This window comes from Triturus cristatus, chromosome 5_2 (assembly GCF_964204655.1).
Source record: "Triturus cristatus chromosome 5_2, aTriCri1.1, whole genome shotgun sequence".
In the NCBI taxonomy this organism is placed as follows: Eukaryota; Metazoa; Chordata; class Amphibia; order Caudata; family Salamandridae; genus Triturus; species Triturus cristatus.
This window is the reverse complement of record NC_140588.1, coordinates 177,108,828-177,253,006: the sequence shown is the minus strand read 5'-3', so window position 1 is coordinate 177,253,006 and position 144,179 is coordinate 177,108,828. Positions and strand designations below refer to the sequence as shown.

The 144,179-nt window shown below is 43.4% G+C and overlaps 1 protein-coding gene across 1 annotated transcript; it reads right to left on the bottom strand.

Moving 5' to 3' along the window:
• Nucleotides 1–48,165: 48,165 nt before the first annotated feature.
• Nucleotides 48,166–118,538, bottom strand: LOC146822761 (cytosolic non-specific dipeptidase-like). Its single transcript, XM_085606943.1, has 11 exons — nucleotides 118,005–118,538; nucleotides 108,640–108,783; nucleotides 107,629–107,791; nucleotides 99,062–99,150; nucleotides 83,637–83,837; nucleotides 79,726–79,810; nucleotides 75,092–75,252; nucleotides 71,476–71,640; nucleotides 66,218–66,359; nucleotides 52,647–52,794; nucleotides 48,166–48,396 (listed from the first exon to the last, which is right to left on the bottom strand). The coding sequence occupies exons 1-11, from the start codon at nucleotides 118,068–118,070 to the stop codon at nucleotides 48,327–48,329; spliced, it is 1,434 nt and encodes a 477-aa protein (XP_085463069.1). The 5' UTR covers nucleotides 118,071–118,538; the 3' UTR covers nucleotides 48,166–48,326.
• Between the last annotated feature and the right edge of the window lie 25,641 nt (nucleotides 118,539–144,179).

The window sequence follows — 144,179 nt, the reverse complement described above, 5'->3', positions numbered from 1 at the left end:
GTTTGGTTTTCAGCAAACGAACACTTATAGTCCTTTCTCCACCACAAGTTGCTGTTTAACCAGTCCAAACACCACTCCGGAAGTACTGGAAATTCCCTTTACAGTACTCTTGTTCCTTATTTACACAGTCCAAAAAGACTTCCTTAACCTTCTTTCTTCTTCTACGGAAAGTCCCTAAATTTATTCTTCTTCCTCTCGGGCCTAAGTTATCTTCTTTAACACTTATTTACAAATACAGTTCATTTGCAGTCTACGATAAGTTCAGATCCAATTGCAGCTAAAACATGTTGCAAGATTTCAAGATGAACATCTACCATTTCATGAGGTGGTGGTTCAAATCTAAACGTTGGGAAAACCAATCAGTGCAATATCAGGATTCGTACTTTGCTCAAAACTGGAGGTTTCGGAACCGTGATGGTCAAAACCCCTTCGATTTCAAGTCCTGGAACTAGCAGTCCCACATCGGTTTTCAGTAGAGGATTCCTGCTGATCACTTTCACGGACCTCAGCCTCCCGGAACTCACTACTCCTGGCATCAGTTACTGCGTAAGTCTACTCCGGGGCAGCGTATCTCTGGCAAGACACTCTTGCCCTTCTTGATCTCCTCAGGCCTTGAGCCTTTTCTTCATCACTCACTTCCGATTCAGAGATCTCAGACACAGGGGCAAGATCTCTCTTGTGAGCCAGTCTCAGATTCAGCCTTCTCTGTCTCTCAGGCCATGCTTCTTCTGCACGTCTGGCCCTTCTGCTTTCCTCCCGAACACTCTGTGCACCACTTCCTTCCGCTGCGTCTGACTCTATACCACTTTTAACGTCACTTTCTTTTAACGTCACTTTCTTCCTCTGAGTCAATATCTGAGATGTGCGTAGCATAACCCTCCTCAGCCTGGTCTGGTGAGCAACCAGCTTCGTCAGCAACCCTTACAGCTTGGCTTGTCCCCTTCTCATGGCCATGCCACCACAGCTGGATTTTAATTTGTGAGAGGAGCGGTTTCTTCCAAGGGTGCTGAAATGCTGAGGGTGTGGGAGGCATGTATCCAGTTTGGCAATCCTCCGCACTTCACTGCTGTGTTCATTACCAGTATCACCTGATAAGGGCCTCACCACCGAGCATCCAGGCAGCTCTTCCTCATGTGCTTGCGGACAAGTACTCTATCTCCCGGGCACAGGTCATGGCATAGATCACTTGAAGCTGGAGCAGCGGCAGCTTCCACCTGCTGAGACAAACAACGGACCAAATCAGCTAGTCCTTTGCAGTAATCCAGGATTAAGTCAGTGATGTTTATCAAAGTTGTGGATGGAACTGCTGGCAATCGCATCGCCCTCCCCATCAGAATTTCATGCGGGAAAAGACCGGTCCTTCTATCTGGGACACTGCGAACATGCATCAGGCCATTTCAGAGATGTAGACGAACACACTTTTGCCATCCGTGCTTTTAAAGTTCCATTAATCTGCTACACTATCCCAGAAGCCTCTGGTCAATCGCTACAATGGAGTATCTGATCAACATTTAAAGCAGCGCAAAGCAACTTCATGATCTTGCTGTGGAAGTGTGTTCTTCTATCCGACTCCAACGAGCTTGGAAAACCGAACCTAGGAATCAACTCCCTCAATAGCAGCTTCGCCACTGTGAGGGTGTCACACCTTCGTGTTGGGTAAGCTTCCACACACCATAACATAACTGTTGGACTTGGCCCTTTTGGCAGGTTCACCCCTAAACCTTTTGCCTTTTAATGTGACCTGATATTAGTTGTTTTTGGCCTCTGCGCACTTTAGCACTATGGCCCAGTGTAAAGTGCGTGCGCACTCGGAGTGCGTGTGGTGAGATTGGCCTGCCCTCCCATAGGAATGCATGGGGGATATGTGTGTCCATGGTAATTTCTGTTGTGAGAGGAGTGCAGGGTCAAGTCTAGTATGTGCGAACTCGTGAGAATAAATGCTGCGCAATGGTGTGCGCAGATTTATTGCGACTGGTGGAGAAGTGCCACTTTTAGAAGTTGCCATTTCTGTGTGATATGTGTCTGCCTGCCTGATGTGGAGTGCATGCCTGGATTTTTGATTGACAGGCGCTGGATGGTGTGGGGAATTCCAGGAGCCTGGGTGAGTCAGCCCAGTGGTGAATAGAGAGATCTGCATCTAGATGGGAGGGAGGAGTTGCACCTGGGACCTGAATAGGGCTGTGCCTTCCCTCCATAATGCTGGCTCCACCCCCTGTGGTGCATCTGAGCACCTAGCCCCGACCTGACAATGGAGAGAGGAGCTGAGCACTACAAAGTGCTCCAAAGCTCCCCCAAACCAGTTGCGTCTGGTTTTGCCCTAAGCCCTATGCTGTGACTCAAAGGGGATAGGTGTATAAAAGAAGGGGCTGTGACCCCATGACGAAGTTCTCTGGTGTGCTTGTGCTGACTTTGATGGGACACGCTGCCAGGAGGAACGGTCGCGGGACCCAGCTGCTGCTTCTTTGGGGTCCCTGCGTGCTGGCCTGCCTGGCTGCACTCTGCTTGGGTGTCCCCAGCCCCAAGGACTTGTTAATTCTGCTTGCGCACCTCTGGAAAGGAAGACCTGCCTGCTCCCTGTTTTTGCCAGGTGGGAGACAGGCTGAGCGCTGTATTTTGTTTCCCTGAAGAAGAGTAGTGGAGCATGTGTGCCCTCCAGCGCTGGGCTGCCAGAGTGTCTGGTGGGAATCCCAGCACGGGGATTCCCCTGTACAGCATGGGAAGCGGGTGCCCACCCCGCATTCTTGGCGTCCTAAGCGGGTGCCCACCCCGCACTTGTGCTAACTCGCAGGTGCCCACCCCGCATTTTCGCCACTTCAAGCACGGGAGCCCACCCCGTGTACTTATACATTATTATTGTGTAACCGGAGCGGGAGCCCACCCCGCCGGTTCGTGCCCCTGCCCGAGAGCCGCCGTGCTGCCCGCGGTGACCCGGAATACAGGCAGGAGCCAGTGTAGACTCTGGGCGGGCCCGGTGAGCTCAACTTCCGCTTCCCCCTGCCTGGGGGAAGCCGTGCAGTACCTCCGGGGTTTCCTGGTCCCAAGAAGGGGGATCGGACGCACTGCCCTTGTGACGGGGCTCCCGTAGGGGGAGGAGAGCCCCGCAAGCGTCTACTAGCTGCCAAGGAGTGAGGCGGATGGGGCCCGAGGCGCATTGTTGGCACCTGCCCCCGCAGCTTGGGCTTCCCGCCGCATTGGATCCCGGTCGAAGGAGCCCGTGAGTGAGGGCTCTCCCGAGGCATGGGGGGGTGCCAGTGCGTGTTGGTTGCTCCCAGCTACCCCGCATGACAGTGGGCAGCTGCGACATTTCTTTTGGGGCATTTAGGCCCGATTGGCCCGGTCCTGTATATAATCCCCTGTGAATATGGTCTAGTGTCAGTTGGCACAATGTATATTATGTGATTATGTTTCTAATGTATTTATGATAATACAAAGGCTATTTTTATATATAACCTTGTGTGGAGTCTCTTTTCTGGTGCACCTAGGGTGTTGTTGCTGTGTGTGTGCGCAAACGCTTTACACATTGCCTCCGGGATAAGCCTGACTGCTCGGGCCAAGCTACCAAGGGGGTGAGCAGGGGTCATCTTTGGTGTGTAACTTCCTTGCCCTGACTAGAGTGGTGGTCTCTGCCTGGCTTTGGCGCAAGCCTCCGCCAACCAGAAATCCCATTTCTAACAATAGCCATGAAAAAACACACACCACCACCAGAATGTACCTCAATCCATTGCACTTAGGCATCTCGATAAAATCTAACTGCATTCTATTAAAAAGCCCCCCGACCTCCCAATGTGACTCGACATAACCACAGTCTTATTTCCTGCATTCATTTGTTGACAGGTAACACACCTCTGACACACTGCTTCAGCAACCGTACGAAATCGTGGGTTATACCACATCTGTCTGAACACTCGCACCATCGCATCCCTTCCAAGGTTCACAGCACCATGAATCTGCCTTGCCATCGGGTTCAACAGGTCATCTGGTAACACTACTCGACCATCACTTGAAACCCAAATGTCAATATCATCTTTCTCACATCCCGATTTGATCCATACCTTTCCTGCCTGAAACCTCTTCCTGCAGGCGCTTGAGTTCATCCCAAGTGTCTGCCATGGCTAACATCATGTTGAGCTCGGTTCTGTCTTGGCTCTCTCCTGTGTAATCTCCAGTAAAAACACACCCTGTTCTACACAAAAACATGCAACTTCATCGGCATACTTGTTACCAAGAGAAACAAAGTCAGTTCCCCTCCCATATGCTGCACACTTTACTACAGCAATCTCCTTGGGACATTGCAACGCTTCTAACAATTGTCTCACATATTCTCAGTTCCTGATAGGAGAACCAGATGATGTCATGTAACCCCTCTGAGGCAATAGTTGTCAAAAATCATGAACCACACCGAACCCATACTGGCTGTCGGTGTAGATGGTGATTTGGATCTGATCAGCTGCCAAACAGGAGCGAGTCTAGGCAATAATTTCGGCCACTTGTGCGGAGTATACTCTTTCTAAGCAAGCAGCTTCAACCACTCCCATAATAGTACACACAGCAAACGCTGCTCCCAACTGACCAGCATTGTCTCTTAAGCATGAACCATCAACAAAGAAAATTTCATCAGGGTCAGACAGAGGTTCATCAACAATGTCAGGTCTCGGTTTGGTGCAAAGCTCAGTCATATCAAGACAGTCATGGTCTTCACAAGCTTCATCATCTGCATTTGGCAAAGGAATCAGTATAGCAGGATTTAAAACAGAACACCTCCTCAGTCACATTCTCTGCGGCAAGTATGACTTGCTCGTAGCATGTGAGTCTATTGTTTGTCAGGTGCTGTGTTTTAGTCCTCGTCATCAACAGTTCAACAGAATGCGGAACATATACTATCAAAGGGTGGCCCATGACAATGCTTTCACATCTCTCAATGCGGAAACCAGTTGCAGCAACGGATTTGAGACATCCAGGCACCGCTGAAGCTACTGGATCTAAAGTAGCTGAGAAATAGGCAACTGGTCCACGGACACCTCCATGACTGAGTCAGGACTGACAATGCGCAACCTTCTCACTCACAACAGAACAATGAAAAGGGCTTGTAGTAGTCTGGCATACCCAGAGCCAGAGCACGGCATATGCCCTCTCTCAACTCCAAGAATGAAACCAGAGAGTCGTGGTCCCATGGTACCGGATCACTCACATCCTTGTGAGTCAGCCTCTGCAAAGGCTTCGCCTTCAGGGAGAAATTTGGAATCCATTGGCGACAGCAGCCAACCATTCCCAAGATCATTCTAACTTCCTTCTGAGTGGTAGGTACAGCCATATTCATGATCGCCTCAATCCGATCTGGTGACACCTTTCTCTTGCCTTTCTCAATTCGATGACCCAAGTACTGTACCTCACTCAAACAGTACTGTAACTTATTTGGGGACACCTTGTGTCCATTCTCTGCCAAATGATTCAGTAAGGCAATCGTGTCGATCTTGCAAGCATCCTCAGTTTCTGACGCAATGAGGAGATCGTCAATGTATTGCTGCAGAACTCCGTTCTCGTGCAATACGAGACTCCCAAGATTCTTTTTGAAGATCTGATTAAAGATCGATGGACTCTCTGTATACCCTTGAGGGATACGACAACACGTTAACGCACGGTCTTCCAGCCGGAAAGCAAACAAAAATTGGCTTTCCTCGTGAAGAGGTAACGAAAAGAATGCTTGAAACAGGTCAATCACAGTAAACCACTCGGCCTCGCATGGAATCTGGAATAGTGTCACTGATGGATTCGGTACCACTGGACAACATGGAACCACAATCGTGTTGACCTTTCGCAGGTCTTGCACGATCCTGAATTTCCCGCTTGGCTTCTGTAATCCCATAATGGGTGAGGTGCATGGACTGCCCATGATCTCCTTCAGGATTCCCTGCTTGATCATAGAGTCGATTACAGGTTTGATCCCTGCGATCGTTTCTGGTGACAGATTATACTGGGGCATTCTCGGGAACTCAACATTCTGCTTAATCTGGATCTTAACTGGCTCAACACCCTTGATTAATCCAATCTCTTCTCCCGTAAAATGCCACACATCCAATGAAACAGTCTCTTAGGTCTAGTGGAAGCTCCTCCACTGTCAACCCAGGCTACATCTCTATGCACAAATGCAGATTCGAAACCTTAAAGGTTGCATCATCGTCTTTTGTCTGTACTTCCACTCCCTTGGGCGTGCAGTAGATGGTGCAATTCAACTTGCACAAAAGATCTCGTCCTAGCAAGCAGACTGGACTTGAGTCACAATCCACAAACTGGTGTTGATCTCAAAAGGTTCCTATTCTCACAGGAATCGGCTCAGTCAATGGGTCAATGGGTTAGTCATTTTCCTATTTGCCACTCCTACAACTTGGATGCAACATTTATTAATGCGTGTAATTCTTGATGTGTAAAGGCCTAAATTAATACTCATGTTTTGCTATAAAAGGCCTATTCGTATTGCCTATTCTTATGTTTGCCGAATTTTGTAGGCCCGAAGTGTACTTTCCCTGGTAAAGCTCTCATTTGGAGGTAGTCAGCGAAATTCATGTGCGTTCAAGGTTGTTCTGTTCTCATGCTTCTGTTGCAGGTGCAAGGACTCCAACTGGGTTAGTTACACTGACGCCTTTTGTTTTAGGAGTTAGGTATGGAGGAGGCCTGCAACAATGTATTCAGGAATGCCGATGATTAGGAGTTGATGCTCTTTCTCGCTGAAGAAGCCTGAGACCCAAGGACATATCAACCGTTGCTGGAGAGAGTACAAGTTTTGGTGGAAAACTACCTACGAGAGGTGCCTGGCCAAAGAAGGTGTTACAGAGGCGTGTCCTACCTATTGTGTGTTTTGTATTAGGGACAGTGCCCTGAGGGATGAGTTAGCAGAGAGCCGTTAGAAGGAAAGGATCGATACTGAGGAAGGAGACTTAGAACGAACTTGTAGCTTTGGCTACTGACCCTTACAACATGAGTGTACTTCTTAGGAAGTCCTTACGAGCAGACACCTTTTCTTGATCCTGCCTGGGAAATGCTAAGTAGGGATGCCACCTTAGTGATGGTGTAGGGACAGATTAATGGATAACTTTTACAGCCACTAATGAAGACTAATTTAGATGTTGGAGCAGTTATTGCTTGTTTAATATTTTTGGAGTTGCTCATTCTTTTTATGCTTCACCGGATCAGACTGGTGCGTAGGATGAACTTTTTGTTAGTGCCCATGTATTTCTTTAACCTCGTTATGAGATGCTTGTAAGTTCAATTATTTTTGGCTTTGCAATAAAAACCCCTAAGTTGAAATTCGTAGTTAGCGATTCTTTTGGAGCTTAAGTAAATTTGTCCATGCTATTTAAACTTGAATGCATTGTTTTTTTTCTCCACTTTACACTTTTCAGCAGATAACAAAGGTCCAGTCGACTGAGGATTCTTAGAGAGGTTTAAAGATAAGAATCCGGCGCAATCAGTTGATAGCAGAGTAGCATGGATATCTCTGTAGTAAGGGGAGAAGTAGAGAAGGGTAGCCATTGAGTCCCCATAGAGCCCAAGTGATGGTGATCCAGTGGATCGTGAGCGGAGGATGACGGCATTTGATGGAAACCGACGGAGAGTGACGGTGCGGCGGAAACAGCAGTTCATGGGTGTCAGAAGGGCCTTCTGGAATCTTCAGTTGCACAGCAGCAGAAAGACGATAATTCCCAATGCCCCACTATGGCCTCCTGCAACTCGTGAAAACACTCAGCTGGCTAAGGAGTCCACAAGGGGAAAGGGGATGGGACAGAGAAGAGACTGCCACTTCAGGATTTCAGGTTCCGTTCTGGTCTTCTATCTTTTCTCTTGCCTTCTAGTTCTTAACCAGCCTGCTTCTTCTTGGAACTGAAAAGTAATCTGGTTAAGTAACTTCTATTAAGCTATTAGTACTTAAGAATTATTTATACATTATTCATATACCCGACTCCTAGGTGACTTGTGCCTCTCTTCATTCTTCTGTAAGATGTATATGCTGTTTGTCTGAAACTACAATGACATTGGTGATTACCGCTCTATCTGTTAATGTGCTTGATATTGGTCTCTCAATTTGTTGGGTCTTACCTACTAGTTGTACAGAAGACGCCTAGCGAAAATTCACCAAAAACACTCTGGGGAAAATCCTTCCTCACAGGAATACTAATAGTAGACCCTACTTGGCTCTAGTCTTAGTGCACTGGATAAGAAAGAGCTAGGATGCCTACCGCAATGCTAATGTGTACTCTGAAACCTAATACCTATGGAAACGACTACTCTAATTGCTAAGGGTTTTCCTCTAGTAGGAAGAAAATGTATTGGCTACTATATTCTATACAGTTCAAGAAACTAATAGCACTGTGTACCGAAAACACGTCACAACTCTCAGTATTTATGATACTTCACATAAACTTTAGTGACTATGCCTTTTAAGTATATCTTCAGCTCCCTCTAAATAAGGCTCAAAACGAATTCGTAATGCTTCACTAAGCTCCAGACTCCTCACAAGTTCGAACAATAACAAGCTTACTACTGCTCTCTCCTGCGCTACTCCGCCCTCTGAATATGCACTGCCAATAAGAAGCGCAACGAAGTAGCCCGCCGCTTGTTCCCTGACTAACTGTGCGCCGCTCCAACCGTCGAACCTTCTTCCTCCTAGTCTTCTGGTGAAGTGCGCACTTCTGCAGGTGCCTCACCTGGACGTTCCCAATTGCCGTTCTGCTCCGGGAAACTAGACTGCTGACCAGCGGCGGCCATCTTGGATTGTATTTTCAATCTAAAAAATTGGGAAAGAAATATACCTTGCCTCCCATACCTTTTATTCTTCAAATTCACTGAGCAGATCGAGAGCGCTTGAACCGGAGTGCTCTGAGTGGTTCTGACAATGGGAGAGTGAGTATGAATAGGGATGTGTGTCTGTTAGATTGCGGTGATGTTTTGATTGTGTGATGTCTTGCGGAGTTGGAATGAGAGTTGAGTGATTATGCGTTCGGCCCGAAACCGTGCGGTCCATGAGATTTGATTTTGATATCCCGGGAGAAGAGATTGTGGTGTAGAAGACACCCAGAGTTGAAATCGTCTGACCAGTGATTGTGGGAGTTATGAGAAGGGTTTGACTGACCCAAAGGTGAAAGGGAAACGTGTGCATGAGTGCGTGAGTAACCGACGCAGGTCGTGGGTTACTGTATGTGGACCATTGAGTGAGTGGATCCTATCGATTAGGTACATGACTGTCCGGCCGTTCATGGGCAGATAGTCTGAGGCAGCTGTCCGGTCGTTTCGCAGACAGACGGTTGCTGGAGTTGAGGTCGACAATTGTGAGAGACTGTCCGGTCGTTTGGTGGACAGACAGTCAGAGAAGTGATTGTTCGGTCGTTTGGTGGACAAACAGTTATTTCATTGTATGAAAGACACGCGAGTGTGCAAGAGATGAATTGTAAAGGAGGGGAACTGCTGCATGCAGAGGAAGAGTGATGTGAGAAAGTGCTGCGCTACGATAGGTCGGTTGGTGTGAACCCGAGTTGAGATTGGTGGATTTACATCAGGAAGTAAAACGAAACGCTGTGTGTAAAAAAAAGTTGATTTCATCATGAAATGTTTTAAAGTTTTACGAGATATGTGTAGAGGAGATAGAAAGGTGGTTACTCGGGGAGGAGAAGAAGCTCCTCCTGCGGATACCCCAGCCCATTACATGGCTACGAATGTGGGATTGCACACTATAATTTGGCTTGAAAATTTGCATAAAATGACTGAAAAAGAGGGAGAATTGTCTTTTCCGTGGTATGGTACTTTCAGGTTGGAAGCGTTGTACCAGTTGAAAACCAGGGTTGTCTTCATTGCGACCTCTACCCAGACCAACACAGTTTGAGGCTTTACATGCATGGATTAGAGCAGCACATGACAGGAAAAGAGATCGAAGTCAGGAAAGGGTGAAAAAGTCGATCAGGGCATTCCATGATATGCGATGGGATGCATTGGAGAAAAGATGGAGGGTGGAAACTATTGAGGGGGATAGGCTATTCCCGTTGATGGTGAAAGTGGGCTATACCCAGAAGAAAAGTGTTCGAGGAAGACGATAGCGATACGTATTACAGCTTGTCAAACAGATTACTATCAGAAAGACCACCCCCTAATAACCCAGACTCGGAAGAAGGAAAGTCAGTACCAACGGAGATTGCAGAGTTCTAAAGCCAGCAAACACAAGAAATTTAGGCAAAATATCCTAAAGGGTTGTGGCTCCATTTTTTCCTTCTTCTCTAGCCCCCCCCCCCATCACACAACTATGCCCACCCTAGCACCCATGCTTAATATGGTCTGTGCTATTCCCCCCCCATCATCAATAGTTTGACATAAATGCTTTACTTACTACAAATGCAATGTAAGGTTTGTACCACCTTACATAGCGTCAATAGAAACATGGTGAAAAAGCTGAAATATTGGTAGTTTCCACAGGTATCTATGTCTTCCATAGACATCCAGAAGCCTACTGACAAATCATCAGTCATTGTGAAAGAGTCGGTAGCCTTCTTTAGTAATTTGTACCTTTACAAACCTGTAGCCAACTCTGTGGCTAATACCAACTTCTAGGATTATGTAACTCTGCATTGTCTTTCCCCGGTAGAAATGCATTCTCTTAAAGCCAATATCACTACTGAGAAATTTTTCTAAGGTTATACACGACAAGTTTACTGAAAAAGACCCTTGGAAGCACAGTTTTCACCTCGGCCATACAAGACTGATGGGCCTAAATTGTCCTCACTCCTAGGCAGTGTACACAAAGATCCATAAACATGCGGATGGCTCCTTGCAGAATTCAACAGTCTCAATCTTCCAAATAGCCAAACTAGGCAAAGACCCATTGCTCTACTCCTGTTGACACTAAAAACTGACACAGATCCAAACAAAAATGGTAATTGAATGGTCATTGAATGATGAGAAAATGTTTATGTAGAAAAGGGAAACCTCTCAGAAGATAGCAATCTTGGCTCTCAATTAATCATCAAAGTAAAATGGCTTCATGCATCTCCAACTTCACAGATGAACTGTGGCAGGGTCCTCCTGGATTCTTTCCAGATCAGAAAAGGTTTATGCCAGGGTTGCCTCTGGTCACTTGCAATTTTCCACCTTACGTACAGGTGAAGGCACAGAATTCCAAAAGGCCAAGCCTGGAACTGTGCCGAACAGGACGCTGAAAGCGTGAATGAGTACTTCACAGACTTAATTCCAGGTAAAGGGGAAAGGTCTTCTGGGGAATGAGGGGGTACAGCGACTATATAAGAAAGATCTTTACATCAGCAAAATGCCTGCCAACAGCCCTCAAGTGTTTCGCCTCTGTTCTGCTGTCACTCAAGATTGTCAACTGTTACTGCACCTTCACATTTATTTTCCTTCCTCATTAGTTTTTTTTGCCCAATAGTTCCCTCATTATTCATTTCCCAGCCCGTCCCTCCCTTCCTTAATTGCACTAGCAGCCTTTCCTGAATCCTTCGTGCAGTGCTCCCAACCATGTGCTACAGTAATTCTACAGCCTGCTGTTCATTATTCATTCTCCGGGTTGTATCCAGCTCTTGATTAACGTTTAATGCATAGTAATAAAATCCTTATGGGTTTTCTGTGTTTTTGTTAAGATTATCGAGCAATGCCGAGTCAGATGGCCCCCGCAATGGCTTGGAACTGGACTACATTGATAAAATCGGTGTGCTCCGACTACTCTATAGCACAAATAGATGGCTGGATCTCTTCCCTGACACTGCAACCACATTAAATGTTGCCACACTGCCCTCCGACGGATCAGGGGTCTTAAATGCCAAGATTCCATTGTGGTATGGCACCTGGATCAAACCAATGGTAAAACAGCAAGACTTCCGATTATGGGCGCTAAATAACATATCAATGTTGTGTCACAGTTGGAAAGGTGAGTAATTTACTCATTTACACATATAGCTAGACATACAACATGCAAATACACAATTTGACCAAGATCTGCAAATATTGCCGCACTGTGGAAGCCCACACCAGTGAACTCAAAGACCTTCCTGAACATAACCCACTGGAATCTAAAATTACAATGGAGCATGAGGAGTGTCTCAAAGAAAGACCGTACACTGGTAAACAACACCCACATGCCCTTTTACACCTGGAAGAAAGATGTTCCGGGGATAAGGGAGAGTTGGATGTCATGAACTTTGCCGAAGATGGTCTCTAGGGTGGTGGTCCATGTGCCTCCAGCTCATCCAGCGGAATATTGCCATATACTGTACAATTGCCAAACTAGGCTAAGCAGAATGAAGCAGGAGTGGAGCCAGATGATGGGGGTACCTTGTACCACACAGTAGGAGAATGCAGGTACACATTGATACTGGGCTCCATACAGGACTTTTTGCCCATGGTGATGGGCAGAAAGATTATCCTTGATCCCAAAGTGGTCTCCCTGAGACTTACGGGGAGGCTGATGTACTCCCAGTCTATTTATGGCAATTGGTTTATGGATACCAAAAAAGGACATTGCCCAACACTGGTGATCCGACAAGGCCTCTCTGCTGAGGATATGGACTCATGGTATGGGTTACTGTGCCAAAGCGGAAGAATATATGAATCAAGGGGGTGTCTGAAGAAATGCAATAAGGTATGGAATATGTGGTGAAAGTAAGAATAATATTTTTGTATATGTATATCTAAGCTCTATTAAGATCACTATGCAGTAATTACTGAGGCACCTGTTTGGACACTTGATGTGAAATCTGCTGTGACTATTGTTATCATTGATTACTAAAAGAAAAAAGGGTTGTAAAAAAAAAAACGGATTACAAAGCAGTGGTTATGTGTATACCTTAGTTGCTGTTTGTCCCTGTAGGAAAGTAGATTAATAGTCGGTGGGGGTATAATACTGCAATCACTAATGGGTCCGGTCAAGTCTCAAATTCACCCTTGCTCAACCCTTGGTAGCTTGGCAAATGAGGAGTCAGGCATAACTTAGGAGTATGTGTAAAGCATTTACTATCAACAAAACAGTAAATAAGTTAAAGACACAAAACAATAAAAATCCTACACCAATTTATAAAAAAGAGAATATTTCTATCTTTATATTGAAACCAAATGACAAAAAATACAATCTATGGAACCAGAGATAGGACGTTTTTAAGATTATATCAACAATTGTGCATTTGAGTGCCAAAAAGCTTAAAGCGGCTATCAGGTCGCCCTGCACCAGGACAAAGAGAAAGTTTTAGGTAGACCACAATGGGACGCAGGTAGGATAAGCAGAGTGCTAGGTCCCGGTCAAAGGTTTATCTTTGGACTTACTCTTTTCCTTGGAGCTTTTCTCTCGTCGACAGGTACACTGGCTTCTCGAATCCAAAGTTCAAGTCGATGACGGCAGCCTGCTAAAGTGCAATGCATCAGGGAGTCTCTTAAAGTCTTTGTCCTCAAAGGCAAAGAGCTCCGGAGCTTTCAGCAGGACAAGCTAGTGCGGTCAGGCAGATTCACGAGTTGATGACGGCAGCTTGACTCTCGACGTTGAGCCAGTCTCCTCCTGGAGCTTCTCAGCACAACTTTATAGAAAGTATCCAAACTTTCAGATCTTATTACATGTTGGTTCCTTTGGGTAGAGAAGTGTCCAGAAGCACCAGTTAATGGTTCGGGGACTCTGGATTGCCTCTTGGGGGCTAGGACTTAATCTCCCACAATGAACTGTGCAGTTCAGGAAAGTCCATTTGTAACTGCTCAGCTGAGGTAGTCCTCCCAGTCTGATGCAGGCGATTTATTTCAGAACTTTTGTATCTGTTGCGGCTCAAGAAGGCCATTCCCTTTCCTCTGAGTCAGGCACAGTCCTTTTTGTGGAGCCTTGAGAGTGCAGCAGGTGCAGTGCTTCTGAGTGCAAGCAGCCTGTGATGCAGTCCAAGGGTCCAGCAGTGCAGTCCCTCTGATGTTCCAGGCAGCTATCTGAGGAGCTCCTGCAGCTTCCTCATATTATCAGAGTTGAATGATGTGGAGGGCAGTGGTGTAGTGGCATACAGTGCAGTGGTGTAGAGTTCAGTGGAGGAGAGTGCAGTGTTGCAGAGTAGAGCGTTAAGAGTTCAGTTGTGTAGAGTACAGTGATGCAGAAGACAATGCAGTGGCGAACAATGCAGTTGTATAGAGTCCAGTGGTTAAGAGCAGAGTGGGGAAGGGAGAAGAGTGGAGGGGGGAGCAGGGAAGGGTAGAGTAGAGTGCAGTTACACATAGTGGCATAGATTGTAATGCCGTTGAGTAACGTGGTGTAGAGTGCAGTGGTGCAGAGAAGATTAGAGTGGCATCAGTGGATTGGCATGGAGTATAGGGGCATAAAGTTGAGTGCTACAGAGTAAAGTGCATTGGCATCGAGTTTATTGGCATAAAGGGCATGTGCTGCAGCATGGCGTAGAGTGGAGTTGCACAGAGTGGATTGGTGTGACCTAGACTGGAGTGGTGTACAGTGCAGAAGGGAAAAGTACAATGGTGTAGAGTAGCGAAGAGTGCAATGGTGTAGAGTGGCAGTGAGTGCAATGGCGTAGAGTGGCACAAGATAGAGTGGAGAGGCATAAAGTGCTGTGGTGCAGAGTGGTTTAAAGTGAAGTATTCAGGGTCTGGTAGCACACTACCATTACAGATAACAAACTTCCAATTGAAATTAACATTGAATTTGCACAAACATAAGTTAAAAAAAAAAAAAATACTATACAGTGCTCAGACGTGTGGAAATGGCATTGCAAAAACCAGGTCTGGTGGCTCAGTGGACTAATGCATCCACTTCAGGGGCCTGTGTTCGACCTCATGGTCACAGGTTCAAATCCCGGCGGGTCCACTCAGCCTTTCATCCATCTGAGGTCGATAAAATGAGTACCATTCAGTTGGGTACCAATAAACATCTGTTATTCAGAGCCAAGATACCTCCGGGTGAACGTGCGCTTTACAAATACACGTTATGTTAGTGAAATGATTTGTTTTGACCATATTTTAAGTATTTATTTCCAACACACTTCAGAAGCAACAAAAAAGAACATTTCCTACCCCAAATATCCAGCAAGATTATCACATAAATCCTCACTTTGAAGTCAGATAAAGAAAAGTAAACAAGCGCCCTCTTAAGACAGCGTTTGACATTTGACCTCGGTCTTTGAAGGCACAGCAAATGTGATGAGATGAGAACAAGATTTACATGCCTGTTTACAGAAAAGGAGCCCTCCGAAGGATACTGTAAATAAAGTTTGGGCAAGGAAGGTACAAACTCAAGCAGGAAAACCTAAAAAAACAAAGCCAGCAAATAGAAAGCAAGCTACTGGCAAGCAGCACATAGAATGCATTCCTAGCTCAAATTTCTGAATGACCCCAATCGGTCTTTAGCAAACCAGACAGCTGCACTGTCTGGTAAGCTGCAACCTAAAAGGGTAGATTTTTCAGCTTTGGAAGTAGTCCAAAGTCGAATTTGGACATAGTTTTATTTTGAAATCATCCTGCAAAGCAGGCCTGATTTTAAAATGACAGCAGACACCACAGCAGTGCAGACTTAAGTGCATTAGGCCAAGTCAGCTGAAACACTCACCGCCACTACCCTTTCGGAGAATGTCCGCTTGAGCACACAGTGTCTGAGATCAGTGCAGGCCGCTCTGAATTCTGGTACTGGAGAGCAGGGTATTGGTGTTGCTGGAGCAGAGTTTTCTTTTAGAAAATTCTGGGGCTTTTGAAGCTCTGGCATGTCTATGCGTTTTATTAATTTATTAATAATTAACAATTAATTATTTGTCTTGTGCAAGTGTGATTTACTAATCAACCCGTTTGTCCTAACACAAGAGAAAGTTACATGAGGGTTAGCTTATTTGTGCTGTTCATGTATTTACAATAACGTGCAAGTTTTCATGTTTAAACGTTGCTGTGTGCTATTTATTTTGAGCACAAAACGCTGTCTGAATTAATGCTTTTTATGTCACAAAGCTAGATAAATGCATACACATAAGGGTATTAGTGGGGTTAACACTGTTTAATCATTATGTTGTAGTAACGTTGTTTTTATTTCTTTTAAATTGAGATGGTCTATTGTGGCCTATGGAGGCCTAATCCATAATGGCTGATTTTGAGAGCCTGGCCTCGAGTGAATATTTCTGTGATGTGGCAAGAGAGACCCCCTGCTGGAAAAAGGTCGAAGACAACTGACCATGGTCCTTCTATGAAATTTTCCATGAGGACGGCAGCAGCTTTGGGTGTACTCCAAGAAAAGTGAAAGTGTCCTTGGCCATCTTGAAAGACAAAGGAGCCTTAGAGGGAAACTCTGAACTGTGGCTCGATGGCCGAGGAGAAACCGGATTAAATGTGTTACATATTTTATTTTCTTGGTTCCTGTTCCGTAGTTCACGTCTTGTGACTTTTCCTGAGCGGAGATTTACAGATGTAGCAATGTTACATTTCTTCCTTCTCGTTCTGCTCAGTGATACAGTTTATTCAGCCAACTTTATGTGTGTTTCTATTGTATTTTTCACTATAAAAACTGTTAGTTTAGGGAGGGCTCTCCCCAGTCTTTTGGACACCTTCACGCGTTGCTGAGGATTGATGCTGAGGACTCTGTCTTGACAGACTTTACCGAGAGACTGGTCCTGACCCGTTCTGACACTTAGTTAGAATAGGTAACTATGAGAAATGATTTATTCTGATTTACTTTGACTAATATTAGATAAAGCAATATAACTTTTAAACATGGTGTTGAATATTCTTTCTGGTCAATTATTGAGTACATTTTGATCATTGTTGTATAGATTGTATAGAGTATGATTAAGGATAACCACTATAATTAGGTCCTATCGTCCTAGATATAGATGCAGGGTTTTCTTCCCACAGGTCTTATGCTGGTAGAGTATTGGAGCGTATGTTAGTGAAATGGGCCCTAGCGTATGATGAATGTATGTGCGTGTAACTGTGAAATTACTCTATCTGTGGTAGTGGGTTTATTTTAGGTACCCTGATCTCTATCAGTGTTGCCACTACCATCAATCCTCTAGGAGAGCTGGTGGAAGTAGAGGTCTTCAATGTGCAACTTGATGTATAGGGCAAAGCCAGCATCAGTACAAAAAGACTAACGAGTGTTCAAAGTTTGCTAGAAAGGAAGAGGATAGAAAATTAGTGGACAATGCACCCACAAACAGCACTTGCCGCAACCTGGCCTGGTAACGGAGGAAGGGGCAGGAGAAGTGGGGTCTGGCTCATTATCTTTGTGTCACCTCATTATGGTAAAGGTTGCAGGCGAATATGTGCTCCCTAGACACGAGCGGTGCCACCAAAATATGGAGAGTCAACAAGAACTGGGTTTAGGCCAACAACAGTAAGGATTAGCCTGTATACATAAGTAACAAAAGAATTTCCAGTACTGAGAAAAAAACGTTATCGTCCGCCTTTCTTTAGCGGAGGATTATATTGAATAGAAACAACATAAGCCACTAACCTATTTTTTCATCTGTTTAATATATTTATTCCTTCAATTATTTGATGGTCATTTTTATTTTTTGAGTGATTTTTTAGGAGATGAATTGCAAACACATAACTAAAGACAAACATTAGCTGTGAACATATAAAACTTTATCACTTCAGACACACACAATTTTTTCAAATCTCTTATATCATACATTCATTCACATACCATACTGCGCAGTTCCAAACATACATAATAACACACACCAATCGACAGCTATTATTAAATTCTTACAAGAAATATTTACATAGGGGCCATAGAAACATATTTTTGTCAAAATAGAACATAAAAATACAAATCATTTTTTAAGGTTGTTTTAAACTCTTATGGCCCAAAGGTTATGGTGAACGCGTTTCAAGCCCCGTCTATTCTTGGGACTCTCATCAGGACCTAGAAGCTAAAAAGACAGGGAGAAACTTAGTGCTACTAAACGCCTCTGTTCTGTCCATGCAACTATGCAACGTGTCAGTTTTTTACCTTTTGGAGAAACAAAACGTCCAGGGTAGTCTTAAGACCTACGACAAAAGGAGCCAATTAAAATAAGCACGACTGGGAAGCCATTCATGAGGTCATACATTCAGTTTGAAAACGCACATGCTTACTTTATGTGTGTCTCGTCTCGTCTTGAAGGCATGATTATTTTGCTGAAAGGAACGGGAATGAGGGGGTTAGTTTGGATATAATAGCGAATTGTCTGAGAGTTGGAAAGCTGCACTTAGCGACTTACTGATTGCTGCTCAAAATCTCCTCGCTCTGAGTGACGTGACGTGGGGGATTCTTTTTGAAGACTATGTTTCAATTACTGCTGAAATAAAGAAATTCCGAAATCAAGACCTACTTCAAAGAGCGTAGCGTCTCTTGTAGCAGTTTAAAAGAGGAGTGCAAAGTACCTTCATATTCACAGCGGTCGCGGCTCTTTAATCAGCATGTACACAACTTTGGTTCACTCTGTCGCTGTAACAGGAGGGAGGGAAACTTAGTCTCACTCTACGTATTGTCGGATTATTCTATGGTGCACTGAAAGGATTACCGCTTATTTTGTGTTATAAGTACCTGAGAGTCTTGAGAATTTCTTTCCGCGGCGGGGACAAGTCCTTCTGTGTTCCGCATTCGGGCAAGAGGTCTCGTGAGATTTAAGAGTACACCTAAGTTGTACGAGTATTCATGGGACTTGTAGTTCGACTCTCGCGGACTCATGGGATATGTAGTTAAAGATACATTTCAATGATTGTGGAATGTCACTTGTGTGCACAGTGTTTCTATGGTCCAAATCGCAGTGAATAACTACGGAGGGGTTTTATTAGGGGTAATCATGAAGATGACCCACGACAGAGGAAGGACCTTCCTTTATCTTAGGTTGTATATTTCGGAAAGTTCGTTCAGGCCATTCACAGCTGTATTGAATTTTATAATTAACATGGCTTCTCTGCTTGGCAGTTTTACGTCAATATCTCCTCCTCTTCAATCGTGTTCTACTTTTGAGATCACCGTCCATTTCAGATCTTTAATCTGATGATTGTGTGTTTTCCAATGGTTTACTAGTGGTGCGTTAAGTACATTCCTGTTAATTCTTGATTTGTGCTGGGAGATCCGGGCTCTAATTTCTTGGCTTGTTTTCCCAATATACAGTTGGTTACATGGGCATCTTATTCCATAGATTACAGATCTACTTCTACAATTTGTGAAGGATTCATGTTTCCAATGGATTGAATTATGAGTGAACAATGTCCCTTCTTCCGTCGAGTCGCAGCATAAGCAGGTCCCACACTTATGGTGGCCTGCTACTGGTTGAAGTCCTACATAATCTCTTAGCGAGATTTGTTTGGTCATTGGCATAGCTGCTCTTACCACTTGGTTCGCAATACTGCGATCTTTTTTTAATGCAAAGAGTGGATTTTCATTCAATGACTGATCCAGATATTTAATTAGATGCCAGTTTTGATTAATTACTTTTTTGAGGTTGTTGGAATTAGGACAAAAAGTGGAAACACACACTATCCTTTCAGCAGGGGTTTTGACTTTCCTTTCCAAAAGAGTTTCGCGTGGGGTCCACCATGCTCTTTTCATTGACTTTTTAAGTAGTTTTTAAGGGTAGCCTCTTTTCTTTAGGTTGTCTAGCAGCTTCTCGGCGTGATGTATATATTCGTCTTTGTAGAAACAATTCTGTCTAATCCTAAGGAATTGGCCAAAAGGGACATTCTCTTTTAGATTCCTTGGGTGGCTGCTTGTAAAGTGTAGTGCTTTATTGCGGTCGGTTGGTTTTTTGAATAGAGTGGTAACTAATCTGTTTTCAGCTGGGTAGACCTCCACGTCTAAGAATGGAATTTTTATCTGGGAGTAGTTCATGCTGAATTTTATTTCCTGGGTTTGGTTATTTAGCCAATTGAAGAATTGTTTGAGGTTAATTTCCGTACTTGTCCAAGTCATAAAGACGTCGTCGATATAGCGCATCCAATTACCAATACAGATGGAGAATGGATTGGCATTGTAGACAAACTTCTCTTCGTATTTAGCCATAAAGAGTATGGCTAATTCTGGGGTGAAAGGACAACCCATTGCGACTCCACGAATTTGGAAGTAGTAATTGCCATTGAAGTTAAAATAGTTTTCTTTAAGGCAAAACTAGCTAGTTCCATGATGAATTCTGTGGGAACTCTTGTTGGTCTTGGTCTGCTTTCCAGGAATTGATTAATCACTGCCAGGCCTTCATCCTGGGGTATTTGTGTATAGAGGGAAACCACGTCTAGTGTTACCAGATAGTTTGTCTCCGCATTGAAAGAGAGTGGCTCCAATTTATTGATGAAGACTGTTGTGTCTTGCAAAAATGAGGGTACTTCCTGAATAAATGGTTTGAGGAAATGGTCTACAAATTTGGAGATAGGTTCTAACAGTGAATCGCAGCCTGAGACAATGGGTCTACCAGGAGGTGTTGACTCGTTTTTATGAATCTTTGGGAGGACATAAAAAAGTGGAGTCCGTGGATTTTTATTCTGTAGGAATTAGAGTTCTTTTTTATTCAGAAATCCTTGTTCAAAGCCTTTTTCCAATAGTGGAAACAGAGTATTTTGTAGCTCTACTGTTGGATCTTTGTTAATCTTTCGATAACAGTTGTTATCCTCTAGTTGTCTCATTACTTCAGAGGTATAGTCTGCAGTGTCCCACACAATGATTGACCCACCTTTGTCGGCCTAGTTGAAAACACAGGTCTGAAGAAAAAATCTTCGTTTTGTCCCCCTAATAACAAAATCCCGAAGGAAGTCGTAATCTTTGAAAAAACAATTCTGTCATCCATTTCTGAAATGGAGAAGAAAAAGAGATGAGTGAAGTTTAACACTACAAAAAACCAAATGCAAGCTTTAGCCAATCTTCAAAAAGACACTTCCGTTATAATAAAACAGGCCGACAAAGGTGGGTCAATCATTGTGTGGGACACTGCAGACTATACCTCTGAAGTAATGAGACAACTAGAGGATAACAACTGTTATCGAAAGATTAACAAAGATCCAACAGTAGAGCTACAAAATACTCTGTTTCCACTGTTGGAAAAAGGCTATGAACAAGGATTTCTGAATAAAAAAAGAACTCTAATTCCTACAGAATAAAAATCCACGGACTCCACTTTTTTATGTCCTCCCAAAGATTCATAAAAACGAGTCAACACCTCCTGGTAGACCCATTGTCTCAGGCTGCGATTCACTGTTAGAACCTATCTCCAAATTTGTAGACCATTTCCTCAAACCATTTATTCAGGAAGTACCCTCATTTTTGCAAGACACGACAGACTTCATCAATAAATTGGAGCCACTCTCTTTCAATGCGGAGACAAACTATCTGGTAACACTAGACGTGGTTTCCCTCTATACACAAATACCCCAGGATGAAGGCCTGGCAGTGATTAATCAATTCCTGGAAAGCAGACCAAGACCAACAAGAGTTCCCACAGAATTCATCATGGAACTAGCTAGTTTTGCCTTAAAGAAAAACTATTTTAACTTCAATGGCAATTACTACTTCCAAATTCGTGGAGTCGCAATGGGTTGTCCTTTCGCCCCAGAATTAGCCATACTCTTTATGGCTAAATACGAAGAGAAGTTTGTCTACAATGCCAATCCATTCTCCATCTGGATTGGTAATTGGATGCGCTATATCGACGACGTCTTTATGACTTGGACAAGTACGGAAATTAACCTCAAACAATTCTTCAATTGGCTAAATAACCAAACCCAGGAAATAAAATTCAGCATGAACTACTCCCAGATAAAAATTCCATTCTTAGACGTGGAGGTCTACCCAGCTGAAAACAGATTAGTTACCACTCTATTCAAAAAACCAACCGACCGCAATAAAGCACTACACTTTACAAGCAGCCACCCAAGGAATCTAAAAGAGAATGTCCCTTTTGGCCAATTCCTTAGGATTAGACGGAATTGTTTCTACAAAGACGAATATATACATCACGCCGAGAAGCTGCTAGACAACCTAAAGAAAAGAGGCTACCCTAAAAAACTACTTAAAAAGTCAATGAAAAGAGCATGGTGGACCCCACGCGAAACTCTTTTGGAAAGGAAAGTCAAAACCCCTGCTGAAAGGATAGTGTGTGTTTCCACTTTTTGTCCTAATTCCAACAACCTCAAAAAAGTAATTAATCAAAACTGGCATCTAATTAAATATCTGGATCAGTCATTGAATGAAAATCCACTCTTTGCATTCAAAAAAGATCGCAGTATTGCGAACCAAGTGGTAAGAGCAGCTATGCCAATGACCAAACAAATCTCGCTAAGAGATTATGTAGGACTTCAACCAGTAGCAGGCCACCATAAGTGCGGGACCTGCTTATGCTGCGACTCGACGGAAGAAGGGACATTGTTCACTCATAATTCAATCCATTGGAAACATGAATCCTTCACAAATTGTAGAAGTAGATCTGTAATCTATGGAGTAAGATGCCCATGTAACCAACTGTATATTGGGAAAACAAGCCAAGAAATTAGAGCCCGGATCTCCCAGCACAAATCAAGAATTAACAGGAATGTACTTAACGCACCACTAGTAAACCATTGGAAAACACACAATCATCAGATTAAAGATCTGAAATGGACGGTGATCTCAAAAGTAGAACACGATTGAAGAGGAGGAGATATTGACGTAAAACTGTCAAGTAGAGAAGCCATGTTAATTATAAAATTCAATACAGCTGTGAATGGCCTGAACGAACTTTCCGAAATATACAACCTAAGATAAAGGAAGGTCCTTCCTCTGTCGTGGGTCATCTTCATGATTACCCCTAATAAAACCCCTCCGTAGTTATTCACTGCGATTTGGACCATAGAAACACTGTGCACACAAGTGACATTCCACAATCATTGAAATGTATCTTTAAATACATATCCCATGAGTCCGCGAGAGTCGAACTACAAGTCCCATGAATACTCGAACAACTTAGGTGTACTCTTAAATCTCACGAGACCTCCTGCCCGAATGCGGAACACAGAAGGACTTGTCCCCGCCGCGGAAAGAAATTCTCAAGACTCTCAGGTACTTATAACACAAAATAAGCGGTAATCCTTTCAGTGCACCATAGAATAATCCGACAATACGTAGAGTGAGACTAAGTTTCCCTCCCTCCTGTTACAGCGACAGAGTGAACCAAAGTTGTGTACATGCTGATTAAAGAGCCGCGACCGCTGTGAATATGAAGGTACTTTGCACTCCTCTTTTAAACTGCTACAAGAGACGCTACGCTCTTTGAAGTAGGTCTTGATTTCAGAATTTCTTTATTTCAGCAGTAATTGAAACATAGTCTTCAAAAAGAATCCCCCACGTCACGTCACTCAGAGCGAGGAGATTTTGAGCAGCAATTAGTAAGTCGCTAAGTGCAGCTTTCCAACTCTCAGACAATTCGCTATTATATCCAAACTAACCCCCTCATTCCCGTTCCTTTCAGCAAAATAATCATGCCTTCAAGACGAGACACACATAAAGTAAGCATGTGCGTTTTCAAACTGAATGTATGACCTCATGAATGGCTTCCCAGTCGTGCTTATTTTAATTGGCTCCTTTTGTCGTAGGTCTTAAGACTACCCTGGACGTTTTGTTTCTCCAAAAGGTAAAAAACTGACACGTTGCATAGTTGCATGGACAGAACAGAGGCGTTTAGTAGCACTAAGTTTCTCCCTGTCTTTTTAGCTTCTAGGTCCTGATGAGAGTCCCAAGAATAGACGGGGCTTGAAACGCGTCGACCATAACCTTTGGGCCATAAGAGTTTAAAACAACCTTAAAAAATTATTTGTATTTTTGTGTTCTATTTTGACAAAAATATGTTTCTATGGCCCCTATGTAAATATTTCTTGTAAGAATTTAATAATAGCTGTCGATTGGTGTGTGTTATTATGTATGTTTGGAACTGCGCAGTATGGTATGTGAATGAATGTATGATATAAGAGATTTGAAAAAATTGTGTGTGTCTGAAGTGATAAAGTTTTTTATGTTCACAGCTAATGTTTGTCTTTAGTTATGTGTTTGCAATTCATCTCCTAAAAAAAAATCACTCAAAAAATAAAAATGACCATCAAATAATTGAAGGAATAAATATATTAAACAGATGAAAAAATAGGTTAGTGGCTTCTGTTGTTTCTATTCAATATAATCCTCCGCTAAAGAAAGGCGGACAATAACGTTTTTTCTCAGTACTGGAAATTCTTTTGTTACTTACCAAAATATGGAGAGGCAGGGATGGTGCAGTGTAAGAGCCTGTGAAAAATAAGAGTCTGGGAAAACCAAGCTAAACATTACAATTCATGTACTACACATCAGTGAATCCGGCCCAAAGTATACTCTTTGTTTAATATAGCCAAGTACTCTCCACGCTGTCATCAGTCATCATCCCTTTAACCCCAAAAAAGTCTTCATAATTGGTCAACCTGAAAATAGAGGCCAGAGTCCCCTGGAAACATTCTTCAAAAGTAGTATCACATATGGGGCATATAAAAGATTAAGGAAAGAGTAAAATCCAGATAAACAAACAGAAGATTTGATTATAAGCCATAAGGAAGGGCCTCCAGTGCACAATAATAAAAAGCAGGAGACTAATCCAGTGGAATAAATATTGAATATTGAGAGGGTAAATCCATCAAAAGAAAGAGGAATACAATTGTGTGTCTTGCAAAACTCATGAGACTAGTTTAATAGTACACAGATTTACAGTGGGTTTACAGCCTATATTACACATAAAACCTGCATACAACTTATTTGGGATACACTTATTAATGAAGTCAGGAGGCAAGGTGGCCAACAGTTATAACTGGAGCTAGAGGAGTCCATTAGAAAGGCCCCAGTTGCATAGAGGAATCTATGAAACTGGGGTCCAGGATCATCACCAACGGAGACGGAGCTAACCTCTCCTCCATCTACGACAATGGTTTTCAATACTAGGGTCTAAGGAAATAAGAGACAATAGGGTAATCATGCACAGAATTTAGGAGCATAATAAGAAAGCAAATAGCATGGTTAAGAATAGTCAGATGGAGCATACAGTCAAAGCCCATGGAGACACAAGAGCCTACACTTAATCGTATCCCCTCCCAGTTCAACAGGAACTCTAAACCAGGTTTGCCGAAGGAAGAGAGCGACAGTCTCCATTCTATAGTAAGCAGACAGAAAGCTTCATATAATTCCAAGAACTTCATGGGAATGCTAGCGATATCAGAACCTCTTAGAATTGAGGAAAATTATTGATATGGGATACCTCCTTCCCCAAGGAGACAGCAAGTAATGAGTGTGGCGTTTCCTGACAAGAAAGGCAACAATTAAAGGGATCATCAAAGAGGACCTTTCTGCAAAATATCCTCTAGAAAGTTCAAAAGACTAAAGCTACCTCGAAGGAGGAACTAGGTGAAATTAATCCAAGCTAGCAGCACTCAATGAAAAGCCAAACTCTTCCTAAAGGATTATTGCCCCCCAGAAAGTAAAATAGAGAGCCTAGATAGAGAGCCTAGAACATTTATGTCCTGCAAAGAAAATGGACACAGATAAAACATTTAGGAAACTAATTTTGGAGGTAGAAGACCTATCAAATTGCTTCGAATGTCCACTCTTTATTAGGACTAGTCCAGAAGAAGCAGATTTTGAAGGAGGATGTCTTTTGAAGCAGAAAAAGAAATACTGCTGGACACAACAGATTAAGAGAAGATGGACCTAACTATTACAAAAATATATAGAATCCCTTTTCAGAGACAAAGGAAAGAAGGTCCTTCTCACATTGTAATAGCATATTTCCGAGACTCATAGAAGAACAAATCTTATAAAAAGGGCAACAAATTTAATCCATGCATGTGGCTGCAAGATTCATCCAACGGATCTTTGAAGACATGCTGATCAAGATTATACAGCATGGGAAGAAAATGAGAAATCACATTCCATACTTGGAAGAAGCTGCGGCCAACAGCTAAATACAGCAATCTAAAATGGAGGATATGTGGAATGAAGATTTCTTGATTTATGAAAAGGTCTTCAAGGTGCAGGCCTTTTTGTAATGTGCAGATTTGGGATGAACAAGCAGCTGTGGAAAGGGCAGAGTTGGGGTAGTCTGGTGGAGCAGGGGAAAGAATAAACTGCAACAACTGTTATATTATTGAATATTGGATGGTTGTTTGATGGAATATCTCAAAATTCTGAATAGTTCTGCAACCATTCTTAATTTTGTAGGATTATTCAGAACTTTGACAGTACAGGGGTGAGCAAATCATTAGAAGGGAGTAGGTAATATGCTTGGATTTAAATGGTGTAGAAGCAGGCCCCACCCAACTACAACAGTCCCCTATTAAAGCACTTGAAGAACAAGTTCCTTCAACAGGATGTGAGGGACGCTAGCTCCTGCTTACCAGAAAGTGTGGGCTTGTGTAAATGGGGACTGGCGGAAGGAGACTGCAAGGGGGAAGCAGTTGAAAAAGAAGCAAGGAGATTAGTCATGGCCACAGACATAAGTAAGGATTCTATGAGAAAACAGACTAAGCAGGTGAAATTAATTCTCCATGAAAGTGATCGTCGTGAGGAGAAATACACAGAAAAAGTGTGTTCATGCCAAATTTCAAATAAACGAAAGATGAGGAAGTGTTGATTACAAGAAACAGATTTGGTAGCTGGGCATCAGAATATTATTAATATACATGGATAGAAGAGGTAAAAAAAATCTAGTGCCAAGACAGAAGTCAAGGGTGGGGCTATTGCCAGGAAAACCCAGGGATGAACTATTAAAAATGAGGCGAGAGGCAAGTAGGAAAGATGGCTCTTACTTTTGCTGAACCAAGAATAAGACGGTATCACAATAGATACATTTAATGGTCCAATTCTGGATAATCTAACAGTTGAATGAGAGGATAATAACAGAGTTAAGTTTCTCACCCCTCGGAATTTAAGTTATTTTAAGTGGCACCGCAAGAACAGGATAGAAAACCCTCAGGCAAAAACAGTACACCTAGAAGGGGAAACAGAATGTGGGCAACAGCTTCTGTGCTACAATGTTGAGGATGTTGCACTCAGAAGAACAGAATTATACATATTTCAGTGGGAAATATAAAAGTCAAGTATTTATTGACTACTTATCAAAAGTAGCTTCACCCATTTGTAAACAAACCGGGATTATTCTGCCTTTATCGCAAGTCTATGCACTTATGTACACTGAATGGAATTTTGAGCAAGGGTATCAAAAGACAAGTTATCCAAAACTCTGGACTGCAGATTTATCATGGATAACTGAGAAAAATGTTAAGATGTAGGAGCAACTGCTTTATTGGGGAGTATTATTCTTTTTGTTTGTTTTAAATAGCGGTACGGCTATAGAGGCAATCATTTTACAGGGCAAAGGCAGGTCAAAGAAAAATAAAAGTCAGCAATTGACTTGAAGAGCAGGGCTTTGCCAGTATCCAGGATGTAGTTGGAAACAAAGATCCTGAAGAAAATATTTGTGGATTACCTCCATAAGAAAATTATAGCTAAGCAAGAACTTTTATATAGAAGATATTTCATTGTACTTGAGGAATAAAAAAAAGATTGCCAAGGCCAAAAATCTGCCAAACAAGAGTACGAACATTAAATCAGATCAAATAAGTTCAGGGTGCAGAGCCTGGGGAGGTAGAGCAAGGCTTAGTAGAGATTGCTACTATTTGCCTAGAGTTTTGTTAGTGATTTATACTCTGAAAAACTTACTCAAGCCTTCAAAATCATTGCTAGCACCAATTGGTGAAGATGAAGTGACCAATGCAATAAACCCCCTGCCACAGAACGCAGAAGATGGTAACCATGCAAAAATACTACTTAATGTCATAATGAAAGGAGGTACACCTCCAACTGCAGTTAGAAGGGGGAAACTAGCCATATTTGTCAAATTGGGCAGAGGTCTCTAGATCATACCGATCATCATGCTATTAAATGTGGATTATAATATTTACTCAAGACTGCTATCAGATATGATCAACTGGTTGGTGTACCAAATCAGACGGGATTCATTCCGGCTCGATTTCTGACCACAAATGTGTATTTTATCTAGGTAGCGATGGTTATGCACAGATTGACAATGTACCCGAAGCTTTAGGATTTCTGGATACTAGGAATGCTTTTGATCTGGTGGAGTTTTTATTCGTGGAAAAAGTTGTGCTTAGAATGAAGTTCCTCACCCAGTTTACCAGACTATGCACCTCACATCATAAGTCAAAAGCAGATTTTAGATTGGGTAGGCAGGAAATGAGCAAAATGCATATAGAGCATGGCACGCCAGGTGTGTCCCCTCTATGCCTTTTGTTTTCATTTAACATTTAAACAGTGATAGGTCGAATGCTTGCAAAAAGACTAGCCGCTGGCAATCAATATTTAGCATTCCAACCCATTATTTTTTTGCCCAGCATGCCACCTCAGTTTGGACCCAGCTATATGAAAATCACTCAACTCTGCTCCAATCGGAGCAGTCCAGTCCGAACTGCCAGGCCAGGTCCTCCCTGAACCAGAACAGAAACCACCAAAGACAGTTTTTTCCCTGACTGGGGCTCTTGAGTCAGGTGTAGCTTGGTTCCAGTGGCACAGTGAGGGTATTACATCAAATACAAAAAAAAAAGTGACTCGGCTATGCTCAGATGTCGGCCCCACGTGCTATTGGATCCACGCTAAACCGGACAAATAAGCCCTAATCAGGGCAAAACCAGTCTTGCGTTGGTTGTGTTCCGGTTCGGGGGGGGGGGGGGGGGAGAGACCCGTCGGGCAGTTCCGGCTTGACTACACCTACTGGAGCGGGGTCAAGACTGATTTTCATATGGCAGGGTCCAAACTGAAGTGGCATGGTGGGCAAATGATTTCCCCAAGTGATTACAGTGATTAGACTACTTGCAAGCATTCCTTCCATCACCTTTTGTGCATTTTTGTTCAAATTATTCATACAGCTAATTTTAAGATATAATAACAAACACGATTGAGTGCATGTGTTATATGTGTTAACTTGCCTTTCCATTGTTTATCTCGTGCTTGCATGCACGAGATCATGTACATGTTGTTTTACAAACCCTTGGTTCATGGCACGATCACAGTGTTCTAGAATAGAACATGTGATCGGTCCCATGAACCAAGAGGAGACCGTTGTTGGAGGTCTGCTGGAGCTTGAAGTCGTGTAACCAGCGGTGCTTCCTTTTTCTTATTACTGGATTAAATCTTGTCATGAACCATACTACGACTCCTGGACTCTCTTAACAAACTGGCGACGATCTGAGGAAGCACCTTCCATCGAACCTATGAGTTGGATTGATTTTGTGATTTCAAGAAATTCTTCACATTTTGCTCATCATCACATTTTTTTACTATCTCGTTTGAAGTGAACCTCCACCCCAATTCATAGCTACTGTGTTTAACTTCGTTGGAGTTTACTTTTGATTAGATGTTAGTTTCCTGTAAAAAAAAAAATTTTTCTTCAAGTGCTGTGCCTAGAGTGGACGGATACTGAGACGGAGCGGGGAAATAAATAAGAAGATTTGGAAGTGGACGATGTATTGGAATTATACAGAGGTGGAACCTACAGTAGTGTAAGCATTGGTCCTTCGAGACGTGCGGTGCACTCGTGGCTAGCATCTGTGTAGTGGTTATGTTTTAAACATAACCAACGCTCCACTTACCGAATTCGCCCCAGAAGCTCCATCGTCGTTCCGTGTGGAATTCTTCCTTCTTCCTGCGCTGGCTACGTAACTATGGTTATGACGTGTGCGTCTTATCATCAAGTACTACGTTATACGTAGATCGGCAGGATTTCAACATTCTACGGAGTTCTTTCCGTCAAAGCACTTACTCAGCATTGTTCTTTTCTGAACTTTTGGAATCAACCTTCATCATCAAGGGGACGGATTTAATCTATTTTCTCATCTATGCGAAGCAGTTTTTACCATAAAAAAAAAGAAGATACTTTAAATATATTCTGTTCCGGCTTGGTTTGTATTAACAAAGCTAATTTCACTAATGTTCTTTTCTGTTCAATTTTTTCTTTAGCTGCTTACGCCATCTAGTGGTTCAATCTTGTTTTTTTTTTTGTGGCATATCTTTCAATATTGCATTACAAAGCATTTGTGTGCTATTCCTTCAGTTTTTTTTTCAACGCTTCTTTTGGCAGTTTAAAGTGTGTTTTGGAAATAATCATATTATCTGTATTGTTTTTGTGTACTTGTGTGTACCATAGTTGATTTATCTCTCTTCGATATATTTTTTTTTGTTCTTTCTTATGTAAAGCATAAACATGTGTGCACAGGGTTATACTCTTTCCCCTCCGCAACCTTATTGGTCAGCTGGTAGCTCTCCATGTACGCCCTGGGTTGAATGGAAAGCGTATTTCTTAAACTATATTGAGACGTTGGACTCTAATGGTAAAATGAAACCACCTGAAAAGAAAGGCCTTTTCTTACATTCCTTAGGTCCTGAAGGTTTAAAAGCATTTAACCAATTACCCAGAGTGGAAAGCAGTGGTGATGGAAATGTTTTTGAAAAAGCTATTTCAGACTTTGATCGCTACTGTTCTCCTAAAGTTTGTATTGGCATTTCAAGGTACAAATTCTTTCAAAGGAAACAGCTTACTGATGAATCGGTGGATAGTTATGTTTCCATTTTGAAAACCTTGTCTTTAGATTGCAAGTTTGGTACTTTACAAGAGGAGTTCATTAGAGATCAAGTAGTAATGCACACAAACAATTCTACTATCCAAGAGAGTTTATGGGTCAATGGGGATTCTGATTTTGAGAGTATTATAGCCATTGTGAGAAAATCTGAAATGTCATGTAGAAGCGCAAAGCAGGTCAAGGGGGAATCTAACAGTGCTAATAAAGATACTATTGCTAAAGTTAATACAAAAACTCGCTTCAAAGAACAGGACGTTAAAACAAATAAAACCTCTAGTTCTTTCAAGAATAAGAATGATGATCAAAAAGATAATTTGAGGTGTTATAGATGTTGCAGTAAAACTCATTTAGCTAACTTCAAACTTTGTCCAGCCATCAAGCAGAAGTGCTCCAATTGTGGTTTAGTTGGTCATTTCTCAAAAGTTTGCAACAAAAAGAAGGTTAACAACAAAGTCAAGTGTATTTATCAAACTGACGATAGTGAGGGTGAAGAATCTAAAACGGATTATAGCGAGGTATGTTCTTACGTTCTCAATATTAAGGATTCAGATCAGCCCATTTTGAATATTGATTATTCTGTCATTAGGAAAAAACCTGTGTGTGATATGGTTATCGGGGGTGTTAATACCAAAATGTATGCAGATTCAGGTTCCCCTTACTCCATCGTGAATGAGACTGTATGGAATTCACAATTTGTGCCAACATTAGGTAACACGTTAGAGTTGACGGACATCAGTCCAGAGGGTTATTCCGGTGAATGAATTGACATTCTGGGTTATAGAACTCTCATCTTTAGACTAAAAAATCGTGAATGCACTACCAAATTATACGTGTCAAAAAAAGGACCATCTGTCTTAAGCTGGTTCGACCAGGGCAAATTAGATATTGTTCTTAACCCCAATAGCCCTGACCCAGTTATGGTAATTGATGAGTCTAATGGCCTTAGTGCACTTTTATTACGAAAATTTCCCAGTGCGTTTAGCACTGATATTGTAAATTAAACAATTTTAAACATGAAATCTGTTTAAAAAAAGATTAATGTCCAAAGATTCATAAGGCACGCAACATTCCTTTAGCTGTCCATGAGGAAGTTAAAATAGAGTTAGAATCACTAGTGCGAGACGGCATTATTGAGAGAATTGAGTCTTCTGTGTGGGTTTCACCCATCGTCGTTGCTAAACGCGCCAATGGGAAAATTAGATTATGCATTGATTTACGCCATTTGAATAACATCATCATTGATCAATTTCCTTTACCACGCATCTCTGAAATGCTGAGCAGCGTCAGGGGGGCAACATTTTTTTCTACGATTGACCTATCGGCAGCGTATCACCAGATTGAATTGAATGAGAATAGCAAAGATTACACCGCATTCATTACTCCTTTTGGATGTTTCAGGTATAACAGAATGCCCTTTGGTTTGGCGTCTGCTGCAGCCATTTTCCAACGTGTAATGCAGGACATCCTTAAGAATTGCAACAACGCAATTTGTTTTCAAGATGACATTCTTGTCTTTGGAAGTAATCCTCAGTCACATTTGTCTGCATTGGAGAACATACTTAAGGTTCTCGCTGACCATGGTCTGACTATTAAACATTCCAAATGTAAATTTGGAGTGAAGTCTGTGACTTATTTAGGTCACGAATTGTGTGAGGAGGGAGTCAAACCCAAAAATGACTTAGTGGAGGCTATTAGATCTGCTCCTCATCCCAAATCCAAGGACGATGTTAGATCTTTTTTAGGTCTTACTGAATTTTATTCAAAATATGTACCAAATTTTTCTTGTCGTACATTCAACATAAGACAATTGATCAAAAACAAAAGCAAATTTTTGTGGTCTAAGGATTGCGAGACTGAATTTAATGATGTTAAGAAGGCCATTTGTGTTGCAACTGCACTTTCAGGTTTTGATCCTTCACTCCTGAGTATTATCACTACAGACGCTAGTTCAAAGGGTTTAGGAGCTGTGCTGTCTCAGAAATCAAATAATGGTAAAGAACACATCATTGCGCATGCGTCAAGAGCACTCACACCGGCAGAAGAGAAATATTCTACCATAGAAAGGGAAACTTTAGCGTGCGTATGGGCACTTGAGCATTTCAGAGTGTTTGTGTGGGGCAAGGAGTGTTTAATTAGAAGTGACCATAAACCTTTAGTACGCCTTTTAGCCACAGAAGGCATGTTGAAAGCTTCAGCACGCATAGCTCGAATGTCTATGTGCCTTCAGGATTTTATTGACACCATTGTTTATGTGCCCGGAAAAGATAATGTAACGGCTGACTTTCTATCAAGAATGCCCTTACCTCTGAGAGAAAGTACATACAATGAGTGGGATGATTATCATATAGCTTTGGTACATGATGAAGACCTTTTGCCAATTGACCGAAAGGTTTTGTTTAAGGAATTTGGAAAAGATCCCATATTAAAAAATGTTCAAGGGTATATTTTATCGGGTTAGCCTAATAAAAAGAACATCAATTCTGACCTTAGAAGTTTTTGGGAGATAAAGGATGAACTTTCTTTGGTAGATGGTGTGCTAAAAAGGGGTGATCGTGCCATTCCTCCATGCAAATTAAGACATAATATGTTTTATGTCTCTAGTAACTTTTGTACATTATTTTATGCTGTACTTTTATGGATATGTTGTTTTTATCCGAATAAAGTTCATATTGATTGATTGATTGATTGAATATCGTTTCTCACGGTCACGAGGGTCACTGTGGTATTGTTAGAACCAAACAAAAAGTGAAAAATAATTTTTGGTGGCCGGGCATGGATGTTTTCATTGAACGTACTATTGGGAATTGCATCACTTGTGCGAATGCTGATAAGACTTTGGTTACTCTCAAACCTAATATAGGTGAACATAACATCCCGGATTTTCCGTGGCATATCATTGCCATGGATAATATGGGTCCAGTTGGTCCTAACTCTAAATTTGTTCTTGCAACCATCGATGTTTTTTCAAAATGGCCAGTGGTCAAAATTGTAGATAAAGTGGACACTGATTCTGTTTTATCGTTTTTGGATTAAATCTTCACTGAGGAGGGGTTACCAGTACGGCTAATTACAGATAATGGTGTTCAATTTCTGTCTAACAAAGCTAAAGCGTATTTCAATAGAGTAGGCATTATTCATTGTACCACTTCTCTGTACAACCCCAGCGGTAATGGTGTCATTGAAAAGGTTTAATAGAGTTCTCAAAAGTGCTATCCAAGTTACGGGAATTGAAAATGATAAATGGGAACTACAAATTTTAAAAACTGTATGGATGTACAGAACCTCCATTAATGCTATGACGGGTTACTCCCCGTTTGAAATTATGAGGGGTAGACTCCCAAGAACCAAATGCAATCCTGCATGGTTAGCTCCGTCTACCATGTCTAGTTTGGATTTTCAGACTGTAAAGGAAAATCTCAACAAAAATCATGCTGTTAATAAAGAACGGTATGATAAGAAAAGAGGGTCTGTACATAATCCAATTGTTAATGTAGGGATGCTTGTTAAAGTTAAAAAACCTTGGAAAGTCAAAAAAGGGGAAAGACAATTTATGGGACCTTTTGAAATAAAAGAGGTACTTAAGAACTCTGTCAAACTTACCAATAATAAGGTTTGGAATTTAAGTAGAATTGCTGTTCTCAAAGGGGACAAGAGTATTTATCTCAATTCTGAGGATGAAACGAAGTCAGTTGACAATCTTGAGGATGAAGATCTTCTCAATAGTCCAATCTGCAATGCTGAATTTGTAAATGTTTCCAATGATAATGAATGTAATGCAGATTCTGGAAAGCGACAGCGGAAAAAACCAGGGTGGATGGCTGATTTTGTTTCATTTATCAGAAACAGATGTGTATTAAATGTTTTTATTTTTGTTTATTTTATCTAAGGGGGGGGAAGATGTGTTATATGTGTTAACTTGCCTTTCCATTGTTTATCTCGTGCTTGCATGCACGAGATCATGTACATGTTGTTTTACAAACCCTTGTTTCATGGCAAGATCACAGTGTTCTAGAATAGAACATGTGATCGGTCACATGAACCAAGAGGAGACAGTTGTTGGAGGTCTGCTGGAGCTTGAAGTCGTGTAACCAGCGGTGCTTCCTTTTTCTTATTACTGGATTAAATCTGGTCATGAACCATACTACGACTCCTGGACTCACTTAACAGCATGTCAAACACAATATTCCAGGGACTATAAAGCTGTTATATACAGACGATAGATAGTGCTTTCTTCCAAGCACTGGATTAAGAAAATATAACTACTGTTTTAGAGATAATGGAGCTATTAGAGCAGTACAACATGGGATAGTGCAGCAGCTATTCCAAATATCTCCCATTTGTAGTTATTTTTTAAGGTTTTTAAAAAAAAATAAGTGACCTCTGATGAGGCATTTCAATACATCTCCCGGTAGGGATTCATCATATGGGTGTTTATTACTGGGAACTATCATGCTCAATCACACAAATGTTAAAAAGCTAGGGCAGTAGGAGCAACATTTCAAGTTGACGAGCTGGGTTAGTTTAATATGAATTTTGAAATGCACCATCTTCTAACAACGCAAATCCTTTGTATTCAGTACTTTTTAAAGTACAGACTAGTTTTCACTCAAGAGACATCATAAAGTGTCTACTGGCTATCAGTGGCGGATGGTGACATTTGAAAGTGGTGAGGCGTAAAATGCTGGCCATACTGACCCGTAGTGACCGAGCCCAAACAACCTAAGGGGAGGTTGGGGGGGGAGGTTATTACCCCCCCCCCCCCCGAGAATTTTTTTTTTTTTTTTTAAAAAGAGTGGAAAAATGGTGCATTTTCAAGCAAATTTGAGAAAGCAGGAAGGTTAATAAAGCAATTGTGAAAGTGCAGTTATTACATTAATGCAGTTTGCATGCAGCTCTTAGATGAGTTAATAGCGCTCTGTTGTATGTTAGGATTTTAACCTACTAACTGCAAGTAACAAAACAGGTTAATGTGCCTGCTGCAAAGAACATGTACCTGATGAGGATCACAAAATGCACATGATCTAAATAGGTCAGGGAGTCACTGCTTTTGTCAGAGAGATCCTTTTGTTTCTTTGCAGCAGGCACATTAACCTTGTGCGCCAACTTTCCATGAGTCAAATGCTCCACTGGACAAAACTCCTTCCACATGTAACATGAACGAAGTATGGGTTCTATCCAGCCAGGACAGAGGAAACATGCACTGGACAAAAGGAATGGGCAGGAAGACATGGTTCACAGAGGGAGACAGGAAGGGTCGATCTAGATGGAGACTGGGAAGTGTAAAATGGATATCATCAGCCTGGCCTCCATCTTGTACACAGCACACTCATGGTCTAAAAATAATGCACGTTCCCTGCCCTGGGAATGTGTAAAGGCAAATCCAATCGAGACGTGACTCACACAACAAATAAGCTTTTGAGAGTAAAATGCAAGCAAACAGGCTACAAGAATAACGCCAAAACTAGCTTAACCCAAACAACAACATTGTAATATAGGTGTATTACCTTCATGGGGATGGCTATGTATGTTTTGGATTCCTAGGTACTGGCAATTGTTCGGATTGATGTTCTGAGGTTTGAGCTACGGGTAACAGAGCACCAGTGGCTCATTTTTGCCAGCGGGAACACAGACACTCATTTTTGGGACCAGGACACTTAAAACTTACAACAAGGGTATCATGTAGGGGTACGGGGTGAAGACCGTCTTCACACCCTGCAACTCCCAAGGGAGAGAGACCCCCCTGCCCCATCAGTGACTGCCTGTGTCACTGCTCTGTCTCCGATTGGCTGGCAGTCCTCTCCTGGGCTAGCCCAGGAAATGTGTGCATTACATCTCTGCCTGGCGTCAGTCAGTCCTTCTGTGAACCAAAATGGGCCAGGACAGATACGCTTTTAGTCTTATTCTCCAACTGGCAGCAGTACTAAAGGGTAATCTGGTTTCTCTCTCTGGATGCAAAGTGCCATGGAGCAACAAAGCGGCAGGCGACAAGCACACCAGCTGAATGCTGACAGTCGACAACGAGTCACCGGTGGTGTAAACAAGCCCTCGAGGGACTCTCCAGATAAAATCAGCGCACCAACCTAATTTTGCAAGCACCTCGCCCCTACAACCTACCCTAACATATCAGCACTTTCAGTGAGTGATACAATAAGCTTCAAGGAGATCACCATGCTCTGTAGTCAGCGTGTCATCAGGGCATGTTAAAGAATGTTTTTATTGTTGTTTTTGCACACGCATAGACGTGTGCCATAACTTTATAAAAACATTTTACATTGAACTGAAAAAAGGAGTGAAGGAGTTTCGAGTCACTGGTCCAAAAAACACATCCCATTTGAATGGATGGTTGATTGGAAATCAAGACGTCGCTGGGATCGACCACAAGTAAAAAAAATCAAAAATGATGTGTTCTATGAAGTCCGCGTTTTCCCAAAGCGAGATTGGGAAGGGAACGTGTAAAAAGTGCAATAAAAGACACCCAGCACTTTGTTTACAGAACTGAGCTTTTGTTAAATGCCAACCTATCAGGCGGCTGCCAGTTTTATGGCAGGTTGCAATAACGGCCAGGGCGGAGAAGAGGCATTCATGTGCCCCAGTAAACTGGAGCGCTGCCGCCTTATAACAGCGTTCGGCTCAAATAAGTGCCTAAAGGCGGCGGACACTGCGCAGTCTCATTGCTACCAATTCGAGCAAATATCACCAAGCTAGCCCCATGGATGCAATTTTATTTCAAATGAACCAATGTCTGACCTGCCCCTCTTATAATAGAAATCTGCTCATATCTGCACCATTATCTCTGCAAAATACTTTTCCTCCCACCAGTTTGCTGGAAAGATTATGTAGTTGCATTTCTACCTTTTTCTTCTTCGCGCTGAAAAGTGCCGGATAAATCAATCTGTCTCTAAAATTCATCACGAGGAATCTTTGAACCAGAGAGCTGTAGGGGCACTTACTTCAAATTGGAAACAAGTTAAGAAACATTCATATTTCATCATTTATCCTCTAAAAACACATACGTGTGCTCTCTTGCGCGCGCTCTCTTTGGAAATGGTGTGCAATAGCTAGCTTACATTCTACCACTGGAATTTCTGGTCCACTATCTTTTCAATTTACACTAATGTGAATTTATATTAGGTGCGGGCATAGTGGTCTAGATTTTCCCCTCCATACTACTTGTATTCATGAGATTATTATTATACATTATATGTGTGCTGTGCGATAATGGACATCATTGTAAAAATCTTGACTTTCGTGATCTTTCATACCGTGACTTATTTTGCTGTTACGGCCCACCCAGCCAAGCGGCGGACGACGAGGGACTCTTACTTTAACTTATCTGATCATCATCTCAGGATCTTTCTTCTCTGATGAACGACCAACTGTGAACCAACTCCGAAGTACGCCATGAGCAGTACTAGGCAGGCACTGGCAGTGGGCACTCAACACGAGGTCACAGTGTGCAGCAGGCCACTAGGCCAGGCAGGCAGTGCAGCGTGGTGACGTGAGGGACTGCAGCACAAGTCTACGTCGTCACGAAGCAGGAAATGCATGGCCAATCACTGTCTTCACATAAGCCACAGTGATTGGCCACAGGTTGTCACCAAGTGCGGCAGACAGTGCCATCAACGCGCGGCCCCAATGTAATTTATTGCCTGCCCTGCGCGGTGTCTCAGCCAATCCAGACGCTGCATTAGCGCCAGGATTGGCTAGAGCAGGGATGCTCCCCGCCCATTAGGAGACCGGGGTTGCTGCATGAAGCAGCCCTCAGTCTCCTAAGGGGAGGGGGCGAATGCACATGTTCGGGCTGGTCAGAAAAAATGACCATCCCAAAGCCGAACATGCGCACTAGCTAGTGCACTGTGCTACAACGGAGTGTGAAGTTAACACCATGTGACGTCAGTCAGTCCAACCCTGTGCTGCCGCCCGCAGCCCCCTCCCTCCGGCTGATTGGCCCGGATTAGCGTCAGTGTCGTGACGGTGAGCGAGTCTGAGGGTGGGTGCTACTTCGCTTATCGAGGCATATCGAGAGACCCGGAGGCATGTGTTAAATCCGGAGCGACCCCGCGGTCCAAATGCGTGCGGCCCCGGACGCCTGCCTGTGACGGCAACTAAATTATCTCATGGTGGCGGGCTGCCTCCACACAGTGGGCAGGCCAGCGGCAGGGGTTCTCAAGGCGGTGCCTGTGGTGGTGGAAACACAGGTGGGCCTGGATGATCCAGACGTCCAGCTTCAGGTCGTTAAGAGATCCATGGAATCCCAGACCCACCCTTTGTTGAATGCAACGACGCGGGGGGGGGGGGCCTTGACCCCATTCTTGGTGGTGGACCGATCCTCCTGGGCCCATGGGGGTCTTACTGCTGCGGAGGACTACGCCGCTGCTATTTGTATGCATGGTATGTGGCCCATCCGAGACTAACCAGACCCTCGACGTGGTCCTACTGTGATCGAGCTCGTGGAGGTGAGGTGGACATTGCGGTGAGGCGGGCAGCTTGAGCAATTGCTGTGCCAAATCTGGTTCCAAGTACCCTTAATACACCTTCTGACTGACATTGACCGCTCCAGTCGGGATATTCCAGTTAAGGCCAGGGGTGCTGCAGATACTCAGGCGACGTGGGATCCCACACACTTAGGCAGCCCTACCTGCTGGCCATCACCGGAGTTGGCAGACTGTTGCTGGATGTGGGCAGACTGTTGCTGGATGTCACAATCTTCATCACCAACATGACAAAAGATAAAACATTCGCACCCTCCACGAAACAGAGCACCCTAGATCAATGTACTACCACCCCTGCCGGTGCTGTGGGAGGATCGTACATGGGAAGCTCTGTACTGGATAATGCGGCCCTGCTGGCAGCAATCACACAGTCCCGCGATAGGTTGGATGCAAAGATCGGCGCATTGAAGGTCTACTTTCTACGCCAGGATCTACGCAAAGCAGTGGATTGGAACACCGAAGTGGAAACTTGAGTGGCATGCGTCGAGGACACTGTCACAACGCTACAATAAAAAGTAAATCGCCTCACGGTCATCTCCCAGGAACTTTCCAAACGCGTGGAGGATACGAAGGGCCGCGCGCGAGGAAACAACCTACGCTTTGTGAGATTTCCAAAGAGAAGAGAGTATTAAGGTGGGGGGGGGGGGGGGAAATTTCCAGTGATCCATTAGTGTGGGGTCTTAAATTGTATGCAGATGACGTCCTGTTTTTTCTTACAGACCCGGGGTTCTTGGGCCCACGGATACCGCAGATCCTTAGAGTGTTTGGGAAAACGTCGGGCCTCTGCATGAATCTGACCAAACCCATATTATTCCCAGTCTGTGGCACTCAGGGGCATGGCAAATGGGCCTTGCAGCCGACACTTGCATCTTGCGGTTTTCAATACTTAGGTGTTTTCATATCACCTGACCAGTCAATCAGTCAATGTCATGGATGCACACCATAAACCCCCTCATACTCAAATTTAAAGATGAAGTGCGGGCTTGGTCTCCACTGCACCCATCCCTCTATGGTAGGTCCGCCATCTTCCAAATGGGTTCACTGCTGTGGATTTTATATCATCTACTGAATTACCCCCATGGTATTCACCAATCGCGGTTCACACAAATAAACGCAATTCTCACAAGCTTCCTATGGGGAGGCGGGGTTACACAAGTTCCGCTGCGAACATGCACGCAATCCACCTATTGTAGCGGGATTGCAGCTGCTGATATATTTGGCTACTACTCCGCTTCCCACTTCAACATCAACGATTGGTGGTACAATTCCCAAATAGGTCCTGCTTTCACGGTAAAGAGAATCGCGAAAGAGGCCCAGCCATTGCTAGGTTTACTGTATAGTCACAGATGCTTAAATCAATTACCTCCCATCACCAAGGTAGTGATCCACTTATAGAGACGAGTAGTCCGGCAGATGGGATGGGAGGGGCGGTTAACATGAACAACCCCATTATGGTCTAGGTCATATACACGACAAGTGGGGACGTTATCCAGATCTTATTGGTATCTCCACATTAGGAGATGTAATGGAGGAACCAGTCCCTAAATCCTTCCAGCAAATGCAGGAGGAATTTCACCTTCAACGTAAACAATTCTACAAATACTTGCAAATGAGGCATGCCCTGACCCCACACATAGCAACACTTACAGACCTCCCAGAGTTCCATTAATTGGAAGGGCGATTATTAATGGGAGATATAGGCACACAAGATCAGGCGAATCTATCAAACCATCGTAACACACAATAGACTCACTTTGACAAAAATGGGAAAGTGATAGACCAAACCTCTCCGATGAGGATTAGACGGAGGCACTTGCGAGTACTCGCGGTGCTGCTATAGCATCTCGATACCGCCTAATCCAATTCAAATTCCTCCACCAAGCCTACTCCACCAGATACTGCCTTTGGCGCATGGGTGCAATCTTGTTGCTGGTATGTTCTAAGGTGTAACCAGGAACCGGGTACTTTCTTACAAACTGTAGGGAGCTGCAGCATCCTCCAACCCTTTTTGCACAAAATCCTGCCTTGTCTTGCGGAGGCACTAGCCTGGCATATCCCAGTCGATCCCAAATTAGCACTACTCCACAGCACAGATGAAATGGGCGTCAACAGGTATAAACAACACCTTCTATTCCTAGGGCTTACGCTAGCCAAGCGGAATATTGCCAGTGCTTTAAATGGGGGAAAATAAGTACAGGTACTCATTAAAATGAGCTATAGGTGTAGTGAGTGGGTGGTGCTAGGGGCGGGGCCAAGACATGATACTTAACGACTTCTATAATAGTTGCAGCACACACCAAAACACATGATAAATGTGTTTATATAAACAAAGCAGGTTAACTCATTACACAAAATGAAAGAGAAATGCGATATGTTAACATTTCCTTTTTTTGCAATAGTTGCACCTTCTTAATGCCATACTGTTAATTGCTGTTTGGCACAATACTATATATTTTTGAGCACGTGAATAGGAAGAAACTAAAAATACCCCCACGTCGCACCAAAGCTCTTAAGGCACAAAGCAAATGAAGCAAAACACCATAACCCTCCCCAGAAGATATCTCGTCTCTTCCATCGATCTATCCGTTCATCCTACCATTTACCTGTTGATGTCCACCATTTACCCTTTACATTCTGTCTATTCAGTTTTTCATCCATCATTCAGTTTTTCACCATTCAGTCTGTCCACCCTTCATATCCAAACCTATCCATCTTTACACCCATCCAATCATCCTTTCACTCATCCATCTTTTTCCACCCTTTAACTCATCCATCAATCCTTTTCGCTCATCTATCCATCAACCCCTTCAATCCTTTATACCATCCACCCTTTCACTCAATCCCTCCTTTCACCCATCCTACCTCCCTTTCATTTATCCATCCATCCAGCCTTTCACTTATCCGCCCTTTTATCCAATCATCCGCCCTTTTATCCAATCATCCACCCTTTCACCCATCCATTCACCCATCCACCCATCCACTCACTCACCAACCCTCCCTACTACGTTATTTATGAACCTTTGCCGCCGAGCAGACATATACACACACAAAGTGCCACCCATTTTCTTTAAAATACCTCCCGAGAGCGTTTTGATTCTCTTGCTTTTTTCTTACAAACAGGCATACAAATGCTGGCAAACATACAAACCTAAGTAGACACACAAAAGACTCCGGTATGTTAAAAGCCAGGTTATACTCTTCACCATGGCTTTTTTAATTGCCACTGCCAGGGAACTGCCATGATTCCTGTGTTTGCCCAAGTGCAGAGGATAGCGTGAATAATGGTTGACAGCACAGGGCCTGACCGGATCCCATAGCGGTCAATGTTTCAAATTGCTATGTGTGACATTTTCTTATTTTCATTGTAATTACGAGTGACATTTCAACGACTATGAGTGACACTTTCTCGCCAGCAAAATTAAGCAATGAAGACGAGGGAATCATATAAATATCAGAAATGACAGCCATTTGAGTGTAGCTGCTAATGTTGCAGATTGCTTATGTGTGACATTTTCATAGATTCTATGGATTTACGACAGTCAGACAACAACTAGATGTGTAACACTTAAGAGTGGCACTTTATTTCGACCAAAATCATGGTATGAAGTCAATGGAAATAGCTTCAAATGAGTGATTTCCGATATTTGTGTATCATTTAATTTCTAAAAAAAAAATAAATAATAATAATTCAGCACCCTCCACCCCAACCTCAGCTTCATGTGTACCTGAACCACATGTAACAAAGGGATGTGTGTGACAAAAGCAGCAACTCACTGAGCTATCCACATACAATACAGTACAATACAATATTGAAGGAGGCATGTTACCGGTGAGTGAAAACTGCCAGTAGAGAAAACTCCGACCTCTCTCCAACGGGAACAATAATCACATGACTTCTCTGACTTACCAAGTCTAACTGTGCTGAGAAAATAAAGGGTGCTGCTTCGTAGTGTAAATGTCGAGCATGGATGTTAAACACTTTCCACCGTAATAAATAAGCAAAACTGCTAGTTTAGACAAAACGTAAAGCGTTTTCAGCACAGACAGACAACTCTAGTGTGCCCATTTGCAAGGCCCTGTGCCAGGCTGGAGCCCCCTAATCATTTTTGTAACAAACATTTTAAATGTCAGCAGCAGGAGATTATTTTATTAATATCCAATGTACCAGAATCTCTTTACAGGGGTCACAACGATCCGCAGAGAGGAGCAGCTGGCCTGGCACCGCATGGATCTCTAGCCTGTCTCCACTTCAGAGTCAGACAGCGAGCCCTGCTGCAGTGTCTCAGCCTGTGCCATCTGCTCCCACTATGAGACTCACGCTGGCAGGTGAGTCTGGGGCAGAAGATGGCTCTTCTGGGCTGGGCACAGCAATAGCACATCATGTCGAGGACAGGAGGAGGTGATCGATTCTCGAACACCGGCTTCTTCCTTTAACTCCATGCAGCAGAGGAATTCCTGGGTGCCCTGGGGCCCGTCTGGCAGGCAGGAAATGCAACATCCTGCCACAGCACGGGCGCCGACTGGACATGGGTCCTCCACAACAGTGACCATGTGGAACCTGACGTGACCTGGGGAATAATAACAGCAAGCAGGGTTGGCGGCGCTAGTTTTGAGCTCCTTTGGCATACAAGAAAGCCTTCTAGGCATTTGGTGTTAGGAAGGTAGGTGCCTCGGTGCAGAAAGCAGTTAGATCAGCGCTCCAGGGGCCTCTTCGATCGCATTGTCCGGCTGGGCATTAACCCTCCGATCGTGAGAAAGTACGGTAAGTGTGAGAATCCGCCTCCCTTGCCCCTGATAACATTTCTATGTTTAAAGTATTACCCTGCGCCGACTTTTCACTACCTTAAGTGCTACGCTGTGAAAATCACACGCGCACACTAGCAGGTCAAATGAATCTTAGAGTCCCTGCTCTGTCAAGCACAGCGTGACGGTGAGCACCGGACATTTTTCAGATGAGCCCTGTTGAATAGCTCAGCTGAGGCTCAGATCGGGGCTTCAGAAGTGGCGCCTTGCCTGCCAGACACGTTCCACTCCTGCTCACCAGCACTCCCAGCCAATGAGCCTACCTTTTCATGAGTACCGGTACTCTCCTCGGCAGTAGAGAAGTGCCGGTACTCAGAGGGATATATTTAAGAAGTGCTGGTACTCAGTACCTGTGAGTACTGGCCCATTTAAAGCACTGGATATTGCCCAACACTGGAAGAGTACCACCCCCCCCCATCCTTAGGAAAGTGGGAAAAGGCCTTAGACTGGTGTATGGGGATGGAACTGGCAATGCTCCAGGCACGAGGCTGGCCACAGAAGCATGGGAAAATATGGCAACGATGGGCAAATAATAGAGGTATAGACCTGCCGGTAGTGTAATCACCAGAATCTCTTATAATGCAGATAGCAATCCAAGTACCTCTCTATGCACTAAATAGAATTATTCAGTTAGACAGATGTGTAAATGGCTGGGCGGGGGTGGGAGAGAGTGCTAGATCTGTGCTGGTCTTGTATGCTTCATTGTTAATTTTCCTTTTGAATATATTCCCATTTGGTCCAGAACAGCATTTGCCTTGAAATCTCATTCATGTATGGTCCCTTAGGGCCACCATTGTACCAAATAGTCAAACTGTTTCTTCCAGAAAGAAGTACCAAAACCGCTGTTCAAGCCCTTGTATGCTTACATTTGGATAGTGATAGTGCCCTACCCCGTAGTTCACAGACTCCAGACTGGCAAACCTTAGGGGCATACTACAAAGCACATCAAATCTCAAATCATCTCATCCAGAGTACGAAGCAACATTTTCACAACACATGCTTCCCGATTGAACTCCACTAGCTCATCTAGCTGGCCTATAACATCTTTAACAAGCATTGGCAAAGTCAATAGATTTCACCTATGTAGAATCTATTGGCTTTGTCAATGTTTTTACATATTACACAGCAGTTGATATTCTGTGCAACAGGGCTTAAAGAAAAAAAAAAAAAGTGTTATGAAGCAGCCAGCATTCATCACAACATAGCTCTTTTTTTTTTTTTTAACTGTAAGCCATGTTGCACAGCAGCTCAACTGCCGTGTAACATGTAAATAAAATTGACAAAAGCCAATACATTTTGCATAGATGAAACCTACTGGCTTTGCCAATGCCGATAGTCTGTTGTGCTTACAAAGAGGCCAATCTCTGATCTTTCATGCAGAGCAGTGATGTGTTCTTTATAGCAGGGGGGCAATTGATCTAAATTTGAGCAAATGTTTAACTAGGTAATTGTTTCCAGATGAAACGACGTACCAACTATCTTAAAATGTTAGTATAGTTTTTTTTTTTTTTAATATATAAAAAATATGTTTGTTCTCGTAAACAGGACAAAAATGCAACCTGAAATTTGCAGCAAGTTTCTTATGCTACGCATTGAGGATTTTTAATAGAGCTGTATGGGGCCTGTTCGCTATTGCGGATGGCAGTGATACACCAGGGAAGAAAGAAAGGAACTAGACAGCCACCTTTGTCATTTTGCTTATGTGAAAGTAAAAGACAACCTGATGGGCAATTAAACAAGGCCATGCATGTTGAGACTCCAAATAGGTTTTTCAAGAACCTTTATGTAGTAGGCAAAAGGGGAGAGTGGAACTTGGAAATAGACTGCAGACACATGCACCCTCAGTGCATGTGCAAAAGTATACAAAAAAAAAGAAGAAAAAAAAAAAAAGGGAGTAGCTGCTGGTCAGTGGAAGGACATTGGGCACATGAAGCAGTACTTGGTCCAAGCTCCACAGCATGGACGAAGAATCCGAAGAGTAGGAGTAAGCCGAAGGCCAGGAGGACTTGCTGATCAATGGTAAGCAAGGATAAAGGACCCACATGGGAGCCAGCCAATGGTAAGTAGAGTTAAGTAATGGGCAGGTTCTAAGCCCTTACAACTCACCCCAAGTTACAGATTTGGGTTTAATCCATTGTTATTTGGTTTGCCACGCCACCCCAGCTTGGGCCCAGCCATATGCAAGTCAGTCTTAACCCTGCTCCTCATGTGAACAGTCTGGCCCGAACTGCCAGGCCAGGTCCGCCCTGGACCTGGAAACAAGCATCCCGAGACCATTTTCAAGTTATCACCCCCCATCAGGAAGACTAGCTTGAATTCAGTGGAGCAGTAACCCCCCCCCCCCCCGCAGCCAGGCCACCATCAGACTGCAGACTGAGTAGAGTAATATAGAAAAAGCAAACAAATGAGATAGCAGACCTTTTCCATCTATGCACCCAGGATCTGTAACATACCCGGTATCCATCACAAATACTTCCCCAATTTAGGGAAGAGTTGAAGACTCACCTTAACAGTCCACAACCCAGCTTCATCTCCTATAACTCGTTGACTTTCTGCTTGTCTTTGACCATGTGCAACGCTCCACTGCCTTTTGGCTAGGTTTCTGCGAAACCTAAGTCAAGCTAAGGTATGCTGTTTCGTTCCTTAATAGCTCCGCCTTTGCTGCATTTAGTTTGCAACCCGATACTGGAAAAATTATTTAACCTTCATGAGGGATTAACCTATAGCCACCATTAGAATTAGCAGGTCATCTACACAAAGGACTATTATCCGTTCATCTGATGGAAAATTCCTAGGTCTCAGTCACCTTTAATGCCATGCAAGGAGCACCGGATCTATCACTAGAACTCAGAGTGTAGCTTTTCCTAGCCCCCATTGAATGTTACAGTTCTAACCCAGTTAGTCACTAACACAAACTTAAGCTTCTGGATTGTGTATTGTGGTGTAGGAACCTGGGGATTTTGATAACGCCATCTCCTGTATATTTTTCTTAAAGACAGGTCCGAAAGTGGGACAAAGGGTTACAAACAAATGATTTTGTTCTGCAATGACTACTGATGATTCTAGTCTAATTCCACAAGTGGATACTACAATGCTTATTTAGGGTTTAGCATATCTGAAGCACTCTATGCCTCACAAAACCTGCAGTATCCCTATAGAGGTGGGGGGTTGCAGACTGGCAGGTTTTTGGGTTCAGATCCTTTGCGACGACACTGGCACAAATATCGACCTAGCATCCTGTCCGCCAAAGGGCCACCAGGCCAGTCACAGTCACCCCGCCAGATTTGGGCTCACTCCAAATTAATCACTAAATTTCCCTGCCCAGGACTGCGGTTCATGGTCGTCCTAGGCAGCAGAAACCAAAAAACTAGGAAAGTCAATTAAAAACCCCAAATATGTAAAGGCCAAGGCCATTAGTTTTTGTTTTCTGCAATAAATACCTGCTTTGGCAGTTGGTTTCTGAAAAACAAGGGGATTTGCAGGGCTGACACCATCAGCCCCATCTTGTCACCTGCTTGGTAAAGTTCACAGCCTTCGCTGAAAACGTTGCACCAACAGTTGGGAAAAAAAAGGTTTTAGAAATCCGTTGCTTGGTAGATGGGGAGGGAGATACAACTACGGCGGGGGGGGAATTCTCACTATGATCAGTACACTTCCGTACGAGAAGGGAGCCCAAAGTGTCTGGGGACGCCAAATTCTAGATCCGACACTTATTCGCTTGTGCTTCTGAAGATGGTCTTGATCAGGCAGGGAGGTTGTGCCCAGATAAGGATATAGGCATCAAATCTGTGGGTTTCACAGATGCAAGAAGAGATAGCCTTTTCCCAAGACTGCAACATTGCTGCCATCATGCCAGTAGTCTTGAACAGTGGTCTTCCTTCGACAACTCCATTTTTAGAGGCACAATAAAATCAGCATCCTTTATATATAAAGATTCCCTGCACCCTACTCCCTGTTTAGCCTGGGTATTTATAGCAATGTCAGATTCCACACATCATTTGACTTGGCTTCCAGTAGGAACACTAGTTAGAGGCTTCTATGCCTTCACAAAATTGCAACTTGCTGCCAATGAGTTAATTTAAGAGAAGATTTGGGCAATGGAAGCTAACACAGTAGCTCTCTAGTTACCCTGGCATGGATGAACAAGACTCGGAGTTGCCACATATTCCTCATCATTCAGTCATCTTGTACATACACCCCTTGCAATGTTTTGCTCAATTTCTATATGCAACTGTAACACAATTAGTGAGACACCATGTTGAGCTGCACAACCAAGTTTTAATTTGTATGAAATCATTCACTGAACCTATAAAAATGTCATGAATTGTGTGCTAAAAATGCTCTTACATTCAATGAATGTGTAAATTAGAGCAGCTAAAGTGTTGATGATGACAAAGGGATGACTGAAGCGAAGCAACATCAATCCGTGAGCTGAGATACTTCATACAGGTACGCTCCCAAAAGTTTCACACCCTGAATGTAGTTGTACCTGCAAAATAAACAGAATACAACAGTTTTTAGATTCACTGGTGACTTTATATTCCCAACACAGAGTTAAGTGCGAGTAAGCATTTGACAGCACTAAATAGGCAAGTGAAAATAAAGAATACTTATCCCCCAAGTCAAGTTATAATAGATTCAAAGGCTTTGGATACTGGATAAATTACAGATTGCAGCACTGTTAACTCAGACAATGAAAAATTATGACATTGGTGGACACCTTTAAATTCTTTGCAGCACATCATGAGTAAGGGAGTCTGAGTTTTCTGTAAAGCATTTATTGTTTTCCATGGAACCATAGTGAATCTATATTACAGGTTCACCAGTTTAATCTGTGGATTTAATAAGAACATATATTTTTGAGGATTGCTGGGCTAAAGGGCAACACTCCACTGGCCTGGAACAGCACCTCCATTCAGGATGGAGTGCAATAATGCACTCTTCATATTTACTCCGAATTAACATGGCAGGGGTTTTAAAATACATCCTACGAGTATGTTTTGTAGGCTGCAAGGCATGTGGGATATAAGAGGCCCAAGCTGAGCAGCAATCACCCTTCTGACTATTATGAGCTCTGCCAAGGGTTTAATACCACTGCCTTAAGCTCATAAGGGGACTATAATTTTCATAAATACTGCTTATCTGCTACCAAGGTTGTTGGGACAGCTTGCACCTCCTTTGACAAAGGAAAGCATAAATCGGATCAAATCTTAGAAAGAGCGAAGAACAAACCTAATGAGGGGGTAAATGGACTGGCCTACCTCAAGCGCCCATCAAAATTAATAATGGTGAATCCTAGTCCGCTCGCAGTTGTGGACAGGCCTCTAATCTTCTACTTATTTGACCTCTAAAAGGTAAACACCTTGTAGAGGACATAATCTTCTAATATTTAATGGTAGGGACAGTGGCCATAAAGTTTGGGTCCCTGTGGATGATGTGTTGTTTATACTGCTGTCCTAGAAAAATATGGCGATTGTGCCCTCATCTGGGTTGGTGAGAGGGCTTTAGACCATTCATGTCTTATCCATAACCTATTCCATTCATGAGAAACAAATGTATGAACTTGCTGACAAAAATAAAATAATCACAAGGCAACCAACATTACCAAAATGTCAGGACAGAAGAGACTGAAACTACTTCATACACTGGTGCCAATTGAGAACCTATACAAGGTTCCAGGTGCTGCCAGTAACAAGACATTTATTGGTCTAATTATTATTAAGTAGGATTTCCTTCAATGCATTCCTCCTGGAGAAGAGAACCAAGTAGGACAAATGGTGACATTGGCAAAGCAAGATCAGAACTAAGAGGATGCGTACTGGATGATTCCACACAAACACCACATGTACCTTCTCAGATTGGGCTACAGCTTCGCTTGATAACATTCTTCAAATGATTGAAAGGGGAATGTAACCATTTTTTGAATTTCTCGAAAATTATTTGCATCTCGATTCCTTAGTGGACCTTCATGATAATAAAAATCTTGTTGTGGAATATTTAGGCTGAAGTAGTTAGTGGCAAAAGATCCCAGTGCGGGTGTTATGTTTATCAGGTGCTGAGAGCAGGTCTTCAGTACCCTACTGGCAAGCTGTTTGTGGGGAGTAGATTAATTTGCTGTTAATTTCTACTTCTACCAGACTTGATGGGAGACTCAAGGGTCTGCTACAAACCCTTTAGCCAGGCCCAAGCTTTCCAGGCCATAACACAAATTTTAGGCAGTGTGTTTGGTTCACTCCTAACCTTTAGAAACTCCTGCAAGCCCAAAAAGTGCCACTCCAGGGATTATAGTCATGTGCATTAAGAGATCGGCCATCAAGTTATTTGTCGCTTGAAGGGAGGCCTTAGCCATCTGGAATGTTGAAAGGCTAGAGAAGCTTTAAAGGATGCAGTCAAGTCAAGCATTGTATAGATATTTGTGAAGTAGGCAAAGTCTTGCATTTTGGCAGATCTGTAATTGGTAGGTAATAAAGCACATCTGCTTTGAATCTCAGGCCATACGAGACCAGCCCAAAAATTAGGCTTATTGAGCTTACACATTGATCTGTTTGGGATGTCATTCTTTATTCCACAAGCGTTATCAATGCGGGATGTTAGTATTGTGCGAATCAATGCATTTTCTGAGGGAGTGCAGAAAGGGACGTGCGACTCCTAGCAAGAATAGACATTGGTGCCATCTCTTAGCTTTCGCATTTAATCATGACGTTAGGGAGAGTTTGTTTTTCAATTGGACAACCAAGCCAGAAACCTGCTGTTCTGGTATTGGGGTTATTACACGTGAGCCAACCTATGTGACCTGAGAGAGGATGGACCACTTGCATATGCATACAGGTGTCAGTAGTCTGTCTTGTTAATGCATAGTATGTTGCTGCATCCCAAACTGGATTTGCTCTATGGTGTGTCCCAAAGCTCTCCTTCACTTTCAGTTTGAAATCGCAATCAAAACTTTAAAACAATTTTGAAAGCTGCAAAATGTCCTTCTGTTGTGCGTGACACCTTCAGCCACTCTTGCATTTGTAATCAGCAGCACGTTGCATGCTGGTATTTTTCTTTTGATGCTTACAATGTTAAATGTGGATTTACACGTCCTATAATAGCCATGATCTGGCTAGAAATTCAGGCCGGACTAAGGTTGCGCATGACAAGCAGCTACTTGGCAGATCCGATTTTAAAAGACACCATCTTAGGTGAAAGCCATTTAATATAAATCGCATCATCCTTACTAAGTGGAACAACATGCTTCCAACGGTGGTGAAAAGGGGCAAAGCTTAGTCAGAGAGATTAAAGTGTGTGGAGCTCAAATTTCCCAGCGAAAAAAAATAAATAAGGATGGGCTGTAGGGTGACTGAGTCAGATGACCATGGTTCGGGATTTACTGTTCCCATGAGGAGCAGGGTCAGTATTGATTTGCATTAGGTTGGCCAATGAAGCTCATTTAGAGTTCAGTAGACATGCACTCTATGGCAAAGGCAACAGAGTGTCCTGTTGGCCAAACTCAAGGTCTGCCCAGCCAATTTTGTGTTGGTCAGACTAAGTTTTATACTGACCAAGTAAAAATTTACTTGTCAGTGCAATTTTCCAATGACCCAGAAGAGAAGGGACCATCGGAGGCAAGTCATAAAACCATCTGCCCTATTTACAGTGGAAAGTTGAATGGCTTTTTTTGTTTTACTATCCATCCCTTCCACACATATCCTGGCGGTGAGGGACAAAGAAAAATGACCAACACTTGTTGTGGAGGTCATTAGATTTCTTCATTTTTCCGAAAAACTCCTGCTTTGGGAATAAAATAAAAACAAATTTTAAAAAAGGGAAATGTTGGACAGCTGGCCATTATGTTTGACAAACTTTTCCTACATTGACAGGACCCACCATGAGGACGGTCCCTACCAATGTATAAACAGGTTTGTGGGGCCGGGGGACATCTCTAAATCTGGCAGGCAAAGTAAAGGCAGGGCGGGAGACAAACTCCTCCTCTACCCGGTCTGCCTTTTCTCTTTCCGACAAATCTTAATTCAGACTGTCTAGCGTGGAACAATGGACAAAGAAAAATTATGGTTCAGAGTGCCACCTGAGCGATTGGCAGTGATTTGACTATATGCAAGCATTTGTCCCATCAACTTTTGAGTGTCCGATTGGCACTAGCATGCCTGGAACCCTATACTAGTGCAGCTTTCCAAGCCAACAAATGCCAATATTTGTATCCATTCAAGGAGTATCCCTATGGAAACAGATTTGCTACTTTTTAGGCAAACCATTCACTATACGAGTTCCTTCCTTTTCCAAAACAAACAAGCAAAAACCAGGACAACAAGAAAATCCAATACAAGCACAGCAGACCAGATTTTAGGTCCCCAGACCAAACTATATAGCTAAGAATATTTATTTAGGAGGTGTAACACCCCAAAAAAACCTTGAAGTTACCCCCCCAGGAGGTGAACAGGAAAATGCGGTTGATGTATACTTTCCTACAGCCCAAGTCAATATTTCAAAGTAAAAAACATATTATACTGCCTTGAGATGGTTCTTGTCTGAGCTCACTATCATACGAGGAGGAACTAGACAGGAAAACTAGTGAACCGTTACTTGTCATTTCCTCCAAGGCAGCATTGTGCAGGCAATTCAAAACACAGGACCTTCAGCACATGCATGCAGCTTCTCTACCATACCGGTGTCCCCCCCCCCCCCACACACACACACACAGGTAGCAACTAATCTTTGGTAGTTACATTAACAACTCACCTATTTAGCTTTTCATTTTGTGAATGAGCTCCGTCGTCCGAAGCACCTACAGGCAGCAGCATGACATTTTTACCCGTTGCCTCCTGGAATGTTAAAGTGACAGGAATACTTCCACCTTCTCGTGTTAAATCAGGCTCCACGCCAAAAACTGCACAAACAAAATAAAACACAAAAGTCAAAATGATTTGATTCTTCTCATCTTATGAGCAAACAAGAAAGGAATAGATTTTGGATCTGCAGTGAGGAAATAAGGGCATCACAGGAATATTTACTAAACAAAAGATAAAAAGAACTGAGTTTATGATCAAATTCCCATTTCTTGCTGGCAGCAATTATATAGCCGTCCGAACACTGTTGAAGGGAAGTATAATCGGGTAGAAGTGTTATAGAACACAATCAAATGAGAATGGGTGGCCCCACTGTGATATCCTTTGACACACCTAAAAGAACAAGTATTGACATGAACCATCTGAAAAAGTGACCCCAAAAGAGTAATGGCACAACAGCTAACACGAACAGTAATTTTTCTTACTAGGCATTATAAAGTGAACACTGCAAGTCAAAAGATGTGCGCTACAAAAGGGCTCAAGTATGTTCTGCTTTTTGTATAACTTTTTGCGAGTGGTAGTCTTATTTGCTTTTTGAGGATATCAAAAAGAGGATGAAAAACTGGAAAAGAGAATTTTATGAAGAAAATTTCTTAATTCAGAATAAATTGTTACACTCTGGAGTTAACTAATATGCATATGGTTTCTATACAACTAACATAAATCTTAATTTTTCTGCAAACACCACTATAATTTTCAGTCTGTGCAAATGAGCTGAGAAAGAATCTGGCAGGCGCGGCTGTATAAGTGCATTTGAACAAACACAATGCACTAAAAAGTTAACGCTTTGAAACAAGAATGAAAAAGCAGCAACATCAAGAGCCAGAGACACGTTGCATTCAATCAAATGGGGATCCTTCCAGCCTGTGGCAACTTCTGTGGAGTCTCTACAATTGCAGAGGATACTTAGCAAAAAAGGGGAACCATCAGCTTGCAGAAGCTCGACTGCAACTAGCATAGGAAACCAAGGACAATGTATGTTTGGGGGTGTTAGACCTGGCACCTTGGCGTGAGTTTCCCTTCCACTTTTTGATGGTGTGCCTCGATTGTTTTGCTGTTGTCCGCTCAGGGCACTGCGCCACGGCTAATCCGTGCCGCAGTGCAAGTGCTCCCTAGGTAAAGTGTACCTGTAATTGATGTTCATGATTGGTTTATTGGATTCGCTGTCAGTCCCCAGTAAAGTGCACCGGGGGTGCCAGGGCTTGTGAATGCCAATGCTGCTGGTGGGCTTGCAGCGCTGGTTGCGCCACCCACAGAAAGCGGCCCTGTAAAATGTGTCTAGGGTCTGCCACCGCAGACCCTGTGCGCGGTCCGGGACCGTCGCGCTGACTGCGCAAGTGCCCCCACTTGCCAGTCCCTAAACCTTCCCTTACCTACATATTAGCCACCCCTCTGGTAGGCCCAAGGGCAGGGTGCATTGTAGGCATAAGGTAGGACATGCCCTGATGTGTGTGGCATGTCTTAGTAGTGAATTACAGCCCTTGTCGTTTTTCACTATTGAAGGCTACCTGCTCTCCATAGGCCAGAATGGGCTGCTGGGATCACGCCAACGCTGTGACCCCAGTCGACTCAGAGAGCATGGTAGAGTGCCAAGTTTAGTATGCCTGAACTCAGAATAATAAAATACTTCTTGTAGCCAAGTTTATTTTAATATCCTGGGTTTGTAAATACTACTTTTAGAAAGTTAGTATTTACTGACCTGACCATCTCAGTCCGCCTCTGCTGCGTGTGTGGGTGTTCTGCCTAGCAACAGTAAGGAGCAGGGTTGGGGAATCCCCAGGGACAGGTTGGCTGCCAGGTGGTGGGTAGAGAGATGACACCAGGATGGGTGGGAGGAGTACACCTTGACTCTTGAATAGACCTGTGCTCTGCCACCACAAAGCCGGCGCCGCCCCCTGCGGAGCGGCTGATGTCTCTGCCCTGCTGCTGAAAGGAAAGAGCAGAGTCACCATAACAAAGTGCTCCAGAACTGGACTGAGCCAGGCCTAGGCCCCCTGGCGCTAAAGAACAAAAGAATCATGGTATAAAAGTAGGAGCCTGGCTCCTAAGAAATCAGAATCCTGTTTACCACAAAGAACCTCTGCCCGACTAGAAGGAGAAGACGACGCTGGAGGAGCTGGCCTGCTGCTTGCCTTGCTGAGAAAGGAGAGGAAGAGACTACTGAAAAGACTTTGCTACTTTGTGCTTGAACATTCTCCAAGGGCTTGATCTGAGCTTGCCCCCTGAACTGAACCCCAGGACCAGTGGGTTCTCTGTGCTTTTGCTCGTCCTCCAATTCGAGCCGTGTGTGCATCCCGCTGGAAAGAGATTGCGCCCCTCATCGCCCCTCCTAGGGCCGTGACACTCAGAAGCTTGCTTGCCTCAAACCCGTGAGAGCCCCGCTCCGTCCAGAGCCGCTCTCTGTCCCCGGGCCAGGCCGCCTGCATCCCTGTCACCGCCTGCTACTGGAGCGCGCTGACCGCGCTATCACCCCTTCCGCCGGAAGCCGTCCGACGACTGTGATCTACGCCGGGTCATCCAGCTGCACTGACCGTGCCCTGCGACCCCGCTTCGCTATCCCCGGACATCTCAGGCCGCGCCGCCCCCGCTGTGGAGACCCTCCGGCACCGCCGTGCTAAAGGGTCGCTGGCCGCGCCTGCCTACGTGCCCACACCTGCTGATTGAGGACCCAAGAACACTTCCCAAGCTGAGAGTCGCACCGACCTGTGCCGACTCTCCACATCACGAAAGAAGTTCCAGTATCGGGCTCGGGGCCCGCAACGCCTTATTTCCCCGTTCGCAGGAGCCGATCTCTGCGAGTACTGGAACCACAAGTAACATTTGCAAGAGACTACAAAGTATCCATTTGAAGCTACGAACAAAGAACATTTGCCTGCTTTACAACCTGGTGGCCTAGCGAGAACGTTATTGGTCTTGTGATAAGTCTGCTGAGATATATATACCTATTTTTACATAAAGAAGCGTATTTTTATATATATCCAAGTCTGGTGTCCGTTTCTGGGGGGATTGATGTATTTACTGTGTGTATGATTGTAAGTGCTTAACCAACAACGCCTGAGGAATCGCCTTGGCTGCTCACGCCACGCACCTAGAGGGTGAGCAAGGGTCATTCGCGAGGGGTTATCCTGCGCCCTGACGTGGAGGAGAGGGTTCCTGCTTGACACAAGGGCAACCTTGCGCCAACCAGAGATCCCCGACTCTAACAGGGGGGGGTGGGAACTACTACAGACTTTAAATAGGGCTATTTTGGCTGCCCAGCTGTAGGAAAGTAGGATACGCTTCTTATGGTACCCCTACTTTTTGTTTGATGTAACACTGTTTGACTAGTCTGAATGGGATCGTGCTAATAAAGACACCAGTCTATCTGCTTTCTTCTTAAACTGATGTTTTATGTACTTTGGTACACCCTGGATTGAATACTGGGGTACCCTGGTCAGTCCCTAGTATATGGTACCTATGTACCCAGGACAAAGTTACCCAAGAGGTCTCCCATGGGCTGAAGCATGTATTATACCACCCATAAGAGACCATTCAAAACAGAACTACAGGCCTGCGATTGCAGCCAGTGTAAGTTGGTGCATGCACCACTTACTAAAGATATAGGTTTACTATATCTTAAGGTCACTGCATGTACAACCTATAAGTCACCCCTATATAAGGCATCAACAATCCTGAAGGCAGGGTGCTTGGTTTTAAGTGGAAGGGTGCCCCTGCACGGGCAGGACAACCCCGCAGCCTACGGAGTCCATTCTCCAGGGTTGTCAGTGAAACAGCCACATACTATATATAGAGGGGCATTACGAGACCATGTGATGTCCAACTCTTTAAAAAAAAAAAAAAAAAAAGCTAAACAAACCCTATCATGTTTGGTGTCGAACATGTTGCAATTATACCCCCACAGAGGTATGATCCCACCCCTCAGAAGTGTCCTTCGTGGGGCTCCTGGTATTTACGGTACCAGCCTTCTAGCTCCGGACATCACAAAATGGTTGCTGCCAACCAGAGACATTTCTGCTCTCCTGCTGCTTAGCCAAGCGCGAGCAGGGTAAGGCAGAATAGGCATCCTGTCACGGAGAGGTGTGACCACATCCCAGACAGGATTTAGTGCATTAGGGCTGGGTGAGTGCACTTGCCAGCGACTGCAAGTTTGCATGAGGGGCACATTTGGAGACCCTATGCATAGTCCAGCTCAAACCAGTCCTGGGAGCCATTGGCTTCCGCCCTGGCGCAAAACTGGACAAAGGACATGAGTGTAACCTCCCCCCTGTCCAGACCCTCCCATGAATCTTTTCAACCCTCTCCCGTGAGCACTTAAGGGCTTACCGGGCTGTAGGACCTGCACTGCACTTCGGACTTCGTTTGGGCCGGACATCGTCTCCCTCAGTCTGCTGCATCGTCTGTGAACCATACAAGATCCGTGTAGGACCTGTGGAGCATTCAAGATACCTGAAAATATTCTCCCTTGGAGTGAAGGAGTCACTCCCCTGCATCAACAGGCTCCGAAACACTGCTGACCCGTCTGCTGACTCGGAGCTCCTTCGGACTCAGAAAGGCTCAGCAACACAGTAGACTGGTTTCTACATCCCTCAAGGCCCGAGCTGCCCTCTCACCAAGTTTGAGGTCAGAATCCCTAGTGGGGGCTGCAATACCCAAACCCTGGTGCACTGCATACTTTTGCAAGTACATGTGCTTGTTGGTAATTCTGCAGCAAGTGCATTGGGCTCTGAGTAGCCCCAACCTCTAGCACCTTTTTCCACAAATATCTTCAACCACCTCACACAGAGTGGTCCGTGGCCTGTTTTGTAAAGCTGCTCCAGCTCCTCTCGCGACTCCGGTGCCTCTGGCCTGTGGGCCCAATTGAGGGTCAACTTTGCTTTTCCTGACTACCCTGCTTGTGGTGAGTCTCCTGGACCTTGCTAGTCTGAACCGTACACTTCATTGACCTTCTGCGTGGGTTGCTTTTGCCAAGGCTTGTTTCGGTGCTACCGCCGGACACCGACCCCTCAGCACTCAACATCCATTGCGGGACAGCTCGCATCCAGCTCCTGGCTGTCCTCAATGTCACCTGGTCTCTGCAGCTGCAGAGTCCAGGTCACGGTCAACTATCCTGAAGCATCCAACTTCGGTGGGCATTCGTCTACAGAGCGCCTGGTCACTCAAGTGACCCAGACTCTGTCCCCTCTACTTTCAGGTAGTCCGACAAGAATCCACATTTGGATTCCAATTGACAGCAGCACTTTCCAGAAGTCCTCCGTTGGCTTGGACTGCGGTTTCCGACACCACTTCACACCTATACACCGGCTTCCCTGGGATAGGTAACTTGGGTACTACGGTATCCACGGGTGGGGTGGCTCTCCAACCTTCTGTCTTCCACGGCGATTCTTCAGGGTCCATGGGAAGGGTCCTTAATCTTAAAAACTCCAACCGCGATTTGCACATAGACTTGTATGGCACACGTGGTCGTGTTCCCACACTGCACACGTCCTCTGTGGGGGTCTCTGTCTACTCACCTTGGGTGGTTCCTTGGTGTCCCAGCGATTCTACATCCTCTCGTCATCATCCTGACTCGAGTCGTGGTTCGTATAGCACTCTTAGTATATGGTTTGGTCCCCCCCATGGCCCACTGTTTATTAGTGCTATTTACTGTCATTTCTTTGCTAAAGTATTATGTCCTTTGTGTCTATCTCCGTGTTGGAGATACTGTAATGCACTAGATAGTGGTATATAATAAATACATATTTTTATAACTACTTTGTGGTTCTCTTTCATTTGATCTATACTGTAAGATAGCATTCTGGTAAAACAGGCTCCTTTACACTCCTTCAAGACTTAGCCTGAAGGCTGCTCTCCACAGCTATCCCTTGGATAGCTTTGTAAAGTTGTCTGAGACCTCTTAAATCATCATAAGGGTTGTCTGGACTGGTGCAAGGTTCCCAATTTAATTGGTGGACATCATATACCAGGCCAGCTTCTCACACAAGCAACAGCAAATGTAGACCGTTACTATGTCTCTAAATAAATTGAAAGAACTTTTAACCAAGGTAGTGAAAAAAGGAAACCATGTCTACAATTTCCACCATTTTAGAGCCCCAACCAATCAGGGAGGCTGAAGATTAGGTACGTACCAAAATGAAAAACAAATCAGATAAAGCATGTTTTGCATCCATATCGTAAAACCGGAATTTGCTGTTTTGCCTGGGTGGAAAATAGGAACAGACCGGGCCAGTTTAGAAGCAGAGCTCCCAAGAGGGATTTTGCCTTGCTTTAAGATGTGCCAAAGAAATTTTTTCAATTCCTGAATGTTTCACTGCTATGATATGTACCAGCAGTCCATTATTGAGTAAGGGCATCCCATGCATACAAGGAAGAGGAGAGGATGATGCAGCATTACACTGCATAGTGCTTCTTTAAATAGTGTTAAAGATAAAAGCGTTAAACTATTTCTTAATACCACACCAGTAGGATTTAAACAATTTGCCTGGCTTCTATCTGACAAGAAACACTCTTTTGTGATCCTAGCTCAAGATACTGTAAAGACTGCTGTATAAATTAACAGATGACTTTATAAAAACATACTGAATTGTATATGAATAATCTATCCTGAAACACCAGAGGGAGGAGATTTCAGCGTATACAATGCTTGTAGCCAGTTTCCAAGGTAGTTTATCTAATGTAATGAAAATAAGAATGTAAGGGATGGAGTATATTTAGGCTATTTGGTTTTAGGTTTAAACCTATAATAACTGATAAAACCCCACCGAAAGGAAAATAGCCATCACTGGTGTAATCATATAAACACTGAAAAAACACCTTTGCAACCACAAACTAAGTGCCATTCAAAGAAAGGAAAAGATGAGTGAAAGAGTAATTTTTATTTCGTCTTTAAGGGGCCAATACAATGTAACTTTGTTATACAAGGTAGTATGAAGAGAGACTGGGCTAATATTATTCTGTTTGAGTTTTGTTGTTTAGGGATGTCACTGAAACATTGTCTCTTCTACCTTCTGCTTTTTTTAGGTTTGTGGTCTTTGGTCTAAAGATGCATTTTTAGGTCTTATTTAGTTATTTTATAAACTGTAGAGAATTGGGAAATATCGAAATCATATTTGAAATTTTGGCTACATTTGACTTCACTGATAGGTGAAACGGCTGGATTAATTAGAATCTTTCCTAATATGTAGCATCACATTTACCCACAGACAGAGTATGGGTGAAGTCCTATCATACATCTGTCCCTCTTTCTAGTGAGTCAGTATTGATTGTAAGTGAATTGCCATACAGCCCAGTTTTCAAACATTCAATGCAAGATGTAGTGACAGGTATGTGTGAAACTAATGTTGTCACCAAGCATCTGAGATAGTGGTGAAAACATGAAACCAGGCGTTTGGTAAACATGGACCACAGTAACACTAGGAATGCTGCTGAAAAAAGTTCCTACCAAGTTCAATTAAGATTGGATTGATATTGTTTGTATTTGCAGTAATTCAGCTACTTATATGAACAAGTTGTATGATGGCCTGTCAAAATCGATACCGGAGCTGAAGTGCTTCCCTGTAAGAGATCCTTGTCACTTGCTAGAGTGTATGCTGAAAGCATCTTTACAATCTTCAGAGTTAATGAAGAATGCTATTGACTTAGTAGTCCATTCTGGTGCAGTAAAAATGTATTTGGTCCTCGTATACCCTGTGCACACACTACCTATACATATGCACTATCAGTGCAGAAAGCAAGCAATAATTACAATTAAGATTCCATGAACACAGGGAAACACGGTTTGTTGTTTTTAATGGCGCAAAAATGTATAACCACTGATAACTACTGTTTAAGGTATTGAAAAAACTGAAAAAACCCCACCAGAATTTACCAAAAATAGAAACTGAAAACAGGAAAGCCTAAGTATATTTAAAGTCCAGTTCTCCAAGAAAATGTAGATGTACATACATAACTTGCATAGATTTAATCTGAGAGATTTTTAAAACTCCAGGGATTAAGTTTGAGAAATAAATAAAGAAGAATAAAACTAAAACAAACTGTGATCATTGTACATTTCAAAGAATATCCATGCTGACTGCTGCTAGGCAGACTATACACAGGATCCCTTTGCACATTTCCCCCATTTATACCCTCCACATTGTAACGGTGGAGTCATATGGGGGCAGGGGGGATCCCTTCTCGTATATGCCCTGTGAGAAAGTGCCTCTTGACATGGTTAGCCCCCACTTTTTATCTTGTATTTGATGTGGTTTCAATTGTAGTGCACAGGATCCCTGCCAACCAGGTTCCCTGTGCCAGTGCTTCTTCCCTTAAAAAGGTTCCACAATTAGCCCTTAGGCCTCTGTAAGTCCTTGGTAAATGATACATGGGTACCTAGGGCATTGGGACTGAAGAGGGTCCCCTAGGAATCCATCAGCTAGGCCATGCAGACTGCCACTGCAGCATGTATGGCCTGGTGCAGCCAAAACGACATGACACTGCCTGTGTGCCATGACAACCAGCACTGTCTCAGGTATAGGTAAGTCACCCCTCTCGCAGGCATCACAGCCCTATGACAGGGTGCACCAAACCCCAAGTGTGGGCATATCTGTGTTATCAGATATACCCCTACAATATTTAAGGCCATTCTTAGATATTGTAAGTGCCAGGGAAGCCATAGAGAGTACATGGGCTGGAAACTAGACAACCAGAGTACCCCAGCACCAGAATGGCTTTTCTGAAACCAGGAATGTTAGGTACAAAACTACGCTCATTAAGCCCACACTGATGCCAGAGGGGGATATATTGAACCATGTACTCCGAGGGTACCCAAGAAGTGCCCCCTGAAAACTTACCAACCCTGGTGTGGTCACAGACTGGCTGTAGGCAGCCTGCCAACACCAGACATGCTTTTGGACCCCTGAGTCGACAGCCTCTGCTCTCTGGGACCAGAAACGATGCACATCCTGGGGCGAGGGGTCACACCTCTTTCCCCAGGATGGGCACAGTGCTCAAGAGGGAAGCTTCCAAGGCACTCTGCCTATGTAATGCGACCCCCAGCCTTTGCTCCTAGCAGCAGACGGAAGCCCCCGGATTACACCACCACTTTGGAAGGGAAAACCTAGAGGAATAGTGGGTGTGCCCACCTCTGCCAACTCCACCCCTAAGGAGGGGGAGGCGAGGTGAAGTAATCTTTTGAGTCCCCACCATCTTGAAGATTGAGAGACCCCTAGGACTATGCCCCATTACCACAGAAGGGTGGCATAATTGAGGGCGTAGTCACCCAGATAAGGAGCCATACCTGCTACTCCCCTAAATCTGCTATTTATGTGGCTCCCCCACACTTGAAAACTAGTTCCTGCCGAGCTAAGAAGAAAGACGAAGACGGCGCTGTGCAGCCAACCCTGAAGACACCTACTGATTTGGCCCCAGTCCTACGGCCTGTTTCCAGCTTCAAAGGCCCTGCAAAAGAAGACAACGCCTGTCCTGCAGCAATCGACTTCCAGAACCCGAGGAAGACTTCCTTCCCTTTGACAAAGACCAGAACTCCCAAGGACAGTGGCTCTGTTCCCAAGACACCTACACAAAGGACTCCGGAACTGCGAGTCCTGCCCACTCTGCACCAGACGCCTCCGCCCATGTCCAGGTGGCCCACAGATCCATAACTAGTTCCTCAGCAATCCCGACCTCAAGTCCAGCGTTGGCCGACCCCTTCCTGGACTGCACAACGTCACCTTCAGCCAGAGTCCAGAGGCTCCCCCCGAATGGCTCCGATAATGAGAACTGACATGTAAGGACACCCCTGCACCAGAAGCCCCCCCCCCCCCCCCCCCGGCTTGGTGAGCTTAGCCAACTGTGCCCTTCTGACCCCCAACACCTCTACTGTCACTGGTCTCCCTCCTGAGGCCTTCGGTGCCCAAACCAAGTTCTCCATTGGAAAGCAATGGGCACGCGATGCTGTATTTACACCCTGCACCCGGCAGCCCCTGTACCGCTGGTGGTATATGTTTGGTGCTGCATTGTGCCCCCACCCCTGTGCTTACTCTAACCCCCAAAGCTTGGCCCCTGCAACTGATCAACTTACCTGCAAGCAGCATGGCTACAAGCACCCAGAGTCTCCACTGAAAAGCATTGGGCCCAGCTCCGAATTTGACCTCTGCACCAGGTCGCCCCTGTCCTGCAGACTTTCAGGCACATGCATCAAAGGAAAAAACGGTTGCAAACGGTATTTTTGCATTTGGGATGCATCATCCCAAAAGCAAAAATCGCAATTTAAGGAATCTCTAAATTGCGATTTCATTTAAGGAATCCCAAATTGAGATTCCTTAAATGCAATGCATTAAAGTAAGAAAATTAGCGATTACGCTAATAGGGGGAGCAAATTACCATGAAGTTCAGCTTCATGGTAATTTGCTAAAACTTTGAAAAATGCACTTGTGCATTTTTCAAAGTTTCATGTTGCGCACACATGCCCTTATGGCATGTGTGTGTGCGCAACATATGTGCACAGATCAATTTCAAGGGTGCAATAGGGTGTCATTTTGATACCCTTGCACCCTTGAAATTGCATGAGCAATTTGCGTGTACCTACTGGTACTCGCAAATTGCTCATGCAATCTCCTGTTCATTCCTATGGGCCTGGAGGCCCATAGGAATGAATGGGACGGCATTCCTTAATTGCGACCCGCAATTTGCGAGTCGCAATTAAGGAATGTGTAGGAATCGCTATTTTTATAGCGATTCCTACATGCATAGGCTTTTGTAATTCCTTAATTGCGATTCCTTAATAATCGCAATTAAGGAATCGCATAAGCATACGTTGATGCATGTGTGCTTACCTGAACCATGCCCTCTCCTGATCTTAAGCCCTGAAGACTGGAAGAACTGTAAGTTGGATACTTACCTGTGAAAATGCATTGTTGTTTTTCTCAATATTAAATGTTTGAAAACTGCACTGTCAACTTTTGAAAGACTAAAGTAGTTTTCCTTTTTGCGAAGATCTTGGTCTTAAAATAAATCTTGAACAAAGCTTATTTTTAGAATATTAGTGTGGCTTTTGAGTCGCCTGTTCCTTATTGGTCAATGTGTGTGCAATAAATGTCTTACACTGCTCTGTGTTCGGCCGAAGGCTGCTTGCTCACACCACCACCAATAGAGCACATTGGGTTTACATTAAGCCGTGTACACTTCTGGGGAATCACAGGACTTTGCACGGTATAACCACTTCGTGGCATACCATATACAGAGCTAGCTTCCTACAGTCCCGAAACACATTAGTGCTTTAGCACTTCCCAATCCTCACTGATCACTTACTACAACCATTCTGTGCGCCATGAGGGTGGGAGAAGGCCTGGAATGTTAGTAAATACTTCTCCTGGTGGGGGAATGCCCTTCCTAATACCCATCAATCTGACCCGGTCATGGGTCACATTCATATCTCATGACAAAATGTACGATTGTAGACAATCTGCTTGACTTTTAGATCTACATAACTGTCAATACCGTATAGGTCTATAACACTCAGGAGTTTGATTCTGTGTGTCAGAGTTAGTCACTTGTTGGTGCAGATGACAAGATCCACTTAAGCGCATTGAAACATGAGGGAGTCTGGCTTTTAGAAAATTAACCAACCCAAATACAGAAATGGTGCAAAACATTTAGTAGGTAAATACATCGCTTTAAAGCACAGAAAGATTAAGACATTGGAGGTGGCAAAGTGAAGGTAAGGCAGGCAGCATTTAGCAGCAAAGAAAATAGTATTACAGGAGGCATAATTACTCAACTTTGGCACATTAAATTCGGACACTAACAGCTGAAATGAACTTCTGGGAGATGGTCTTCCCCTTTAAAGTATTACAGTACTATTATATGGTTACTTTAGTGGTAAGAGGCTAGTTTGTTTTCCTAACTATGTCAATACAAATTTGATTCTACTCCAATTGGTTAAAAAAAAAAAAAAAATGATTTGGGAGATTGTGACCAAATGCTATGCTGGGTGTTCTCTACAATAACCTATAGCCTCCGGACACGCGTCCTGTGCTGTTTTCTTAAGTCAGAAAGGAATAGGGGACTAATACGGATAATGAAGTAACCAGAAGTGGAGGGGTGGGCGCTGTGGAATTAATCAGTTTTCAGCCCCAGAATCCAGGTACCCAAGCCACAGAATTAAGGGCCTCATTTAGGTTTGGAGAGAACTGAAAATCCTTAATTTTCTGTAGGAAACTCGAAATATGGAGTAGAACTCACCGGTGAACTTCCTCCACTACAGGGATAATATGGATAAACGTATGCTAGTGTTTTCTAGTCAAGATGTAGAATTTCCTCAAGTAATTGGTGGATTTCCAGTTACCTCGAAATTGTAACTGAAACCAGTTGCCCACTGTTAACCACAATCTGAGAAAAATGATTATGTAGATGTTGAACAGGTCAGTTATTACACCGGCAATGGCAGTGTTACATTGTAAACTAAAAAAGCACTGGGAAAGTTAATTGGTCTAGCCTTTGCAAGAGCTATTGGCTTTGCCAAAATGTTTTAGCCATGTGGTACACCAGCGTTGCGGCTATTCAGCAGGGATAAAAGTGAGTGCAGTGGAGCAGAGCAGAGGGATGTAGAGCGGAATAAAAGGTCAGAGTAACGAAGAGTAGCATAGAGTGTTGTGGAGTGACGTAGAGTGTAGTACAGGTCATGGAGAGGCGTTAAGTGGAGTGTTGAGAAGTAGAGTAGGTTGGAGTGGTGTACAGTGCGGGTGTAGTAGGTCAGAGTTGTGGAGGGGCATAAAGTGCAGTGATGCAGAGTAAAGTGGCCCCAAGTTAAGTGGTGTAGAGTGGCATAGAAAGCAGTAGTGTTGTAGAGTGGAGTACAGCACAGTGGTGCAGAGTGGGGTAAAATGGCATGATGAAAAATTACCAGGAAAAATTGGACCAAGGATGATAGATTACCCGGAAACTCCTCATTTCTCAGGGAAAATATAGGGGTTCATCTATAAAATATAGTTCTGTCCCCGTGGTAACGGAGGCACTAATAGTGGGGCCATTAATCTAAGTTTGTAAAGGGACTGGTAATCCAGAGTCCAAGTTAACCCAATAGACGAGAATTGTCAGTATGAACATCTGAATGACAAATATTGGTTTCTGGGAAATGTTAGGATTGATGATTATAGCAGACAAAAAGGCAACATTCTTTCACTAGGTCTCTCCATAAAACCTTGTGATGGGTTCACAACATCAATTATAATTTATTAAAGTTTTTAAAATCAAAGAGATTGAAGGCAATAAAATAACCAAGTAGGCATGAATTAATAATAAACAAAATTATCACATGTAGAGTGGACATTCATAATGCCACAGAGCCCAATGATTGAAGACTCACAGGCAACCCAATACATGGTTATTTTTTTGGGACAAATTATTGTCAGCTCTATGTATGGCCAAGGGTGGTCAAAAGTTATTAGTGGGAATGGGTAGACACTCAAACTTCCTTTCCCAATTTACCTGTTTTCATGGCTTTTCTTCCGGCCATGAAGTGAGGATGGTTGAAATCTGCAACCCATGGTCTACCTCCATGACCCAAGTACACTTTAAGGTTGTTGGGACTTTCTTGCTGAGCAAATCGTTTCGTCAAGTGATCTTGAACCTAAAAACAATGAAAGTGGATACAGAGTTATTTTTTTTCCCCAGTGCATGCCAATCTGGTTATTAAACTAACAGTACCTAGTGTACAAATATGCACTGAAGATATCAAATGAAAATCTGAAGCACAAAATAATTAGTTAAAAGCAACCAAAGTGATTTACTAATAGTTGTGCAGTCTAACCCCTATTTGTGATTCGCTATTGTAGGATAGTTGCCTTTTAGAGATGGTCACACCCACTTTTTTGCCTGGTATTTCATGCAATTTTGACATAATGTGCACTAGGTTTCTGCTATGCAAGTCCCTAGTGCCAGATCGCTTCCAGAAGACTACACAATTATTCCTCATTCGGAAATGCCTTTATGCCCATGTACGTCCCTAGTAAATGGTAACCCAGGTACCTAGGGCAAGGGTACTAAAGAGAGTTCCCAAGCACTGACGCCACAATAAGGGAGCCCTCATCTAACTCATGCCGACAAAAGTGAAACCATACCTACTGACACACAGACACACACACACACTTTCAAGTATAGGTTTTGTACTGGAAGGTGACCCTTCAGTTCAAGAACTATTCACCATTTTTCCCACTTCAGGTGTGTACTGTACAGTGTAACACATGCAAAATTTAAGAAATGTGGAGACTTACAAGTTGGTCCACTGTTACGCGTGACTAGAAAAAGGGTAATTTTTTTGCCTCAATTCCCTGTCTACAGATGCTAGTAGATCGAGATTTTCCTCCAACCCATTGGTGGTTACACGGGAATGCCCATATACCACCCATGGTGCAAATTAGGGCATAGCTCTAGTGTGCATTAATTTAGTTAACTTTCCACACTAAATCCAGATTTACGTTGGATGATCAATCCCACCAGAACACTTTTTGCAGTGTTTGTGTCACTTTTTTTGGCGCACACCCAGTGCAGCGTTAGTAAACCTGGGACAGAATGTCAATGTTATTAGGACGATTTGTGTTCTTACTGAGAGTTTATGGAAGGTTACCAAGTGAACTGCAGAGCAAATGTTCTACTGAGTAAAACCAGAGTTCACAGAGAAAGCCATATTGAAGGGTCTCCTGAAGAATCAGAGAAACACGTTTTTGAAGCCTCCCTAACAGCTAGCATTTATTTATTGTTCTTGCATCATTTTAAAACTTAGAAAACGCCTAAAACTTCAGAGGTGACTGAAGATGCAGCTTTGCCATTACTGTTTTTATCTAATTGCTATGTCAATTTTGACATGCTATGCAGCACCTCGCCCTTATGTGCAGCAATGTTCACAGTACCATGCTTGAATCATGTTTTTGAACTTCAGAACCACACCAACACCTTCCATATCAGCCACAGTTCAACTGGCATCCTATTCAACCATGTAGTCAAAAAGTCTTCTCTGACTCACAATGCCAATCAGAATACATTACAACTTTGTCAAGGACTATGTAAATACAAGAGAGCCCAAACAATCACATAACGGTTCCTCTTTTATAGAAATCACAAGTGGAGTGGGGTGTAGGAGGGCCTTTTATTGACAGAAACGGTGGGGGCATTTGAGGGTAGAGAGAAAAGGAGGCATGTGTGGAGAGGATAAGCCATGAAAGTGAGACAGAAAAAAAAAAAAAAAAAAGAACTGAATAAGCAAGACATGGGATGAAAAGAAATAAAAGGGGAGTGAAATGTAGCAAGGAGGATAAAGGAGGGGTAAGAAGGAAGGCAAAGGTGATAAACAAAAGGGGGTAGGGAGACAAAGAGGTGATGGACAAGGAGATGTAGATAAGGACAGGAACGAGACGAGTTAGAGAGAAGCATTGTCAAGATATAGATTTGATAGAGTAAGGGGGAGAGAACAGTGAGATATTAGGGAGGTTGGGGAAAGGTTAGGACATACATTGAAGAGAGGAAACAGGATGAGGGAGGAGGAGAGTAGGAAGTGAAAGAGAAAGGGAGGGGGTAAGGAGTAAAGATTAGACAAAACAAAAAGACGAAGGAGATCAAGATAAGCAAGTGAGAAGAGTTGAAGTGGATCGTGTAGTTCCTATAAATCTATATGTGATCTGCAGGTTTACAACAAACTGTGGGATTGGAATCCACACCGATTCCGGACACCCCCACCGGATATGTTTGCCTGTATGCCAGCTAGCTCACAGTGCCACTATGAGCCCTTCGAACAAGACAACTCAGCCCCTCAGGGATAGTGTAAACAGTCACTCGTGCTTACCTTGTCTCAGAGATACACAGACTACACGTTAGGGACGTTTTCAATAAGTATTTATTGAACCAGTGTTATTCTAGTGTAAAATAGGTGTGTTTCAACAACCATAAGACAGAAACAGATATATAAGATATTGAGCACCAACAGAGTAAATGGGTGGTAGATTTCCACCCTAGTCCTACAAGGAGTATATGCAAGCATACAATTACACGTCAATAATAATAATGTGCACTCCTACGATGCAACCCTAACTAGATGTACCTAGAGTGTAAAGCCAAGAATTCCCCTGGGATGAAGCCAACCCCATTACCTGGTGTGAGAGAATGAAGGACCCCATCTTGGTCTCGAGCTGACACCCCGCAAGGGATGTCAGTTCACTGCGTGCTGAAGTGTCTGCGTGCAGGCACTTCAGAGTCAGGCATCAGTAGGTCAGCATGGAAGTCTTTCTCCTCTGCCTGCCATGGCAAAGATATGGTGTATATATACCCAAAAGGTATCCTCAGGGGATTTTACCGTGCTGTGTCATATCAGCCGAGGTAGAGGTTGATTGGGATTAAAATTCAGCCCAGACACACTAAAAATAGTGACCCACATTTGCATTGCCTTTCTGCAAAACACCGCTTCCTCGAAGTTTTATAAAAAGAAAGGGGGGGGGGGGGGGGCTCTGACAGAGGCATGTTTTCTTAATTGTACTTACATAAAACAATAAAATGCAGGGATTAGTTAAAGGTGAAACCCACCTGAGGCCACTTTTGCTCAGGCCCCCTGCCCTGGCTCAATATGCATACATTAATGGGCCGGCCCAAAGGGAGGGACACCTGCCCGTTTACAAAAGGGAGGGAATGGACTCCCATCTGCCTCCAGAAAGGCCACTCAGGCACCCACTAGGGCCTCTGGCGGCATCTTATCACACACACACTGCCCAAATCTGCCCCCCCCCCCCCCCCCCCCCCCCCAAGGCTGGCCAAAAAAGCAGCCCACAGCTGGAACTCTGATACCACCCCCTTAGCCAAGTGCCCGCCTTACCAATCTGACCCTGGGCCGAGGATGACCCTTGTACATAGTTATTATGCAGAAGATGGAAATCCTGCTGAGATTCTGAGAATCCTTATGCATAATTAATGAGGCTAGTTTTCGGGGAAACCACACGACATTCATGCAGCACTTAACTAGGTAAAAAAGGTCAATACCAAAACCAGTTATGTAGTGCAATGGTACAGTAAATGTAGGTGAAGGGTGAGGTGAGCATTCAAACCTATATTGGGGGTACCCTACGAAACACAATAGGGTTGAGAAATGGCACAAAGCACTGATAAGAAGCGCAAGGAGAGAGCAATGGTACAGGATTGGTAGAATGATTAAGGCATGAGGTGCAGTAGCACCTGTGCCCCAGGGTGCATGGGGCCCAGTAAATCCTTGTAAAGGGTGTCTTAACACCAACCCAGTGGCAAGTGGGTCAGCTTTTTCTGATTTGCCTTAGGACCCTCCTCGCTCTTACTACACCACTGATTTTGACAGCTTGTAGACTTGACATAATTGTATATTAAAAAAGTTGTTGCTGGTATTTATTACACACAGCCTTGAGTGCAGTGTCCGGAGCACTTTTATTGCCACACACAGAGGAAAACATTTAGAGGGAGAATTGGTCGCACCTGGTTTACAAAAACAGATGTCTTCATTATTGGCGGCGAGTGAGAAGCTGAAGTAGCAGCAAACCCGTTCCCAAATGGAGAATGCCTTACTGCAGCTTCTCGTCTAGTTTGAAAGTCTAAATATTCATGTGTAGAGAGTGTTTATATTGTTGATCACCAGTTGTCTGGACATCATCTCACAGGGACGTTTGCAGTAAAATTGAAAGTTGCAGGTAGTGGTTCTGTAGGAATAGCTCAAGGTCTTTCTTCTGGCACGTACAATCTTTGAATACAGTTAATACACCTTGAAACTCCGGTGTTTGTGAAGAGAGCTTGTGTTGTGAAGCAAACATTACATGCTGCTAGTTACTCTTTCTAAACTCCTTTATCCCATCAATATAGCACATAAAAGAGCTTATTATATGCAGTGCATAAATTTATTGCTGGTAGATGGCTATTAGGACAAGATCTAGGCACACGGATAGCCAGACTGACACAAACCAGACATGCCTTGCTGTATAAATTTAGTATGCCAATATTATCCTATCCATACGTACTTGTGAAAAGAGTTACACACGTCAACGTTTCAAGCCTGCTTACAGTGCACAGGGATGAATTAGCCATCAAGAATAATATTGTAAGTGTTAAATCTTTAACAGATTCAAACATTGGATCATTAGCCTGGTACAGTATTTCGCTCTCATCGCAGAAGCAGCGTGCCTAGAGGAGTAAGGATTCTTCGTACGCCTTCTAAAAACTCGCTTATCGCTAGTATTTGAAATGGAGGAGGGTTTTGCCAAAGCCCAACTCCTGTACAGTGGCAGTTAGATGGCCTATCTGCCTGTCTGAACAAAGACACAAGCTGTTTGTACTTCGACAAAGACTATATTTGTTATTTCTTCGAGTCTCTCGCAAAATCAGTGCATCTCTGTTTGAGAGATCTAAATTCTAAGACCACAGGAGTCACACAGTCACTCATTTATTTTTGGTCTGGGTGACTAACTGGGCTTTGGTTTATCGTTGGTATAATGTGGTGTGATGTCACCTTTTAATGTGATCTAATGGGAATATTCATTCAGTGAGAGAACCATGTATGTTTGATCCATGTTGGTGCTGTGCCACATGCAAGTGCCTACACACACACAAAACAATGCCGAGGGTACCAGCATTTACATATATAGGTACGTTTTACTATGGTAACAGAAATCAAGCAGATGAAACACATACCTTAAATGCAAAATCAAAATAATTGGGTAGTAGTAACCCTGTAGTGCAGCACTTACCTGCTTTTCAACTTCTTTTGGATCCATGTCTGGAACCAAACGTATAGAGAACTTCCCAGTGACTTTTTTGGGAATCACAGTTTTGGCTCCTGAAGCAGAGAAGGCTCCCTCAATCCCGTGCAGAGAAAGGGATGGGTATCTCCACCTGTGCATCAGTATATTTTCCTAATTTAAGAATAAGAGGGTGAAAGCATGCATTTATATTGAATGACATGGACAAAAATAGAGGCAATACTGCTTTACTTTATACGACAGAAAAAGAAATAAAAGAAAGTTCATCATCATGTGGCTGTAAATTACTTTTAGGCAAGGCAAAACAGGTATCCCCAAAACGTATATAGTATGGCGCTTTTAACATCAACACTGCAGATTACTCTAGGAAAATGCAACTCCAATATTCACAAATTTAGCTTAACAATGGCAAGCAACAGTTCTACTTAAATATCTTAAGTGTAATACAGAAATCTCTACTCGCTAACACTCAAAGTAAACATTGGCCTGCTATGATATTTCCACAATCCATAACTCACATGACCGCATGCAAAGCACAATTCACACAACAACCCAAATACGATGCTTGACATCACAATATTATACCAATAAGTAACACTTAAAATCACAACATAAAACAAACTATATATTAAATACAAACAAATAAAAAGTTACCCAGTAACTATCGTTTGTACTTTGTAGTGCCATAGATTCATATGCTCTGCATACTTTTGCCTTCTAGTTTAGGGCGATAGACAATGAAAGTTGTTTTTCTTCGAAGTAGAAGTTCACTTTTGATACAACTCATGATCCCCTCCCCAAACCCACAATACACCAGGAGAAAGAATGCACCTCAACTTGCTCCTCACACAAACATCCGAAGCATGTGCTCGCATCGGGGGAGAGTGTATGTACACAATGCACCACAAAGTACAAACTAAATAAGATTTTCCATCTGTTTCACGTGCTACTGTATGGCCTGCATAGACAATAAAGTAGTAACCCCCCCCCCCCCGCAAAAGCAGTGGCTAGGGAAAAGAGGAGGTAAAGGTTTGGAATAATGTTCCAAGTACAGTGACTGACTCAGGTCTCCTCACAGGCTTGAGCATGCACACAATGGCAAGTGAATGCATCAGGTGTAGACCAAGAAGCAAATTTGCACATGACTGCCACTGCTATGCTACCTAGGAAAGACATTGTAGCAGCTACTTTTGTAGTAGAATGCACTACAGTCAGATTTAATTTTACCTTCGCATAAAATACTTGGATGCATTTAACTATTAATCTCACATGGCCAGATTTTGCAAAATGGTATTTCGCAACTAGTTGATAGAGCATGGATACTATCTTTTATCTATCTCTATGAATTCACCCTCGAAAAATGATTTGTGACATTTTTTTATGAGCAAGACAAATGTGTGTTAGGTTACCACCTTTAAGAAAAAGGCACAAATGAAATTTGATTCGATACAGCATCATAAAAGCATGCAGAATGTTAGATGTAGGTTTGTGATAACGATTAACCACAAATAAGCCAATGTAAAGTTTAACAAATGTATTGACATGTTTTTCTTTATGCCTAAATGAACGTAATAAACAAATGATAACATAGAAAACTCTACTAAAAAATAAACTATTGTGTTAAGAAAAATGGTAATTAACATTAGAACGTGCAAATTGAGCACTGACAAAGAGAAAACAGATGCTATAATTTGTGCTGTGAAAAAGTTTAATTTAAATGTTCTTTTGAATGTTGAATGCAAAAAGAATTCCAAATTAGTAACCTAAATAATAATGAAATGTTTATTTTTTAAATACCCCCAACCTGTTCACATATAGCACAATGCCCATTTCCCATGGACTGTGTGTATCGGTCCCTGGAGGTAAACCTTGGGCATTTTGTAACTTTTTTGCAGTGGCGAACAGATCGATAATGTGTGCCCTCCATCTCGGAAAGTACTACTTGGGGGAATCATTTCCCAATCGTGTAACTTTTGATGCATACTGCTTAGTACACCTGCAAAGTCATTGTCTACCCCCAGCAGATGCTCCACTATGTGCTGTAACAGAGGACGAATAGCCCAGTGCCAAAACAACTGGGCCACAGCGGAGGATTGAGGTCATGGGGTCTGTCCTCACTAGGATGGTTCTCTTTTGGATTAGTGCAAAAAGCTCAGTGCCAATTGAAACACCGTCAGCACTATGAAATTGATACAACACTTTTGTTGCTCTTGTATCTAGGTACCAGGTACCATGAACAGTCCTATTGTTCAGATGAGCTCCAGGTCCCCTTGAGTATGGTATCTGTGGTAATGGCCACCTGTGCCCAAGGGTCCACAAATGGGCTGGCCAACATGTTCTTGTTGTTCCACCACGCAAGACTGTGCTTAACTCAGCTCTACCAATAAGAGATCTTCCCATTGACACATCGCTTGTGACGGTTACATGACAGACACTCCTGCAGTGGACGCACATGAAACCAAGCGTTCAGCACTATGGCAATTCAAGAGGCCATGATACCCCACAAGTTTCATGATCACTCTCACTGTTTAAGGAGGCAATGTCTGAAAAAGAGGCAGCAACCATAACCCTCTTGATTGAGACAGGTGCAGAACTTCAAGCGGTATCGTTGCTCAACAACGGATAAAACCTACTTGTCTAAGGTTATTTCCCCCCACTGTGGAGGGAATAAACTAATTCAACCCCTGAAATGTCTTGTGATTGGGGTGAATGCAGGATACGTCACTGCTTGGAGGTTGAGCCGTCCTTTAGAGAACCTCCGAAAGGTTTATTCTACAGCCCCCTTAGACAAATGGCTTCTGTGCCTGTCCTTCCTGAACGTGCGGATTCTTTTGGAACCCCAAACACTGCTGTATTATTGCAGCTTTCACACTACCTGGTAACTATTAGTGTTGAAACTCATTCTTGGCAGGTTGAGTCTAAAGTATGGTGGTGGCAGTACCATACCCTTTTCAAATCATTTCCACCTAAATAACTGGCTATGCCGAACATTCCGTTCTAGAAAACAAGTCATCCGTCAAAGCAGATTGTGGGCCTTATTGTGCGAATGGGGTTGCTAGCACTGTCACTGGTGATCCATAGCGCATTGCCTCCTAACCGCAGCTTCAGGTCTGTACTCCGTATTTGTTCAATTATCCTCTCCATGTATTATTTAGAATTAAAACTATATTACATAAAACGGTTTTCACAATTTCAAATAATAAATGCAAGTCCGATTGAGAAGAACATGTAAGTTTCAACAGCACTATGCTTACAAGCATTGTGGCCAAACAAAGGTGGATTTCACAAAACTTGTTCACAAAGAAAAATCGAATACAACTTCTAGGGCAATGTAATGAATACCATTAGTCTTGCAAATCATTAATCTCAGCATAATAAATCTGAAGCACTCTTCCAAAATCCAGGAGACAACTGGATATGGGCGATTATTAAAAAAATAAATAGAAACATAGCTCTCAAATATTGGCGCTTGTTGGAAAATTCAGGCTTTCAACATTTTCTATCAAAATGTATAAAACCCACTAATTTGTCAGGAATTGTCAAAAGTTGACAAAAATTGCGATAAGCAACAAAACTTACTGCATTTATAAACAAATTACAGTACCTTTGTATTGTGAAGCAGTCGTTTTGCACCAACGTCAGAAGCGTAGTCTTGCATGTCAAAATCTATAGCCTGATAAATTTTCTCCTCGTCCTTGGCGATGGGTGCCACAGCCTCATAGATGCCCGGGATCAGGATTTTTCCCTTCCTGTCAACCAGCGAATCTTTAAATACAGACAAAGCACACATATGGATCATTTTCACTGACAGTAATCGAGAACATTTTCCACTTCTCGCTGAAAAGCGTAAGAAAGGCATGAATAGAGCTGTATTAACAAGGCCAGGGAACAAGGTGTGCACAAGCTCTTCCAGAAATTCCTTCACTTTCAAACAATACAACAGTCCCTAATCTTGACTGCACGGTGGGTCAGCTTCAAGCAATCTGGCAATGTATGCAACGTTTATCTGATATTTCCATGACGAGAATAACCCTAAAAAAAATAAAAAAAAATCCAGCAGCTGATATTAGCCTAAAGAATCATGCCCAGATCCAACCATGTTTTTGGGGAACTGTCACGGTAGCCCTAAGGCTTCAATGAGATAATGGATTTACAAGCACCCTATAGCTAGTGAATGAAGAGGTGCTAACCTGCACCAAGACTATATATGCCCACCCACAGCTACTAAAGATCTCCCACCCATGAAATGTCTTGCTCCCTCCCCTCCCAAACTCAAGCCATCACTGACATGGAGTACTTTGAAGTTCCCTGCACCTTGCATCTGCCTCAGGGTGGTTACCTGCTAAGTGGGGGGCCAAACATATTCGCACAAGTTTGGCACATCTGATCCAAACGGAATAATTTTCATCTTCTCCACATTACATTGGAGTGGGCTACCCTGCATCCATTAATAACAAACAAACAAAAAAAAAATTTACCAAAAAATCGCAGCCATACAATCCGTAAAGGATGCTGCATTTGAGGCATGGGAACCATCCAAGGCAAAAAGCAACTGGGCATCGTCGGCATAAGAAATACGTTTTACAACCAAAAGGCTCAACGAAAGAGGCCAGAGGGGACAGAAAAACATTAAAGAGGGTAGGGTTTATGAAGAGCCTTGCGGGACCCCCTGGTCGACTGCCTTGTACTCAGGGGAGAGAAAAAAATAAATAAAAAAAAATGGTGAGCATGACCTACTGGCCTCTAGACTTCAGAAAGTACTTATACCAGTCCCACACAATACGCCCCCCCATAACCACAGTGGATAGCCAAGGCATGAGGATAGAGTGTGGGACGGTTGTCGAAAGCGGTAGATAGATCACTTTAGTAATGCTTTAGTTTGCTTTTATCACAAGGACTCTTCTCTCACAAAAGTTAAGGGAAGACTAATATTCTACCCGCTGAAAAATTACCATATAAAATGATTGGCATAAGTGCTAAACGATTGAACTTTTAAAAACATCTCGGATGGTTCATCATTGAAAAGGTTCCAAAAAACAAGCCACTTCACAGTCAGAGGTTTTAAGAACAGTTAAATGTAGTCTTAATGAAGACGCTTGCTATTATAGTGCTAATTCACACTGTGCTCCACCAGGGCCACAGTGATAAACATGCTGTAAAGAGAAATTATTTAACTTCTCTGTACCAACCGGAACGTGTGTTGCGCCCTGAAGCTTTAGGGCCGACTCAACATTTCTCCAACTTCCATCTACAGTTGGGGGGGGGGGGGGGAGGGGGGGGTAAGGGGGTATGGGACGGTCAGCTGTAGTCCCTCATTCAACATAATTTGTTTTTTTGTCTGCCCCGGTTAAATGTTAGTGGAAAACTCCGTGACAAAGTGCTATGGTAAACACTTGACCTTTGTACGAAAGATAGGGGGGAATCTATTGCAACATTTTTTATTTTTCCTCACATGAATGATTAAGCAGAAGACACATGCTGAAATCCTTACCGAACAGGAAGCTATACTCTAAATCCTGCCAAGAGTTACATAATGCATCAATGATATTGTGTTGTGGCACTGTGCATAAGTGTATACAAGGTCACTGCAAATTTATCGGTACATTCATTTGTTACGCTTTTCTCATACAGCCCAGTCAACTGTCCTCAGCAAGCAAATTACAACATAAGCTACGATTATGTTGTGGTTTCTTTCCTCTTTCTCCCAGACCTAAAAATTATATTTAGGGGGAACCTTCTTGATATTACTCAGCAAGCAGATTAGCCATCGATGCCTGGTACCACCCTTTCTTGCAAACAACAATTGCACAATAAACGCGAAAACCTGAAATATTTTAACAAACGCATACCCTCTAGGATTGGTTTGGGCATACAAAAGGTGAATTAGGTTTTCAATTCTGTTCTTGAATTGCGAAAGCTATAAAAGAAAGCAGCAAAGAATACATCCGAACACCTGCAACAGCAAAAACCTCCCAACAGGCACAAAAAGATCCCAAGTGACAGAAACAAAGAGCTCTTTGGCTGGTGCCAAGTCCATGGTTTACTCAGGCTTGTGGCAAGGAGTCCACGGAACCACTTATTAAACTGTGAAGCCAAGCACATTTTACATAATCCAGCTTCTGCAAGGGGGAAGTGGGGCTTTCCAACATCTGAAATAAGCCTTGCCATTGGGCTCTGTGCCATCATCAATGCTGGAACCATTACTCTATCACGAAACACTCATAGTTTGGATGGTAAATCTGGGAGTAACCTTTACAGATAAGACTAAATTAGCACATGATATTCATCCTTGGAAACACAATGGGTTTGGGAGTACTGCATGTAACAGATTCTTTCCCATCCCCCCTCAAGCCTATAGGAGAAACCCTCACATTTTCCTAAGGGCAGATCCCAGTTGTCGTCATAAGATCGGTTGTTTCATAAAGGACCACGGAAACCAATGGCTGTGCCAAACTCCTTAGGGTGAAAGGAAAGACAACTGATAGGAAAGCGCAGAACACGAATTAAACGTCATTTGTAATTGGGCATAATACTTCTTTAAATTAAAGCACTGCTCCAATAAAAGAACTAAATGTAGATTATTAAAAGCATTACTGCCGACTGCAATATTTTAGCTTCCATTAAAATTAAGAAAATTAATCTTCAGTAGTGCAATACGGTGTCTAGAACCATTAGGAAAAGGCTGGTGCACCAGCTTCCTCCCGCCGGATACATCGACAACCAATCTTATGTTCAGTAGAGAGCAACAAACATTCGGGGATAAAACAGGCTTTGAAATGCCCACTCTGGCATTGGTGCTCAACATAAGGAAGGATCAGATTCTTGACAGCCAGCCTTACTCTCTAGACATAGTTAATGGAATACTGGATTACGCTAACCATTGGAAAACATGGACCGTAATCTGAACGGAAAGGGTATTCAATAGGTGCACAGCAGGGAAGTTGATTGAATATGGCAAAACATCTCAGAAGTACACACGAAAAAAAATTAAAAAAATTATTTAAAAAAAGTGTAAGCGACGTTATAGCTAGATAAGGTAATAAGATCTTAGCTTACAATATATATAATATAAATATTCAATTGATAAACCAATGGTTAAAGTCGAGTTATAGTTCGGAGCGGACATAAGACCATTAAAAAACAATTGAAATTCACCAGTTATGGTTTGAGCCAACTAGAACTTGCACCAGTCAACCTCTTGAAACTGTGAATCATATTTGAAGTCTTTAAGAGGGTAAACCTATTAGGGGGAAAAGAAAATTGGACACGGGTGTAGCATGTTGAATGACTTCGAATCCACAAAACCCAAGACCTACAGGGCACGGTCACTATGAATGGATATCTTCAGGGATGTCAGTGTGATTATTGATGTAATATGTGAGGTCATAAGCAGTTCAAGGCAGGGGCATATGGTAGAGTTAGCTCAATAAACTATAGCTAATTTGTTAGTTTTGTGTTTTTTTAAATGCTAGTTTTTACCTTATTTCAAAATGTAAAGCCACTTTAATCTTTAGTTGTTCAGCGAATTGCTTGGAGTGTTGTTACAGTAAGCTAAGATCTGATTACATTCCAGAACCATTAGTGTCACTTCAACCTTTGTTTTTGTTTTCCTTTAGTGAATACACACATGGAGTTGCTTATAGTAAGCCTAAAAATACCTACATGCATTTACCTTCACAATATTTTGTTACTCATTATTTTGGCCATACTACTTTTTATAGGGAGAGATCATCCACCATATTCCGGCAGTTTTCCTGCCGGAGGCCTGTACACCGAGCAGTAATCTGCTGGTACTTTCAGTGATTCTTGTGGAAGAGGCATATAGGTCCACTTTTAGAAGGGGGTTGTTCAGATTTGCATGGGAAGGATGGCTTGCAGTGTGACTCTAAAAAGAAGGAACTGGAATGAAAAAATGAACTGGAAGAAAGAAAAAGGATTTAAGTATCCAGGATTAGGGTCGGTTTCGCTGAACCATCAAATCGTACAATTGCATTCTTAAGATCTCCACTAACAATATGTAAATAGTCAATTTACATGTAATGGTGTAAGTGGAAAGTATTTGCAAATGTGTTGGTCCTCCTGAAAGCCACAGAGGAGCTTACTAAATGGCTGCATAGTCAGCCATTTATTTTCTAGATGTTTGTTACGGACAAATGATCAGCTGATTTATTTGGTAACATATTTCAAAAACAGAAACGCAAATAACATATAGCAAGTAAAGAAAATGGTGTTGCTTACCCATTAAAGCAATGAGATCTGTCATTGCCTCGTGTACAGAGCCCCCATAAACACCTGAATGAAGGTCTTTGGCACAGCACTCAACCTAATTTTAAAGAAACATAGATTAACCATTTATTAGGATTTATTTAAAACGGTATCATTTTAGAGACTATCTACTGGAAATGCAAATTTTGAATACCACATAGTAAAGAATGACAAACAGTAAGCCTATATTGCTACTGAGCTGTAGCACAGCAATGTGAGACGGTATGTAAAGACTCACTAAACAGGAATGTCTCAGTGTTTACAAGTAACCATTAAAAAAAAAAAAAAAAAAAAAAAGTAGTATCCAACCCCTTCTTCAATGGAAGCTACTTTTCATCAATAAAAATCATTCCACACTTCTAACCACATAACTAACAGTAAACACCGAGTTAGACATGGTTATCATATTATTTTGATTTTTTTTAAATTAAAGTTTGCACACTGGACTTATGCAGCCCCACACTTGAGCTACTCAACTCTTTCTTTCCTGCCCAGAGCTTACACAATCACAGTGTGGATGACAGTGGCAGAGCCAGCTAACTGCAGTAGGCAACACTGGTGCATGGTGACTGGTTATGTTGCAGGCTCATGCGGCCAGGTCTATTGGTGAGTGTGTGAGCAGGCAACTTTGCTGTTGGTTAGGCTGGCTTCTACTTCATGGGTCGGAAACTCAGTATTCCTCCATCCTGTGATATGCATTGAGGTAGCACTGCTAAGTTCCAGATCCTTTGAATCATGTGGTAGGCATGGCTCTGTAGCAAAAAGTAACATTCTAGCACCTGGAGAGCTACTTGTAGCTCCCAATCTACCCTTTGTAGACCCCAGATTGCCTGGTATGGAAGGCTAGCTTGCTTATCAAGAACTGGTAAAGCCAATAGTTCTCCCTATGTGAGAGGTATTTGCTTTGTCACGGTCTTTCAGCCATGTTGCAGAGCAGCGCAGCTGCTGAATAGCAGGACTAAAACTCAGAAAACAGCGCTATGAAGCAGCCAGTGCTGGGGAATGGGCAACACAGATTATGGGAAGGCCCACAGATCGCTATGAGGCAGCCAGTGCTTATGGCGCGGGGTGGTGTAACAGGCAACCGGGGGTAGGCATGGGGGGGGTTGGAAGGTAAGAAGCAACACCGACATGGGACGGTGCAAGCAAAAAGACAACACTAACAAGGGAGGATTAGAAGCAGCATAGACAAGGGAAGGTGGACAGGTTTGAAGCAACATGGACGAGGAAGAAGGCGAAATAGTTCCTGAATCGCAGGACAAGCATTGGAAATGCACTAATCAAAATGAAGAAATCTGTATTTGGTCAATGCTCCACCAGGAAGAAGATGAAGTGAAACTGGCATGTGCTGGTCAATTCGGAGGAAGCAAATAAGGGGCTCCAAGTCCATGTAGTAAACAATCTCTCACAAGAGAGAGCACATGCATGCGGTTTTAGGAGACGCCTAAAGATTAACATACTCTACCTTTTGCTCTGTGACACAAACAACTCCACCCCCCTCCTCACCCAACACATGCATCCTAAATTGTATCTTTAAAATTATAAAACAGAAGTTTGAACCAATCTTGTGGAATGGTAATAGGCTGAAGATGAATTATATCAGATGACTTTCCTCATAGCATACATTACATGGGCAGCAGAGATTAGCTCTGCTTTGGTCTCGCCTGAATACGTCATAGTCATGAGTCTTGAAGAACATTCCCCTCTGAAACGCTTTCTGGATACCCCAATGGTATACAAAAACACAAATGGGTAACCACTTGTGAACGAGAAAGACCCTACTAGACTAGTCACATTAGACTTCCTACAGCTATAATTAAGATTTTCATTCAGATGTGCTGACCAGTTTTTTTAATGTGGCAAGATGAAACAGTCTAGTTTTGACAGATATGTAGGATGAAGGCAAGATTACACCCATTTGCATCAGTTTCTTTCATTTACCAGAGGATTTCCAACTATTCATGCACACATATTGGACAAAGAAGAGTATTATCAAAATACATATCTATAGGAGCTCTTTAAAGGCCATCAAACAGGGGTGTTTCCTGATAGGATGGGTTAGTTCAACAGATTCCTCTTGATTTCATGAATATAGATGGGGGGGGAAGGAGGACTTGGGCTTCTCCATCCCAATGACACCTGGTCCATCCTATGGATGAGGCTACAGAGACATCTATATGCATGAGATTTAAAGAACATTATTACAGTATATAAATGTGACAGTGTGCCACCGACTCCCTGAACGCTCCCCATGGCAGTTCAGATCGATGCAGGAATAGGTCAGTTTAGAAGGGCACACTTGAAGACAGGTGGTAACATTAGTGCCCTTATAACAAATGGGACAATAAATTCCAATATGTGTGATAACGCACATATCAGAATTAAGAGTTTTACAATGAAAACTGCATTCCCTGGATAAATATATGGAGGTAACACCAGTGGCTACTTATCAGGAGAAAATGGGCAGTAAATACAAGCACATTATTCCACATTATGGAGGAAAACTAGTAATGGGCCATAATTATCATCATTTTCAAACATCAGTACATGTTTTTTTTCGGGTGCAAGAATTATCACACCACACACTGGCCCACTCCTAACGAAGGACTAAGGGCCTCATGTAGGTAGCATACCAGTTACCACTTCTAAAATACCGAACGATACCGAATCGGTATTTTAGAAGTGGTAACTCGTATGTAGGTAATGAGTCGGTATTTACCGATTCGTTACAATTCGGTAATTACCGAATCGGTATTTACCGATTCGGTAATGAGGCATACCTTCCCATTGAGGGGAAGGTATGCCTCATTACCGAATCGGTAAATACCGATTCGATAATGGTGGAGAACATGCAAGGGTGGCAGGGTGTCACATTGACACCCTGTTGCACCCCTGATTCGGCCATGTGTGCACATGTGGCACACATACATGCCCTAAGGGCATGTATGTATGCCACATTGCACACTGCTACGCGCTTCGAAATGCCCATACACAACCATTAATTATTTACCACCAACTATTAGTTGGTGGTAAATAACGACTCTTAAACACACCCACACACTCCCCCTACATCTCGATTTTGGTTTCGGAATTTACCGAATCGGTAAAATTACCGATTCGGTAACATTACCGATTCGGTATTATTACCGATTCGGTAATTTTTCCGATTCAGTAAATTCCGAAACCACAAATTGTCCCCCTACATACCAATAGCCAATATACCGGTCGGTAACGGTATAATTACCGAAAATCGGCCGTTACCGACCGGTATTTGGCTACCTACATGAGGCCCTTAGACTTTTAGTCAAAATAAGCTTAAGAGGTTACCGATATAACAATTGCACTTGGTCCCATTAGGTGGCTGTTCGATTATAATAAAGACAAAGGGGAATATCCTCTGATGTAATAACTGTCACCAGGTAAACATTTATGCTGCTTGCAGCCCGGCCTACTACAGTTTAGGCATGCAAATCTCTACAACCTACTCAACGACAACCGTGGTGAATGAAGATGTGGTGTGTGAATGCAATGGACTCTCTTAATTGCAAATGATGACCGTCTACCCAAGTATGAGCAGGTTTGCACCCTTTTAAAAAACTTTTATATACTGTGAACTCAATGCGAAGAGACCAGAGCAATATCAATTAGAGATGGTAAGGACAGTGGGATTATTCAACCAGGACCACTTACAAATTATATGAAGAAAATTGCAAAATAAAAAGTTGTTAAAATAAACATTATGATTTTAATTACTTAAATATTTTCTGAATATTTTGTCCCTGCAAGTGTTTTGCAGAAGAAGGCTACTAGTTGTGGTTGAAGCCTCTTACAAACTAATTCAACTTTCAATGCTCAAACTGAAAATAAAAAGATCTAAAAATTACCTCAATGAAGAAGTAGCAGATACCACGGAGACCATAGGTAATGCAGGGTTTGTTTTTTCCCAACCAGTAATTATCAGAAATGCAAACATAGTCTACATCCTTGAAAAACGTATCCTTCCGAGAAAAGATTAGGTCATCCAAGCCTTCAGAGCCAGATTCTTCCATGCCTTCAAAGCAGAATTTAAGGTTGACTGGAACTTCCTGATAAAAAAAGAAAAAAAAAACAAAAAAAAAAAAACACAAATGATTATACAGTTTATATAATTATTCCTAGATGAAAGTGCATACAATAAATCAAAATAGAATATTAGTTATTTGGCCCCATGAGTATTTAGTATTTTTACTCCATCAATATATTAGATTACACCTCCAGGTTTCTTTTTTTTGCATTTACAGCAAATCTGGAAAGCTTCAGGATTATCACAATAATCCGACATCATGACCATTAGTAGCCTAAGGGAGAAGTGATCTAAGAAGCAGCACAGCTTGGAACAATAGTGACACAAGCAATGTATAGAAATGTAGCTATGACAACTAGAGTGAAGATAGAGTTCCCTATGTCACTTGTAACCACAAGATAGAAAATTATAATTGGTGCCACCCCCTTCCCGCCATAACATCCACTCATCCACATCCACTCCCCCTGCTCTTATAAGCTGTGCAAGGTTAGATAAGACATGGGGAGCCATTCACAACATGGGCTCACCTCCCTCAGCCCTGCTGCCTGTGCTATACATTTAAAATTAGTTATACCTGGTAACCTCCCCCACCCTGTGCATAACATACCAAGGGTGTGGAAGTTCTATAGACGACGCCCAGCACATTTTGTTTGGGGGTCACGGACAATAAGTTTTCATGTTTATTTAGACCATGGAACAAGTAGGCCCAACCCCTTTGCAGCACAAATCCTTTGGCTGCCAGTTTACAGTACCACATTATGGAGCAGGGAAAGGAATTGTCTGCAGTCGAGGTAATGTGTGTCCTTATGTTAATGCGATTTGAATTTGTATTTATGGTTCATTAAGGTAAAGCCTTTAATATTAGGGCGAGTACTCTAAATTAAGGTAGTAAGCTCGGACTGCACAACCGACAGTGGTTCCAGTAAAAAAATAAAAGCACACGTTTGCATTGTTTAACAACATGAGGCTATGTATAATGCTCCCAGAACGCGCTCGTTGAGATGCCAATATCTGTAAAAGCTCAAAAACAAGATCGGCAATTCTTTGCTTTCAAAATAAAATGCTTACAAAAAAGACGCAACAAAGAAAAAAAATGTTTTTCTATTTTACTGTGAAATTAGAAGTACCATTTCTTTAAAGCATTATTTAGTAAAATGTGTTGTGCAAGCTAGTATGTCCAAAAAATATTCATAATGGAAAGGGGACAAGTTGCAACAGGATTATGGGAAACATGTAAATAAACAAGCATTGGCAAAGTAAATGGGTCCAACATTGGTAGTCAGTCTTTTGGTTTTGTCAATGAGTGTCCTGTTTTGACACAGCTTTTGTAAAACATTCTTGTGTGAGCTTCAGCCCTCATCATTGTAACTAACAAACCTTGTCAAAAAGCAAAAATATTTTGGGGTCTCAAAAAGCACACATTACCACAGTAGGTTCTGGCACTGAACAAAACTACTTTTTGTGCAGATATGCTCCTTATGAAGCAGACTGCTAATCACTCACAGTGAAGCCAGCTGACAGAGGGATAGAAAGACAGAGTTAATAAAATCAAAGGACCTAATTAGGGGCCTAATTCTTAAAGAAAGGCACGACAAAAGTGCACCTTCGTAGGTCTTTGCATTAGTGCAGTTTTACATATTTCATGAAATCCCAAGAATTTCCAGAAATAGACCAGAATATCGTACTCCTAGAAAATATTTGTGAACTGCAATTTAGCAGGAGAAAATATGCATGAGTAGATTTGCTCCTGCGAAAATGTGTTGAGTGTTTACAAGTTCACTTTCCCTCCAAACACCTTTTCCCAACCCTGGAAGAAGTTTTACTTTTCCAACCTTTTTCCAAGTATGGGAAGAAGATTAGGTGAAAACCCTTAAAACATGCACGTTATTAGGTTTGCACAGACTCAAAATGGCATTTAACCCTGGATCTATTGCTTAACACTACCTCTAACACCAGTATTAAGATCTGTGGAAATTGCTAGTGTTCAAGCCCTACTATAGAATTACCCCTGGCATATTCAGAGAGGCTATTACCAGAACTCTTACATAATGAGATTGCTGCCATAATTTGTCACGGCACTATATGGCACCAGAGGGACAAGGAGATGGATTTACAGGAAAAGTAGATTTATAAACCTGTCCCATGGACAAGTAGATAATTTATTAAATTCCACACCCCTACATGCCATTTCCAAACACTCTAGGAATTACCCTCTCCAGCTCCAAAATGAATAAAATACCCCATTAACCCTCACTCACGCCCTTTTTCTTACCTACCTCTTCCCACTCAAAGCAGTGTTCTCAGCTGAATACGAGAACAGATAGTGGGCCACCATGTTGACAGCTGATCTGTGAGAACAGAGTAAGTGCAGGTGTGTGCAAAATGCTGGAAGGTGAAGGAAAGGACCTTTTTTGTATGATCAACCCCTCCTCGCAACCCCCAATTCCCCTAAATATTTGGACAGATGCTACTGGTTTTTCAACTCTGTAGTTCACTAGCCCCTGCTATCCTGAGCATGTGCTCTGACCCCCAAACTAAATGTAGAATTGGCTAATACTAGATTGGCTCATTTAATTGAAGTCCCTAGTATACGATACAAAAGGAACTCGGGGCAAGTAAATTAAATGTCACCAGTGCACTGCAGCACTGAATTGTGCCACCATAACAGTGGCAAGGTGAAAACGTGACACTTAGGCTGCCACTGCAGCCTAGGAGAGAAACTTTAAACCTGCCACCTTGACATGAAAAAGTAAACCCTTTTGCCAGGCAAACTCCTCTTTTTAAATACTAAGCCACCCCTAGGGAAGGCCTTGGTAGCCCACCAGGCAGGGTCCTTAGTTAAGAAGAAGGGCATGTTCTTTTTGTGATTAACATACCCCGAAAGAGAACACGAAACAGCAGTTGTCACTGTAGCAAGGCCTGTTGTCCCATTGGCTAAGATGGAGTTTCAGTAACCACCACGGCAAGTGCCAACTTTAATTTGGGACCACCAAAGATTACTCAAAAGTATCAAACTAATTATTACCTTATGCCGGACTCATTGCTGGGATTTGATTTAAGGTAACTTTTCAATGGAAGGCGACTTTAGAAAGTCACAACTTGTTGCCCAAACCTCAGGTAACCTTTCCTGACTATCTGCAGCAGTTGTAACCCGAGACAACAGGCTGGCTGCCCTCCTTGCTAGGAAGTGTGAAGTGCTACCAGGAACAGGGAGGAAAGAGAACTGCTGAGGAGGTGTGACCTTCCCCAGCAGATGACACCATGGGGTAGCTATTAGTGAAGCAAATGACAATAACACATTTGCCTGCCTGCTCCGTTGTGTAGGTAGACAGGGTCACATAACCTCCAGGGGGGGGGGGGGGGGCGCAATGAAGGGGTAGGGGCGGAGCCTGTTGCAGAACCAGTTTTCTAAGAAGAGTGGCTCATTATGCTGGGCACACCCCAGAGGAGTGCCCGGGGCTCCTCACAGGGGAACACAGCTTACATTATCTTGGTTTGGGGTACAGAGTAAAAGCCAGGGAAGTGATGTAAAATTAGATGGGAAACCTCATGGATACTATTGCCCAATTGGGTAGTGAGTACTCCCTTGCCACAGATGAGAAGATGGCATTTAAATGGCAGCCCAGACCTGCCAGCCAGCATATCGTCATCTCTGCTACCCTCATAGGTGGGTGTAGAAAGCTGGCTCTTTATATGGCAGATCAATAAACTGATATATCGTGCAAAGAGTTCAGAGGTTCCCTTAAGAGTGGACAGGGGCCTGCTCTAGCAATCCCAAGGTGCTTTATTAGGGAGTACTGTGGTAGAGCAGCCTTAGGCTTAACCGATAGGAGTGCAAGACATCTACAAATACTCACAATAGCCAAGAAATGACAACTCAAGAAGGAGATCCATACCAATTTATAAAAATAGCAAGTATCTTTAGGTATCGGAAATAAATACGTTCAGGTACGTAAGTTTTCAAAATATGAATTGTTTTTAGTACAAGAAGTGGACAGTGCAATTTCTGGAAGCTGCAATGGTATCCTATGGGAGGAAATGTTAATGTGGCATTCAAGTAAAGTATTTCTCCATGAGTTAAGGTGAGTGAGTGGTGCAAGGTCCATGGCAGTACCAGCAGAACAGCAGCAGCTCTAGGGCGGCCGGGTGCAGAGGTGCAAAACAGCGTTGGATGCCTAATGTTATTCTATGGAGAACACTTGCGGTGAAGAGAGGCTGCAGGCTTTAGGAGGGTGGGGGTGGAATGGGAAGGACCGGGGACCAGTAAGGCTGAACCAGCAGGGGGGGGGGGGCGGGGGCTCAGGCCTCATGATGCTCGGGATACAGAGACACCTTTGGTCCTCTTCTCCATGGCCCAGGGGCAACAGGTGCAGAGGTGTCTTTAGGCGTCAAGTTTTCCTTAACAGTGAATTTGTGGTAGAGGGAGCCTGTGTACGGAGGCTGCAGGGGATGTCAGAGGGTCCACGAGGGGTGAAACCACAATGGATTTGGGCTCTGCAGGGCTGGGGGACAGCAAGGACACTGTTGACCCACTTCAAATCTGGCATCGAGCAACGGATGCAGTGGTATCCTAAGGCTTTAGGTTCCTCCAGTCACAGAGGCCTCTCCCGAGTCTTTGGTTGCCTGAAGGATGCATGGAAGCAGGTCCGTTACTTCTTGGAAAGTCTTGGTTCCTGGGTGAAGGCTGGCAGGTTGCCCGGGCTTTGGGGACTCAGCAGCTGCAGGACAAGTCGAATTTTGGCGCAGCTGGCGAAGGCAGCAGGTCAGTTACTGGGTCTTCTGTTCTTGCTGTGCGTCTCTTTAAGTCCATCTTCAGGTCATCAGGATCTGCTCTTCAGGTGCCAGAGGTTTCCCAAAATACTGGATTTAAGGGTGGGTTTTAGGGGAGTGTAGGGTAGTACCAAATGGGCTACCTACCCCTAGGGTCACTACCAATGTTCCCTCTAATGTTTTTCCTCTGTGCGCGGCAGTGTAAGGTATATGCGCGCTGCAACCAAGGCTATGTGTGCCAGTAACCAGACGTGTGGGTACGGCGCCAAATATCACTCCACACTTTTGCCTAAAAAAGTGAAAAGACGGTGCATTTCCTCAGGTGAATGGTGTTAAGGCAGGTTTGAAACCGTCCCACATAGTAATTTCAAACCTTGGCAGCTATGTTGCAGCATTGCTTTTCTTAATCGAGCTGGGCTGCGGGGTGATTGTGTGCATTTGTTCAAGTTTGTTAATTTCAGTTCATTATGGGCGCTGTGATTAACATTAAAACTTTAACAAATGCTCTCTTGGAGAAGAAAAATACAATTATAATACCATTCTTATAATTTAACTTTTCGCAGTTTCAGGGCTGGGTTAGGTTAGGGCTGCATCAGGCTTTCGACTAACGCAGGTTAATGCTAGTGTTCGCATCAAGATGCATTAGTCACGTGTTCTAGCGCCCCTCTGACAATACTGCAATTGAGGCACACTGCCAATGAGGCAGCATCAGCATGCTAAAATTGTCTAACATATGAGCATGCAACTGCACCTTCAAATTTAAAATGCTATGCGTCAGAGATAGAATATACATGAACAGCGCTGATCAGGCAGGCCAGAATTTAACAGATCAATTAGCCGTGCCCAAACCAGCCTTCCTGCGAGTCTACTCTGGGGCTACCAGCCATCACATGGGTGAGCTATGGACCGGGTCTTGCCCGCTGTTTCCCACAATCACACCAGCCTTATGGCTACCAGAATCACACACATGCTTCGAAGATTGGACACACTGGCGGGTGAAAGCTTTGTTTTTCCTTTCCGCACCCCCTAGCAGAGAAGTCATATAACCGGAGTCTCTTGTGCAGGATGTTATAGTTTTATAGCCTGCTGGGCCCATTCCCTCCTAAGCCCCCGCATCAGCCTGGACAGAGATTGTTGACAAAACAGTCAACATCTCAGCCCCTGCCATGCCCTCTGAACAGGTGTACTTTCGGGAACCGGAGGCACAGTATTGGTCTCGTCACTTGATCCCGGGACTGGATTGTCGTCAAAGCAGCACACAAGTGTTTAAGTGCAACCGGCAGAGGTAGGAGGTGTTTTTAAAAACAATGTTAGAATACATATTTTCAGACATTCTGTTTGTATGATCTAGGTTTAAAGCAATAATCGCTTATATACTTCGAAACACTTGGTTTTGGAAATAATCTGCTTTGCACTCTTTTCGAATCAGTCGTTTAACTAGTCACACCGTGATTGAATCTTGCTTTACCGCTTAAAAAAGACAAAAATAATTCTTGGAAAATGGGCTTCGGGAGATTCAGGTAGTTACCCAACCCTTACCTCAGCTACCACCTTCTCTACAAGGATGGGGCGCCGCAGTCTTTGCTTTGTCACATGGTAGCTGCTGTGGAGGGCACATCATTTCAGGGGTCAAGAATTAGGTTTTCAGGGAAAGGGAATTCCAAGTGTACATGATTCAGGACCCCAAGAGTAAAAAGAGCTTTCGTTAGAATAATCTGCATTCTGAACAGAAAAGGGAATTAAATATCTTTCAGCACTAGAATGAAAATGCAGCTCAGTCGGGGTTTTCTCCCCTCACTGCCAAATAAACGATGTCCATCAGATTCCCTTTCTTTTGCGACTCCAAGCACAAACATTTTTTTGTAGTGACTCTCTCCAATCATGTTGATTCACCTCGTACACTCTAGCTCAGCCATTCCAGTAGCAAGATGATAAATTAACCCTTGAAGTAGTCTGCTTGCTTCCTAAAAGCACCACACATGCAGTGGTCAAAGTAGGCAGGATCGGCAGGGCACGGCGTGCCCCCATTTCTTTAATTTGATATTCCGTTCCCCTGCTTTTTGTTTTATTTTAAACATGCATCTCAGGATGACAGAAATAGCCAAGGCCCACAGATAAGGCTCGGCATTGGTGGCAGTTTGGGGCGAGGCAGGGAGAGAAGGCAAATGACTCGGTCTCTTCCTTCTTGCCCAGGGAAGGAAAGGACCGTGTCCACTTCTGCTCTGCCTCTGGCAAAAGCACTCAATGATTTCTGAATAATTAATGTAAAAGCATTAAGGTAACCATGTTGTTCCTGCTTACGTTTCACATGATTTCATTAAACTTGCATTCCCTATGAGTGTTTGCTTATTCCATGATTTAGTTACTTTTTTAGGCACCACATTACTCTTGTTTAATGCGTAATTTTAATTGTGTCGCATCCAGGAGTTTATAGCGGGGCACAATTGGGTTGTAGCTGAAGAAGTGCAAGTTTCTCTTAATGGGGCAGTATGGTGTTCAGTGGAGGAGAGGATGTGGCACTACGGTCAGAGCTGCCGAATTTGGAAATGGGGAACCAGGTCCAGCATTCATGACCAGTCCACCAGACGACTCTTCTGAGGGAACACATTACCTTACTAGACCTTAGAAGCCCTGGTGTCATAGCACCAGCATGTGGACCCGAACGGTGGCAATTGTGGGTTAACCTTAAAGGCCTGTCAACCACAATCAATACTGAAGTTCATCTCCAGTCTTGCAGGCCGGCCTATGAAGCAATACACCCTAGCACAAGAGTCACTGATGTCACAGGACCCTTGAAGAAGGTGGCTCTAGTGTGGTGCGATCGCACCGTGCACCGACTTCGGGTGGGGTGACATGCTTGCAAGTATATTATGTTTCTAAAAGCACTTGCTGCCTCCTTCCTGGCCTCCAGTAATTTTAGGAAACAATAAAAATGTCATGATAACTCTGGTGATTAATGTTCTTCCTAGAGAGAGATGGAGTTTTGTCAAGTGGAAGTTTTGACTCATGGAAAAGTAGTGCAGAGGGCTAATTTGCCTGCTGCTATAAATATGTACCATCCGGATCAAAAAGTGCACATAATGTAAATGGGTCAGTGGGTTACTGCTTTGGTCAGGGACATCCTTTTGGTACTTGCAGTTTATTAAATCAAAATCCTAACATAGAACAGTGAGCTATTAACTGTCATCTAAGAGCTGCATGTTCTTTCCCCCAATCTTCTTATCCTAATGTTGCAAAAAGTGTTCATTTGAATAGAAACCATGATTGAGGGTTCTCTTTAATAACCAGAATTGATATTACGTTCTAAATTCAGTGTGTTCCTCAGGACCAATCACTATTAAACTATACTACCTACTTGTATGGATGTCATGTGACTCCTACACGTTGTAGTCCTTTGTCTTATGTAACATTTCCTATACAGAGATTTACACACATGTGATTGTCTCTGTGTAATGAGTGTGATGTAAAGTGCTCTGACATCCTACACTGGTATCAGTGGTACTGTAAATCAAGTTAAATTCATCTGAGCTAGAGTATTGTTATTGAGACATGAGGGGCACTGTTAAAGGGTGGCAATGAGGGAATCAGTGGCGGCGGGAGGAGTCATTAAGGGCACAAACAAACATTGTCGCACAGGTTTCCACCAGCGCTAAACCTAGCCCTGCCCTGGAGGACAGGCTGCCTCACCCATTGGTCCCTCCGTTGGCCTCATTTCAGCAGTAGTAACTGTAACTCACCAGGGGTCAGCAATGCAGGATTTGCAAGCACACCAAACTATCCAAACTATTTAATTATTCATGTATTTATTTATAAGGTTTTATGTAGCGCTGGCTGGACCCGAGGGTAATCAGAGCGCTCAACATGTTTGTTTTTTTAGAGGAAAAAAAAATTGCGAAATAATATTTGTATAATGAGGTAGCATACAAGAACAGTAAAAACAGACCAAAATAATTACCAGGGCTAATTACATCAGAATACATCAAGTCATGAGTAATACAGCAAGTGTGGTTGGGACAGGCGAAAGAAGGAGGGGAGGAAGCAGGAATGGCGGGAGACAATGGAAGGGTGAGGAAGAACTGGGTAAGTGTAGGCTGGGGCTATAAGGAGGATTTAGTTATATTAGAGGGGAAAGGCAGTTAAATAGGGTAGTTATAGGAAAAGGAGGGGAAAGGAAGTCAAGTGATCGGTAAGGGGAACCCAAAACAGTGAGAAGCAGGATTGGGAATAGTGCCCGGTGTAGGGATTACGGACCCCAGTATTTGTTGACGCCAGTGTTTGTTCACAAACTTCACAGTCTCTGCTTCATACACAAGTACTTTTAACATGTGCTGCCTGCTTTGAGGCCACTGGCATTATGCAGCAATGGAGGACAAAATTATGCCGCAGTGTTGACTAAACTATGCAGCAAAAAAAAAAAAAAAAAAAAAAAAAAAAGCTGCAGCTCAATGCAGTATATTTTCTGATACTTTATTATTTTTACAGATGCTAACAGTCTCTGGAAAAATGTTGCTTTATTAGTACCATTGTAACATACAAATCCAGCCGTGACAAGAGGTGTTCGGTCAACCTTCGCAAAGGGCCGGCCACTTCACAGAAACACTAGTCACATTTTTTTAGTAACATTTGATCAGTTTGACTTACAAACAATTTTTTGTTAAAATCGTCAAATTATGCAGCAGAGGATGCATTATGCGGTAAATATTGCAGAACCAGAATTCTATAGAAAACATTTGCAAACTAGGATATTTTGCCATTGATGCTTGAACTGCTCGTTAAAAAAGGGAGAAGTGCTGATGACAGAAGCTGCATGGCTCGGAGACAAATGGTTTGTGCTTCCACTTTTAAGCTATGTCACCCGACAGACGTTTTAAGGCATGGGCAAAGTGGGCTCTGGCTCAGGGCCCTAGCCTTTTAAGGGGGGGGGGGCTGAAAGAGCCAGCTCTGTTCTGCAAGGCTTGCACCGATGACCTTGAATAATTCATCAACAGATTGTTTCTCTTTAATTTAGTTTTGATGTGAGTGGTGTGTGAAAGTCTATTACAAAGATTTTGCAGTGAAATGTGTTGGTTTCATTCAATATCCATAAATAAAGTTTCATTTAGATCAAAACAGGACTTCATATATGAGAAGTGGGCGGGTGTCACAAAGATTATTTGCATTAGATGTAACAACCTTAGAATTGGACGAGTGTGCCTGTGCACTGTCAGTGACCTGGCCTAAGCGGGCATGAAAAAGCTGAAACTGGATCATAAAAACCCATCAGCCCCGGGCCCCCAAAATCTTTAAGATGCCCCTGCACCTGGAAGCAAATGCCGCGTTTGTAGGCTTGCTGCATTTCTTCTCTTAATAGAGCACAGCTGCGGGGTGATTGTGCGACTTTCAATGTTTTCATGTTGATGGCAGCGCCTTTCATGAGCTGCAAGTAACATGAAAACTTTTTTTTTTTAAAAAGGCACACAATCACCCCGCAGGCCAGCTCTATTAAGAGAAGAAATTCAGCAAGTGTACAAACACAGCATGTGCTTTTAGGCGATTCTAAAAGCACACGCTGTGTTTGGTGCTGCATTTCTTTTGTTTTCTAGAGTGTGGCTGCGGGCAAATTGTGCGCTTTTGTTTAAAGCATTCATGTTAATCGCAGCTCGTGGCGGGCTCTGCAATTAAGCCGAATACGTAAGCAAACAGCACACAATGAGCCGCACTCTAGAAAACAAAAGAAATTTAGCAAGTGCTTCCTCCTTTGGAGGGAGCACTTGTTAAAGTAGGTGACAGCATTTGTGGTTATATAAATTTTTTTCTCCAGCACATTAATTTGGGTGTTGGTGAAGTGGTACTTTTTTCTTTTTTTCACAATTTCTCAAATTAATTTCTTTACACTTCTTTTATTCACACTTAAATTAAGTTCTTTCTCTATTTATCTTTGAAATTATGCCTTGCCTCAAGCTCCTCACTCCATAAGGATTATATAATCATACACTTTATTAAAATAGACTAAGGCATTGTTTCCTTGTCTCCACAGAGTGTCCTTAAACAGTCTCTACTCATTGTTATATAGAGCCCTTATTTGCACTTTTTGTAAGAAATCTCATTTGGAAGAGTCTGGATTAAAATCGACCTCTCCTTGAACGATACAAAGGATTTTGCGCCCTGACGAAAGATTCGTGGGTCTCCGATTCCACTCCGAAACGCGCGTCGGCGCCTTAGTTTGCCTTCATTTTTTAATTTGTATATATATTTATGTCATGTATTATGATATGTTTTTATATGTCAGATCATGTTATGTTGTATTAAAGCAGGTTTGGTATGTCTGATACGTTGAATGTGTGGATTGTCAGAATGTATAATGAAACTCTCCCATTTTGTTCGCTCTCATTTTGGGCTCTTTTTACAATAGGTTCTTCACTCTGCATTCTACTTTGTAAAAGTATAATTATATTGTTTGTATACATTTCATTCATATCGAAAAAAGAAAACGCAAAAAAAACTTAGGCGTAAAATAATGAATTCATTCATTTCTGTGAGACGTTGTGGTTAGTGATTGGAGGTATTTCCCAATTTATAATTGAATATTAAGAAGAGGTTTTTTATTATGTTATTCCCTGCCTTCCTCTTCTTATATTAATTTATCAGGGACCCTCTTTGGTTTGTTCTTGGCTCCCATACATGCCAATAGACCAGATTCAGGTGAAGAGACTCGAATTTATAAGCAAAATAAATGGCTTTATTTCGGCTTTCTACCGCCTGAAATTGCCTCGGCTTTAATAAACGTCAACGGGAGAAATACATGGTCACCATTATTTATAAATATTTTTTTTTTCATTTACCACATTCCGCATCTAAAATGTTGGCATGTATGGGCCCTTACTTCTACACTTCCAGCTTTCCTCTGTGTTGACCACTGCTTCGTCTCACAAGAACCAGCACAAACACTGCTCTGACATTTTTTTACACCTACAATGGGGTTTTGGTGACAACCCCTCCCCCGGGTTTACTGAGGTATAAAGCACTCAGACTGCTAGCGACAAGGTATATAGGGGGGCATTTAAGTGTTCAAGCACCATTTTGTCTTGGTGACACGGTGGCTGTATCCAGGTTATTAGCGTTTTTAGTTGTATTTTCACTTACTTTTGCATTATGTCGGCTGCTGAAAAAGTTGCTCAGGCCATGAGGCTGCTTAACGAGGTGGGGCACTTCGAACTCCTGGCGGCAGGCGTTGGGATGCCGGAAGGCTGGCTGGTATAGAGGGGATCCCGGCTGCGGTGTTTGCCTGCTCACCGCTGCGCCGGACCACCAATGCTACAGCAAACAAATGGACGGAATGCTGACCATGCAAACATTCTCCCCCAGTCAAAAGATCTGGGTTAAATCCATCTACGCCACTGCAATTTGGACCCAGCCATATGCAAATCATTCTTGACCCTGTGCCTCATGGGAACAGTCCAGCCCGAACTGCCAAGCCAGGTCTTCCCTGGACCCGAAACCAGTATCCTGGGACCAGTTTCGGGCTACCAGCCCTTATCAGCCAGACTAGCTTGAATCCAGTGGCAAAGTGAGCAAAGGACCCACGTCTGGGCATACCCTGCCAACTTAGGACAAACAAAGCAAACACAAGGAGATGATGGACGGAGTGTTGAAACTTTTCAAACACTCTCCCCCAGTCACAGATCTGGGTTGAAGCCATCATCATTCTTTAGCTCACTTTGCCACCCCAGTTCAGACACAGCTATATGCAAATCAGTCTTGACACTGTGCCTCATGGGAACAGTCCAGCCCGAACTGCCAAGCCATGTCTTTCCTGGACCGGAAACAAGCATCCGGGGTGAATGCATGACATTGTTCTGCATTCTGTCCATCAACTGTTGTTTTTGGACCACCAATGCGGCATTAAAAAAAAGTGAGCATAAGGGGCCTCTCCCGCATGAGGAGAGCAGCCCAGAGGGTAGGTGCTGCAGGAGCCAGAGTGGCCTGCTGGGGACTTGAGCGCGGCAAAGATGTTCTGCATAGAGACCCCAGGGGAAGCCAAGTGAAGAAGCCATTTGGCGGAGCGGGCCCTCTCAAATAGAGAGGCCTTACTCACATGAGCGGTGCCACCAGCAATGCCCGCGCGAAAGCAGGGAACAAAGGTGGTCAGTGGAATGAGCACCCAGAGGTTTGTTGATGTTATGTTTTATATATTTATATCACGCTCAGATACTCGACAGAGTGTCCCGGCGCGTGCAGAGGTAAAGGAAAAAAAATAAAAATAATTTGCAGGAAGACAACTAAAAGAGGAAAGTGTAACTTTGTTTTGAAGATCACATGATCCTGAATGCACTGCAGCGCCAAGGGCAGAGCATTCCAAGCCAGGCTAGCTTTCCTGACAAGTGAACAGCCGCCCAGCCTTTGGCGGTTGAATCTAGGGGTCTGCATCAGAAGTTGATGAACGGAACGGTCTCACTGGATTATAAAAAGGCAAATCTCTTCTGGGGCCCCTACCATAGAGAGCCAGATGGGCAATGGCCAGCATTTTGAATTGGATTCAGGACTCCACTGGAAGCCAGTGCAGGGAGTGCAAATGAACATGCACACTGCACCTGTTTGACAAGCCTAACAGGAGTCTGGCAGCGGAGTTTTGGACTACCTGCAGTATCTTTAGGAGGTAGCCCGGAATGCCCAGATAGAGTGCATTAGCGTAATCTAGGCGAGATAAAAATCAGAGCACGGACCACAGTTTCTTTAGCAGGCCCTGGAAGAAAGGGAAGAAACTTTCAGTGCTTTCAGGTTGCCAAAACAGGTCCTGACAAGCTTCTTTACTTGCGTGGAAAAGTTCAGGTTCTCAGATAACCAGACCCCTAGATTTTTTGCAGCATTATTCCCTGCACTAGGCAGGGGGAAGCCAGGGGGCCACAGCTTCTCTCTGAGGTCGACAGGAAAGGTCCTGTACAGGAGAACCTCCGACTTCCCTTCGTTGCACTTCAGCTGAGCCTGGGCCAGCCAATGGAAGATAGAGGCTAGACAATGTTGCGCGGATAGGTACTAATCATTGGGATGCCTGGGTTCAAACACAATTGTCAGACAGATCTCTAGAACCATTAGGTTTGGAGAGACTGCTTAAACTTCCAGAATTAAGCACAGGCCACAGCATATAGAATTGTTGATGGGTAATAGTGAAAAACTATTTTTTTCATGAAAGGATTCACACAAACATCAAATAGACCACTAGAGATGCGCTCCTTGTTGATTATGTTACTCAGAACCCCAGGTGGCAAAATTGGCAGTCATTCTTCATTACCAGCATGAAATTATCTGCCCTAGCTTTCAAATGCAACACAGGAGCGGAGGAGTAATGGGCGAGCCATTCATAAGATGGTCTCTTTAATGTCCCAAATGTTGGGGGTGGGGGGGGGGGGGAGAAGGGTGACACTTCCTTCCAACACCCACCATGCTCTCTTTCCAATTATAATAAAGTGCATTTTTAGTCTTTGTCCTCTTTTCCAGGTCAACTAGAAGTCATCCTTCGTTGGTTTGACAAGGTTTTGCAGACGCAACTCAAGTACTTGAGCCAGAGGTTCCATGAGCACTTGGGACAGCCAATGTAACATAGCAACACGCTCAAATGCCTGTTAAAATGTCCAGCAACCCCGGTGGACATGTACATTGTCACGTCCGCAGAAGGAAAGAAATTCAGCAGGCTAGAAAAACAGGGCAGGGTTTTACAGCTTTCCCATGGCAGCACTACAGTACCTACACATCCCAACTAAAATTGTATACTCCATACCCCACCCCACCCCACTTAAATCAGTATTTGTAGGCATATTAAACCTTTTCAGAGTGGTTTGGGTTATTGGAGTGTTCCTTGGTGCATTTGGTTTCAAATCAAAGAAAACAACCATGATCGGTCAGCAAGTGTGCTCTGTTAGGTTTCAGTCTGCAGAGGGGGTTAAAATGTAGCAACAATATCAGCTAATGCAGTCTGTCTTAAGTTCCACAAAAGCTTAACAAGTGTGGCACAAGTCATGCTCCAGAAACCAAAACTATGGATTCAAGGGGTACTTACTGGCAGACACCAATCACCATTTACAGCAAGGTACTTTCAACATGTTAGGCAAATTCAACATCAACACAGCATTTATGTTGCGAAAGTAAATCGCGTGGGAGTGGGCAAAAATAAAAAGTTCCCACACCGGTTCTTTTTAGGTGGCTGTACAGAGCGGTAGAACAGAAGGTTGTGAAGTACGACATTTTATCTCAGCATCAGCAATCTCTCCACTGTAGGCATTCAGCCTTGAAGAATATACCAAGGAACAGCACATTTGGAAACTTGGGATAAGAATAAAGTGCTTACGTTTTGTCCTATCACGACTGATACTGCAGGATATAAAACATCAGAGACATACACTAATGATCCTTTAACAATCTACATACAATTTACTAAATACCTTTGGACATTATTAATACTGACCAAGCAGAATACTGCCTATCTAGTTGATTGCGACGTACCCGTTTGAGTAGTTGATAAGCCTCTATACAGTTCAGCCATGCAAGCACTGGACCTTTGTCATCTGTGGAACCACGCCCATAGAGCTTGCCTGCAAGAGTAAGATTCCGTTGCATTAGAATGTAGCCAACTTTGCATAGAGCATTTAGTGCTGAAGTAGTATGAGCAGATTTTGAAACAAGTACATTTACCGGTCATAGGCTCAATGTTAAGATTTTCACAAATTTTCTATTACATCACTCACAAAAATTAACAAAAGTATGGTTGGAAATCTATGTAAATAGTAGCTTGCAGGCATAGGCAAATTTCCCGTCGCTCCTGTAAAATCCTATAGCGACCCACCAGCTGGTTTAGGCTAAGGGGAAAATGTGCATGTGCACATTTTCCTCTGTCTACACATACCTTCCCCGACACCCATTGTAAATATAAGTGAGTATGGGATACTCACTAACAGAAAGACATTCAAAAATCATTTGTTGAAACTATATGTACCTGTGCACTGACAAGAAATTGTTAAAAATCACTAAGGTTAATTTTGTGAGTTCTCGCCAGAGTATCAAAAGTAAATCCTACACTTGGATGTTGAGGAATACTCATATGCCTATCCATTTCCAAAAATACATACGAGTGGAAAAATCTACCCATCAGGCATATTTTCCACTGTCAGGAGTGCAATTGATAGTTGGCAAAATCTGCAAGTCCCAATTCTTATTAGAAGGATTTCAAAATTCAAACCATAAACTAAATTTTTCCAACGGAAGGTTATGCCAAAGGTTGCAAAAATGCGTTATGAATACAGCGGGGAGACAATATTCTGAGCACTATTAACAATAGTATCTTGGTTTTTTCCTATAGTTAGGCACAATATACAGCCACATTACTGAAATTGGGACTCTGTAGATTCCTCACTCAATTATACACTACACAAAAACGCTGTAGCTTAGTATGGATGTCTTGTACACCAATGCAAGCAAGGAGAATGCCCCCCCCCCCACGACAACAACAAAAAACAACCATAATTTGGGTGCAGCGTACCTCTCATACTTTGGCCCCAAACATGGACCCGGCCGACTCCATCTCTTCCACTGATTGTTTACTATGCCCTCACCCCAAAGTCAAATAATAACTTGAGAATGATTTCCAAGGAAGTCAGTTACATTAAAAGAGTTGCGAAATGAAGTGATGCAACATCAAAAACATTAATTCAACTGCAGAAATGTTCGTATTTAGCAAAAGTACAACGTAGAATACTACAAATCGTGCAAGGATTTATTTCCCCATCACACGCAATCATCAATGTATGGAATAATTTGACAAATTTAATAAAAACACAAAACTTTAAATAGTGCTGCGATTGGCTCAAATACTCACTGACTGTAAACAATGTCCTCATTCACCCATCGTTTGGAGCGTAGCCATATGGAGAGCAAGGCTTGATGGGAGAAGCAAAGCATGTTGACAGTCACGCACCAGTTTCGGTAATGGGTATTCAATGCACCAGAGTTCAGGGTAATGGAGTCCAAAAACCATTCAAAAGAACTCGCTCACTGTTAAGAAGCTCACAATGGAGTTCAAGGAACTTGCTGGTTTATACATTAACAGTGGATGTTGAAATCTGGTTCAACGGTCCAATTTTATATGCACTTTAGGCTATGCAAATCTCTCATACCACAAAAGACTAACTAAAAGAGTCTATAAAAGGCCAAGTGGCAGAACAACAATCCTTCAACACACCTAAGAGATGAAGGAACGGTGGGAACTAAATCATAAGTCTCTGCTTTTCTTTACAGCTACACATTCAACCAAGATTTAAATTTTAGAACAGAGCTGATGGCACCCATTTAAGTTTAGTAATGAGCAACTGTCCATAATTAATTATCTGCTTCCACTGGAAATCCAAATCCTAGATTATAAAGTGACAAACTGTAGGAAAGCATGCCCATTGGCTAATGCTCGAAGAACAATTGCATGAAATCAAAGGGTCCCATCATTAGCTTCTGCAAGACCTCCCGAGAAAAGAAAATAGGTTTCCACTGAACTCCTAGCCACCATGCTCTTGGCAGTCACAGCACAAAAGATTACTAACAAAACATTGAATATCAAAAAAAGAGGCGCTACTCTGAACTAAACAAATTCAAAAGTTCTTACTTACAACAAGCTATTTTTATTGCAAGCATCATTCCAAATGTCAAATAGTTCATTTTTAAGACAGCCCGTCAAAGCCATAATAAAACAAACATTAGCACATAGTTTTCAGTAACGAATGTACACAAGTGGTAGACAGGAATTGAAAATCTCGTACTAGGAACCTTCCTGAAGTCAGCAGCAGCATCAAATGATGGAGCCAGGAAGACACTGGCAGTCATTCAATTTTCTTGCAGGTTACCAGCTAACAAACAAGCATCTGAACAGCTAATGTCTGGCCTTGGCAAGTAGGAGCAATGGCTGCTTTTTCTTTTTGCAATTATATACCAGAAAAACATGCAGCGTAACACAGCGATGCTTGCAATACAATTTTATATTTTAAAAATGTAATCATCGAACATAATTTTAAATAGCACATCGGCTTCATAAAAGGCACGTGTACAAACCAGTTTTCATTTTAATGCACAACAAAGGAAAAAATCTTAGTGGTGCAAAGAAAAAGATACAATTGGCTTTAATTTACCTTAACTTGGAGACAGTTTCAACATTATAGATAACTAAGAGAAACAAACAAAGGTTGAAGAATAGAAAGAAAAACACATTGGCTTAGTAAAGTATTGACCAAGAAGCCCTGGCACTGAAGTGCACTTCTTTTCAAGCGGTCATGCACACGTGATCAGGCAAAATGCCATCAGTCACAGTGCAAGATAGCCAGTGGCTGAAGTGGGCTATTGCCATGCTGCAGGTTGTAGTCAGTGGAAGCAAATCGTGTAGAATAGCTGAAAATACCAGTGGTGACAAGGGCAGTCCCAACTTTGGATATGTAGTGTCCGATGTTACAATTCTCTTAGAAAGAGATGCACAATATATAGTTGCCACAATGGGTGGAAATGTGATATCTTAGGGCCCATGAGAATCCTTTAGCAGTTATCACCTCAACAACTTTTACTCCGATAAACAATAGGCGCTTTCTCTCCATAACTATGCCAAGACAACCTGTTAAGCAACTGGATACAAATGTTTGCTTTCCCACTCAGTTTGTCCAATGTATTTAATTAAAACTGGACTGGTTGACACCACTTGTGCAAGTACTAGCCAGCTTTTTGAGAACCAGCAATGATAAAATGCTTAGAGACAGGGCCAGTGAGATGGAATATATTTGGTTCTAGTGACAAACTAGACTGCTGCTTTTAAAGTTATTGGGGGTGCCATAAATTTCAACTTTTTAGGCTTCATTCCCAAAGTTCTATAGAGGAGTCAGCCAAGGATCACTGCCTTAATTCTATGAACAGGGTAATCGGAATACAAGGCCAAGCGCTAGTCAATGGGCATGGGAACCCTAGCGGAGATGACAGAATATGCCTGGGATAATAATTAAGAGTTCTTTAAATATTTCATGTAGAGCACTAACAAATCCAGCCCCAATGTTCAAGTAACCACAGAAAGACCCATGAATGCTCCTCGATTATCATTTGCCTCCCTTTAGGGTATTACTTAACTTGATTTTGTACAATATACCAGAATAAATTACATCTAGTCTTCTGGCTCAGAGGTCAAGGAACAGCTCAAGTATACGAACAAACCATCAAAAAAAAAGGAATTAGACAAAGATGGTGCAAACACTCTACATGCTTTAGGGCTATACACAGAAACTGCAAGCCAAAGAACAGGCAAGTGTACTTAAAACTTCCAGCCTTCCGCTAGTGAACTCTAACCTCAAGACTGCAATGATTCCTGTGCACAACTTGCGTAAACAACTCGCTATCACAACTTTGATAAGATTGCTTTCAATTCAATCGGTTAAAAACATTTCATAATCTGTTCAAAAGACTCAGCAGAAAAAAACAGGATTACAGATATCATAGCTTCAGATCAGGATCAAATAAACTCTGCACTTATTAAATGTTATTAGGAAGCTGGGTTTTGTTGCTTGGGATCTAGATGACAAGGTAGATTCTCGTTGTTAGGGCAAACAGAGCTGAATTGTCCAGGCTTAAAACAGTGAGGACGACTGGCTGACAGCCCTGGCTAGAAGGAAGGACAAACCTCACAAATTGGATGTACGAACAACTGGTAAACGTTCACATTTCAAGAATGGAGTTATTGGGTATACGTTTTTAAAAAACGAGAATAACGCTCAATACATACCGGTGGGCTACAACGGGAGTAATGAAATGTGACAGTTATAAACCCTAAAGATATACATGGATTTAGACGCATAAAAGATATACCATATCAGATTGTCAACAGGAAGCACACTAGTGGTTTCAGTTCTTGCAAGTAAATTGCATCAGATCTTACAATTAAAAAGAAAAGTCACAACACAGTGAGCATTTGTGAGAACAACATAAACCTGTGGGCTACCAGGGAATAGTGAAATATAACCGTTATAAACCCAAAATATATGCATACACTTAGATGCATGAAAGATATCACATATCAGATTGTCAACAGAAATAGAAACTAGTGGTAGCTGCAACTTTCCGTTTTTTTTTTCTAGATCTGGTGCAATCTTCGTGCAAGCAGTCACAAGACACTGAGCAATTGCGATAACAACCTTAAACGTAAACCTGTGGGCTACAATGGTAGTAGTGAAATGTGACCGTTATAAACCCTCAAGATATACATACATTTAGATGCACACAAGATATCCCATATCAGATTGTCAACAGGAATAGACAATAGTGGTAGCGGCTACTTTCAGTAATTTTAAAGATCTGATGCAACCTACTTGAGAGAAGTCACAAGACAGTGAGCAATTGTTGGAGTCAGCTTTTCGGTCTTGCCAGTGGGTTAGTAATAGGAAAGAGGTAAGGGAAAACTCCTAGATAGGTCTACTAATGCCAGAGTCACAAGACAAGCTAGGATCTCACCCACAGAAAGTGAAGTACATTTTCCGTTCTTGAAAGCTTAAGCAAATAAGGAGGTCATTAGCCCATTGGATGTCTGCATGGTGGGAGAGGAATGAGAGGATCACTGGTGGCTGAAGAAATATTGAGGCAAAGGATACTTACTGAGCTACATGACTGAGTATTCTGCCACTAGCACAATACCAATGTTTCTGATTTATGTAACCCCCCCTCCCCCCCCATATCTTTAATGGTTGACATAGTAGCATGTTCGAATCCAGACAGACCGTAGAGGGCTGCTATTTAACTATGCCCCCCTGTAAGTCAGGGGCTTTCTGGTGAAACTTGACAAAACATAGAAAGTGCCAGTGAGGGCAACAAAAAGGAACTCTATACTGGGAGGTTCTACATTAGGCTGAGAACATTCATTAAACCACCACCAATTTTGCCAGTTAAAGTGGAAGTATTCTGAGAAAGTCTTTAAGCACCGGTTAAACAGAATATCACCCAGGCCAGAAATGAACTCCAAGTAGGGTAAAAAACGTTGGGGTTAGTAAACTATACGCAGCACATGGTAGCTATGTTATCAAAGTTCAATATGTTTGTTTTGTGCTCAGATTCTTATTGTTCTTAACTACACTGGCATTTTCCGATTAAAAGGAAACGATTTCTTACCTACAGATTAATGTACAATAGATTGAAAAGACAGTACCTATCCTTTATTCTGCCACTACTTACGAGTAACAGCGGTCTACTAAAATATCACTAGCAAATGTATGACAGATCGCAGAAAATAATATTGTAAGATCGTTGCTACCACTCTGATAGAGCACCAAGTAAGGCCTCATGAAAGGAATATTTGCAATTACAACCTCTTTTGGATGCAATTTCCCTCCAGCAGAACCTTTTCGGTGAGACTGCATTCTAACATGGGGGAAGCGTTAAAAGGTTCTTATGGATGTGATGGTGTGAAGGAGGAAGATTAGACCAGTCTCGAATGTTCACTAGCAGATCACACTCTCTCAGATCCAGAAATAAATACGTTCGAGGATATATTAATATCCAATTAAAGTCAATGTTATAGGAATGTTTCCAGAAGAATCTTCAGAGAAATGCAGGTTTCTACTTTCAGACACAAAGTACTGTGGATGCTTTGGAAATTAGATTAGAAATAATCGACCTGTGTTAGATCACAAAGAAGTTCTTATGTCCAATAATGATTGCTTTTGCAATGGTGTATAAATGTAAACATTAATTTCAGATATTGCTTTTTGCAACTCTGATTACCTCTGAACAAAGTGGGTAATCTCTTTCTATAAGATGTTTACAGTGGAATGGTGCACGGAAGCCATCAGATCTTGTCCTTACACTACTCCACGCATGTTGCAAACCAAGGCATCTAGTTCCATTTGGATGTTTAGTAAATGGAGACAGCGCAACAGCCTGATGTTCCTTTTGAGTCACAAAGATGTGCTTTCCTAGTTTTATGGTTTCAGCTGCAGAAATAGGAGGCTTTTGACTACTTGTGAAAATGGAATAAATAAAAGCAACCCTAGACTAACATTTCATTCTCTTTAGAGCCAAGATTAGCAGGGATTACTCTAGCCTTAACCAAGTCTGCATACTACGTTAACAAAGTAGGGGTAAGGAAGTGATGTGAAGTCTCAGTGGCGTGAAACCCTATCACAGTGTTCCACTTAAACAGACGCAGAGTAGGAAGCTCTGATAACAGCGTTTAAGGCATTTTACAACACTGCATCCAGTCCTCCAGGGTGGCAAGACTGGTTTTAGTCTTGTACAAAGAATTATTGTGCAGGCTTTTACCACTGGGCTGGACAAAAAGCAAAATAAGAATGCAGACAAACCATGAAAGTCTAACAGGTTCCAGGTGATATATAATGGAATAAAAATGAAGCAGCAAATACTTTCAAGTCTTTGTAGTGCACAAACTGGAAAATGGTCTCACGAAAATGTAACCGTTACAAAGAGGCACAGTAACAGCACACTAGTACCTTCCTGTTGAATGTGTCCAAGTCCTGCCTGATCCAATTAAACGCTTGAATAGCAAATACGTTTTACAACAAGCTAAATGGGGAAAGCTCTATTTACAACAGCATATGCCCCAACTTCTAAAAGCATGCAAAGGAAGGGAACTAAATGAAAAGCGCACTGGACTGAAATCTGGCCACTGTTGCTGGAAATAATGTCGCAGGCAAAACATGTCAGAAAGCAAGTAAGAATTATGCCATTCAAACAGATATGAACATGTTCATTGCAGGTTTTAATAACAAACATCTCAGCCCCCTCCACCTACTTTTAATTCTGCCCTTCATCTCTCAGCATTTAGTGCTTTTAAAATCCTCTAGCTATCAGTAGTTTCGCGAATGTGCAAATATACGTGTGCCTGCACCGAAGCTCAGCTGCTACCTCTGCAGGACAACTGTAATAATTTTATTTTTCAATTTTGCATCATGCAAATGTAGTATACTGTAGGTAACCGCACAAGTGTAAAAGAAATAGCACTTAAGAGCCCCCGATCAAGGACCAAGCATTGCAGCATCTCACTTTCCTCGGAAAAAACTCAATTTCCAAGAGCTGTCCATCACCCCATCACCTATGACTGTCAATTCCTTTCCCAACTTATCGAGGTATGCAGACTGCAAAGTAGGCTTACAAGTCTTGTGAAGATTTTATATATATATATACACATATACAATATATATATATACACACACACAGTTTTTACTGAAGGCTACGGGGTCATTAGTATTGTTACGAATTTATCTTGAAATACGTAAAGCATTATTTGATCGCAACTGTCAATTTTACTAAATGTAGTCACATGACAAGGAGGGGCATGGCAACAATTTGCACAAATGAAAAGGCATAGGAATGGGTAACTTCTGTGTTGCATCACCCTTATGCAGCAGAGTTTGTATAAATAACAGAAAAGAGGAGAGAACACAGTTGGCAGAAAAGTGAAAAGGTAGAGCGCACTCGAAGTGCCCAAAGAGATAATAGGTTTTCATATAGGTCAAAATAAGAGAATGTTGGGGGTAATAGGTCTGCTACTCAAGTTCCTAACTAGGATGGATTGCTCTCCTAAATACATATATTTCAGGTGCCAGGAAAACAAATATTACACTACCAATTACATCATACAAAAAAATTCAATAATGTTACCCAGTCAATTGAACCAAGCAGGTCATAGATTATTAGTGAAATTAGCAGTTGGGTTTGGGTCAAGTCTGTGTAAGCATGTGAAGTATGATAGCACCCAATAGCTCACACAACCTGGCTGAAGAAAACTCCCTCCTGCATCAAGTTGCACCATATCGGAGCCAATGGGCGTGAACCTGCTTCTCACAAAAATGTTACTACACAAGGCCTTATTTGGCATCATATTAGGTTTAGCAGACAGAGTGAAGGTGAGTAGCGAAATCAGATAGGAGTTAGTCAAGCAAGGAAGCCTGTGCATCTAAGACCACAAGACATGTATATTACCGGAGGATTTTTTTAACTGAGAAATACAAAAACTCGGATCTAAAAAAAATATTTCAACACAAGGCACTTACCATCTCTTTCCTCCAGGACAAAAGGCTCGCTGTCCCAACCATCATCCAAGGCTGCAGGCTGGACATCCAGATGTCCGTAAACACAAACGGTTTTCTTGCCGGGGTCTGAGCCCAGTCTGCCCAGAATAACTGGTGGAAGTGGGATTTCAGTGCCATCAGGGAGCTTAAAGTCAAAACAATCAATGTCAATTTTTTTTTCTCCATTCTTTCTCAACTTTTAGATCTCCAGAAACACATTGTATAGCCAGTGCGGAGCTGCACTTTAAAGTCAGCACCTCGATTTTTGTACTAAAACCAAAAATGTGTTTACAAATCAGTAATGCTTTTGAGGGGCCTCCATGAGTAGTGGAGAAGGCAGCACTGAATTTGTGAATCCCAAAATGTGATTGGGGAAGATATTCAAATAAACTGCCGCTCGACCAGGTGCCTAGTTGTGCATTTTACCCATTTGGTTCTGGTTTCTCAAGTTGGACAATTAAGAAAGCACTGCTGCTATCAACAGCCTGAGCCAACGAGTACTAGCAGTGTAATGTTTCTAGTTTGAAATTTTAAATGATGAAAACATGAAGCTCCTTTAGAATAAGGCAAAGAAAGGCCTGGTGCACCATGAAGACTGCCTAATTACTACAAGCATGTGGAAGCCAGACTGTCAAACATGTTGTACAAGTATAAATGCAACAGTAGGAGATTAAATACAAAACAGTTTTTTTTGCAGAAAAACTTTCGTGATAGAGGGCGCAAACCTTGTATCCAGTCATATCAAATGCATCAAGGCAGTGCTCCAAACCATAAAGACACTTAGACATCAGGTGTTGGGTCAATGGATCATGTTTAGAAGAAAAGGCATCATTTTCTCTAGGTTTCCTGATATGCCACTCATTTTACTCTTCCTCTTTGTAGAAGGCTCAAGGCAGGTAATGGGTTCACTAGAGGTGTCACACACCCTTTCAAAAAAAAAAAAAAAAAAAAACACCTCTTCCTACTGCCATAACTATTGGAGTCTTTTCTCACCTTCTGTTTACCGACGTCGACCAATTCGCAGGTGCCACCCAGGCGCTCAATCTCCTTGGCAGCGACTTCCATCATCCGTTTGGTTTCGTTTCTTTTTTCCGGCATCGCAGACACGCTCTGGATTGCCACCCATTCTGCCAAACGCTGGGTAAACAAAAAAACAGATTCACAATGGTATTAACAAAATATATTTTGAACACAAGCACACTGCTTGGGGCGGGAAACATCTGCAGAGCAAAGCTGAACCCTTGTTGTTGGTCTTTACAAAAAAAAAACTATAATTGGTAAGAATACAGGCATGGAAAACTCTCCATAGGACCGCTATATATTGGACACATTTATAGGCTTTAAACATAGCTATCCTTCCTTTTAAACTACTTGTGCACATTAGATTTGTAGAATACTAGGCACGGCCGATCACTATTACAGACCTGCATCCATCCTATCCTCAATGACCGGCACTTCGTGATGTGAAAACAAAAAAAGAAATAGAAAGGGTTTCAGACATGAAGGCCTCTCCGGTAAAATAAAAGACCAGGGTGCTCTAAAACATTGCTCAATGAGTCTTTCAGGCCTTAGCAGAAAGCAGCTGTTTTTAAGGGCATCCAGGCACCATACTGCCTGACGTGGAAGAAGCCGGATTTCTAAAGTAATATGTACAACACTATGGGAAACAAACACTGTATGCACATAAACTGGGGCGTCGGGGGGGGGGGGGGGAACTTGAGGGAGTTCGGTTTGATCCAGTAACAGAAGAAAGCTTAGAGTTCTTTATGTCAGCAACAAAGATGAACGAATGAGGAAGTGAAATATTTAAATTAGACTTGGCGATTAGGCAACACTGCAAACTTATCTCTAGTTTTTAAAAAGCTGAGCATGCAAATTTAGGATTGCGAAAACGCTGGAAGAGGTGGAAAACACAGTGCGTTGTGAGTATAGCTCATCATTAGGAGTGACCTTTGAGGCCTAAGGCAAGCTGAACACTTCAGAACATCTCACCTGCCCCAGCCTCTTATGGATAAGGTGTGAAGTGCTATTATCACCCTTACTTTAGCGCGGAGGGCGCCCGGTGCAACAATCATTATTGGCGTCCCCTCACCCCATGACCACCTCCTCGGATTTTCTCACTATCACCGGGCAAAAGTGCCCCTCATCTCTCCAATCATAAGCTATTGCTAAACACAGCACCTCCCCCCCTCCCCTAAGGTCGGTGCACCCTCCACAGGATAGCGCCAGGTGCGGCCGCACCAGTCACACTGCCCTAAAACCGGCCCCAACTAGAAGCACGTAATATGCCTATAGGGTCAGTCACCTCGCAATGTACTGCAGTATTTTTTTATACTTAACCCCTCAGTAAGGTGCCGACGCCCATGCCAACATGAGTAACATGCAGCACTGTGTAGGGTGTGTGGTTGCAAGTGCTGACCCTATGTGGGAATTTTACCACCAAGGAGCGGTTGTCGTGTTATGGAAGACAGCGCTTAGCAGTGCGGTGAATGAAGAGAGTGCGAGCACTAGATGTGGGACTTTTATTTTGAGATATGCTGGCGCCATACGTTAGATCTGCAGGTCAGTTTGTGTATATGTAGTTATTCCAGCACCTGTTCTGGATGGGGGCCTGCCTTAAGGTGGGCCATGCTACTGTGCCATGAGGCCGGACAGATCTTACAGAGGGAAGAGTGTGTTCGAGATCTGTCCAGATTGACTGAGATACTGATCACCTATTTGACCTGCATAGTACAGAAATAAACTCCGACCAGAGTATACAGCTTGTGGGACAAGTGTCAGAGTAAGTTAGAGTCTTCAGTTGACCAGCAATGTTTGAAAGATCTTTCTATTGATGCCTACTTTTTTTGTCTATCAGTCCAGTTGCTATAATGGGGTTATTTGCATTGCATTGTAGTATTTGTATAGCATTTGCCATGCTGATAGCATGCTACATATTGTGTATACATGGTGGGAAGTGTAGTGTATTTGCTTTGAGCCTACGTGGGAAGCGTTTCCATGTTGCACGTGATGCCCAGTTAAGTATAGCGATTGTGATATGGGATTCAGCGATTGGCGGTGTGATCAATATGGGGAACGGGGTGACCTGTACACATGCATTTTTTATAGCTTGCTATTACAACTGGTTAACTCTGCAGGTCCCTTTATAGTGTTGGTAAGTTGTATTTAATGTTCCCAATCCCATTTCTAAAGAGGGCTGTGATAGGCGTGGAGATTTGGAAATCAGATGGGCCCACTAAGACTGCATCGCAGCCATGCTCTATAGGACTGTCATTATGCGATGTCAATTAGGGAGATTTGCCAGGATCCACTGTATTATAAACATCATTTGGCATAATAGGATGTTGGTGCTCAAAGTATGTAATTATTTGAGACCTGCAGGGTGGAATATCAAAGTGCATGGATTAACCAAACAGCTTAGAGACAGTTGAAGCTGCCCAAGAAAGGGAAAGTGCAGAACATGAATTGGTGGGGAGTTTATAAATGGTTACAAAAGGGGACAAGGAACATAAATTCAGCTGCAATGAAGGAGAACACAGGTGAATTTCCCACAAACTGGCTTGCCGCTGGTAAAACAAGGAACTGAGCTGGAATGGAAGACAAGTTTGAGGATTTGAGCCAGTAAGGTTGAGGTAAGTAATCAGGATTTGAGCCAGTAAGGTACGTCAATGAGGACTACAATGGTATTGGCGATGCAAATGGTGTACACAACCGTAATGCCCACTTATTCTTCCATGCAACAAGGTGAGGGATGGAAGGCTTAAATTAATCTTACCCACTGGCAATCGCTCGGGCTGCATCCCAGCCCACTGTTTTTCACCCACCATGCCAACCAATTTAAAACAAAAGACCACCATATACAAATCAATATCAATCCTGCTCCTCTTTGGAATAGTCCATCCCGAACTGCCAGACGAGGCCCCATCCCTAAGGAACCACAAGCAACCCCAAACCGGTTTTGTCACACTTGGCGCTCATCAGCAGGGTGTAGCTTGAATCCATGAGCAAAGTGAGCATGAGACCCATGTCTGGGCATACCCATCTCACTTAGAACCTAATCTGCAAACAGGTGAGGGGTGGAATGCTTGAACTAATCTAACCTTTTGTGTATTTGATGCACCACCCGAAGTGGCTAGGATATGCCTGGATGTGGGTACCGTGCTCACTATGCCACTGGAACCAAGCTACACCTAACTGACTAACCCCAATCAGGGTAAAACTGGTCTTGGTATGCTTGTGTTCGGGTTCATGGAGAGCCTGACCTGGCATTTCGAGATGGACTGCTCCAAGTGGAGCAGGGTCAAGATGAATTTGTATACGACTGGGTCAATCTCAAGTGGCATGGTAACCAAAAAAAGAGGGATTGGAATTGTATTCCGAAAGATCGCCATTGCTTAGACTTCTTGCAAGCATTCCTTTTGTGTGTTTGATCACTTTTTTTTTATGGCACATCGGTTAAAAGAGAAGTGGGGGCATGAATAAGAATACAGCACGGAACATGAGTTTGCTAAATGTATTTTTGCAAAAGGTAGGTTTAGACACAAGTCTTTCAAGCGTGCTGAGATTTTGAGACTGTCAAATGGATAGCCAGAGTCAGGAGGAGGAACCTGCAACTGAGGGGCAGATGGACAGCCAAGTGTTAACTTGGCCCATTAAAAACTTGTGTGTGTCAACAGTGGAGTCAAAGGAGGAGATGGACTACCGGTAAATGCACGGTCTGGCTGGTAGTACATTTAGTAACGCATTATGTAGGAGAAAGAAAGCTGCACTGCCAAGTCAATAAGCAATTAGCATGTCGAAGCAGGCAGCAGAATGGGGTGACCAACCGTCCGTAAATTTCACGGACCGTCCGTTATTTTAGTATGATGTCCACAAGGCGTCTGTAATTTGGGGTCCACAAATTACAGACATCATACTAAAATCGAATTGGGAAATTTCAGTAAGGTATGCTGTTTCCCTGCGAGAGGCCCCATAAGTTTAAAAGATTTCACTCGGACCACTCGCACTTATCTTTTTAAACTGAAGAGGCAGCCTGCAGCGGACCCTCCCGGACCTGGGGAAGACTGTGGAGTGGCCCATTGTCATTCTGAGACTGCAGCCGATTAGTACTTATATGATGACAATGGCCCCAATTGTAGTGACAGCATGTGGTGTGCCTTCGTCTGCATCAGACTAGGGCAAGGCACGAAGGCATTCTGCTTTTGTCTTGGTGCCATGCTGGAGAAAATTAAAATAAAATAACTAAGTGTTTTCGCTGTACATTTAAAAGTCAGATTTCAACATACAAAAAAAACAAAAAAAAAAAAAAAACACTATTTGATGTTTATTAGCACAAATCTTGATTGCAGAAAGGGCCTGATGTCGCTTTGCAAAGCTGCGCGCATACTGAACAAGCATTGGCATAGCCAGTAGGTCTCGCCTTTGGGACCTTATAAGTGTTTAGCCATGCAACAGTTGCAAACTAAATACTAAAAGGTCCCAAAAGCAAGACCTATTGGCCATGCAAAGCTAAAGTGATCGGGATCACGATCAAACATCAAAGCGGCCGCGAAAAGTTATCGCGGTAAAGCGTGGCGCGCGCGCCTGCGCACATGCACTGTAGCTCTAGGCTGGCCTAGTAGCACTTTGTGGAGCCCTCTCAATAAGTCTCGCCAGACCAGCGCATGCGCTGGGTCAGGCAAGACCTAAAAACTGAAGTGCATGATTGTCTCAACCTTATATAAACTTATTTTGACTTGTATTTATTTTGGTTGTCTATTTACTTTTATATTATTGTGCGACCTCCTCTGATATGTCTGTAAAACATATGTTTTGTCCTGAATTTTGACCGGTCCTGAATTTTTGTCCTGAGTTTTGACCCTTTTTCCCAAATTCTTACACTGACCGTCCTGAATTTGCACCCATGCCAGTTTGTCACCCTACCGCAGAATGGTATGAAAACTGAGTTGGCTGAGAGTAGAGATATGGGGCAATCAATAGATAGAACTGTGATTATGACAGAAAGCAGGAGGGCTCTATGCTTCTAGAGAATAAGCATTTGTAGGAAAAGCAGTGAAGGATTTTTTTGTTTACTTGGGGTTTTTGCATAGCACTACTAACAGCCCAGCATTAGTTTCATAGCACTTTGGGGGTAAGGGAACATGCAACAGCGAAATGGTGGATTGTATTAAAGTACATTTACCAAAAACGGAGGTGGGAAACTAGTTGATCATCAGCAGTGTAGGACAATAGCTGGCAAAGATTCACCACCTGAAGTGTTGTACAAGATTACAAAGTCTTGAAAGACCAAAAGTCTTAGGGCCTCATGTAGGAAGCCAAATACCGGTCAGTAACGGCCGAAATTCGGTAAATATCCCGTTACCGACCGGTATTTAGGCATTTGCGATGTAGGTGGCAGATGATTTTCTGAATTCGGTATTTACCGATTCGGAAATTAAGAAATCGGTAAAATACCGATTCGGTAAATACCGAATCCAGAAATGCTATGTAGGGGGCACTCAAGTGAGTGCATCATTGGTGTCTGGATTTGTTATTTACCACCAACTACTAGTTGATGGTAAATGACGAATACCTTCCAAAAAGCATTTTTGTGCTATTTGAAAAGTGCAATGTGGCAGACATACATCCCCTTAGGGCATGTATGTGCGCCACATGTGCACACATGCACGAATCAGGGGTGCAACAGGGTGTCAATGTGACACCCTGCCACCCATGATAATGCCTCCCCTATTACCGATTCGGTATTTACCGAATCGGTAATGGTAACTGGCTTCCCATTCTTTCCTATAGGCCTCCAGGCCCATAGGAATGAATGGGAAGGGATGCATTATTACCGATTCGGTAAATACCGATATTTACCGAATCGGTAATAATTACAGATTGGTTACCTACATTACATTTACCGATTCATAAATACCGAATCGGTAAAATTCGGTATTTAAGAATCGGTAAATGTGATGCTACCTACATATGGCCCCAAGTGACAAGGGGAAGACAGGTGTTCTTATTTTTAATAGAGGTACCCGACCAGGCAACACGACTTAGGATCCACCTGGACAGGCCTAACATGGATACAATAGGATTATCCAAATAACCAATGATAAATAGGTGAGTCTTCTGAATGGGAGATTTAATCAGTTTCCAGTCTCACATCAAGGAGGTAGGACTTCCAGTGGGATAAGTACTGAAGTGTTTGTCTGCCGAATCTCCTCCATCGGCACAGACGAGTCAACAACAGGTGCTGATTTGCAAACCATAAGCTTCTGATTGGTTGCTACGAGGCACACAGTTTTATCCGCTATACTTTAGCAATCAGATGTGAATGATTTTAGCAAGGGGGCTTGACTAACCTAGTTCCTATTGTAAAGGCAAGCACAGCACAAAAGGACAGAAAGCAAGGGGGCTTGACTAACCTAGTTCCTATTGTAAAGGCAAGCACAGCACAAAAGGACAGAAAGCCACAGAGTTGCTGGGCGAATTTTATTCTCTTGGATATGTATACGTGATATTGATAATAAATTATTATTCCAGCTCACTTGGAGGGCATCGTTGAAAAGACCTGTGCACAAAGCAAAGTGTTTTAAGAGAGGAATGGCGTTTTGCAGGCACACTGCTTTGTCACCATGCATCAAAATCCCACCAGTGTCTACTCCTTGGATGGGGTGCAGGTGCAACAGGGCAGGCAAACCGTTCACATAATGACTCATTTAGATGTTCTTTAGGGTGGTTGGGTTACCCCACAGGAAAGTAAATGAAGTGGATAGCAGAGGGATGTTTAACTTATTGGAGGAAGACAGCTCAATCTGATGCAAAGGTCAGTAAATTGTTGAGATTAAGGGGGTGGTGGGAGTTGTATCTGTGAAAATGTGCAAAGGGTACATAGTAATAAGACGGGCAAAGGCTAAGAAGCTTTTCAGGCACACTCGGGGGAAGATTGAGTTATCAGGTTCATGCAGCTTTAAAGAAATGTGTCTGAAAGATGGATCTGGAGTTTGGGGCGTAATGGTTTAGGATTGGGGTAAGAAATGCAAAACATGAGTAGTTGAAGGGTTTAGGGAGCAGACGATTGGAAAGGTATAAGGTGACGAGTGCCTACTGGACCTATGTCGGTTGTCTAATCACAGACAGTTTAGAGTTGCCCCACCATTGCCGCAAGAAACATACAATGGGCTGGAAGAAGAAAAAAAATAAAGTCTGAGATTGTTGTCGCCTGAACAAATGAAAAATGGCAGAAGCATCTCAGACTTGCTTAATATTGATGAATGAGATGGATCTGGTACGTTACTTACGAATGGCACTGCAGAAGGGATTTATTCAAAGTAAAGAAAAACAAGGAGTCGTGGCCGGGAAGCTGAAAGGTGGACTGTACTGCTTCTTAGGTGGGCAAGAAGCCTGGGAGCAATGGACAAGGGGTGACAGGAAGATGAACAGGGAGAAATTTTTCTAACCATTTTTTAGAGTTTTATAGAGCGCGAATTTGACCCGAATCCAATCAGGTATCAAAGCGCTTTACATAGCGCCAGTTACGTTACATGAGGACACACATTCATCAAGCACGAGGAGATTAAGTGATTTGCCAGGAATCACAGGATGTTCAGCGTAATTACCGAGACTCGAACCCAGTTCCCCAGGTCCGAGGTCGAGCGCCCTAGCAGTTAGGCCAACTCCTCTCCCCTTTGTGAACCAGTCCACGGTGAAGGCGTTGCTCGGGTGGGTGGAGTAGATTGTTCATTTAAAACAAACAAGTTGTTACCTAACAGAGTTGTGGTAGTGTTTTAACAGATCATTGTAAAATGAGGGGGGGGGGGGGGCCGTCAGTGGAAGCTTTTGCTATGGTGCAGGGATGTCGTCGACAGGAGTGTTTACTGCTGGTTAGGCTAGTTTCTGAAAAGGATTGGCAAGATATGTATTTTTTCCCCAGGGTAAAAAAGGCTGTACAGTTGGTAGACTCAACCCACAGTACATTCCCTGCCCCGGGTAGGTCAGCTATGCGAGAAAAGTTGAACATGCTAGGTTTTTGTAATATCTGGCTGATCATATATAACAGCCCTTTTCTACACAAGAGATGTGCCAGATTACTATGACTGGTTCAGTGAGGCCCGTCACTTATCCACAACGATACACCATAAAAATATGTCCTCAATTGCCAGATAGTAGTTAAGAATCGCCACCTTGAACCTGGCTTACATAGGTACCAGTTTGACAAGACAATTGCACTGCAAATACGGGAACACCCTCTATGCCAGAATTAGCAAATATCTACTCCATAAACTCCAGAACGCCACAGCCAGACTCATCCTCAGCATCCCACATCACCCAGCACCTACGAGACTTCCACTAGCTCCGCGTCGAAAAGAGAGTGACCTTCAAGCTGCTCACTCATGCCAACAAATCCCTAAACACCACCGGACCCCAATCCCTCAACAAAAGAATCTCCTTCAACACCCCCAAGAGAAACCTCCGCTCACCTCACCGAAATCCCTTGCATCCGGAGAGGCAGAACAGGAGGAAGATCCTTCTCCTACATCGCGACCAAGACCTGGAACAAACTACCCCTCAGCATCAGATGAACCCCCACACTGCAAGCATTCTGGAGAAGCCTCAAGACCTGGCTCTTCGGATGATTCGGAGCTGCCCGATATCCTCCACCCCCAACGCCTTGAGACCCTAACAGGTGGGTAGTGAGCTTCACAAATCCTGGATTGAAAAATGTAACATCAGTCCACTGCATTTCGAAAGATGAGGAATGCATCAAGTCATAGATCACCAGGTTAGTATACAGATACAAACATCTGTGGGATTACTAAAGGTCAACCATATATTTACGTCGTTTCAAAGCCGACTCAGTCTTTTATTCTTCAAAGGTCGATAAACTCAGTAGGTGCAGTTGGGTGAATGAAACAGTAAAAATAGGTGGCTGCATAACCAACGCATGCGGTATAAGGAATACAACGTGAGATCTGACCTAGATAGTCTGTAGTTAGCAATCCCATCCTTTAAATCCCAAAGCATGTATTATGCTCATAAATGATCATCCCGCATATCCCTAAAACTATAAAGGCGGTAATAAGGTTTTGAAGAGTCGAAAAACCAGACATACGGCAATTTCCGTTGCTACCAGTCCCCGAATTTATAGCCCACTGCTATACTAAGATCCAGGAGAGCGTGCCCACTACAAATAATGCACTTTTACACTACCACATTGATGGGGGATCGTCTCGCCTAATTAAATTGCAAACAAACAGAGCTACGTTCATTTGTCAGTGCCGAGAACAAGTGGGCTCGCTGGTCGCCGGCTGGGAATCCCGTCCAACAAGAAGAGAACGAAAGCGGCACGCGGGGTCCAGGCTCCCACTCACCTTAACATACAGGTCCTGGTGATCGTCCACGTACTTGAAGAGCTCAGGGAGTGGACAGGAAGCCATCTCTCGAACACAGCGTCTGTCTGGGTCCTGTGAAATAAGTGACGGTGGGAACCGTCCTCAGAGCTTTAAAGGCGCTGCTGCTGAGCTCGCATGTGTCAGCACAGGCCGCTTCCTCCTTCGGCTCCGCCCAGTCACGCAAGCTGACCCCGCACGTTCAAATGACCAATGAAGCTCTTCATTACCGGAGGGTTCTTGAGAGATCACCTGATGGCTTGGCACGTGACAGCAGCCTGTGACTGAAACTGTGTGATCATGAATGAGGAGGCTGCAATAGCCGATCTCCACCCTTATGAGCCCAAAGCTGTGATCCAGGCACGCCCGAGTGTCGCTCGTCACATGCACCAATGAGTTATCAGCTCTACAGATATCAGCTCTACAGACGCTTTGCGCATCTCACTCTGTTTACATTGCAAGGCGACTCGTGATGAAAACAGACAGCTGACCAGCCGTTCTGCACAACACAGTGAGAGCAGCTTACCTGCCAACGTTTGATAAACAAGCATTTGCAATGCAATAGGTCTTGCATTTGCGAGAGTTAAAGCTGTTGGCATTGTAAATGACAATGCTTTTTAGTTATCAGTTTTGCTAATTAACATATAATAAAAGGCATTATTTACGGTGTCAATAGCTCAAAATCTCGTATATATGAGACCTATTTAGTTTCAAAGAAGCGACTGCCATTGTACGGGGCTGCTCAGAAAGTGAAAGCACGCATGGCGTGCTGAATGTTGCAGGAAAGCATGTGGTGCCTACAGAAGAAGAAACTCATTAAAGAAAATAGTGTTACAGACTAAATAAGACTACTGTGCAACAACCGTAGTAAAAGGGCCAGTGCTCATGGGAGGTTACAAATGAAGACAAGGCGGTACTAAGGAGAGACTAACAATCTTATTAACGAATCAGAAGTCAGCATTTACGAAGGACAAAGACACAAGCCAATGACAAATATGGGCGGAGAGTTTGCGGGGCTTCAAGTACATACTCAAATACAGCATGCCTCGCAGAGCAGCGCATGCGCTGCCCAGGCTCGACCGAAAAAATCCTGGATTTGGGGTGGGGAGGCGTGGTGTATTTTCTCTATTGACGTACATTAAATCAGAGACAATTTCAATTGGGAGAAGATAAAGTTAAGAATTTTTGGTTCCCAAAAATCGAGAGCCCCCCACATGAATCGGGTCTGTTGGCATGCACGGATCAGGGTTGCCACCATTTCCAGAAAAAAATACAGACCGTTTGTTCACGTTTTAAGATTGCTCTGAGCAAGGTGAATGCTTCCAGTAAATTTCAGTGAGATCCCCGACTTGAAAACTTTCTTAACCCGCCCATGCAAACACACCTGATTCAAGCGGGAGATTCCTAATGTTTTGAGTCGAAAAGGCTTCATATTAGCTGCCTTCTGCTAAAAATTGCCTCTACTTAAATATAAGTCAATGGGAAAAAAACACTCACCCGATTTTTTTAAACCTCCTAACTTTCAAGTTTTTAACTGCTGACATATATGCTCAGCCTCCAAACATGTTTTTATCTCTTTTGGTTTCAATTGACTAAGAAGACTAATGACCTACATTAACACTTAATATCTATGAAGATAGCTGTTTGAAGGGTTTGCAATTAAGGTATGGTGAGGGCAGATCTGCCACCTCAAAAAAAATTACAGTGAGTAGAGTGGTTAAAAAACACAGCTTAAAACCTGGCTGTTCTACATGGCCGCTCCCGACTTTTCTATTACATCAGCACTGAGATGCCCCTTCAGGGACAAGTTTTGCGCTATGTCAAATACTCATTAACATAACCTCGAGGGGTGGGGCCTTGGCGTAGCAGGGCCTCAGTCTGAGAAGTACCTAACAGGCACCTTTGCGCCTTCTCTCCCATCAAACCCCCTCCTGCAAAATGAAAAAAAGCTTGCTGTGGCTGGGGCTGATGTCCTGGGGTGTTTTCACACCCTCTTAGTGGGTGTTAGCTGTTGAAAGCCTTGAAAGACCAACTGGATATCCACGCTTTGCAGTGGTTCCCAGCTCGTTTTCCCTGCCACCGTGTGATATTGACTCTTCACCGAGTGACCATGTAAAGGGAGCCAATATAGTGTGTTTGAGACTCACGGTGTGAGGTGGCAAGCCAATATTGCCATCAACAATAGAAAACTTCTATTTATATTTTCAAAAAGAATAAACAAGGTTTTTTTTTTTATATTTCTCACCTGTTCTGTGAGTTGTAGTTGAGGCTTATTAGACAGAGGATCCTTTAACAGTTAACTTGATTGCTGTCCTAGTAAAACAATAAGAGCATTTTTACTAATAGGGTGAATCGAAGTCCATTCATGATGGCCAATACCAGGATTAGCTGCAATATGTAATAACAAGCATTAGCAAAAAAAACTAGGTTCCGCCTTTGGGACCTGTTGACTTTTGCCAATGCTGTACAGCATGAGGAAAGAAAAAAGTTTTAAAAAAAAGTGTGATGATGTAGCCACGGAGGCTGCATCATTTTGTGAGTGAGTACAAGCATCATCATGCATTCCTGCCTACAAAATGATGCAGGCACCATTTTTTTATTTACCAATCTGAGATGGACCGGTAAATGGAAAAAATAAATAAGAAGTAGCCTAAAAAAGTGGTTTTTAAAATAAACTGTTCGCATTGGGGTGATGGAGCGGGTAGTACAAAATTGTGTATACCCCCACAATTTGCATGTGCATACTAATTAGAATAATCGATTAATTATAATCATATTAAGTGTTTGAAGTGGAATACTAATCAATCCTATTAATGTATGAATTACATGTGGGATTTGCATTTGCATGGCCAAAATAATTCGTAAACTAAAATATGTACGCATACTAATATTAGAAAATTAGAATATTGCATGATATATGTTGCTTTTGTGACGTAATTGTAAGATGACATCACTGGGTGAATATAAACGCTTTGAATGTTGCTATTATGCTAGATAATTACATACACATAAGGGAACTAGTGAGGGTTTAACATTTTATTAGCCATTTCCATGTTTTAATTACTCTTTGTGTTTGTTTTACTTAAGTTGACCATTTGGACCTTCGCTAAGGTGGCCGCTCCTTTGACTCGACGCGACTGACAACACTCCACGAGGTTTTGGGTGAAGTGCGCCTGCGCAACAGAGAACAGCAGTGGCCTCGTCCTGACCCCAACCAAGCTGTTCTAACCAAGGACATACTGGGAGAGATGCCAGAGACAACGAACATTAGACTGGCTTTAAAAACCGGAACTAGCAAGTGTGATGACCTAACTTAATAAACTATGTGAGATGTGCTGGATTAAATATATTTAATGAATAGTTATGTAGATATATTTTCCTTTAGGTCATAAGGTATTCCTTTCATGTCAGCATTTGGAACAATCATCTCTCGGAAAGAACAGACCAATGATGTGTGAATGTTGGTGTTATGGGCCCCACCAATGAATGTATTGATTGAATGCGTTAGTGAGATATTTGGTCTGTGACGAAGGGAGGATTTTTGGATTCCACGCTGCCGCAGGGGCAGCGAAAGAGCAGGTGGGAGGAGCAACAGGAAGTAGGCAAGGAGGAGGAAAACAGTACAGTAGGGAGAGCAACACAGGGCAGGGGGGAAGTACATAAGTGAGAAAAACACAGTGTGTGGGGGGAGGAACCGTGACACCCTAAAAGAAAAGAAAAACAAAAGAACATGACATGAGGCCGCAAAAGCTTCCCCAGGCTGTGGGAGACCCGCTCATCTCATATTCAGTGCTCTTGGTGTGGAAGACCCCATAATTCCCTGTGTGAGCCTTCATTTGCATATTTGCATCAAACTATGATGCCCCAATCTGCATAGGGGCACCACCAATGTATTTTAAAAGTGTTATGAGGGGCTGCAAGAGTTACAGCAGTCCCCCTTTTGATTTCTGGAAAATGAAATGACCCTAAGCCCCCCTTGTCTTTGAATGTATGCCCCCCCCCATGAGAGGTTTGTGCTGATTTCAAGCACTTCTGAACCTGGAGGTTTTTTTTTTGGCTTTGGAGAGTTGGGACTCCTAGTGGAATGGATTATGATTGCATCAATGTGGCCTGAAGAATGTTAAAAATGATACTAATGCATGTTATTTGAGTAGCGTTTTATTGACACTGGTTACTGATGATAGTACATGACTTACATTAATTGCATTTGAAGATAGTTCTTTATTCTTGATTTTTACATTCTCAATTTGATTTTAATGATGGATCATAGCTATAATTATTGTTTTCATGGATGTGGGGATCCTTTGGCAAACAAAACACAACAGGGCCCCTGGGTCTAAATAGAAAAGTAAGAACATAGAAATAGAGTGCTGGAGTGTCCCTTTTACAGGACGATTTCCCTCACCCACCCATAGGTGGCATGCTTCATCGTAGGGAAACCTCCTAGGTGCTCAGGGATGTTTTCAATGTTTCAGAAATAGATCTCCTAAAACCAATAAAAAAGCAGTGTGTGGAGAGGAAGAGAAAGAGAGATATGGTTCGCCCTCGGATCCATGTTCTGCCAGGCTTCTGGCAGCAGTGGCAAAGAGCATGAACATAGAAGTAAACTCCATTATTAATATGTCTCTCCAGAAAGCTGTTGTACCACAGGTCTGAAAGCAGGCTAAGATCCTGCCACTCTTAAAAAAGCCGGCTTTAGATCCCCTCAGTCCAGGGAATCACCGGCCTATCTCCCTCCTTCCGGCTGTTGCCAAGGTGTGCGAGAAGGTGGGTAATAAACAGCTTACAGACTTCGTGGAAAGAGAGGCACTCATGCATCCATCTCAATCAGGGTTTCGGGCATCACATAGTACTATTGAAGGTGCCAGAGGCCATTCGGGAGTCTCTTGACGCCGGAGGGGAAGCAGCATTAATTCAGCTGGATCTCTCGGCGGCGTTCAACACGGTCCTGCACGCACTTCTCCTAGCGCGACTGGCCGGTATTGGGGTGTCGGGGGCCGTTTGGGGTTGGCTTAGGTCCTTCCTGGAGGTACGGGTCGAGAAGATTTGGCTCCCACCGTCCTCCTCCTCCCCTCAGTTTGTGACAACTGGAGTCCCTCAGGGATCCTCCCTTAGCCCTCTCCTTTTTAATATCTATGTCACTCCACTGATATATTTGGCAGAGGAGCTTGGGGCTAAGGTGATGGCCTATGCGGACGATACCCAGCTGCTCTTCACCTGGGACAAAGATGCCGACTCTGTTTCATTGGTCCAACAGTGCTTAGCCTCTATCTTTAAATGGCTGGCGGATGCACAACTCAAGTGTAATGAACAGAAGTCTGAGATCTTGTTGTTTGGCAAATTCCCTCCCAATTTTTGAGAGCAGCTGTGGCCGCCCAACCTTCCACTGCCCTCTTCCACAGGGAGGCCCATGAAAAATTTGGGGGTTTGGTTTGATGAGAGTCTCTCCTTCTCGACGCACATTAAGAAGCTGTCCGGGTGCTGCTTTGGCCTTCTTAAAATGCTTAGAAAAAGTTTTACTCTTTTACCTCAGGCGGCAAGGGAAACGGTCACATATGCTCTAATTTTGTCGCGGCTGGATTACGCCAATGCCCTTTATGTCAGTGCTTCGGGCTACCTGTTGAAAAGGCTACAGGTGGTTCAGAATACGGCAGCCAGACTGCTAATAGGCATTTCGGCTAGGAACAGTGTTCACCATCAGCTGCGGTCCCGCCATTGGCTTCTTGTGGTGGACAGAGTTAAATGTAAATCATTGGTTCTGGCCCATCGTGCTCTCCACGGGTGCGGTCCTCTCTATCTGCAGAGACGGTTTTCTTTTTATGTTCCTTCGAGAGCCCTTCGATCCATGTCCCTTCGCTTTGCACAGGTCCCCCGCTTTAGGTATCAGAGGCTGGGGGCAGCTCTTTTGCTGTGAAGGCTGCCGTGGCTTGGAATGCCCTTCCTTTCATCCTGCGTTCCATTCAGGACCCAGCAGATTTTAAAAGGAAATTAAAGACACACTTCTTTGCCTGATAGTCTCTCCACGTACCCTTCCAGGCATCGCGCCCGGACACTCATGAGTTTTTTGGGTGTTACTTGCCTGCTGACTGGGGTACCAACCGCGCGCGTAATAAATATATATAACATAACATGTGTCACCCCAGGATTACGCAGAGGTGTCTTATTCTACAACTTCCCAACCCCACTTAAAAACCCCTGCACAAGAGAGATTTTTGAGAACAGTCTTGATCTGGAGGAAACAACATTAAGGAATGCCCAACAGTAACAGATAAAACACCTGAACCCTACTTCAAGGATGGATTCAATAACAGTGACTTCAGTTGGCACCAAGAAAATAGTATTAGTTTCTCCAGAGCCAGTGGAGTTGACCTCTCTTACAGCCTCTGGGGGACAGTAGAGGAATAACCCTGCAGGAGGGGACACCTAAGGGTTCCCATGGATCTTCAGTGGGCTGGACCTCTAGGTGTGCAGTCTCCCAAGTTTAGGGACTCCTGATAGTGCATCATAAGGCTGTGCTTGCAGCATGGATAAAAGCAAAAGAAAGACTTACGCACACAGTTTATTGAAATGTCTTGATATGCTTTATGGACAACGAAACAGTGAAATATTACATCCATTAATAAAGGACATTGAGATGCTTTAGTGACAATTGCAAAGTTAACAATGGCTCATTACATTGAAAAGCTTTATTGACAATCACAAAGTTAACAGTGAGTCATTACATGCCCTAATGAATGACATTGTAAGTGAGTTTAATGGTATTACATTGGTTAATATGACAATATTTATACTTTTATTACTTGTATTAATGTTGTGACACACTCACAAAGCCAATAGGCGAGTCTTTTGATAGCAACATCCCATTATAATGTATCTAGTACAGGTGGGGTGTAGCGTGGTTGTAGAGTTCAGGGTTCCGTAGAAGTGTGAACTGTTAGGAGGGTGTTCCCGTAGGTATTTCCACCTGCCATCATGTATATATTTGCAAATAAATGTGTATCATTGAGTAGTGTGTGCGTAATAAAGTACTTTTTCTTTCAATATGTAAAAGCACGGATTGGACCTTATTTATTGGGTGTTATTTGCCTGCTAACTGGGGTACCAACGCACACCTCCTCCTTTGAGAAGGTCTTGGACTGCTCTGCCTCGAGACCTTTGAGAGCGTCAAGTGCTACAACGGCGTACTTATTTCCAGTAGATGGAAAATTGAGGGCTTAGTGTTTGTGAATGATCCAATCCTGCACATATAAAAACCCACTTTTATTACAGAGGGTACATGCACTTGAATGCCTTAAAGGAGATGTACAGAAATCTACATTATATTAGATTGCTATTGGCTTTAATCACTCCAATATATTACTTGTGTCCTATATTCTTGAAATATGAGGCAAGAAGCCACAGGGATGCTATGTTTTTACAACCTATATTAAACTCAATTGATGTTGCCTTCGCTTCAGCGAAATTTGTATGTAAGATATTGCACATGATTTTTTATTAGCGTAAGTGAATTCTCTCTACATTTTAATGTAAGAAAATATATCTAATTCTGTCTGAAATTTTATTCATAGGATTTACACTCCAGAAAACCATCAATCTTTGGACACTCAACGGTTGAAAATTATACTATTTCTTCCATATTTTAAAACATTAGATCACACATTATGCAATTCAGCCTGAAGATGGGTAGCTCCCTCAATCTCCCATTTGATAAAAAAAAGCGTTTGTTCTCTCATGAGCTAAATTGGTACACTGTCCAGTACATATAAATATCATGTTAATTCAGTCTGACACTGTTTATAAAAAGTCTTTCTACAAAAAAATACGATGTTAAGCAGAACACACTGTGGGATATTTTATTTTTATGATCCTAATGCTGGCTTCTCCTAATTTAGCAAATCACAGACAACTATTAGGATAGTTTCACCATCTCAGTGATGACAATCAAGTAGAGTAGATAAACAGTGACCTTGGAGAATCCACAGACTGTGCTATGGGCTACAAGTCTTCATGAGATAGAAGTGGAGGGAAGCTGGCTATGGACAAACCTTCATTTACATGTCCTGCTCCTATTTCAAGCACTTGTTATAAATCCACTCAGCTGTCCCCGTGTTTATCAGTGTTAGAGTTTCAAAAACTGCATCAGGAAATGAATAGGGCAGTGACTTTGGTGTTTGCTCTGGCTGTACATTTGTGTCCTACTAGGTCTTGCCTGAATGGCCAATTGCTAGTCACATTTCATTCTAGTTCTGTCCACCTCTGATGTTGACGGAAACGTGGACTGAGGCATAGGAAGAAGGATCACATAATGTGGTGAAGTGAAAAAGCTGGGCTTGGGACTATGGTAATCTTATATTTGTCCAACAGCACCTCTGCGGGAACACAGCTTGGCTGTGGAATGACTCCATTCCCTTCCCTTTATAAGAAGCGCCAGTCCCAAGCTCTTGCTCTACTTGTGTTTGGGAAGAAGCTCTTTAGGTGACCCAGAAAGCAGCGGAAGATTCTGCTTGTGCTTATGAGGATCCCATTACAGTAATTAGGGTCTAGACTCACAAAACGTGCTATGCGAATACACATCACGTAACAAATCACTCAACATTTAGTTTTGGTCATCGGTCATCACACTTCATCCATTGTCCACTCTCCAGCATTCTGTAGGTGTGCAATCTCTGCATTCCTAATATACAAACTATATATAAAATTTAGCATAACGCGTACTGGCTGTGCGTATCCACCTAATATTCCAAGCTAAGAAGGTAAAGTCACTTCATGGATGCATGGGGTTGGTAGTGAGTGATATACAAAAGGTTGAGTTGGCACCTGCGTGCGCATATCTCTTTGTCGCAAGCGTTGCTGCAAGTGTTGCCAATCACCAGCCTTTGAGCTAATAATCAATCTAGAAAGAACAATAAGAAACTTACCATAACCGAGAGTCAGGGGGCAAACGGCCCTCCGTCCAAACTTGTGAACAATAACAATGCATTATTGTAAGAGAGTGTAAGATGAATTACGTAAGTACGTCCACAGCAGGCCCTGACTATATCTATAGTTGATTGGGTACAAAAATCATTGACAGCAGCCCAGTTTACCTGAAGTGGGGAAGCTAGAGCTGTGCCCACTGGGAATATCCAATTTTAAAAGAATTGTTGCAGACCATCAAGACCTTCTGTTCTACCCTTTTGTCAGGCATTACAGTACACCTAAGCAATGCTGGGTAGGTTTGTATGGAAGAGTACTGGCACTTATAAGAAGGGATAATACGTAGCGTGACCGTACCAGTACACTGTTAAATTGACACAACGGCACTGAGCAGAGATGGCCTATTCTTAAAGGAACAAAGCCAAAGCTTCTCAGCAGACCTGATTTTCTTTCAATTCAGCAGTATCAATATTTCTAGGTAGGGTGGCTTAACTGATAGTAGTGCAACAACTGTTTGCCATCTTACTGTGATCCTCTGGTATATTCCAGAGTAGGTGTGACGAAGAGTTGTATGGTGTACACAAGGTAACATCAGCACATGCTTTTCTCACAAACAGAGCAACTACAGCAAATGTAGCACCACAGCTAGTTCAATTCTGAAATAGAGCAAGATAGAGGTGGGAATTGGTTGCAATCAAAATGGCTGACTCCAGTAGAGGCTCTTTGTAATATGTACGCTGACCGGCATCCTCGTGTCTGCAACTCGGCTCGAGGGCGTTTGGTATGTGGTATGTTTTCATTTAAGCTATGTTCCATAAACCTACTAAACAATTTTTCAAGAAAGGAAATACGTTCTGCTATAGATGTGGTTCTAAATTGCACTTAAGCAATTATCCTATGTGCCCATCTATCGGGAAAAGATGTGTTCTTTGTAAAAATATTGGTCATTTTCAAGGTTCATGCAGATCCTCAAAAAGACCCACCCGCATCAATAGTGTAGATTACTCTGGTGCCATTAATGATTGTTCAGATCAGTTTCAAGACATGGCAGTTTCTATTGAATGCAATTCCGTTTTTACTCCTCACTGTGTGAAAGGCCCTTTAGGAACTGCATACTTTGGTAACGTGGAAATTCCCATAATGGCAGATTCTGGTTCTCCTATAATCATTTTATCAGATGTTATATTTCATGATAAATGGGAAGGTTCCATCACTCTATGTCAAACTAACATCAACCCCAAGGCTTTCGGGGAGTTTGACATAGACATGTTGGGATATTTTAATTACAGACTGGAATGCTTAGGAAGATCCATTTTTACTAAGGTTTACGTTGCAGTTAGAGGACGTAATATCATTGGCTGGCAGGATTTGGCGAAAATGGGTTTACGTCTTATTCCAGGTTCTGATAATCCAATTGCTCTTGGTGATCCCCCTCAGGGCTACAGCCCTGCTGGCTCTAGGAATGATTTGCATCCCATTACTGATTGTTTATGTCTTACAGACCATAATTCTGACATTAAAAAGCTCTTGGAAAAATTTCCAAATTTATTTTCTGAAAAGTTAGGAACTGTTAAACGTTTTCAACACCAAATTAGGTTGAAATCTGATGCCCAACCTTTTGTCCATAAGGTACGTCCGTTGCCTCTTAGTGCAAAGGACGAACTTAAATCTGTTCTTAAAAAACAATGTGATGATAGCGTCATTGCTCCTTGTGACTCCTCTGAGTGGGTTTCTCCCATCGTTATTGTCCGCAAAAAATTTGGTGAGGTCAGATTATGTGCGGACTTACGCACTTTGAATAATAACATTCTTGTTCTTATTGACTGCCATCCCCTTCCCAAGATTCATGAACTTCTGGCCAATTTGGGAGGGGCCAAGTTTTTCTCACTCATTGATTTGCGTTCAGCTTATCATTAGGTTCCCTTAACAGCTGATTCTCAGGAGTTCACAACTTTTGTCACACCATTTGGTGTGTTTAAATACCTTAAATTACCTTTCGGCTTAGCCTCTGCAGCCAGTGTATTTCAAAAAATCATGGACGATCTGTTTAAAAACGTTGCAGGAGTCCAAGCCTATCAAGATGATATTCTGGTCTATGCTAATGACTGGAAGACTCATTTGAACAACTTATCCTCTGTCTTAAGCAAATTGGACCAGGCAGGCATGACTATCAGGGCAGAAAAATGTTGATTCGATACACAGCAGTTGGAATACTTGGGTCATACACTTTCCCCGGAGGGTATCAAGCCCAAAATGTCTCTCATCAAAGCCATTAGTCATGCTACTCCTCCCAAAGACAAAGATGCACTTCGGTCTTTCTTAGGCTTAGCAGAGTATTACGCCCGTTTTGTTAAATGGTATGCACAAACGGCGGAGCCTTTGCGTTCTCTCCTCCGTAAAGGTTCAAAATTTGAGTGGTCTGAATAAGTTTCTTCTTCTTTTTTTCAAGTTAAGAAACTTATTATGGATGCACCTGCCCTGCACCCTTTTCACGACTCCTCAATATGTTTCATTATGGTAGACGCTTGCCTCACTGGGTTAGGTGCTGTTCTTGGTCAATAGGTTTCAGGTAAAGAGCACACCATAGCTTTCTCCTCTAGAATGTTAAAACCATCTGAAACTCATTATAGTACTATAGAACGCGAGGCTCTTGCCTGTGTTAGGGCCATTGAAAAGTTCAGGAATTACATTTGGGGACGTCAGTTTGATCTTTTCACTGATCACAAGACTCTGACGCAGTTATTAACTGGTAATGGTCTTGGCAAAGCATTGGCTAGGTTAGTTAGACTGCTGTCTAAGCTAAAAGAATTTAATTTCTCCATTAAACATATTTCTGGAGGGAGGAACTTTAGAGCTGATTGCCTTTCTCGCATGGCTTTTCATGATCCCTCAGAGCAGAGGTTGAGAATTCAGAGGATACGGAATGTGTCATTGCTACTCTTGATGCTGTATATTCTTGTCCAAATATCACTGAAGAATCTTGGTTAGAATCACAGCATAAAGATGACAATATTAAACTTGTATCTGAGTATATTGTTAAAGGTTGGCCAGAAAATAGGAAACTTTCAAATGAGTTGAAAGCTTTTGCCATGGTTGCATCTGAATTATCTTTAGTCAACAACATGGTCATGAGACATGATTGGTTTGTTCCTCCTGCCAGTCTTAGGAATTACATTATTAAGTTTGCTCACAAAGGTCATTTAGGAATTTCAAAGACTTCTCAGCTCATTAAGTTATACTATTGGCGGCCATCCTTAGAATCCCAAGTCAAATTTTTTATTGACTCATGCCCGGAGTGTCTATCATCGGATAAGAAATGTAAAGTTAAGAATACACCACTGCATCCTGTTCCTTATCCCACGAAACCTTGGGACAAAGTTGGTTTAGACTTTTCTGGCCCTTACGATCTTTTGCAACATGATCTAAAGTATATCATTTTGTTGATTGATTACCACTCTAAGTGGATTTATCACATGTTTTGTGACTCACCCAGTTCTCATAATGCCATAACATTTTTGAAGAAGGTATTTTCTCATGAAGGTTCGCCTTCGGTTTTAGTTTCAGATAATGGCACTCATTTCATTTCTCAGAAATTCAGTTCTTTTCTTACTGATTGTGATGTTACACACTTTAAAGTTGCTCTTTACTCACCGATGTCCAACGGTTTGGTTGAAAGAGCAAATAGATTAGTTGAAGATGCCATTTAACAGCTCTGTCCTCTCAACAGGATGCTCAAGATTTTCTTGAAGCAAAATTATGGGCTTACAACATCTCTCCTCATTGTACCACCGGTGTTTCACCATTTTCACTTCTAAGAGGTAGGGATGCTCACACTAATTTGTTTCCAAAGTGGTTGATTAACAAACATGACAAAAACTTTCCTTGCAACAGGGAGGTAGCTTCTAGAGTTGCTCAAAGACAGAGTCTCATGAAAAGTATTCATGATGATGGCAAACTTTTCAATTCCTCACACCTGGAAGTTGGTAGTTGGGTTCTCATTAAGAATCCCAAAAAAGTGCCAAAGGGGACTTCAAGATATTCTCCTCCAGTGCAGGTCACTGGTTTCAGTAAGGGATCAGCCTTGCTTGGTCATAAAGGATGGTGGAATAAAAGATCGCTGGTTCATCTTTCTAATTCTCAGGCTGATTCCTTACTTAGATTATCCAGTCAAGAATTAGAGGATTCTGATTGGGTTCATTTACTACACGATTCACCTCCTGATATTAGAAATTCTTCCACTCAGTTTCCCATTACCCATCCTAGTTTGTAACATTGTGCAAGTACTCGCACTATTGTTACCAACTCGGATGCATGTTCTTCTTCATCAGAATTGGGAGTTCGTTGTAGGAGATTGCCCACAAAATTAAATGACTATGTTTTGTCATGATGCTGTGATTTATTGCTTCTTAGAAGCTTTTGTTTATATTGAATTCATGTCTTTTGTACTGTAACGAATTCAGTTAATTTTGTCAAGTTGTTCTTTGTGTTTAGTTCCTTGTGGGGAGGGAGAAGTTGTAATATGTACGCTGACCGGCATCCTCGTGTCGGCAGCTCGGCTCGAGGGCGTTTGTTATGTGGTATGTTATCATTTAAGCTATGTTCCATGATCTGGTGCTGAACGTTGCATGCCAGGATTCTGACAACGTTATTCAGTTGTCAGAGATCCTGGTATGCGGCGGGAGCATCTGGTTGTGGGTGTTCACTAATATGAATTAAAGCAACACTTACGAGCTACAAAGTGTTTCTGTACCTTATTACTTCACTCTTCCCCACACCACCACCCCAACTAGCAAGACAACAGTTCTGCATCTCCATATCACAGGGATGTCGTTCAGACAGACATCTGATGCCTCCTGGGGTATGTCAAGCTCTGAAAAGTAACAGTGAAAGGACTGCTAGCACTGTGGAATAAGGAAGGTCTGGTATAATATGTACCACTGTGCATGCAACATGGTGCTGCACAGCTGCATGGATTGGTAAATGTCTCTGTGATGAATGCCGCCTCGCCTCCCTCTGACCCAGGGCTCCTCACTCTGACCTGGCATGATCCTTTGTAGGCAGCAAGGGAGAGAGCCGTGGACGGTGTCTGACGAGATAGGTAGACCAGCGCATGGTCAGATGGTTAAGTTCCCTCCCCTCATTGGACCCTCCTGGTGCTTTATCGGAGAGCAAGGTGACTGAAGACTGGTATGAGGCGGGCACGGAGGTGGCACCACCTCACCCAAGAATGAATCACTGACAGTGCCCCGCATCCGCCCTGTGTCTTCACAGACCAGTCAATTAGTGGGTCTGCCAGGGACAGGCTTCACAGACTGAAGCTGCATGAAGGCTACAAAGAAGATGCCTGTGAGTGTTGCTCTACCTACTTCCCCTCCTCGGCATATTACAGGTGTTTTTTATGTATCAATATATACATGCACTGTAGTGCAATCACCATCAGCTACAATATCTCAATTCTAGACCACGTGGAGGGTGTGCTTATTGTATTCCCTATTGGTTTCCAGTGTGTTCGTTGACTATTCTTACTGTGAGGGTAGCTTGCTGCGATCATGGAGCCAGCATAGGACACTGGAGTCCACCCCTGTGTAGTGTTAGTGATCATGTTCCCTATACCTGAAGTACCATATCCGCATTCCTGTAGCACTTGTTACCAAATCTAAAAGCCCAAGCAGTCCAATCAGCTCCTCTTTGTGGAGCACCTGTAGGGAAATCAAACTCGGTTGCTCTGACAGAGTGCTAGAGGTCACCCTAGAGAACTTGTTAAGAGAGTTCTCATCAATAAAGACTATACGGTCAGTTCCAAAGGATACTGCGCTCGCTGCCCTCGCTCCTGGTAGGTGCCGCCGCCACCACCACCTCCTTTTCGCGCCATTTTCCGCCGCTGCCCCTGGTCCGCTCCTCCTTCCCGCCGACGCTGACCCCAGGCCCGCCTCCCCCTGCAGCCCATTGGTCCCCCCGCCTCCCGGCTGACCCTCCCTCCCGGCTCCTTACTTAAAGGAGCCGAGGCGGGCTGGTCAGTGTGACCCCCTGTGCCCCCACAGCCGGTTGCTCCTCACCCCTGCTGCCTGCCGCTCCTGGACGCCTCCTGTTGCCGCCGCTGCCTACCGCCTCCTGCCTGCCTCCTGACGCCTAACGCTCGCTGCCTGCTGCCCACCTCCTGACGCCTTACGCTCGCTGCCTGCTGCCTACCTCCTGACGCCTTACGCTCGCAGCCTGCTGCCTACCTCCTGACGCCTAACGCTCGCTGCCCTCACCTTCCGCTTCACCTCCGCTGCCCTCGCTCCTGGTAGGTGCCGCCGCCGCCACCACCTCCTTTTCGCGCCATTTTCCGCAGCTGCCCCTGGTCCGCTCCTCCTTCCCGCCGACGCTGACCCCAGGCCCACCTCCCCCTGCAGCCCATTGGTCCCCCCGCCTCCCGCCTCCCGGCTGACCCTCCCTCCCGGCTCCTTACTTAAAGGAGCCGAGGCGGGCTGGTCAGTGTGACCCCCTGTGCCCCCACAGCCGGTCGCTCCTCACCCCTGCTGCCTGCCGCTCCTGGACGCCTCCTGTTGCCGCCGCTGCCTACCGCCTCCTGCCTGCCTCCTGACGCCTAACGCTCGCTGCCTGCTGCCCACCTCCTGATGCCTTACGCTCGCTGCCTGCTGCCTACCTCCTGACGCCTTACGCTCGCAGCCTGCTGCCTACCTCCTGACGCCTAACGCTCGCTGCCCTCACCTTCTGCTTCACCTCCGCTGCCCTCTCTCCTGGTAGGTGCCGCCGCCGCCACCACCTCCTTTTCGCGCCATTTTCCGCCGCTGCCCCTGGTCCGCTCCTCCTTCCCGCCGACGCTGACCCCAGGCCCACCTCCCCCTGCAGCCCATTGGTCCCCCGCCTCCTGCCTCCCGGCTGACCCTCCCTCCCGGCTCCTTACTTATGACACCCCCTCAGCGACCGCGCAGCGGACGCGCGCAGTGGGCGCGCCGACTGAGCGCCGAAGGTGCGCCAAAGGTAAGCCCGTCTGCGCCCGTCCGCGCCTGGCCCGTGCCCAGCGTCAGACCCCCTGGCCCCCGCGTCCGCCACCCCCCCGCAGAACCTACGCTGCCGCAACACTCATCGCACTCAACGCCGGCCGAACCCCCGGATGCTATCAAGCATCACCGCGACGCACCCATGGACCCTTCGTCTGCCGAGCCTGCAACTTCTCCTGCCTACGAACCCGCACCGCGCCCTTCAGAACGGACATCAGCAACCACCTCAAGTGCATCCTGATCAACACCCGCTCCGTCCACCGACACGCCGTGGAACTCTGGAACCTCATCGACACCGCTGCTCCTGACGTCGCCTTCCTAACGGAAACCTGGATGAACGCCTCCTCAGCCCCCGACATCGCCATAGCCATCCCGGACGGCTACAAGATCATCAGGAGGGATCGCGTCAACCAGACCGGAGGAGGGATCGCCATCGTACACAAAGACACCATTCGCATCTCGACTGACTCCATCGACGCATTCAACGCCGCCGAGTACCTGCACTTCCAGATCCACACCGACCCAAAGACCACCCTCAGAGGCACCCTCATCTACAGACCCCCGGGACCGCGCACACAGTTCTGCGATGACATCACGGACTTCATCAGCCCACACACCCTCCCCTCCACCGACTACATCCTCCTCGGGGACCTCAACTTCCACCTGGAGAACAACAACGACCGCAACACCACCGCCCTGCTGGACAACCTCGCTAACCTCGGACTGAAGCAACTGGTCAACACCCCCACGCACTACGCCGGCCACACGCTCGACCCGATCTTCTCGTCCAGCACACACATCTCCTTCAGCCACTCCACCGGACTTCACTGGACCGACCACAGCTGTGTCCACTTCAGCTTCAGGAAGAACACGACCCACCACCACCCGAAGCAGGTCCCCCACAGAAAATGGAGCAAGATCACGGCCGACCAGCTTACCTCCTCCCTCAGCCAGAACCCACCTGTCAGCACAACGGACCCCAACACAGCAGCCCGCAACTTCTTGCAGTGGCTGACCACCTGTGCCGACGACCTCGCCCCACTGAAGAACCCACCCACCAAGCCCAGAAGCAAGAAGGCCCCCTGGTTCACCGACGACCTCAGGGTCTCCAAGAAGGCCTGCCGCACACTCGAGAAGGCCTGGCTCCGCGACAAGACCGCCAACAACATGACCGCCCTCAAAATCGCAACTCGCAGACATCACCAGCTCATCCGCATCACCAAGAAGAAATCCCTGAAGGAACGACTGGACAACAACGCCCATGACAGCAAGGAGCTCTTCAGCATCGTCAAGGAGTTCTCCAACCCCAGCACCGGAAGGAACGACATCGCCCCTTCACAGGACCTCTGCGACTCCCTCGCCTCGTACTTCCACCGCAAGATTGCCGATATCCACAAGAGTTTTGGGACTCCGCCCCCGCACCCATCGGTAGAACCTCCGCACACCACCGTCACTCTCCAGACTTGGACCAAGGTGACTCCCGAGGACACTGCCCGCATGATGAACACCATCCACTCTGGCTCTCCAACGGACCCGTGCCCCCACCAGGTCTTCAACAAAGCAGCCTCCACCATCGCACCCCACCTCAGAGACATCATCAACATCTCCTTCGACACAGCCACCTTCCCGGAGAGCTGGAAGCACGCCGAGCTCAGCGCACTGCTGAAGAAACCAACAGCGGACGCAACCGACCTCAAGAATTTCCGCCCAATCTCGCTCCTTCCTTTCCCTGCCAAAGTCGCCGAGAAGATCGTCAACAAGCAACTGTCCACCTTCCTCGAGACGAACGGATCCCTCGACCCATCGCAATCCGGCTTCAGAGCCAACCACAGCACTGAGACCGCCCTCATCGCAGCCACCGACGACATCCGGGCTCTACTCGACAACGGGGAAACTACGGCCCTCATCCTCCTGGACCTCTCCGCAGCATTTGACACTGTCTGCCACCGCACCCTAGTCCAACGCCTCAATAACACAGGTATCCAAGGGAAGGCCCTGGAATGGATCACCTCGTACCTCGCCGGCAGAACACAGAGAGTACGCCTCCCTCCGTTCCGATCTGAGGCCACCGAAGTCATCTGCGGCGTCCCGCAAGGATCGTCACTCAGCCCCACCCTCTTCAACGTCTACATGAAACCCCTCACGGCCATCGCACGCCAACACAACCTCAACATCATCTCCTACGCCGATGACACCCAGCTGATCCTCTCACTCACCAGAGACTCTGACAACGCCAGGACTAACCTGCACGAAGGGATGAAAGACGTCGCCGAATGGATGAACTTGAGCCACCTGAAACTGAACACGGACAAGACAGAAGTCCTCATCCTTGGACCATCACCCTCCGCATGGGACGACTCCTGGTGGCCCCCAGCCCTAGGCACCGCACCAAAGCCAATGGACCACGCACGCAACCTGGGCTTCATCCTGGACTCTTCCCTATCGATGACCAGACAAGTCAATGCCGTCTCCTCATCCTGCTTCCACACCCTCCGCATGCTCCGCAAGATCTTCCGATGGATCCCGACCGAGACCAGGAAGACGGTCACCCAGGCCCTCGTCACCAGCAGACTAGACTACGGAAACACCCTCTACGCCGGAACAACAGTCAAGCTTCAGAACAGACTTCAGCGCATCCAGAACGCCTCCGCCCGACTCATCCTAGATGTCCCCCGACGCAGCCACATCTCGAGCCACCTGAGAGACCTCCACTGGCTCCCTGTCAACAAGAGGATCACGTTCAGACTCCTCACCCACGCACACAAATCTCTCCACGACCTGGGCCCAAGATACCTCAACAACCGCCTCGCCTTCTACGCGCCCACTCGCCAGCTACGATCCGCGCGCCTCGCCCTCGCCGCCGTCCCTCGCATCCAGAGAGCCACCTCCGGAGGAAGATCCTTCTCCTACCTGGCGGCTAAGACATGGAACTCTCTGCCCATCCACCTTCGGCTGACCCAGGACCACCTCGCCTTCAGGAAACAGCTCAGGACCTGGCTGTTCGAGCAGTAGCAGACCCCCGTCCCCTAGCGCCTTGAGACCCTTCCGGGTGAGTAGTGCGCAATATAAATGCCTTGATTGATTGATTGATTGATTGACTGCGAAGATGGCAGCCAAGGTGAAATCCCCACTGATAGACTTGGCATTCTTTAAAGCCCGACTACAACAAACAAAATGGAGACTAGCAGTGTAAGAGGACTATATTGACCGGATAACATCCCATCCTGGGACAGGAACTTTGGAATCCACAGAGAAAGACTTTTGCCCTTGAGAACAGGAACAGTCAGATCGATGTATGGTTTTCACTTGTGCCGGAAGGTCCTGAGGCAGAAGATGTGCACTTTCCAGGTGACGTTTCTACTGGAAGTCACAAAGCACTCTTTCAAACCTCCCATCTCACGAACTGGACACATGTAAAACCGCCTGGGTCTGGAGGTTCTGGATATAAAGCTTGGACTATCGTCTCCAGAAGCCAGCTTGCCAGCTAGTGGTGCGAACATGAAGCTTGACTGTGCCCTCTGAGGAAACCGCAAGGAGGAAAAAGCATGACGCACAAAAAACCACCTGAAATAAACACTACAAAAACAGCATACATATCACGGAGGGATGGCCAACCAAGAAACTGGAACAGAAACATCTGGGAGCATTGCAATGCACCAAATGACAACTTCAGAGAGTGAATATATAGGGAAAAAATAACCTGGAAGGAATCAAAAGTCAAGGAAGTTATTCCCAGCACCTTAGTCACTTTCTGACTAATGTGCCCTCTTGTGGAAGGAATGGAGTTCCCAGGAACACAATTCACCCCCTAAATGGTCACTGAAGAGGAGGACCCCGCACTAGGACCAGCAGCTGCAGGTGAGTGGAAGTACAGGCACATCCAGTGGACATGCGCAATCATGCCAATGGAACGCGCTTGGCAGGGGTATCTGAGTCCATGATAGGGGCACGTCCCATAAGTGCTGCCAACAGTATACCCCCTTCCGAAGCTTTAGGCTTATCCGGATACAAGCGAAAAAGTTGTTGTATCAACCTAGTGGTATGGACAGCCGTAGCTGGTTTCCAAGATTTATCACTGATGGGATTGCCCTTCCAATGCACCAAAAACTGCAACTTCCCACAAAATATGTGAGAATCGCAAATGTCTGAGAACTCAAACTTGGTGACCCCTTGAACTAACACTGGAGGAGGAGGCAACCTAATTCGAGAAAACGATCAGGGATATAGGATTTTAACTGTGAGACTTGGAGCACAGGATGAACTCTCCAGGAAGGTGGAAGTTAGACACGAACAGCAACAGGATTAATGAGCTTGACAATAGAAAAGGGACCAATGAAACATGGCTCAAGTTTAGGGTGTATTCAATGAAGTGGAAAAAAAGGCAGGATACCAAGACTTTATTTCCTCCTGAGTAATTTGGGGCAGGCTGATGGTGCTTATCACCTTGAGTCTTTATTCTGTCCTTGGCATTAGACTGCCTTCTCCTAACAGTATCTCTAAAACTAGATGTTCAAACATTCTGAGGCTCCTGGCACCAGGAAGTCAGTAGGGACCACTTCAGGGCTCATTCTAGGATGAAGACCTTATAAACAAAAAAAAGGAGTACTCCAGTGGCACTATGTGTGCTGTTGTAGGCAAATTCTGCATAGGGCAATGAAGAAGCCCAGTTATATACAGCATTACAGAGACATTGCAGGAATTGTTCCAAAGTTTGCCTAGTACGTTCGCACCCGATGATCCACAATTTAACTGCCGCTTTGTGAAGTACCTGAGGCTGTGTGAAAGTAAACTGCCAGAAACGCTGATCTAAGGAAACCAGGCAGCAAATATATGAGCGATTTCCCAAGGCGCAGTGAAGAAATTCTCCCCACTCAAAAGAACCTCATTTCAGACACACAAGGTAGTCGGACTCCACAGCAGCTGAGAACGCCACATGGAGCCAATGGTACTTCAATACGGGGGTTAACTGCCAAGGTCAGAAGGTCCTCAAACAGGGGGTGGGAAATTTGCTGACGGCCTAGAATGCTGCCTGCAGCACGCGGACGGAAAACAGACATTTTAATTGTAAAGCTGTTCAATCAGAAAAATATTTTTGGGGAATTTTTTTAACATAGCATCCATGAAGGATTGTGCAGTATATGTATTTATTCTGGTTTATGAATATGTTGGTTCTTTGCAATGGTTTTAATTAACTATGCAAATAAATGTAGACCTTTAATACCTAGTACGTTCTTTTGATAAAGCTCAATTTCTGTAATTGTAATAAACACAGAATCAGGGTTCAGTCATGGAGAGAATTTATTAAAGCTTGGGCTAAGAGTCATGGAACGGGCAGTTCCCAAATGTACTCTAGCTGCTCATGTTTCACGCAGGCTTATATAAAAAAGTCTTGCCTTTACTATACATTGGAGGATACAAGTAATTTCGAAACCAGACATAGCATGCAAATCGCAACACAGTTTGGTTGTTATGTTAGCAGTTCAAAACAGGAAATCGTGGCAAGTTGCAACCACCATTTGGTTATTCTGAGAATGGAGCATTTCACATAATTTCTGAGACTCGTCTGTGCCTATACAAAAAACCATCAGAACATACAATTCCAAAAGAAATAGCTTTAAACAGTAATTTCTGTTACATCTGAGTAGTTTCTGAAGAACTTAGCAGAACGCAAACATTTCTCGAACATCCATACCCCTCCCATTTAGCTGTATTGCACACGTTAAACAATATTAAATTATTGAAACCAATGTTGTCCGAATATTCTGGAATGTTGAAAAGTGGACAATCTTGGAAAATAGGTCAACAGTTACCATGATTACTGTAAAACCCTCAGATTTGGGCAAGTCCTCACTAACGTTTGTTGTAATGGTATTCCAGGGTCTGGGAGCTACTGGCAATGGGTGTAGAAGACCATACATCTTAGTAAGAGGATATATATTTTTTAATATTCACCAAAAACATCGCAGGATAAAATCCAGGGAATGCTTCTTGTTGCGATAATCTGCACTCAAGATGTCATGACATACATTCAACAGAGATCTTTGTAAGTCTGAAACTAGAAAAACAGAGCTTTCTTGAAGTAATATAGGTCACGTTGCTGCTTGAGTTTGAAATGCTCACAAGCCTCCTTCAGTTCTTCTTTCCTCTGTGAAAGATACGCTTGTTTGACTTCCTCTAAAAAGGAGACTGCTAAAGATATTATTTGTTTAGGAGCCAAATGGGTTTGAGGTTGTGTTTCCATAAGAGAGGAAATCTGATGGGATAAAAAATCTACAAGAATATTACTGGATCCAGGAATATAGGTGACCACAAAATCGACCTGGGAGACAAAACATGCCCAACAGGCTTGTCAACTGTTCTGACACTTAAATGCTTACGACACCTGGAGGTTACGATGATCCATCCTGGTCCCAAAAGGATGACAGCTACCTCGGAGAAGGTGTATCCATTCCTCGCAGTCTTCTATCATGGCCATCAGTTCTCTTTCTATCGCAGAGTAGTTCTGTCCTGAAGGTGACAAAGATCTCAAATGGTAAAAGATTGAATGTTCTAATCCATCATCTTCATTAGGTTTCAAGACAACTGCCCCAAAACTCTTTCAGGCACATCAGTTTTTAGCATGAATTTATGCTAAGGGTCTGGTTGTGTAAGGACAAGGGCCGATGTAAATTCCTTTTTCAAAGCTTGAAAGCCATTTCTGCTTGATGATCCCAATGAAAGCCTGTATTCAAGTTTTCCTTCTTCAGTGATCGACCGATCTTGCAAGAATAATCTGAAAAGTTGAATGGACTGTCATATCATATATCATCTTTATTCGGTTTCAGACATTAAAACCATAAAAGCATAAAAGACAAACAATCCTTTTAGCGGCATACCAAGACACAAGGACCACATAGACAAACACACAAATGCAAAGCCACTGGTGAGTTACAGAGAGTACCACAATAAAAAAAAGTTAATCGTGAGCACAATATATCACCATTCTCAAAATTCTAGGGAGTTAGATCAAAAAGCCAAACATTACAAAGTGCATAGAGCCGAGAAGGGTGGGTGTAACACAGCCAGATTAATCGCAAGTGGACCTGAGCCTAATAGCCGACTTTAAGAAATTAAGTACATAAAAAACACTGCTGCCCATAAGCATTTGTAAAAAAATAAAAATGGGTCACACTTGCCTAAAATATATATATATTTTTTTAGAACAGGGATTAAAAAGGACTTCCTAGGGGTATCATAAAAACTGCAAAACATCATAAAATGTACCATATCCTGTGGGGATTTTCCGTCGCAACCACAGGCCGGAAGTAGTTGACCCTTGCTTTGACCCCTCGGATGGGCTAAAAGGAGATTAAAAAAGTAATACCTGAACCTAGTCAGTAAAAATCTATCATATAAATTTATGAAGCCCAGTAGATACGGCTGCTCCAGGTGGGTGGTTCTTAACATGATAAAATGACAAACACTGGGCTTAAGAAGCTCCTTCCCTTCCCTGACCACCATCTGCTGCTCAAAGAAGGCAGCCTTGATGGTGTTTAAATCCGTCTTGTTGAGCCGGTCCAGGTTAGTAAAAAGGTCTCCTCTCCCTATACTCATTAGACTTCCTTCAATATATTTAAACCACAGTACGCGAGAGGCATGGTCTAGGGCCAAACAGTCTTTTAAAATTGCCTTATTTAGCGTGATCCCCTTAACTGCCCACATTTTTAACCATAAGGCAACCGGACGAAATGCTAATAAATCGGAGATATAAGTCATGCCAAGCTCCTCATATACCATGAAGGATGGAGTACCCTGGGGACAGTTAAAAGTCGTCTCATGAACTTGTTCTCCACTGTTTGGAGATCACCTGATTTGGTATACCCACAGATCTCGCTGCCATAAAGTGCCTTGGAAATACATTTGGCCCTATAGATCTTTAACGGGGCCCTTACCGGTCTTTTTCCTAATCTACAGGCAAAATTAAATACGGCTGCTGTATCCTGTGCCAGGTCATTTTTTCTTACGAGTGGGTTGGGGCCCCCATTTCAATTTAGCATCCATCAAAACCCCCAGATAGGAGAAAGCACTCGACTAGGGATCGGTGACGACCCTACCTTAAAGGTGTAAGGTCTGCTACAACGGGCCCCCACTTGCCTAATGTAGGACTTAGAATTGTTGACCTACAAGTCCAATTCCTCCATAAAGTGAACAAAAGAGTTTAAAAGGGTTTTCAGGCCCCATTCGGTTCAGGCCATTAAAACAGCGTTGTCTGCTTACAATAAAACTGGGAGTCCTCGCTGTCCCACCTGGAATGGACTGTCTATAAAAATTGGTGATTCCAAGGAAACTTTGGCTTTACTTCACAGATGAAAGAAAAGGCCAGTCTAATCTTTCTAGGACCCATAGAAAAACCCACAGGGAGAAAAAATTAACCTCATGTACACCACCTCAGTTTGTTCAAACAAGCATTTCTCCAGCCTGCATTTTAAAGAATGGTCTCTTAATCATTGCTGAACATTTCGGACATAAAGTCGATGTTCTTACCAGGATCTGTAAACTATCAAGATATTAAGTAGATAGTACACACATTTAGATTCAATAGGTCTGAAAAAATATTGTCCATGAAACTTTAAAAAAAATGGATGTGGCATTGCACAAGCCGAAGGGCATCAACTGATATCCAAAATGTCCATATTGAGTCCAGAATGCCATTTTCTATTCTTCTCCATGCTTTAGAATGAGTAAACGATATATCCCTCTGATATCCAACTTTGAGTACACTTGAGCTCATCTAACTGACTCCAAGATATCCTTAATCGGTGTGCGGACAAAATATCGAAAACACAAATATCGTGGGACATAATATTGTGTCAAAAATATCGAGGACAAGAATATCGTGAAGGTCATTTCTTATGGGTAAGTAAAGATTTACTATATATAACTCCATATATATGTACTTTGACGATATATATATCTTCAAGATACGTAGATCTGGAGTTAAGAATAGTAAATTTATACCTATCTATTTGCACTCACCTACTCAATATTCTTGTCCTCGATATTTTTGACACAATATGCTGTCCACACGATATTTGTGTGTTCTATATTCTATCAGCGAACCCCTTAATCAATGGAAGAAGATACGGCTCTATAGTAGTGATCTCTTTCAGCTGTCTGTTGTCTATATAGGATCTCAATTCCATTGATGTTTTGGCATATAGAAAAGAGGAGCACCAGCAGGAGACTTTGAGGAAACGATTATGCTGTTCTCTAGATTCTCATCCAAACACTTGCATAATATCGTCTTCTCCAATTTGGAGAGCAGGTACATCCTAACATAAGGTAGTTCAGATCCTGGCACTACATTTATGGAGCAGTCACAATTGATTTTCAGATGTAAGTCTTAGTCTTTGCTTTCTCAAATGCGTCACCAGATTCACAAAAATGTTCAAGAAATAAAGACAAATTAGCCACTATCGTTTCAAAGGCTGTTAGCATTCCTCAATCTTCACTTTGTCTAAAAAGTAAGCAATTCTTGGTAAAAAACTCAAAACTGAAGGATAAACCACTGGTTACAAAATGAATGTATAGTTTGTGACAAGCCAACCATCGTACACTAAATATCACTGAATGTTTTGGTGATGTAATTAAATCAATTCCAGTAGTTCCAGCGCATTAAACAACTCTACATGAAGAGTCTCAGGGCACTGGGTTACTGGACCGAAAACTATTGGAGCAACATCTACCATTTTAACAACATTTGCTCTTGCTTTAGCTTGAATTGGGAAATGATTCTTGAAAGCCCAATCGTTTTCCATAAATGTACCGGTCACCCCTAAATCCAGTAAAGTCAAGACTGAGATTAAGAAAGACATGTTTACTATGGAAATTAGAGGACGAAACAAATGAGCATGTTCCGTATTTCCTGAGAGTTCCAAATGCACTAACTGAGGAAGTGATGCATTACACAAACCTTCCTACCTCCCACAAATGAGCTTACTTGTTTCCCAAAGTCTCTACAGACATAACAGGACATTGACATTGAAGATGTGTACTCTCACTACATTAAATGCAGGACCCCATTGCTCAATGTCCGTGCCTTCTACTTAAGATATAGGACCTCTGGTGATCCATATCCGCATTGGTTCTTCAGGAGCTGATGTTGGAGTTGGGATCTCAGTTTTTCAGAGTGGAGGTGTTCTTGTGGCAGAGACAGAGACTTGACTGCAAATTCCCTTTCCATTCTTCTCTCATT

What these genes read in the sequence shown, in the direction of transcription:
- LOC146822761 (XM_085606943.1), bottom strand. Translation starts at nt 118,070, where the DNA reads ATGGCTTCCTGTCCACTCCCTGAGCTCTTCAAGTACGTGGACGATCAC. An exon ending in ACCAGGACCTGTATGTTAAG is followed by an intron (nt 108,784 to 118,004) that starts GTGAGTGGGAGC and finishes TTGTTTACCCAG; the next exon opens with CGTTTGGCAGAATGGGTGGC. An exon ending in CAAAAGAAGTTGAAAAGCAG is followed by an intron (nt 66,360 to 71,475) that starts GTAAGTGCTGCA and finishes CATTGTTTTTAG; the next exon opens with GTTCAAGATCACTTGACGAA.